The 144,179-nt window shown below is 31.0% G+C and overlaps 4 protein-coding genes across 21 annotated transcripts; 2 read left to right on the top strand and 2 right to left on the bottom strand.

Annotated features, from left to right (window-relative positions):
- Positions 1-23,055: 23,055 nt before the first annotated feature.
- Positions 23,056-91,917, top strand: LOC111677492 (ryanodine receptor). Of its 17 annotated transcripts, none has more exons than XM_023438624.2 (31): positions 23,056-23,416; positions 55,164-55,367; positions 61,611-61,622; positions 65,667-65,744; positions 66,003-66,191; positions 66,258-66,457; positions 66,840-67,014; positions 67,089-67,438; positions 67,779-67,903; positions 67,968-68,673; positions 68,743-69,039; positions 69,097-69,516; positions 69,575-70,178; positions 72,467-72,566; positions 75,569-75,773; positions 75,834-76,572; positions 76,635-77,794; positions 78,389-78,541; positions 78,613-78,728; positions 78,797-81,069; positions 81,151-81,630; positions 81,755-81,892; positions 82,056-82,342; positions 82,409-84,506; positions 84,896-85,008; positions 86,530-86,887; positions 87,148-87,448; positions 87,842-87,952; positions 88,018-88,437; positions 88,497-88,698; positions 88,756-91,917. In XM_023438624.2, exons 1-31 carry the CDS (start codon positions 23,363-23,365, stop codon positions 91,433-91,435), a joined length of 15,348 nt encoding a protein of 5,115 aa, XP_023294392.2. In that variant the 5' UTR covers positions 23,056-23,362; the 3' UTR covers positions 91,436-91,917. The 17 variants fall into 17 exon arrangements, with proteins under 17 accessions (XP_023294392.2, XP_046810404.1, XP_046810402.1 ...); XM_046954448.1 differs by having other exon boundaries at positions 78,344-78,541; positions 82,068-82,342; XM_046954446.1 differs by having other exon boundaries at positions 78,344-78,541.
- Positions 91,918-92,961: 1,044 nt separating this feature from the next.
- On the bottom strand, positions 92,962-97,235 carry LOC111677471 (zinc finger protein 431-like). 2 transcript variants are annotated; one of them, XM_023438591.2, is made up of 5 exons: positions 97,090-97,235; positions 96,700-96,912; positions 96,102-96,642; positions 95,932-96,036; positions 92,962-94,718 (listed from the first exon to the last, which is right to left on the bottom strand). In XM_023438591.2, the coding sequence occupies exons 2-5, from the start codon at positions 96,868-96,870 to the stop codon at positions 93,052-93,054; spliced, it is 2,484 nt and encodes an 827-aa protein (XP_023294359.2). In that variant the 5' UTR covers positions 96,871-96,912; positions 97,090-97,235; the 3' UTR covers positions 92,962-93,051. The 2 variants fall into 2 exon arrangements, with proteins under 2 accessions (XP_023294359.2, XP_046811030.1); XM_046955074.1 differs by lacking the exon at positions 97,090-97,235 and having other exon boundaries at positions 96,700-97,031.
- A 2,188-nt stretch (positions 97,236-99,423) lies between these two features.
- LOC111677494 (protein flightless-1) lies at positions 99,424-104,208 on the top strand. Its single transcript, XM_023438631.2, has 6 exons — positions 99,424-99,506; positions 99,813-101,520; positions 101,650-101,991; positions 102,143-103,232; positions 103,292-103,721; positions 103,791-104,208. Exons 1-6 carry the CDS (start codon positions 99,444-99,446, stop codon positions 103,923-103,925), a joined length of 3,768 nt encoding a protein of 1,255 aa, XP_023294399.2. The 5' UTR covers positions 99,424-99,443; the 3' UTR covers positions 103,926-104,208.
- Positions 104,209-105,700: 1,492 nt separating this feature from the next.
- LOC111677483 (F-box/LRR-repeat protein 15) lies at positions 105,701-111,455 on the bottom strand. The gene is made up of 3 exons (XM_023438604.2): positions 111,056-111,455; positions 106,743-108,605; positions 105,701-106,671 (listed from the first exon to the last, which is right to left on the bottom strand). Exons 1-3 carry the CDS (start codon positions 111,128-111,130, stop codon positions 106,522-106,524), a joined length of 2,088 nt encoding a protein of 695 aa, XP_023294372.2. The 5' UTR covers positions 111,131-111,455; the 3' UTR covers positions 105,701-106,521.
- Positions 111,456-144,179: the final 32,724 nt, after the last annotated feature.

Here is a 144,179-nt window from a genome sequence, read left to right as displayed (position 1 = left end):
TAGAGATCTGAAATTTAGCTTTCGTATAAATCTTATTTTTATTATTAAACTCTACTTACCCTGTAACCAGGCAAGTAATATTGAAGCAAAGTGGAAGTACTTACTCTTGGGATAAATAACTAATTATTTTTGTTCGATTCCAAAAATAACTGATTAAAAATGTATTTATGCGATTTTCCCGGATGTTTGTTTATAAAAAATTTCTATGTTTTTCATGTTTTTGATATCAACTAGGATTTAAACAGTAAACCCATTCTTTATTGGACAGATAATCTATAATTGCTTTCAAATCCCATTTAAAAAATTAAATAATATTATTGAATGTGACTACTCATTACCTGGTAAGGTATTAAACATTCCCTACAGTTTGAAGATTTTTTTGCTGGGTTACTAATAAATTACCTAAAACCCTGTTAGAATATATAGTCGGACATGACCGCCGATATGATACCATACATTAGCGGTATGTTAAAAATATGATTTTTAAGTCATTTTTAAAAGGTGAATTTATATGGATGCTGGCCCTAGTATTGCGAAAACTAGTAGTAACATTAAGTCTTGTATAAAAATACGCTTCACTAATTTTTTTAGAGATACTAGAACATTTAACATAATTATGAGCTTAAATGCCCAATTAGGGGGATAGGTTGTATGGAAACTAGGCGAAATAAGGGACCATCATCGTATTATCTTGCAAATTGCGACCTGTAGCCTGCGCACAAGGTTTACATGGATACACAGATGGACGGACAGACATACAGACATAGCGAAATCGAAAGTGATTCTGAAACGATTGGTATATATTAAGATGGCAAAAGACCAATATTTTTGCATGTTGCAAACACAAGCACAAACGCACAATACTTATCTATTGTGAATTACAATTGTTCAATTCACAATCGATGTTGTAGCGTTGTATGTCAGCAGCTGCTACAATAGTCATAACAATGTTGTTGGTATTTTCTATGCAAAAGTTCTATATAACTTTTACGACAATTTTTCATATGTTTTTCGAATGTCGTAAAAAAATTCAGTGTGTGTAGCCAGCTCAAGTAATTTTTTAATATTTAAATAATATTTTATTATTTAAATAATTTAAAAGAAAATTCAACCCCCTCCTAAAATATAATTTACCTACGACTTTGCCCACGAAATGAAAATAAAATAATTCCCCAAAATCTGAACATTTTAAACAAATTTCAAGTGCTTATATTTATTTTTGTTCGCAGGCAACATTTTGTCAAATTCTTTCTAAACGAAAGTATATACATCTTTATGTATGTATGTATACATACTTGATAAAAGAAAATAAATAAATATCCTAATACATATGTACACAATCCTACACATGTTTTGTCTATTTGCACTAAAAATTCTGTCACCAGCAGCTAAATTTTGTTTGAACAAATTCTCATTTTCATATAATTAAATTTAATATAGTAAAGGTAGATATTTCTCAACCTTTTTGCAAAGAAAGAAAGAAAGAAAGAAAATATTAGCAAATATATATTTTACAACAATAATTAAGATTATAGAAAAAGAATAAGCATCCAGCAAATAATTTACTTTGTGTATTAATAATAAGATCTTTCCTCAGTATATATAAAGGGGAATGAACATTTTAAAATGATTCTTTAGTGATCAAGGATTTTCAATACAAATATTATACAATTAGATGAGTAAATAGGAATTAAACATGAGGAAAGAGCGGTCGAAAAGCAAATATCGAACATGGTTAGACCGTTCTGGAAATGTGTAAGGAATCGGAATTTGTGGGTCGATGACAACTGATAATAGACTCGATCACAAAAACTACGTAATACGAAAATTTCTTAAAACAATTACATATGTATATCTGAAAGAGAATTAGATCGACTTTACAAATTGTGAAGCCAATTACTCAAAAAATATTAAAAATAATATAAATCTTTTTTTTTATAAAAATCCCTTCTTAATTTTATAACAGTAATTTTTACGAAACGATCCGATGAGACGATGAGCGTTAAATTCATTTCCTGAGGGAGCCTTATGTGCTAGGTAGGGTCAATTATGTACCGGATGCTAATACAATTTGGTAGAGCTTTTGCAAGAAACTTACTTATGTCAAATTTTATACGTATACTTCTAGTTTTAAGACAGTAATGAGGGTTAAAGTAATTTCGATGCTTATTAAATTTGTTAGACAGATTCTGGCTCATATTAGCGTTAAAGACATTTTCTAAAGGGGGCCATATATTGAGTCAATTATGGATCGATCCTCAAAAATATGGTAGTAATATTATGGTTCATATACAATCTGTTTATATCAATTTCGTCCTTTTACTAGATCTAGTTTTCAGAGGGGCCACATGTATGGAGGCTATACGGAAACATGGACCGATATTACCTATTTTCAATACAGAATATTTTTGTACAATTTTTACTACCCACCTTTACTCGTCCAGACCCTAACATACCTTCAACAGGCAGACTGACGAACGGACATGGCTAGATTGTTTTAGAATTTAATAAGGATCCATAACATAGATTTCGATGTGTTACAAAAGGAATGACAAAATCAATATACCTCTATCTTTTTTGCCTGTAGGTATAACAAAACAATATGAATTTAAAAAGATCGAGACATAAGTAAAGGGTGTGAATTACCCTTTCCAACATAACACTATTACGTCAACAATTCCATTGACCTTTTATATGAAAACAATTATTGTTGCATAGACATGAAAGGTATCCAAACATTACAAGGGTGTTCTCCTCTTTTCTATTTCATCGCATTCGTTATGAAGAACCATTTGTAGTTGTGAAAGTATTAGTATTAGGATTGCATATAATTCTATTAAAAAACAAAGAAATTTGTGTAAACGAAAAAATTTAAAAAAGTGGGGGTCCGTTACTAAAAATTGAACGTTAAATTTAATTAGCCCATTTTGCAGATCATCCCCCCCAAATTGAAAATTAGTATTGTTTTATAAATACACAACTCACTGAATAGGAAATGTATTGAAACTTTCTACTTTCTACCGATGTCGTTGTTTAAGTAGCAGCAAGGTGGGGATGGATGTTAGCTTGTTTACGTATAAATCAATATGTACCTTAAAACGGACTCAGGCACAAATACGCATACATACAACCGTACTCATATAAGTGTGAAACCAAAGGGGATGGAATGGGGGCCATTCTGCCTTTTATCTCTATATATACGAGCACAATTCCCTATTGTGTTAATATGACCAATAACACAACCGAAATCACAAAGTAGCCTTTAGCATTTATTGCTTTTAGTTTAAACAAGAATCAAATGATTTCCAATCGATTTGTTAACCATATAAAGAAGTTAATTAAAGACTACAATATGTACATTTATACATTAGGGCGTTTTTGGAGTGTGTGTGTGCGTTCGACTGGATTATCTTTTGAAAAGCGAACAAAAAACAAAAATCTGTTAAAAATATTTGATTTATGAAAAATTAAACCGATGAATGTGATAAAGAAAATAAACGCTTCCTTTATGTGAGTGTAAGAACTAGAACCTATCCCCAAACCCATTAACAATTTAAGGGAATAGATCTGCTTTCTACTTCATGGGATATTAGAGAATTTATGGACTTAAACTCCTCCTAACTAATTGTACTTATTAGACCTTCATCCATTATTTAACAATCAATATTTTGATCAGAGAAATGTTGTTATTAAGTAAATGAACTGGAAATAATCAAGCTACAGATCAAGACCTTTAATATAATTCGATAACATTTGCACCCATTCTTGCTTCTGTCGAGAAACAAACTCTCGCATTATGATTTAAATATAAACAAATTTGACAATTAAAATTTTTTCCATGATATATTAAGAAAAATGAATTCCGGATGGCTGTCCATGTAAACCTTTTGCGCAAGGTACAGGCCGCAATTCTCAAGATAATTGGATGAAATTTAGCACAAACGCTTCTTTTGGCCCAAGGTCTATTGAAAATGGTTAAATCATTATTTCGACTAGCCCCATACCGTACCCCCCAAATAGGGGCTTTGGGCTTATAATTAATTTAAATGATCTATTATGTCAACAAAAGTCGACAAAACTTAGTTTTATAGAACTTTAGATTACACTAGTGATTTTTGTAATGATCGGGCTTCATTTGACCCTAGCCCCCATACAAACTTCCCTTGAATTAAAGATCAAAATTCACTTACAAACACTAATAACACTTTTTAATTCTACATAAATAACTTTGAAGTAGACTTAACTTCCCCTACCAACATTCTGACTGGTGTAGAGTATCATATGGTCGGCTACGACATTCATACTTGTTTTCATTTAAAATTGATTCTATAACGTAGGCTGCAGGCAATTTTACTTTTCACGATGTCATCTCTTTATTTATTTTATTCACAATACAGTTAATTTGAAAAATAAGTTTGTTTCAATATTAAAAAGTGTGAGTGTGTTGGTAAAAAAATGAAACTTCAAAAGCAAAACTTGATCGTTTAACGTCCAAGTAATAAATTTTTCAACTTTATAGAGTATACGTTATATTCTGAGTCCTTATAGATACGGATTTTCGACATTATGTTTGTTGAAATCAATTTTCTAAAGTCCCTATATATTCGAAACTTAAGTCATCAACATGTTTTCGAGAAGTTGCTCGGAGTACATAAAAACCTATAAAACTTTTTCATTCTGTGCATGTAGAGCCCGAAATAAGTAGACTTTTTCTTTTTCATTCTTCAAACGGTACTTTATTGAATCTTCTATAATATTAGAAACTTAGAAACATTAAATTAAGCATGTAGAGCCCGAATTGAGGAAGAACCTATAAAAGGAGATATTTTTTCGTTCTTCAAAAGGTGATTTTTAGATTTTCTTTAATATTGAACCTAGAAACTTGAATAATGCATGATACTTTTTCGTTCTTTAAATGATACTTTTCAAATTTTCTATTTACATTGAAACTATAAACATAAAATTAGTGTCCGGAGTAAAAAGAAACCTAAAAATTGGGACTTTCTAGTACTTAATTATGCAAAAGGTACTTTTTATAATGCTTTCGGATACTTTTTGATTTTGATTTTTTGTAATAAAAGTTGTTGTTTAAACATGGTGTAGGGTATATCAGGTTCGGTACAGCCGAATATAAAACTTTTACTTGTTTTTAATTCAATTATATATAATATAGATATATAGTATACAGATTTCGTAAATAATCAGTTTAATTCTATTTCTATGTTTTTTTTTTTTTTTTTTTTGTTATTGTGAAATTCATTAAATTTATTGAATCGTTGATAGTTGCATTTTAAACGCAGATATTTAATATAATTAGCAGATGTAAAATTAAATTAAATGAAAATAATAACACTAATTATGTGTCATTCTGAATTAATTGTATTTCTTTGGCAATGTGTGTTATTTACGCTAGTATTCACAAATTGACAGGATGGCCACATAAATGTTTTTATATAAAATTTATGTGTGGATATATAATCGAAAGATACTTCGCTGAAATGTACATTCTTATTTATTTATTATTTGTTTATTCTAAAGAAGTGGATGACAATAAAAATTTATGTAGTAAGAACCTTGTTCGCACCTATTTAATGTTAAGTTCTTATTCTATAATTATATCTAATATCCTATATATTATTTCTATACATAATTACAAAGGAACAATCTTTACCGCTGAATAAAAAATCATCGACTGTCTTTATTATATTTATATCAGTAGTTTGTAGAGCATTCGATTTATGGACTTTTTAAAATCCGGTTTCATAGATTAGGTTTTTAATCCCAGAAAGACGATCTAGAGTCTAGACATATCTGACAATCTGTCCTGGCCTGTCGATTGAAGGAACAATAGAGTCCGAAGAAAGACCATATGAGGATGAAAATTTCTCAAAATATTATCGAATTATCAAACATTTTTTGTATTCTAATGAACAATATCTGCCTTTAGTTTCACGTAGCTACTATACAACTTGCATATTTACATATTGAGCCGATTTCCCTAATTATTAAAGAGAAATACGTGCAGTAATAAATTGTTTACAATTTTGAATACAATTATAATTGATACGAATGTGTGAAAATTATTTTATTATGTCTCAATTAATTGATGATGAGATTTTGTTCGTAAACTAAAGTATGAATGTAACTAAATAATTTGTAAAATGCGCAGCAACAGTTGTTTACAATAGTAATATAAAACAAGTAAGAATTTATAGTCGGGTATGGCCGACCATATGACTTTCGAGGTTTACATGTTCACACAGAAGGAACAGTGATTCTTAGCCGTTTGGTATACTTTAAGGTGGGTGTTGGACCAATATTTTTGTTACAATCATCAGCACAATTGCATAATACCCTCCCCACTATAGTTGTGTGTGAAACTACTGGGGAATGTGATCGGAGAGGAAGAGAACTCCACAACTTCTAAAAAGCATGATTATAGCTTGTAGTCGAGACTAACAGTAATCGTACCAAATAAAAACCTTCGGAATCATACTTCGTTTAAAACCTAGAAAAGTGATGGGAACTTTATTAAAATTATGATATTGAAGGCATTGGATAATTGTAACCCTCCAAAAGACTCTCTATGGATCAGCTATTGGTCGTCTGAATTAAGTACGGAACTGTGGAGTGGACACTATGGAACGGTTCTAAATCTACTTCTTTCATAAAAAATTACCATTTTAGGGGTGAAAATGCTAAAATTTAGTAAATTAAAAATCAGTTAATGTAAATTTTCGCAGATGTTGACTAATGAGTTAGGAAGTATTTATAAACCACATTTTTAATAAGGCGTTATTAAAGTACTTCTTTGTAATCAGAACGATTGAAAACTATGTTAATATGTGAATGCACAGCATTGCAAATTATTACCAAGTTTTGCTGAGAAATAATATTTCTTTAAATCAGTTCTGGAACTAGCTCTTTCTCAGAAAAACGTTAGGATTAGAAGAATCATAAATGATAAATTATAAAAAAGTGATATTATTAAATCTTTCTATCTTCACTGTGATTTCAGGTATTTGCTTCAGAACTTGTATTCGTTTCATTGAACCAGTGTAGTGCTAATGTATATCTAATACCAAATAAATAGATTTTCCATGAAAGCTCCTTACTAATACCAGAGAATTATAATAGTGTTCTAGAAGTAATGGAGAAATCACTACACTCATTATATTTAAAATCTGAAGGGCTCTAATTAGCACTTGTTCTTTAAATAGTTTTATTAAAATAAATTTTGATAATCGTTCCTAAGTAAAAAGAAAATAATAAAGTTTTTAAAAACCGTAACAAATATCAGCATGATTTCTACAAATATATTATAATGATTTATTATGTCTTTATTTTAATTAGCTCAACTGTAGGATTAAATCGATAATATTATATTAATAAGAACATTTCTCAAAACCATCACTTAGCGATAGAGTTGTAAATACCCAACTAATCAAATTCATTAAACTATATTAATACAATTACTGCTGCTATGATACCAACTTCCGGTTATAAATCTCCCAATCATTTAAATACCTTCATTTCATTTAGAAATAAGTTTATTTTGAGAAATAATTATTAGAAAAGTGATAATTAAAATGAAAATGTTTCCTTACACTGTATTTGTTGTTGTGTCTAAACAACAGCAATTATTTATGTATTTAACCCTACATGACTACAGTAGTAAGTTAACTATGCGTTTGTAGTAATGTTTAAAACCTACAATAATATTACGATTTCTAATCGTTACTGTCAAACATTCAAGAATTAATAAAAAACAATACAAATATAAAAGCCTATTCAAACTTGTTGAACTTGGTCCTTTATTTTGATTGACGTTATCTAGACTTTTTTAAACAGTCCTTCTAAAAAGTCTTATTTGAGAAAGTTATTAGTAATTAACAAAATATTTAGGACGTGGACTATGCAGCAGGTTTATTTGGAATAGGGTATTATATAACTGACTATGATTGGTTTGCTTTTTTTATAAATAATTGTTAATTAAACATCAATTTCATTTTAAAACATTGATAATAAATACGTAAATAATAATTGAATCTTTAAATGAATATAAAAAATATAATGATTTAATTAAGTACTAAATTGAGGACCTAGCAACACCTTTAAACACTTAGACACCTACATAGCTACACACCATACATATATACGTATATAAGTACATACATATACATATCTGTATTTACGTGTGTAAAATAATTCTCATTTCTACGAAACAAAAATGAAGACATGAATTGTAAGTAAGAATTTAGTTACCAAACCAATCGAAGACAATTGTAGCATTAATTACACGATGTAAAATTTTCGTTAAAAACAATAACACGTTTGTAATTATAGTACATGGAGGGCGTTAATTAATGCAAATTGAAAATCACCACCATACATAAACTCTTAACACCTTAACATACGCATTTACATTTATAATATTATTTACAATTGTAGTAGTTGTAATAAGTATGTTCTTTAGTGTAAATACAATACAAATACAAACATTTTAACATTCATATATGTATGTACATATACATAAATACATGCATACATACATATATTTGTATGTATACATGTACTTATGTTTGTATAAATATACTTAGTTACTCGTAGTTAATAATCACATTATATTAATGATTTCTATTCTAAAATACAAACAAACGAACACACCTTCGCACTCATACTATGTATGTATGTGTTTGCACATACACAGCTACTAATAACACCTAATCTCATGAACATTCAAAACTATATATTTATGTGTGAGGTGTGTCACAGAAGTTACTTCTATGCAGGACGAGTATTGAAAATTTTATAATCGTATTTTAGTTTACATATATTTCAAAGCAAAGTGTTACATATATTTCAATCCTTACTATCTTTGCAAAATGTACCCAATAAGCCTCAACATATTTCAATTAAGAACCAAACAAGTTTAGGTATTTTTCGTGGCGTACAGGGCTGCCAAGGGAATATGATTGTCCTTTTACTTAACAGAATCATTAAACTAGAATCATTCCCTCGGGAATAATTGGCGATTATTCTTTACCTAAATGAGCGTTAAGATCATTTTCCAAAACACCAATCAGGAAATGTAATAACAGATTTGTCAAATAGCTTTCTCATGCCCTAAAATCCATATCAATTTGACAAAATCTCTTTACCAGAGATGTAATACAATTCAAAATACCTATCGATCTTAGAAGATATAAAATTTAAAGATCAACATAGCAAGATTTATTTCTCAGATTGCGAAAAATACCTTACTGATATCGTAAATTTCAGACTGAAAATCATTTCTGTACCAGTAACCAGCATCGTTCCGAACAAGCCCAATAAGCTTCAACAAAAATTACAAAGGCTTGTTAGAGGCAGAAAGAAGGATCGGTTATCTCTCATGTAGATTCTTTGCAATTATGTGAATGACAGATTATACTGAACATTAGTAGCTGAGCGAACCTGGGCTCAAGCTAAAAAATAATTTGTTTTGTTTTTTATACATATATAGATTCCAATTTCTTAATTTTGCTCAAGAATGAAGATACTTAGATAGACTGATGATGATTCATTAAAAACTGTGACTTTTAAAAGATTTTTAAGTTTTTTCTCGTAAATACTCGTGCTTAGCATACTTATTATTGTAAGTATAAATACAAACAATGAAATAAATTACAACATTTAAAAGTACACATACATACACATGTACTAACATATGCATTTGTTTATTTGTATATGTTATTTGTGATTATATTTTATCATTTGTGTGATCTAATGTGTTTTGTTGATTTTCATCAGAGATCTATTTGACGATTAAATGTTTCAAATGTGTCAATTTTGCTGTTCAAATGTAAATATTTAGAAAAAAAATTCAATAGTAATAATAAAATAATACGATTTAATGAATGTTACAAAAAAAATTCATTAAATTTATTTGAAGTTTTTCATTTATGTCTGTGTGAATATACATATGTACATATGTATGTCTGCGTGTAAATATACAATATGAATTGTTTACATCAGTTTCTATCGATTTAATTAAAAAGAAGTATTGTATACATTCGGGTAACTAAATACAATATGATGTATTTATATTTATATAAAGGAAATTAATTTTAAACTAAAACTCGTTTATACTTATACATTGCATATTATGCATTGTATATTCATTGTAATAACATTTCTAATAATGATAACATATGTTCATGGTAGTTCTTTAAAGATTGATAGTTTGAGTGTATTTATGATAACATACATATGTGACAAATGCAGTGTCAAATATAAATCACATACTTTAACAAAAGTTCGTAACAATAATGGGTAACATATTCTAGTATAAGGACTTAAAAAGGCAATCTTTTTTGGTATGCTTTAAGTAGAATATGAAACCAGTAGGTCGCCCAGAATATGTGGATTTTTAAAACTAGGAATGTTACGAATATATACTTAAAAGCATATCAAATGTATTTAAAAGTAATGTATTCATAGAAGTGTAATTAACATTTTTGCTTAGTCAGCTTCTGCAATATCGAATTGCTAATAAGAATTTTCATCAAACGACATCTCGTACATGTTTAATTTAATTTAAAATAGAATTTACTGTAGATTTTCCTCTTTGTTTGTTTTATTTTTTTTCAAGGTCATTATTATTAAGTAAGGCATCTCTTTTAGAATTGAACATTCATTTAAATTATACCGCACTTTGTAAGAAAATAAACAAGATTTCAACAGCTTTTTTTTAATCCATATTTCTTATAATTTGGAGAACATACATGAAATTAAAGACAAGGCATAAAATAATAATTAAAGTAACTTTTTAAATTTGTTATTACAACTTCCTTTTAGCTTGGTTAGGATAAATGAAGAAACTATGAGATAATCTATGTTCATGAGGACTAAAAATATCATAATTTGGAGATCAATCAATTCCTATGCCTGAAGAAGGCGTTAATATTTTCCTGACAAGATAAAGAATGTGTTTGATAGATTATTCTCTGCCCTGACAGAATTCTGCGTATGGTAGACCAAGTCATCTTGCACGGTTTTCAAGTAGACATTGTTCCGTAATGACAGCAACTAGGTTGCTAAAAAGAGGACGACATAGTTGTCGGAGATTTCATGTACATTTGCTATCCGGCATTTTTCCACATCTTCCTGGTAATGATACACAAAAGATATCTATGTCAAAATCGCCAACTCACATCCGTGTATACAGAAAAGTTTTTTAGTGATTGCCGAGTATTCGGATATATCGATGGTTGAACCATCCATTTTTGAAGTAAAGACTGAATTGGATATTTCGGAAAAAATAATAAAACATTAATGGAATTATTTTCCAAAGTGTACAAGGCAAAGTACACTTTGGAATACATACAATACATATTTAGAGTTAGGTACTTTTTTACTAACACATGCTTAAAGTTAGGTACTGCTGTCAAAGAGTCGGACTACATGTTAGTCCGACTCTTTGACAGCAGTACCTAACTTTAAGCATGTGTTAGTAAAAAAGTACCTAACTCTAAATATGTATTGGTAGCAAAAATGTATTTGTATTGGTGCATTCTAAACACACAGAGTTTTATAAAAAATTACAATTTTAAATTTGTTTGAATTTTCAATACCAAATATTGAAACTCTGTTTGTAAAATAAAATTCAACAACAACAAAAATGAAATGTCAATAAATTAACAAAAAATTTGTTTCCAGTTCATGAAAATTAAACAAAATTCTAAATTAAAAGTGCTTTAAAACTATTTTAAAAAATTGCAGTTTTTTTGTGGATAACACAAATTTTGCGTACGGTCCTTAAAAGTGGCCAAAAAAGTAAGTTAAACATTTGAGTGTTTTGACAAGTTTTAATTTCTCACAAGAGAGTCGAATTCACACGGCACTCGTAGATGTGAGAGAGTAATTTCCTATATGCGAGAGTTGGACTACTTGTTATACTTTAGTATGTAGTATATATGTTCATTTAATGAAAATACATTTTTTATTATTTTTTTAAAGGGTCAAACTTGTTTAACAAATTATTTTAATGACAGGATCGGCAGACATATACTACTACATTTTGCACTTGTATAATATATACTTTGGTGCAAGGTTAAAAGTAAATAAAAATATAAATATTATTAAATTATACATTTTTTTCATAAAAAGTTAAATTTTAGAAAAAAAAAACTTTTAAATTTCCACCCTTCGACTACATCAGTTGCGATAAGGTTTTAATGCCATAATCTGTCCAAGCAGCCAACCAACTAACAAGATGCTTAGAAAGATAAAATAATAAAACTGACTGACTTGCTAACCCAGATTTGTGTTTATAACTGGTGAATTCCACAACTGATGGAATCAGAAACACTTTTATGTTGATTTGAGATTTAAAAAAGAAACAAACAGTAAAAAATAAAGGAAAACTAAAAAAATAAAACACACACAAAATATAAACAAGAAATTGTTAGTAAAATATTTGTGGCAGTGATTTCGTTTGGAATAGATAAAAAACTGATATAAAAATTTAGCACAACAAATGAGTGACATGACAAGGAAAAGGGGATTTTGCATAAATAAAAAGGGGCCACAACAAAAGCAACGAGTGTCATTACAAATAAAACATGAATTCATACAGACTTAAATAGTACATACAAGCACATATTGAGATACTAACACACATGAAACATTATCATAGATACATATTTACTTATACATAAAGAAAATATACTGGAACCATGCATTAACCATGAATAAAGAAAGAAAAGCGCATTTAACCATGGACCCTCTTTTTGGTATTTTTGTACATTTCTAAGAACACATACATACAAACAGATATACATACTTTCAACGGTATTTGTTGAAACAATATTTGTTTTGTTAACTCAAGTATTGTGAACTATTTCTCTGTATTTTAAAGTTATTTTTTTTTTTTGTATATGCTTACACATGTACATGTTCATATCAATCCTATAGTAGTTTACTATTTTCACTGGTTTTAGTGATGTTGTACTAACAAATAACATGTATTACGCTATTATTATGAATGAGACATGAAAACAGTCAGATACCAAAGTACTATACAAATGAATAAAAAATATCATGAAATGTTTACAAAATTAGTTACTTTCGTTTACTTTATAACCAAAACTCCGAAATAATCTTTTTGGAATGATTTAATGTATGGACTTTCAAATGTAAAATATACAAATATATATTTTGAAATAAAAAAAATTTCAATGTCAATTAAAAATGAATACTCAACGTTAAAATAAACTTTAAATTGTGGCCCGCATTTTAGATCGGTAGGTACTTCGGTTGAACTTCTCCCTCTTAAAAGTTCATATGTTAAACAAACTACAATTACTGTTCTTTTAACTGATGAATCAATATCTTAAAAAACAAGTAACGATTTTTTTCGAAATGTATTCTTAATTTTATTCACTCGCAGTTTTAATTCAGACAACTGTCTGTTGAATTTATATGCGGTGCAAGAAATAATGGCATTCGAAAACAAAAATGTTTCCTGAAATGACATTTATATTTCTTTCGTAATTTTATAGAAAAATATTACCGAATGTATGACAGAAAATTAGAACTGTCATATAACACTTACAGAACTTCTGAAATCGTTTGTCTTTTAAGTATGTTGATCATTGATAGATATTAATTAAGGATTGTACGCATATCAGATAATATATACTATACATGCAGCAATTTTTGCAAAATTTGTTAAATTTTACCTTTCTACGGATGATTCTTTACGAAAACAAAGTCAAGAATAAAAAAAACGAATTTGAAATGCTAAAGGAATTTAGTATCTCTACCTAAACCCCTCTAAATACAAAAATAACAATTAAGAGTTCTACATTCGGCTGTACCGCACACAAGTTGGAAAATGAAAAAGTGCAAGAATGTCCTTTTTATCGATTATAATTTACTCCGGAGTCAGGACTCTATAGAAAACTCAAAAAGTTCCAGTTTAAAAACAAAAAGTACCAAAAAAGGTCATTAGGAATAAAGTTACAGATGGCAATCCAGGCGTGAGAGGTTGAAGTAATTTGAAGTAATTGTAATTGAAGCTTTACCAATTACAATTACTTTAAGTTGTAATTTAAATTTCGCCGATTACAAATTAAAATTACTTTTAATAATGATACCCAAATTAAAATTACAAGTAGTTTTAATTGGTTATTGGTCAATTACAAATTACACTTAAGCTTTTGCTTAATTACACATTACAAGTAATTGTAATTGACCATGCAATGAATTACTATGTGTAATCATTACTCCCCATGCCTGTAGCATCCTATGAGCATACATACATATATAAATACACTTTTGTTTTACTTTCTGAAATGTTTTCCACACACAATTTTCCATTTCTGATTTAATGAAATTTTTAAAGGTATCTTCTAGAAACTTCTTAAAAACATATCTAACAGAATAAATAAAGATTTCGGTCCGAAGATATCTGGGGTCTTAAGAAAATTAATATCAAATATACCCTAATGAAGGTATGATATAGTTTTATAGTTAAATTTCGCAATGAACTTTAGATGTATCGATTCACACACTTTAAATGGTACAATAATAGCAATCTTGGTGTAAAATTTTAACCAAATATTTATAATGTTGCAACCTGTAGCATGATAAATGAATAGATTGAAACAAAAATTCGAGAAATCTCTAGGTACACTTAAAGGGAGTGTTAAACTAATATAAGTAGTAGTTCTCACCATTGACGTGTGGAGTATAAAATAGAAGAAAACGTGAATATTTTGTGTAATTTCATATCATAGCTATTGAAGGTTACAATATGTTGTAATACTTTACAGTAAACACCACTAAACCAGTTATAACACAAAAGAAAATGCCGGAAATAACTTACATTGTACATACAAACATAGAACTGAAACTGAAGATGAATAAACAAACAATCAGAGAAAGCTGAATACTGCTACTCCTAGATGCTTACAGCCAAGTTAGTACGAGTCAGGAAAATGTCAGTACTGTTAAAAGATGAAACGAGCCATGCAAATCCTTTTGTAATATGGACAAACAACAACAACATAAAAATCCCAAAACATACACACACAAAGATACACAGATACAAATGCAAACACAACACAACATACAATGTAAACAACCACTGACCACATACGAATGAACTACAATAAACAACAGCAACAACAAAAAACGTACTGAAAACAGAATTGTACCCGTACAACAAAAACAACATTAAAGAGAAAAACATGAATCCAGTATGTTGCACCGACAAGAACAACAAAAACAATAAAACCAGACAGTTGGAAAAATGATTTCTACAGCTATAGCATCAAAAAAACACACATACAAAAATAAAACAACAGCAACAAACGAAAAAATAAGTACCTACCACTATACTCGTACTTAGTACCTCGATGTTGTATGTTGTACTACATACAGTTTAAATGTTTTTTCTACGAACACACAAACGTACTGACGGCTAATGGTTAACACATTAGTAGGGAGCAGGAACTGTTTTTCGAAATCAAATATTCTCAATCACATTTGGGATTTGAGATATAGTATCTTGAAGTTTTTATCAATGCTTTTTTGTTCTTTTTTAGACGTTATTTAACACTCCTAATAGACAACCTAACTACAATCTAAATAAACATTTGTAAATTTTATAAATAATTAGACATCTTACTAAAATCATACAATTTTAGTGTGATCATCCTAAGATACTACATATGTATGTACACACATACATCTGCATTCATATTACAGAAAGTTCTAATGCAAGCAGTACTTTAATACTGTTTATCTTCAAAGATTAAATTTTATTAAAACGGTTTAAACATTAAAAAATCACTTAAGAGAAACAATATAAAAGTGATTTTTAAAAAATACTCTTCTAATTGCTAATAATATCTATTTAATTTTTTAATTACTAAAAAAAAAAACTTTGAATAATTTAAAGTACAAAAACATTTACAAATTTGTAACATTCAACAATTAGAAGGGGTTTTATGCAAAACATTATAACTAAATAAAAGGCTTTTTACTTTTTATAAATACTTTAAATTTACCTAATATACAAACATAAGTTTAAAAAGTGGAAATTTAATTGAATTACTTAATTTGTAAAAAATAATGGATAAAGGTACCTTTAATGAGAATTGCTTTTTTTATTCATTCCAAAAAAAAAAATAATAGTACAACGACTATAACATTTTCAAATGTATTTTCACCATCAATGTGTGATGGTTTCATTTCATATTGCGTTTAGACTATCCCATCCGTTTTCATCTACACAATATTTTGACAGATCATTTTACTTGTGGTATAATGTAAAAGTAGCTACGCCTAATTCTTTATTTAAAGGTTTAATAAACTACTTGTTGAAGAACAAAATGTACAAAACAAATTCACTTCTACAGATTTTCATGCAGAAAATCAGAAAGTACCATTTGAACGGTGAAAAAGTACCAGAGGATCTTTGTTCAATCAGAACGCTGCATGTCAAATTCTATGTCTCATTGTTCTTGTTGTAACAGCCAAAACTATACAATTTTTAATCCAGGGTTCTGAGTTTAGGTCCAAGCCAAGAAATTGGGCTACTTCAATAGGGTTAGTCCATAAATCCAAGTGAAGTAGGGTGGGCTGGACAGTTGATTATGTGGTGGGTATCATAGGGACCTTGTCCACATGCTGGGCATATATTGGGGACGGCACGGTCTATGCGGGACCAGTAGTCGTTGTGCCGGAGCAACTCTTGTTTTCCGCGACAGGTTCTTCTCAATTTCTGCTATGGGCGGTGGGCGACATCCAAGCACGATATTAATGCGGTAACCTGAAACCGCGGTATTGATGGCGTCTCTATGAATGTCGTTCAAAGCTGCTGTATACGAATTCCAATCTAAGGGATCCTGAACATAACTTCGTATGCTCTCGTCGTATATACGAAGGTTCTTCCTGACATGCATCGGGTGAGATTCCAACTGTGTAATGTTAAAGTTGCAAGGACACCTCCGGTGATACCAAAAGGAAATGTTTAGTCAGTATGATAATATGTTCCTTGACGGCGAGGTGGTGTTCTGAGGTTATTTACATGCAGCCCGTTATAGTCCGTAGGGTAGCATTTTGGAACAATTTGAATATTTTTCCACTGGGTATCACTTCGCGAGAGAGACCACACTGGAGCAGCATACTTGACCACTGACCGGCCAATTGTATTATAAGAAGCCAACAAAGTTTCTTTATCCATCCCCAAGTGCTAGCGCTTTGAGGACCTTGTTTCTACTTCGCAATCTGTGTGTAATTGCAGTGGTATGAGCTGAGAAAGTAAACAGATCAAAGGTGACCCCTAAAATCTTTGGGTGTTTCACAGTCGGTATTTTGTTTCCATCGACTACGACGCCTAGGTTCAAGTTTACCTCCTTCGTCCAGTGTAGCTGATGACTTTGCTGATGGTAGTTTCAGGTTACGTGCAGTGAAGAAGTTGTGTATTTTTTCGAGATAACCATTCACTCGATCGCATATCTTATCAACGTTTAGGACCGTAGCCATCATGGTACAGTCGTCCACATAAGATATAACTTCCACACCTTGCGGAGATATACGAAGTTTGGAAAGGTAGAAGTTTAACAATAGGGGGATAGGAGGTGTCATATCCTGTTTAATCGGGTTTTGGAACATTTGTCTCTAAACTCAAAAAACGACTAACATCCACTCAGATAATTTACAATACTCCTGTTCAAGTTGTTGGGTATGTTGGACTGCAGGATGTCCTGGAAGAGTGTGGTATGGTTGACTGTATCAAAAGCCTTTGATAAGTCTAGCGCCACTAGGAGTGTCCTTCCACAAGGCCTCTGCTGGTTTAAGATCTGAGTAATTATGCTGGTTAATATTAAGGTGGTGCTGTTCTTCTTACGGAATCCATAGATGGCAGGACAGCTGGGGGAGGAGGGGCGTCTCAAGAGCTTTCGCGACTGGTGACAGGAGGGAAATCGGTCTGTAGGAAAGACCCTTTGTCGCGTTCTTCTCCGACAGCCGGATCTACGTACCGGAATAACCCGAAATTATCAGCTAATGGCTGTCAATCCCAGCAACAACAACTAAAACAACACGATTCTATGACTCATGCTCTCCTTTGCTTTTATAAACAAGTAAACTAAGAACAACATAGTTGTTCTTAAAATTCTATTCCGTTGTCTATTTGACTACCTGCACGGTCTTTCAGCCAGAGTTATATACCATGCAGCCGCGATAAGAATTCGGCAATTGATTCTCGAAAATTCGAATATACACATCTACTAGGTCTGCCTTGCATCAATTATGGCTCTTATTTGCTGTTATATTTAATCATTGGCACAACTGACAAAACAATATGTTATGTTGATATGGGTTTCAAAACATGAGAACATTTGGCTAAATGAAATATCCGTTGTAGACACAAAAAAGTCTAAAATATATAATCTGAAATTAAAAAATAATCTTTCCAAATGAATTCTAAAATAATATTTGTAAACTAATAAACATTGCACTTTAACCAAAATAGTCACACTATTAAATAGTTAGTTAAAATTTACGTTCAAATATTTTTGAATAAGCCACAAAATTTAGTAAAATTTTCACAAACAGAAAATATTGCATTTTGAAACACAACAACTACAAAAACAGTAACAGATGTCTAACAAAAATAAGTAGAGTGGTTTTTGACAGTGGTCAAAGAAAACATGTCGGAAATATTATTTACACTAAAACAAAAATCCTTCAAAAACATGCAAATATTACAAAAATTTTAATTGTATTGTAATGAATTATAGGGTACTGCAATTGTATTGAGTATTTCAAAATAATATTTAAGAGTGCAAATAGGTTAAAATTACAAAAGTTTAAATATATTAAATAATTGCTAATACTTACCATTAAGAATTTGTTTTACATCTTCTAGTGATTTATAAAAATATTAAATTTTTTAATCACCCTGTCAATACAACTGCACTAATATATCAGTACATTCGTAAATGTATAATTCTATTATAATAAAAATATTACAGCAGACTTTCAAGTACTTGTACACCTATCATAACGAACCAGTTGTTGCAAGTAACGATGAGTTGTAATGGCACTCACTCATACACATACAAAAAGTTTCGTTCAACATTTTACACATGTGTGGTAAATATTTACTTCCATGGTAGTTATTTTAGTAGAAAATGCTTAATAATTATATAAAATAAGCATTTAAATACATTAGGGTGTGTTAGTTTTGAGAATCTTATACGACTTGCCATGATATTCCATAATGACATATTGCAAAACAAACAAAAAACTATTTAGAAAATGGTGATGATTCCGCTTCTTCTGCTTTAAGTTTCGATTGGTAGAGAATGCTCTGAATATAAAAATATTGGATATATATCTGACTTACTTTCTTTTTCGACTTGTAAACTCATTTAAAACCTGATCAAAACTGCATTTTTAAAAATACCAAAAAATAACCTTAATATAAGTAAATGCAGCAAAATCTGCATTCGCCTGGATGTATGCTATAAAATACAAATATTCACATACAACACAGATGCTTTACTTATATGTATGCGTGTGAATCTATTTTTAGATTGTGGTAAATATGTCTATGGGTTTTCCATTTAATTTATAAAATTTCATAAAATACACATTTTTCGATATAGAGAAAGGTACAAACAAACAAACATACTCTGATATTCAGTTTGTTACAATTCTCATAAAATTATTATGTTCGCAAACCTCAAACATGTCGGCTGGGGAATTTTTGGCAAAAGGAATTAAAACAAAATTTAATATGTTCATACACATAAGCAAAAATATGAAAAACTCCATATTTACCAAATTTACTGTGGTCAAAGTGTTAGTCAACTTTTATAGGAGAGGACGAGCAAGGAAGGAAGATTTATCATAAATTTGTTTAACTTAGTCCATCGTTAAAAAAGTCTTATTTCGGAGAAAAATATATATACAAACGCGTTTTATTTAATGATACATTTCAAATAATGGTAGATGGGGAAAGTATCCAGCCAACCAGCCAGCCAACCAAATAGTCAGCCAACTAACCACCATACTGCTAAACAAGAACCAGCCATTACAACCAAGTTGCAAATACATAAAATTGCACATAGATAAACTTACAACTACACATGTGTTTTTGTGTGCAAACATGGAATAGTTTGTTAAAACCGCATTGCGTTTTATCTCCTTTTGGTTGGTGGAATTTTGTTGTTGTTGTTGTTTTTATTTTCTCATGTAGTAGTTGCGAGTTTCCCGCTGTCAGTAGGTGTGTTGTTTGTTGGTTAGTTAGTTGTATCGTTGATCTAAAGTAAAGTATGTCAGTCAATTAGTAGTCAGTAGGTACTATTTTGTTTTTCCATTTTATTCTCAATGATGACCATTGTACACTGGCATATCCTTGTTTTGACGATATGTTATATTTTTTTTATTTTTGTGTTATTCCTGCCTTTTAGTTTGAAACTACTTTTGGTTTGGATAGTAAATGTTACGTTTGAGTTCTTGTCGTAGTTTTTTTTTCTAGTTTTTGTCTTTATGAACCCAGTCAATTTTAATTAAGCAGGATTAATGCATACATGCACATCAACAGGGTAGTGGTGGTATATTTATTATTTTTCTCATATCGAAGGTCTATGAAAAATGTAATATGAACAATTTTATAGTTTTTTTTTTAAGATTGAAAATATTTAAATTGGTCTTTCATATTGCGACTTTCATTAATTTTTCATTTGAGTATTTCTGCAACAAATTCAGTACCATACGAGAAAAATACAAACATTTAAATTTATTTCTTTCTGATATTTTTGTGCCCTAAATATGAAAATTAGTAAGGTTCAAATTATTTATATAAAAATATCATGTGAAATAAACTTGTCCCCAAACAAAATTTTAAAATTATAATGACGAAATATTTCGGACCGATTTCGAAAAGATTGCAGACAACTTTTTCAACATCAAGGTGGGGAACTATGGTTAGTCGTAGAGAAAAACACATGTGAAAACAAAAAAAAATGTGAAAGAAAAAAAAGAAGTCCAGCTACTTCCTCAATATAGTCCGTCAATATAATTTTAATACAAATAATTGGTGTCCAGTACGAATCCAACTAAAAATTTTATGTTTTTTAATGATATTGCTATGCAAATCCGAATAACTGCGTTCTATTCCCCTAATAATGTACTCAGCTAAATAATGATTAATCGTTATTAAGTAATGCATGAAATAACTACTGATCATACATATCGAAAATACCACAGTTCCCTTACAAATCTTAATTACTGCGCCCTATATCTTTAATAACCTATTCAGGTTATGTAATGCATGAAATAAGTACTGGTAATACAAATTATAATACATACTAACTAGTTAATTAGTTTGTTTGTTGTAGTACTTTCTTATAGTCAAGGTTGTTCATAGAGTTTATGTAAAGTCTACCCCTTTATTCCGTGGCCATAGGCAATTGTGCAATAATGATAAAGCTATCGGTCTCTATCCTCTACAGTAAAATTATATTAAATTATTTAAATTTATGCAAAACTGTTCCCAGGATTTAAGTTTTTTTAATTTTATTTTCCTAAAAGTTTTAACAGCTAAAAATTTTAAATCTTACTCAAAACATAAGCTTGACTGACAACTTATTATTTACGTTAATCATTAAATCTTACACACTTGTATTTACCCAAAAAGTTTCAAGAAACTGTCACTGAGATTTTTATAAATCACTCATTCTGCTAGTCTGTCACCTTGCAATCTACAGACATCTTTATCTTTCGAAGTTATAACAACTAAAACTTTTAATTAACAATAAATTTCAACCACATTGTTAACCTTTTCGCCAGCACTTGACAAACTTTTTTTTTGCTAACAATTAAAAGAAATGTCAAGTGTTTACAAACTTATAAGGCTATCAAAAAAAAACACACACACATAAAAATTATAATTAAAAAGTAGAACACTGCTGACATTTTCATGGAATTGATATAAAACAGAAAATTTAAAATGCATTACAATATTTAAAACGAAAATGTTTGGCAAATTAAGTACCTTCAATAGAGACTCGCATAAGTGTTTATGAAACACAAAACAGACAAAAAGAAAAAAATATTAAATAAAATGAATCAATTTATTTTAAGTGTCTTAACAACACTCGTTTAATTGGCACTTTGCCCAAAAAAGAAAACAATATTTGATAAAATTTAAATTTAATTTTTGGACATCTATGAAAAAAAAAATTCATTCAATATATTTTGCATAAAGTAGTGTGTGAAAAGAGAACTATCTGCCTAAGAGAATTTACTAGGAAATATTAAAGAGTACTACAAAGAAAAACTAGAAAAGAATCACAACAAAAATGAAAAACTTATGATACACATACAAATGCAAAAAGTATTCAAAAAAGAAACCGAAAATCAAAACAAAATTAAAGGAAAACAACAACTAAAATAAAACCAACAACAGTCATGCGCCATTTAAACAGCTGTGGGAGAAATAAGCTTTTTGTAATTTCACTTCATTGGATTGTTTACATTTGCCAGGAGAATTTAAACCGAAAACAAAACATAAAAGAAACCATCAAAGCCAACACATGTTTTAGAAAATTCTATATTAATGGTCGTTGCCCTGCCACCACAATAAACGATGAATGATAGATAACAGTGATTTTAAAACTGTTTCGCACAAATTTATATTGAAATAGAAAAACAAAATCACAAATGAATGTCATCATTGTCAATTTCATGCCAAGTTTTTATTTAATTCACACACACACATTTGAATATAATTTCTATTTTAAATAATATAAAAAAAAAACAAAAAACGCAAACGACCATGCAATCGCACCAATACGAAGAAGCAACTTGTACTTCCGGTTTATATCGCGTGTGGTTTTTTCACGTTTGACATTATCGCAATAAATGAATGATTATATATTGTTGCTGTACATCTGTTTAAATAAATCTAATTTTTAATTTCACTTTTTGTATTTTTCAAATGCTGTTCTCGTGTTAATGTGTTTTTTTTCTATCTTTTTATAGTTTTTTTTTTTTCAGTGACAGCCATTTTGTAGACAACAACGGAAATTTGCTGCCAAATAAAAGACCAACTAACGAGGTCAACAAACTGACTGCGTGCGTTTACACGCAGAGTTTGTTGCATGTTTAATTTAATAAACATTATTTTTACATTTTTTATAAAAGAAAAATTTTAATTTTGAGTTTTTAATTAAAATAAAATAAAATTTCCAAACGATTACTTCCTAAACGCAATACAAAAAGGTGAAGAATTAACGTTACAGTTTTGGATTTTAAACGAAAAAACATATTAAAGCTGAGGTCATTTTAAGGAAAAATGGCTGAAGCTGAAGGAGGATCTGAGCAGGATGATGTTTCATTCTTGAGGACGGTAAGTGTTTAGAATATTTTATATTAATTTTTTTATTATTACAAACACAATTAAATTAAAAATTACTCATACGTCGAGAAGTAATGGTGCAAGTGATAAAATGATTTGATTATTGTTACGAACATAGGCGTATACTTAATAATTATTTCATACTGATATTAAAAATTACTCATACGTCGAGAAGTAATTGTTTAATAAATGCAAAATAATTTAGAACACATTTTTGTAATAAAAATATTATTATATTACTACCATAACTAGGACTATACAAGTGTATTAAAAGTATATAAAATATGTTTTGTTAGAAACGATTAAGAAAACTGCCTTTTTTAAGTTGATCACCTATTCGCTATTCAATGTTGTTAAAATAGATTTTGTGGATACTGTCGGTAGTACATTGATGTTATGCTCATCTTATGCGTTTTCGGTAATATCCAATGTGCCCGTTCCCAATTTTGATCGAAACAACTAATAACTTCGTTCTTTTCAAAGCTAGATTTTAAGTACTGGATTGTTCTACATTTTGTCAAAGGCATGTGTTAACAAACTCATGGCCAATTTAGTATTTCATAAACAAATAATTTGTAATATGATACTTTTATAGCAAAAAAAGATTGTTTTTTTGACCAGCCCTAGTTTAAAACTAGAGATAGTTTTCAATAATTCACCAAATGGGTTACCCGGCTCTATGGGTAACCGATTTGGATCCATCTAATTTCATTTCTTATTGTGCTACCCAAGTGGTGATGAGAGTATGTGTTATGTGTTAGTCACCACTTTTAATTGAAGATGTAAAGATGTTTATTGCATAATTTTGACAACTTTTGCTTTAGTTATTGTATTCAATATCTTCGCAAAAGCTTATAAGAAAGATTAATCTAAGAGTATCAACCTCATGATCAGTTAAAATCACTTTCCATTTTCTCTTAGAAGTGAGTTTATGACTTACTATTTTATTATTTACTATTGCACTGTTCTGTACTAGAAAGAGGTACAGTTTGGCTTTGTCAAACTCCTCCTCCATGCCTAAGATAACTACTTTGATATGTTGGACCACACCTAATCCACCACTCGATTTAATTCCTTATTGAGTTTAAGTTAATATTGTGGATAAGAAACTCACATCTTTTTTTTAAGGAGAGATGTTTATTTATGTTAGATCTTATGGAGTACATATTAGATACTCCTTCCCCTCTTAAGTTTTTCAAATGACATGTTGAACTGTAAGCAGGATAAAGCGATACCTTAGTTGAGAAATGTCATAGTGTCCATTACCATCCCCAACTGGCAAAATGTTGCAGATTGTAGCTCCCTCGTGACAGATTAAATAGAAATATATATTTTTATATTTATACATATTTAATTTTTATGGTAAATTAAACTCAAATAGACCAATGTTATTGTACTTTTGGCCAATAATAACAATAATAGAAATCAACTATTAAAATTACTACACATAATACAACATTCATGCTTACATCCTTGAACTTTTGCTACCAAAGTCCATTCAAATAATACGAATACAATTGATTACGAGTATCTAAAGTCGATAGGTTTGTTTGTGCCTTTTGTTTTGTTTGCAGTTGTATTTGTGATTATTGTTGTTGCGTAGTTGTTGCTGCCGTTACACAACTCGTTAATAATTTGTATGTTTAATGAAGTGTTTTATATGATTGTATTCATACACATATTGTTGTTCTTTCTGTATGTTGAGCGTCACAAAAGGGATCTCTGTTTAGTTAGGCCTTGCAACATTTGTTGTGTTTGGTTTAAATTCAGCTTCAAAAATGCTACGCATAATTAAATCTTTATTTGCGTTAAACTTAATTGATTTTATCAACTAAAGTTATAAGAAGCATATTGCTACGCACTGAAAGTTTATATAATATTTTTATTTCGGTTTAATTCACTCAATCGTTTCATTTAGTGTAGATTTTATCGTTTAATGCCATGATAATTTTCAATAAACCTAATGTTAGTTAGTGTGAAAGTTTATTTTGCCATTTTATTTGAAGTCATAATAGTATAACTAATTTAAGTAAAATTTATTATTAAATTGACAATATTTTCTTTGTAGAGGAGATATTATTTTGCCTTTAATTTAGTACTACTTAGAGGATACTGAACATAAAATAAAATAATTAGTAATAAATATAAAAACTAATGTTATGATTAAATAACTACAAAATTATGATCGAACATGGCAGATTATATGGGTACATATATGGGTTCTCGATATTATATGGAATTGATAATAATATTTGTTAATGTTAAAGTAATTTTGGGAAAAAGTACTTTATTTCACATAAAAGAAAATTTTACCCAATTTATTATGTATTTAAATGTTTACTCTAAGTATTAACAACATTATCATGCTCATCATCACCTGCCATACTCTGACAACACACACACACTCGTATTATATATAATTATATATGTATTTATATGGTCCTTAACCATTAACATTAATGACAAATAGATATTAGCCTGACACACTTAAAATACGCCATGTGATCTTTTTATTGCTTAAGCGTAAAAATTTCAATAAAAAAATCCTTAAATTTAGCTCACAACAATTGGGACAATTCAAACTGATGATAATGTCGTTGCTGTTGCTATTTGTTGTTGTCATTGTTGCTATTTACTGAATAAAAATAGCATGTCAATGGTTTGGTAAAACTAATCAATACGAATGTGGAATATGACTTGGTTTCGTATGTTGTTGATTTTGCTTTTGGCCAATAGGTTCCTAATAGGGACAATAAAAGCAGAAAAATAAAACATAAACACACACTCACACATACTCATGTACATTTACAAATATACTACAAAATTGAACACAAAAAAAACAAAATAAAATGGTCGATTGGTTTACAATACATATTCAAATACACATTTGCAAACACACATACACACACATACTCAAATACTTACTACTCATTATAATGAGAGTATAATGGAAAACTCTAAAGCACGCACCCACCCACATACAATAGATTTGCATGAGTGTGTATGTATTAAATATTTCGAATGGATATTTAAACTTGTTCCAAGTACGAGAACTTTTCGTGGAGGAAATTTTAAGCAGGGCATGATACAGGTGGTCAATACTCGAACAAAGTTGATAAGTAAACTATTTACGTACGTGAAGCATTGAATCGCCATTAAATTTAAACGTCAATGCGTTTAGATCAGTTATTGGCGCACATGAATTGTAAAGTTTATTTTTGTATAAAGAGTTAATGCATGTAAAAAAACATTTATTTTCACTATTCGTCTAATTCGGATCTTCGTTAATAGTCATTTTGGTGTTCCCAAGAAATGCAGAATGAAGCGGATACAGTAAAATGTTTCTAGGTAAGGTTATACAAAATGTCCCTAATGCTATGTATACACGGTTGTTAGATCTTACAACGTTGGCAGTAAAATGTGCAGAAAATATCTAATAACACTGCCAACTTAAAATTTACAAATATTACACTTACAAATATTGTCTGTCTGACAACGTTACAAAAGAAAAATTGTAAGTTCAGACGATTGTTAGATATTTTCTGAACATTTCACTGACAACGTTGTAAGATCTAACAACCATGTATCACGTCTTTAAGTAATATAAATTATAGACACAGGAAACTAGTTTTCGTATTATATTTCAAGAATTAGTTATTTAAGTTGCAGCAATAAATCAAATGCAAAATTATTAGTCTTTTTGTAACAAATTGAGATAGTTGAGAGAAAGAAGAGAAAGATGTCGAAGTGCTTGACGAGAACGCTTGCCTATTTCACGGTGGTCTTTATCTTCCACAAGGTGAGCTTGACTTACCTCCTCCCCTCCTCGATGACTTACCTCCTCCCCTTTGTGTCTTACACAATGATCACTTTGCTCATGTACTCCAGCTATATTCTCTTATAATTGCTGACCCGTTGTTTTACTTCCCAAATGCAAAACATCACTTCCTTTACGTAATAGGTAGACTGAAACAGGAATTTCGAATAATGCGCCTTGCATGGTTACCAAATATACAATAACTCGCAATAACCGAAACAGCAACCAATCTGTGAAGATTAAGGAGAAAGTCAGTTTTACGTGGATCCATATGATGCCTCAACCCTCTAGCCATGGAACAAATTTGAACAACTGGTTCCAGTTCTTGCCAAAGTATCGGCAGTATTATCGGTAAAAATTCTGATATTCCAGGTACAGACTGTCGAGAGTTTTAACGTGAGCACCTCCCGTGTCGGCCTTATCTCACGGTGGTCTTTTTCATCCACAGGGTAGACTTGAGAACGGTCTACCATCGCCCCTTTGTCTTCAATGAAGACTCAGGTGGCAATTTTTGCACATTGGCTATGACCGTTACCATGCGCAAGTACTTTGCTGGAGTACTCGAGCTATCTAATCTCTTGCCAAAGTAGTCACGTTGTAAGACAACCACACTACTATGGCCCTGTTGATTCGGCAACAGCACCTAGAGACGTAACCGTGGACCGAAGCCCGATCCATCAATAAGCCGTAGACATCGTTCTTACTCACAGTGACACGCTGTGGTAAGTCTGATATGAACAGAGTATACTCTGAACACATCTGGACAAGGAAGGAAAATTAATTGGTATCACTTGTATATGATACCTTTCATCCATCATCATTCAACCCAGCACACATCTCATTTATCCGACACATTCATAGAGAAAAACATACGGGTGGGGTAAAGCCCGCATACCTCTACATTCATTCTGTATCATATACAATTGACACCAACCCATTTCCAACGCTTAGTCCCGCAGTCACTCCTCTGTGGGGTATCTGTTGATTTTCGGCAACAGCATCAGTCTTTATACCGCCACTTATATTCTTCCCGCGAATTTGGATTCAACCAACAGCCACTACGTGGATCCCGAAGGAACCTCAACCAACTGACCAGCCAGGACATAGTCCTGCGGGCAACTGGCCACCCGTAGTACCAGATTATGCGGTGCTCTGGTCTGACCTCTGGCAATCTATGCAAGGACTAAGCCAAACAGTAGACTGAGACAACCAATTTTTCAGTCCCGGTCAGACTGGAGGTATTGGGCCCTCTTTATACCCCGGGATTGCAATAACACCAAGGCGGAGGTCTCGCCAAGGTAACATGCCCCCGGGGGGAATTCCAGGTACAATAGTAACATAGCCAATTTAACGTTCTCTTGATTGTTGAAATTTCAGGAGTAATCACTAGTAACGGGTTACCACCTTGTAATACAGCCATGAATTAGAAGCAGCATTTTGTTATTGATTTCTTTTAAATTCCTTACACAGATTTTTTGATGTGTCTCTGTATAAGATAAGAAAAATTGTGTTTCAGAAAGAATTTCATATTCTGAAATTTTCGGGCTGTTAGTTGTAAATATGGTTATAAAAATAATTTTTCCATTTTCAATGCACGATATCTCGAAATCCTGTTATGGATAAGATGGTAACTGAAGTATTTATAGTATTATTTATATACTTTATTTTCATTAAAATATTAAATTTCAACCAAAGTTTTGCGAAGGTTGGTTACTCAAACATTGACCAAAAACTCTATATATAAAAAACAAAATAGAAAAACAATAGAGGAAAGGGACAAATATTTGTTCTATTTTCATCTTTGATATCCAATTTTGTTGTTATCGTCATTGTTGTTGATTTTATTACTACATACTGGCAGTTAGTAGTTGATGTTGCTGCTATTTTGTTGTTGTTTTAGTTTTTGTTGTCCTCCTCAATATGGCTGTTTGTTATTGGCCAATTAATTGGAAAAAGCTTAAGCATTTTGGCATGTTTTGAATTTTTAAAGCATCATTGTTGTGTATTGATGTTATTGTTGTTGTTGTTGTTTCTGCTGCTGTTGTTGCCTTGAAAAATGGATAATTGCCAAAGGATATAAAACTTGGTATGTGATGCTGTGTGAACATCTAGTGAGTGAGTGAGTGACTATATAAGTGAGTGAACAGTAGAGGGGGTGAATATCTGTGTATTTAGTCATGTATGTGCATGTCTGTTGGATTTGCTTGTATTTTTATTGAATACTAATGTTATTTGATGTTAAACGTGTTATTATTGTTTTTCTTCGCCATCCACTATACCGCCTTATCTCTTGACTCTTGTACGAGAGCAAACCGTGCAAAGGTCCTTCAGGTTCTTTTCATCTAATATTTTTCTAGTTTCACATGTTTGTGATTGTAATTCGAAATACTAATGCTGATATTTGTTGGATCATTAATTTTTATTTTTATTGACGATATGTTAAGCTTTCTTTGATATTTTACCGACCTTACGATAACTTTATCCATTCATATATATATATACATATACATAGATATTTTTACATAAAAATCTCCCCGCAGTTTTACAGGAAATCAATGTTTTTTACATTGTATTTTTCTAGTCTTTGTTAAGCAACAATTAAGTCAAATGTCACATTTGTGCGCTTAAATAAACTGGAATGAAATCACTTTAAAATTACTCTTCGGCTTTGTGTCTTTGCCACAGTGCAGCCACCACGAACTAAAGGGTCTTAAGAAATATACATACAAATACATAGATTTCAAAGTATTTGTATACTTTGAAATAACTGTATTTAAATCTACATACATACATACATACATACATACATACATACATACATACATACATACATACATACATACATACATACATACATACATACATACATACATATATACATTTTTTATAGATATAGATGTTTTTATGTAAATGTATTGGTAATTTGACTTCCTCAAAACAATCTTCAACATTACCAACACGAATACATAAACTTTTATTGTGTGTATGTGTGAAATTCTCTTCTACTTAAGTGAGTTTAAGTTTATATTTGTATATATGTATGTGTGTATTTGTGCTATCATTTATGCATACATAATGTCATTCATTCATTCTTTCTTTCTTTTATTCATTCATTCATTTGTTTGTTGTCTGTCGCTAATTGTATGCGTGCTCAACATTTATGATTACCAATTGTTATAATCAACATTGTCGACAATACCAACAACATCATGTTGATCCTTTACATCCTACCACTGTTTCGCTTTTATTAAGTTTGTTCGCAACTTTTTCTCGTCTTTAATTTTTCTTATGTAAACAATATACTCTTCATATAAAGATAATTCTACACGTACTTAGGTATATACTAAAATAAATCTTTAATATGAAACAAATAACAAAAATTTTACTTATATTTTTATATTGTAGTATACAAGTGGTTTAATATTGTAATAACGAAATATTGGTGATAGCAATAAACTATTTACAACCTTTAGACTCATATGTGATTCATTAATGAGATATAACCTGAAACTATCAGCAAAGTCTCAAAAATTGGACTGACTTTCTAAAATTACAAAAACTTCAAATTCAGAAGACAATAAGTAGTTCAAAGGATGTTTTTTATACTATCTACCAGTTTATTTCATTGTTATTGTTGTTTTATGAAGTCTTATAAAAATCTACGTTGATATAACTTCCCTCAGAAACAAAGATTGGAAAATTGTATGGAACTTTGTCCAGAATAATGAATTTCGCAGATTTTTATTTATTATTTTTTATAAAACGTTCAACAAAAAGTTTAAATGTTACTTATTAATATATCCTCCCTAAAACATTAATAAGTACTAAATTTTTTTATAAGAGACTTATTTAAAAAGTATAAAAGGAATAAAAATGTAACTGTTGCTGAAATAAAAAGGATAATGTAATTTTAGTTTAACATTTTTTGTAATAAATGTAACGTTTTTCCTGTAAGGAATAAAAAAACTCTTTTAAAAACCTTATTTTATCAAAAAATGTTTTAATAACTATTATCATATTTAAAAATATTTTTAGTTTTAAAGTCCTTTTTTTAAATATAAGTAAATATATAGATAAAAAGGGGTAAATAGTATGCTTTTAGAAGTTTACAGTTCATTGTTTATGCTGCCATAAAAATGTTTCATAAAAATATTTATAACTAAAATAATAAAAATCCATTAACATACTTTCAGCACTTTAATAATTTTTTTATTTAGTTTTAAATAACTACATTACCTTAAACCCAATAAGCAAAAATTATTAACTTTATCTAGTGTCATCGAATGCAATTTTATGCCATTAGACATCATAAAAATCAATTTATAATTTTAATTTTAACTTAAATGTTTGCTGGGACAAAAAAATATGCAACTTTTAATAGTATTTATACGTTTAATATTTTCGAGAGATTATTAGTGAACTGTAAATTCTTTAATTTAGTTGCATTTATTATTGTTAAAAAAAAACTTAAATATAGAAAATATGTTTGAATTTATCATTTAAAATTAAAAAATATAAATTGTTTTGTGTTTAAATAAAACAACTTAATTGAACTTGAATGAATGCATTGTCATTACCAATATTTGTTTAAAATTTATATTTAGTTTTTGCATTTATTATATTTAAATTTAATTGCATTTAACCATATTGTAATAGAAATTATATTTTTATTTTTTTTTTAATCTAAAAATTTTATAAAAAAAATATTTAAATGTCTTGCAAATACAATAGTCATAATTTTGATAATAATTTAACATTTAATAATTATTATTAAAATTAAATGAAATTTTATTAAAAAAGGTAATTAAAGTTTTTAATAAACACATTTCAAAAAATGTTGAGTACAAAAGCGCCTTTTTAATTATCTAAATTTTGTTCCAAACAAGAAGGATTACAAATCAATTTATAGTTAATAGTTTAGTCAATAGACTATTAACTAATCTTTAAATAGTCCATTAGTTAAGCTAGTTTATAAGCTAAGAATACATAACAATAGACCATTGTATAAACTACTCATTAGTCTAATCCATAGATTAGTCTTTAAAATAAACTCTTTAATATAGTAGTACATGGATTGGTTAATAAATTAAAGGGTAGCTCATAGAATAATAACCAGTAGTAATGACTAATTGTAAACACTTACTTATTAACATACTCAGAACGAAAAATACGATTTTCAATTAAACACGTCTGATACCAAATTGACACAAAAGTGTTTATAAATTTGCAATAACATCCGTTGTTAAACTATAAACATACGTACTACAACATCATGTTGCACACAACGCAACGTTGTCGAAATTGTAACAACATATTTTCGAAATCTAAATTTTATACACATTCTTTGTCAAAATGTTAACAAACGTGGTAAGCATGTTATAGAAAACGGATTGTATCAATTTCGATATTTTTCTTCCTGTGTACTTTTCAATGACTACTACATATCGTTCTGATAACAAATAAGTACTTTAATTATTAAAGTTTAAATAAGTACTTTAATTATTAAAGTACTTATTTGTTATCAGAACGATATGTAGTAGTCATTGAAAAGCAAAACAAAAATCTATATATCTATAATAAAGTCAGACTAGACAATAAATTTTAAAGTCCATTACTTGGGCTTGTCAATAGACTAGTCGAAAGTCTACTTCGTTGATTAAACCATGTATTAGTCGGAACACAAATCCACTGCATAGTCAACAGTCCATCAAAATACTTAATAAGTAGTCCATAGACTAGACTATTTCATAGACTGAAAATCCAGTAATTTTTTAATAGGTAAATGCCTTTACAAGTAACGCGAAAAATATCATTCGCAAAATCTTGATTTACAAAAAAAAAAAAAAAAAACACTTTCCCAAAGTTTACATTTTAATTTTATTTGTGATCTTTAAGATGAAAACTTATACTAATTACAAAAAATTTTTTATTCTCTTCACACAGACGAGCTCTGAGAGAATAAAACAAACTTGTGAGAACTAAACGCACTCACTAAACTTCAAACTTTCTTCGCAAAATTGCGAGGATATTAGCACTTATTAGTTTTTCTTATCACTTAAATTTAATGTTTATTATTTTTTTCAACACTTTTTATTTATTTAAAACCCCGAAAATATTTTATATTTTACAAACGAAAAAAAAAAATATTTTTTATTCTTTGACATTTCATTTTAATTAAAACTGAAAAATGAAAAGTTGTACATTTTAGTATTGAAAATTAAAAAAAGTATTTTACATACTTTTTTTAATTTTGCATTAGTGCAGAAAAAAATTACAAAAAGACGTGTTTATAATATGTTTTGAGATAAAATATCTTTTCAAAAAAATAAATAACTAATATATTCATTTACTGCCATATAAAATTTCATTTATAATACACAAAGAATAACGTCCAAAAAATACATTTTTTACTTAGTACCTTTCGAACAACTGTGTCTATTTTTGTACATCTACTAATACATTCTCACCAGTTAGGTCTTTGACAGGGGACTTAGGTCCTTGACAATTAGTTTCGCCTATGTACTACTATATGCCACATTCGAAATTAATGAATTTATAAATCCTTTTAATATGTTTTGGGATCTGAAGTGTTAAAAAATACGGTATAAAATCCATTAAATCCAAAGAAAATAGTGTATTAATATGCATCTAGTAGAGTAGGCAAACTGCTATAAACAGGGCAAGGATTTCTATGCAAATGCGTTGTTGGAGTCAGTAACTCAAAATAACTTTTAACTAGTTTTCTTTTCGAATCAAAGAATTTGAAACAAAATGGCATCGATTTGTTATTGCATATTTTGTTATAAATGCATAAATTGCATATATTTTGCATATTTTTTTTTAATTTTTCTAAACAATTATTTTGTTTTTTCTGTATTTCATATTTTTACAACAAATTTGGTATTTACATATTTAGAATTTGTTTAAATAAATATAAACAAATATCAACAACAAAATACTAGGTTCTGCGAAATACAATTTTACATAGTTTTATTTAATTTTTAAAACCACAATAGTGCAGAAGGTATTTTGAGTTTGTGCTGCTAATTGTTACGTTCAAAATATTAGTCCTTAAAGTATCGGTTCAGTATCAATTTCTGAGTCTGTCCATCCGTGTGTCCATATAAAAAGATAACTTGGTGAAATTTTGTTCCTACTTACGTCCATAATTCGGAAGAAATATAATTTATACAAAAAACATTCATTTGCCAATTTTTATTTAAATTGCTATCAAGCTTTTCACTTTCGGTAATTAAGTATATCCTATTTAAAGTTGTTTCTTAGTCTTTATATTTGTCATTCTCCAGGTCGTGGTTCCGTTAAAGTGGTATTATAGTACATAAAGCAGTCCATAATAACATGTATATTTGTTGTCAAAAACCTAAGATCTGAATATCTATTAATATGTTCCTTCACAAATAAATATTTTTGGTGCATATTTTCCCATTTTATGGTGCATATTTTTTAATTTTTTAGTGCATGAAAATCCTTGCCCTGGCTATAAAATATAATATTTTATAACATATGTTATTGTTGAATAACAGAAAAAAAACGACAACCTTAAAGCGCTAGTGGCATTCAATTAACCAGCAAACATGGAAATTTTATTAGCAAACTAACAATTTAAAAACAAAATTATAAAACCATAAAAATTGATATACCGATACTCATATACATACATAAGTATATATGATCATAGTGAATCCAATTTTTTTGTTTTCAAGGGTTAAGAACTCAGTAAATCTCTTGATTGAATTATAGCGCAATACTTAACTACAAAGAAATTATTTTATAGATTTTATATCATAATTCATTCAAATTCAGATGGAGTTTGGTGTTGTAGCTACAATTTATTTATTTTCTTTTTTTTGCTGGGAAATTACCCTTCCTTTTTTAACAGTACATTATTTAAACGACAACCATCCTTGGGCTATTTTTGCAAGCAAATAATAAAAATGAATCCTTAAAATTTAATGGTTCTACATCGTTCCACTTTTATATTTTTTTCATCTTTCAATATTATTAACACTAAAACACAGTGACACCCTTACCCATACATGTGTATGAATGTCATTATTGAGCCCCTTTCGTTTTTTGCATAATTTTATGGGCGAAGCCATCGTTTCTAACCATTTTTTCTCAAGTATTAAAAAATTCTTTTGCTTTTCTTTTACAATAACTTTATATTGTTTTTCTTTATGTTTCTATTGTTGCTTTTAATTTCGTTTATAAATATGTAGTTAAATTTTATTGATTCCATTAAACGTAACATATTTTTTGTTATTGGATGAATGTCATGACAATTGAATTTTAAAATAGTTCTATAAGAGTTCTTTTTCATTCCTGTACATGCATGAGTATGAAAGATAAATGGATAGAACTTTTGTGATAAGAAATTTGTTGTGGTCCTCGATAATCTTGATTATATAGAAATTAGAAAAAAATCCTAGGCCTGTGCATTTTACACACATATATATAAACTAAAATGTTTATACGCTACACCACTATTGTGGTGCCGGTATTATGAATTTGTACTTTTTAACCATAGTTGAAGCATTCTTCACTTTCAATGATATCAAAATAGCATTTTAAATAATTATATTACCACGCTCTCCTACAAGTAGGGAGTTATTTAAGAGCTTACTAATAAGGAATTAAGTAAGTAGTTTCTCTTCTAAGTACGTCAATTATTAGTTTTCACAAAATAACGTTTGTGTAAAAAATAGAATTCTAAACAAATTGTTGACAAAAATTAAGTACTTACATATAACTTTATTTGTTAGTCATTACTGAACCCCTTCTAAGTAATGGGATTGTACTTAATACTGAAAAAAATTTGTTTGACAGTTTTTGACAAAATAGTATCATATCTGCATTTTTAAGGGTGTATAAAAGGATTCCATTACATACAAATTAAATTATTCATACTTTTGTGGCTAGTTTCTCTAATACACATACATATGTATATTTTATGCTTTGATTGCAATTTAGTAACCAACCTAAATATACATAATTACTAAACTTTTGTTTCAAGCAACAACAATAAAATTAAAAAAAAAATTAAATCCAATATTCATTATTTAATTACAATTTTTATTAATAAATATTGACATATTATGTTTTTAGAACACAATACAGCAATAACAAAAAAACTAACACTTATAAAGTAAAGGACACAAACACATTTACATACGTAGAGAATAAATAGTTGTGAATTGGAATGGTTCAAATTTTTAAGGATTAAAATTAAATGTTTTGTAATTCCCAAACAGTTAATGAAGTTTTTCATACAACAAAGTATTGTTAATTATATCTCATAGTTTAGGTTGGAAATATTTATTTTTACCATTTACAAACATTGTTTTCCCGAAGCCAATGCGAACAAAATATCTCAGAGAAAAGCCTTAATCTATAAATAAATAAAATTTGTAACAAACAAACTGGACCATACTAATAAAAAAATACACTTAAAACACATACATATGTATATGTATTCCCATGCACACACCTTGATACCTACGTCTATGTGTAGACAGCAGACATAATACACATGCACACAAATTAAAACACATACAATAACAAATCCTTTATGAATTGTGTGAAATTTATAAATGAAAATAAATCTAAAGTAAATTGCATAATCTCATTTAATGCGTTCATATTAGCATTATAAAATCAAAGACTTAAAAATACATACTTTCTCATAAATATATACATGTTCATGCACTTATGTATGTATGTGTACATGTACAGTAGGGTAATAATTAGTTTTTTATAAAAAAAAATAAATTGATATTTAATAACAAATAAGATTTATATATGTATAACATAAAAGGACCTTTAGACTGAAGTGTAGTGGTAATACTCAGTGTGTTGCTGCAGTCTGACAAACCGAAAAGAGTCTAAATCGTGTGCCGAAAAAAAATAAATACAAATTTTAATTTTTAATTCTTAAGAATTGAATTAAATCTTGACTTTGGCAATAACAACATTTTTTCCCTTAAAAGTACAACGTATATTATATGAAATTGCATATTGTTTTCCAAAGATTTCTGGCGACTTCAGAAAATTGATTTCAACAAACATAAATAAAAACAGACGGACGTAGACAAAATACAATGTTTATATGTATGTACTTTATAGAATTAATTAAACCGTTCTATTGAAGGTCATTTTGGCAAAGCAAATCCGCAGAAATTTTTTGTCCGTCTATTTGAAAAAAATATTTTTTTTTTGGAGAATACAGATATCTTCGGAATATAAATGTTGATTCTATTTAAAATCGGTTCATACATAAATATTGGAGATGTGGCAAAAAAAAAAACATTTAAAAAAAAGTGTTGGAATTTTCTTGATTATGTAAGATTATGTTTAATAATATTGTATATTTGCAAAAAATTCAAAAGTTTTGACCACCCTAATAATGCACATTTATTTATAAAAAATCAAATAAAACATATGTATAAAAGTACGTATTGTACTTTTGTATTTACGTACATACATACATCATCATGTATATAAAACTATGTATGTGTATATACAAATAAAATCTACATCAATATGTACATTCAATAAACTCATATATACATACATACAAATGTATGTATGTAGAAACATTGTATTTATTAGTAAATATGCATAAATATAAGTAAACACAAGCAACGTGTATTTTATGTTTGTATTTGCAACTACATATACATATGTATGAATGTATCCATATTTACATGCAAGTCCACCTGGATATGAATATAAAATGCATACATGTATATGTCTGTATGTGAATTGTAAAAGCATACAATACTCATATTTGTGAATGTGTGTAAATTTACACAAAATTTAATAAAAAAAGAAATGTAAGCTTTTTGTCGTGCTCGCATTGTTGGTAAAATTCAATATCAAACTCGATTACACAACTAAATATGTTAAAGACATTTTAAAATCGATTGGGGCCACACAAATAATGCATGACCTACACAAATTGAGTTAGTATATTCGCTGGGAATTGGGCAAAATAATATATAATCGGATAGATAGAAGAATATACATTTATCAGCAAGATTTCGATATAAAAACACAATTAAAATTTAAATCCTACATTAAACCATCAATAACTTTAGTAAGTGTTTATGAATATGGGGGTAAAAAAAGTTTAATACAATTTTCCTTTCCCAAGTAAAGGAAATTTATTCAAATTCATAATAAAATCTACTACTGTGGAGTATGTAAAAAAAAAGAAAAGTTTATATGTTTGCGTGTCAGGGTGTGAACGTATTTGTATATATTTAACTGAGAATTGTTTATTTATGTGGAAATATTGATTTACGTCCGATTGCCTCTAACAATCATGGTCACATTTCATATTAAAACGTATGAATTTGATTTGTTGTTGGTCGAAAAGAGGAAAAAATCAAAAAAAAAAATCTATTCACTGACTGACAAGTACATACATATATGTATACATGTTTAGTATTGAATACTACAACTTCTACATATAGTAGCATACTGCCAATAACGTACAATGGACTTGACTAAAAATAAAAAAGTTGATAACATATTGAAACATTCATAGATTCTTTAAAAACAAATACATAAAAAACAAGTAAGAAATTATAGTCGGCGAGACCGACCATATAAACCCTACATATGTTACAAAAATAAAATGTGATTTAATTTTCATAATAAAGTTTTAAGGTTGAATTGTATCTTGACCCTCCCCCCGGGACATGTTACCTTGGTGAGACCTCCGCCTTGGTGTTATTGCAAAAGAGGTGGCCAATACCTCCAATCTGACCGGGATTGAAAAATTGGTTACAGTCTATTGTTTGGCTTAGTCCTTGCATAGATTTCTAAAGGTCAGACCAGAGCACCGCATAATCTGGTACTACGGGTGGACAGTTGCCCGCAGGACTATGTCCTGGCTGGTCAGTTGGTTGAGGTTCCTTCGGGATCCACGTAGTGGCTGTGGTTTAAACCCAAATACGCGGGGAGAGTATGTGGCGGTTAAAAGACTGATGCATGATAATAGTCAATATTTCGGGATAAGTTCGGTGCTTTTGCCGAGAACAACAGATACCCCGCAGTCGAGTGAATGTGGGACTAAGCTTTGGAAATGAGTAAGTATTTATTGTATATGGTAGGGGACGAATATGTGGTTCGGCGGGCTTTGTTCTTGGGTAAAAAGAAGAGCATGTTCCAAATTTCTTGAAAATTACAACCTGGTTTACATGATCTCACAGACGAAAGGACGGGCAGAGGGAAATATCTACATATATCGATTAAGAAAGTGATTTTGAGCAAATTGTTATTCGAGCCTGTTCCAAATTTCTTTAAAATAACGACCTGGTTTACAAGGACACACAGACGAGAGGACGGACAAAGGGAAATATCTACATAAATCGACTAAGAAAGTGATTGATTTGATATTCGTTAAGGTAGGTCTTACAAACATCAGCACAAAAGCCTCTCCTCTAAAGTAGTGTAGGGTATACAAATTTTAAATTATTGATACGCATACATATGTATATAAATAAGGGTGATTTTCAAGTTGTTTAACTTTCAAATATAAAGTTAGTTAATTACAAAACAATCGCTATTAAGATACAAAACTTTTAACATTTTGCGATTAAAGTTTTCACATTATTATAAATTTTAAAAATATACAAATTTTCACTTTCTAAAGGAATGAAATGTATAAAAATTGATTTATTTATATCAAAATTGTGGAAAGAAAGCACAACTTTTTGATTTGATTTCACTTTACTTTCCTGTGTATTTCTTTTCCTTATTTTTCATACATTCATGTGTTTGTAACTCGTAGAATTTGTAGATTTCTAACAGATTTCAATCAATTGACAAGACTTTGAATTTGAAATCAAATGTGTTGACTCCCACCTCAAATAAGTGGGTATGTAACTGACTGACACACAGAGTAAGTGACTAACTGCCTGTCACCTATAAGTTGAAGTTATTAAATTCACAACAATAGCAACAGCATCAGTAGCAGTCACAACCACAAGACAGCCAGTAACAATAACAATTTCATAAAAGAAACATCATGACAACAAACAAATCGTATGGGTGGATGAATGGATGGATGAATGGTTGGTTGGTTGGTTGAATGATTTTTCCTCAACTCTTAAATTGTATCGGGGAAGTGTCTTTATTTTATTTCCTTTTTATTTTCTTTTTGAGGATAAATGAAATGTCCAAAACGTTTCCCAATAGTACATTTGTTGTTGTGATTTTAAAGACTTTTTTCCTCGGGTCTATTCATTCATATGTCACTTGAGAACAATTGAAATTTACATTTTATTTGATCAGATTGCAAGCGTAATTGTATGTAGTTATTTATTTATATGTATTTGTATGTAAATACATGTATATTTTTTATTATATTCCTGTATATCTTATGTGTATTTTAAAGGATTCTGTGTAAGTGCGAACAGGTGTAATATTATCCTTAATATTAATACAAACATACATAATTTAGTTTAAATAGACGTGTGAATTTCTGTCAAGATACTCTTTCCTAAAAATCATTATTACCTTAAACCAATTTGATGTTTATTAACTGTATAAAGGCTGTATTATAATCCTAAATAAGTTACATTAAGAATTTTATGCATTAACGAGTTGAAATATTTATTACGTCTGAAAAATTTCAAACACATGTTGTTGAAACAGACAGAAAAGGTCTACAATTACCAGATGTTTACTAATACCTAAAATGAGTTGTAGGAAGAGTTGCGTTTTAAGGCAAATAATTATCCACAAGCTTTCATGTAATATCTTTGCAATTGTTTGAACAGAATTTCTGTAATTGTTGGTAGTTTGTTAGTTAGTTAGTTAGTTTAGGAAGGTGGTTAGTTAGTTAACACTTACCACAAGATCCGCTAGGTAAGTGTTAAATGTTCTCGATTTCCACACGGATTTCCTTTCAACCTAACTTACTAACTAATACATACATATGTATATACCACACAAATATATAATGCATAAACAATCTTTCCAAAAAAAACGTTTAATAAAATTTAATTTTAAATACAATTAATTTTGGAAAAGGTCCAATTAACAAAATCGTTTTCTTATCTATGAAGAATATATACTTTTTGTAAAACTTTTTTAGACAAATATAAATTCCAAAGCAACATATTGTTTATTTGTTTTTTTTTTTTCTTCCTTGAATTGAATTTATGTCGAACAGATTTTGCAACCGATATTGTATCGATATCTTGACATATTTCCACACTAACTCATACATACATTCTTACCACAAGCGAAAATATGCATTTATTCTAAAGGAGAAATCGTCGGTACCGTCAGCATACATATATACATACACATGTATATACTTTAGGGGGGTACAAAAATATCTAGAAATAAATACTTCAAAACTCTAATCAAATCTATTGGAATTGTGTCTTAAAGTAAATTTTTTAAAGAATAATTATGATGCATACAACACATATGATCATGTCTGGAACTATATTTTCTTAAGCTTGAGAAAGTTAACCTAGCGAATACAAAACCACTCAACGCAAAGAATGCCTGGGCGAGAGAATCCCATAAGGCCTCTTGGAATAATGAAACCGTGGGTGGTACCTTTGATGAGATTAAAACGAGAAACATTCTCAAAAGGAGCCAGTCTGAGGTACATATTCTGAATGGACACACAAGATAACGCATACAGTTGTATAAAATTCGACTTGCCAATTCTAAAGTATGTAAAGAGGACATTGAAAGTCTAAAGAACTTTCTTGTCTACAGTTAAGCCTTTGTCGAAATTACATCCAAGATGCTCAAAACAGACTCGATAGTGGCTATTATCAACCAAAGGAAACCAAAGTTTTATTTATGTGAGTTTATAAAAATATTCTGGAAGGTTATTTGCCTTAAGCCACATAATGTATCTTTGGTGCTCCTTACAAATGGAGCCATCCTAATACTTATGTATGTATAGATTTATCCGTATATGTATGTGCACTGATGTTATACGAACATATTCAGTTAACATTTATTCATTTATTTATTGTCCTGAGGCTATTATGGCCTTGATTTTGTTGTCTTTTCCTTCGCTGCTGCCATACACGCACACATATTTACTAGCATATGTGTGTTTTATCGTTCAATATGTATGTATTGCCTTTATTTAAAAAGACCTTGCAATAGAGGTTCAAAACAGCAAAAAAAAAAAACAAAGACAAAAGGCAAACTTCTGTTACGTACTAGTAGTAACTACTCCACATATTTACACACGATTATATAGACATAAGTACACACATATGTACAAACAAACATAAATAAGTATCATATTGCGACCATCCTGTTGCTGTTGGTTTAATCTCGAAGTCATCGCAGTCACATGTACATATGTCCTTGGGTCTATTGTGGTGAGAATGGGAGCGTGTATCAGTGTATTGATATTTCAATATAAGTTTTTATTGAAATTCTATATTTTTTTCATTCAAATTTATATTTATTAATATTAATTAATATGGAATATTTGCAATTCAATTTACTCATGGTACACAAAGTAAATTTTGGAAATTTTTTTAAAAGATTTTAAATTTTTTACTATAATTTAGGAAAGTGCTGTGATATCTAGGATCTGCCTAAAAAAAGACTATTAAATGTTTAAACAATATGAACGTATTCCAACTACTTTCAGTATGTATGTATATGTAGTCGTTGAGGAATGTATTTGTGACAGGTTTTTGCAGAAGTATACTTGCCTCTTTGTCTTATTAGGCAAGTATACATTACCAAATACATACTTATGTTTTTATTATCCTTATACAATATTTATCCCATTGTGTCTGAAACGTAAAGTGTGTAAAAGAATTCAAGTTGTTTTTTTCTCATCAAGACAAGTAGATAGGTCATTTTTATGTACAATGGCCTTAGGTTATGTTTTAATAAACCAAATAAATGGATAAAAACACAACAAACAATAAATCCTGTATTAAATCCTAATTTTTATTATTTTATATTTAATAGAATTTTGATGATTTTGAAAAACGACATTTCCGTTTATTTTTTCTTTTTTTGTTGAAAAATAAAATTTTAGGGTTTTATTAATATTTATGCAAACGATTTATTGTGGAATTGAATTTTATTACATGTTAATTTGTGGAGTGGGTTTTTTAATATGCGATAAAAAAATATACATATGTAGAATGTAAAATTTATGGGTGGAACTGTAAAATTGAAGAACATTTTACACATATGTTTATCATACTTCAAACTTTCAGCAATTATTGATTATATTTAACACCTAACAAATCAAATTATTAAATATGATACAAATTATATAAGCTCCCAGTTAAAACAACCTCCCAGCCCACAATATAAATGCAAAATTCCTACTCAGAATTTAATGTGCATGAAGTCCAAGTAGATCCCTAGGCTAGAGTAAGAGTATGTGCCTAATTTCATTAAATTATAAAAAATTTCGGACTCCCAAGACAAACACAAGGACAACACACTAGGACATCATATAATCGGATTTTTTCTTATATATTATCTAAATTCATAACAAAATCAAGAAATATAATAATAAGTTCTTTATAAAGTTATGTCTATTTAACAAACACATAAACATAGGAAACCATTTAGCCAATTGTTGGTATTTATGTTTTCATTTAAGTAATATCCTGATTCTCAATGCAAAAATTCAAAAGTTTTTAATTATCTTTTTATATCCATGTAATATCCGGCAACACCTACTCACACGCACCCATAAATATTTATGTGGAGATATACATATTTAGAGGCACACACAAACATCAACTAAAAATGAAACAATTTATTTTTAGAATGACCACGTAAGGACGATGGCAACCACAACAAACATCAAAAAACTATTTTAAAATTTTAAGCACGGAAATAATAAACGAAAAGTATACAAATTTCAAAAAAACTCTAGTAAATGAGATTACGTTAGTGTGTGTCGGATATATATACTTATATATCTAGGTTATTGTATGATGATATAAAGAAAAGTCATTTATTGCATCCAATATTTCGTACATAGATAATTTTGCGAATTGTGAAGACATTCGAATTAAGACTTTCAGTTTGTTCTACTGTGTACTTGTTGACAGTATAATAGAAACGGTATATCGCATTCAAATTAGAATAGGAACAAATAGGACAGCACCTAAAGCAAGGAAAGATATATTTATGTCTAATATTAAAGATTTGAAAAATTGCTTTGATTACATCATAAACATATTTACATATACAAAAACATTTGAAACAACTTTTTCGTTTGCCCTCCTCTTCATATGAGGTATGAATTTGCAGGTTAATGTAAATACGTTTAGATTTAAAGCTTATCAAAATTCCGAAAGGATCCATATAGAAGACAATACCAGCTAAATTCAATTTTCTAACACACAAAAAGCCTTTTCAAATACCTATGTAGTTTAGTCCACAGAAAAACAACAACTAGAACAATAGTATATAGAATTTTATGTAAACGCCCTTTGGAAATGCACAGCTTTTACCTTCATACCTCCAATTGCATTAACAATTCACTCACACACACACATATATATACACAGTTACGCCAGATGTCACATAGCAAAAGGACACTCTCTACCAAATCCTCGCATACACAATGACACACATACAGTTAAATTGTTAAGTAAATCAAATGCAATGCGTATAACTATGTATAGATGTGGATTTTACTAGACGAAACAAAGAAGTTACACAATTTCAAACATTAACAGTCTCGTTCTACACATACACACGCCTACATATTCGAATTCTTCAGCCATGGATTCACTTAAATGTTTGTAGGTGTATGTATAATCGTTGCCTAAACGTACAACAGTTTGCAAATATATGGCATGGAAATCGTCGTAACGCTAGTAGACACTTAACTACAAATTTGAAATGTCCTTAATACTTTTTGACAGTTACAAAACCGTCATGTGACTTTAGTTCAGTGGTCAATAATTTACTATGAATGCCACACAATCTGCCCACTCATTAGGACTTCTATACAAATCTAATTAAATGGCAAAACTATTTGATCGTTAGAAAATATGTTAATAAGTACTAAGGGGGTAGATTAAGCAGTTAAATAGTTTTTGATTTTAATTCTTTTGTGTAATTTATCATATTTTTGGACATTAAGGACTATTTAACAAATACATATGTACAATAATTACAAAATAAAATTCTGATTAAGAGGGCATGATATTAATTAGGCAACTGTATTTATACACTACACCCCTTTAATGGGGATACATTCCAAACACTATATTGGGTGATATGTTGATGTTGATAGCGCACAATAATATTGGTCCTATACCTTAAAGTTTATCAATCGGCTCAGAATCATTAGCTATGTCCGTCCGTCTACAGGTCGCAATTTTGAATATAATTTAATGATTTAATGATGAATTTGGTATATGATTTTCTATTGTCACATGTACAAAGCCTTTTGAAAATGGTTAAGATCGGTCTGTTATTTTACCTAGCCCTCATACAACTGAATCCCCGTATATTGACAAAAAGCTGCAAAACCAAGTTCCATACTAGCATTGATGCCCTCATGAACTTTATAATTATAGTGCCTTCCCCGGTTTTCCCACAATAAATGGCTTAAGTATTTATGAGGCAATGTACAATTCAACATAAATGCTTTATTATGAAAACTAAATCGCATTTCATTTTTGTATCCGGTGTAGGGTATTATATGTTCGGCCTCGCCCGACTATAATTTCTTTCTTGTTTTTGAATATGACATTGTCTGATATTCAAGTGATTTTATGAAGATTAGTTAGTTAGTTAGTTAGTTAGTTAGTTAGTTAGTTAGTTAGTTAGTTAGTTAGTTAGTTAGTTAGTTAGTTAGTTAGTTAGTTAGTTAGTTAGTTAGTTAGTTTAGTTAGTTAGTTAGTTAGTTAGTTAGTTAGTTAGTTAGTTAGTTAGTTAGTTAGTTAGTTAGTTAGTTAGTTAGTTAGTTAGTTTGTTTAGTTAGTTAGTTAGTTTGAAAGGAGGATGTACATATATACATCAAATACACCTAGGCCTCTATCGGGCATGTTGTGTGCTCCTTAACCAGTGCCTCAGGTGGGAATCGAACCCGCCACCTCCGGTCTACCGGACTAGAACACTAACCACTAACCTACCGGAGGCCAAGCTTAAATAGTACAAATTTTATCAAATAAGTAACTGCATTCGATTACGAATAGCTTCATATTTTTAATGCAATTTTCACCCCTATATGCATTAAATGGAAATATTCGTATATCTAAGAAACTATTAAAGCTCGAATCTTCATATTTACTTCGCTCATCTGAACAACAAGCGGACTTTCAATAGGGGACTTGGCACCTCCCATAGGAATTTAGCACAAAATTTCGTTTATCTGGAAAACTAATAGAACTAGATTCTTCAAACTTTGCACAATTTACTTCAATATTCATCTGAATATTTTGAAGAAAAAAGGGTATTATCTGGGGAGCTTGTACCTTCACATGACTTAAATAAAAAAATTTTAGATAAAGTACTTTGACATTCATGTAAACATTTAGAGAACAACGGACGGACTTTCAATGGGCTTCTTGGCACCACGTATATGAATTAAATACAAAATTTTATATCTTGTAAACTGTTAGATTATTTATATTTTTCATAGATATATAAATTGGCGATAAATAGAAATGGGGAACTTGCATTATTTTCCGTAACATCTCTCATATGGGTTTTTAAATTATATTGCTTTTAGGGTAGCAAATCACATTTACAATTCAGATTTCATTAATTAATGTAACTTTATAAAACTTTTAAGAGTTGAATAACCAGACTGATTTAAGAAATTTTTTGAATTTATCTGATTAAAATAATAATAATGACATCTTTATAAAATAAAACTTAATTACAAACTAAACGAAACTTTTGCAATTAATAAACTATTATCAAGGGAATAAAAAAAAACAAACCAAACCAGATCTGCTAGTTTATAAACAAGAACAAAAAACGTTGACCAAACTTTGTTATAATTAAATTTTTAATATCATATAACAGCGAGAACTTCAAGTCGAAATATTGCATACTATATGACTTAAACTCTGTATATTCCTATTAAATTGCAAAAAACATTTCTACGAGTAAACATATTTATTATATTTTCCAATCAATAAAACAGCAAATATTAAATAAAAGAAACAAATCGATATTCATATATAATGCAAAATAACAATAGTATTAGTCTGGTTTTTAAATATTTACACCATAAGCGTGACCTTTATGTAGTATTGATTTCTTTCAAAAATAAATTCAATTATAAAATGTCCTTCGACTTGTCCAAAAGTTTGTTATCACTTAATATTTCTCACATTCTAAAGTACATCTGTATATTGTTACAAGACGTCAATGTCCAGCGTCATGACGACCGACAAAATGTGGGTGTATTGTTACAAAAGCAAGTTAAGATCATAAAGTTATATGTACCTGTCATACAATTGACGAACCAGTAAGCATATTGCTATTCCATTGAGATTGACGTGTACATGAAAAACGAATCGTAACAAGATTTTTAAATATTTACATACAGTGTCAAACAAAATTTAATGCAAATATATAGTTTAAACAAATCCGCATTTATTTAGTTTTAAAATAAAATTAAAGTTTCCTTTTTATCATATACATATGTATATAAATATTTTCTTTAATATTATACAAAATCACTTAATTTTTTTAAAGATAAATACGATATAGAAGTAAATAATTTTACATAACTGTAAGTGTTAATGAAAATTTTCTTTCCCTTTTTTTCAATAAATATAAAATAAATAATTTTTTAATTTGTTTAGCGCTTGTTTACCACAAAATTTTAATGAATGGTAAAATTAATTGGCTCTTTGTTAGGATAGAACAATGTATAGCAACCTTGGGAAAGTTGCAAAAACCTTCAAAAAGCATACAACTTCTGATGAACATTATAATAAATAGAACTGTTGGTAACCTTTTGTCCTTCAAAAACTCAAATTACTAAAATGTGACATTTTGATTACATTATTATTAAAGATTTATATGGAGGACCAGAATTGATTATAGATTAATCTGAACACTTGACTTTAGATCAGTCCATAGCAACCACCCGCTTGCTGCAATACACTTTAGATGTTTTACTCTCAATTTAAGTGTTTTCTTCAAGCTACCGATCCTATCTATATTTGACAATATATCAGTTAATAGTCTTAACTATAGATAAATCTATAACCTGTACTATTATTCAGTTTTAGTCTCGACTAAAGATATGACTATTGTCTTGACTATAGATTAGTTTATAGTATTGACTGTAGATTAGTATATAGTCTTGACTATAGGTTAGTCTATAGTTTTAACTATAAGTCTATAGTTTTGATTGTAGATTAGTCTATAGTCTTGACTATTGGTTAGTTTATAGTGCTGACTATAGATCAGTCTATAGTCTTGAATATAGATCGGTCTATAGTTTCGACTAGTATATAGTCTTGAATTTAGATCAGTCTATGGTTTTGACTATAGGTTAGTCAATATTAATGACTATAGATCAGTCTATCTGAATGACTATTGATCAGTCTAGTGTAATGATTATAGATCGGTCTATAGTAATGACTAAAGATCAGTCTATAGCCTAGATTATAGATCACTTATAGTCTTAACTATAGATCAGTTATAGTCTTAACTATGGATCAGTATATAGACTTGGCTATAGATCAGTCTATAGTCTTGAATACAAATCGTCTATAGTTTGACTATAGACTATATATATATTTATATTTCACTATTAATTCATTTTATCCGATTAATAAATATTAGGCTTGTTAATAGTTTAACATATTCTAATAAAAAAATAAAAATTATAAGTTATTATCTTATTTCCGTTGATATTGATTTAAATTGGTCAATTTATTGAAATTATACACGTATCTATTGCTAAGACTTGTAATAATTGTGTAATATAATTTATTTTTCCTATTAATCATTTTTGTCTGAGATATTATTAAAGTCATACTATGGAAGGCAGCGTCGTAGTCTTAGTCATAGCATTATTAACAAACTCTCTCTCAAATATCAGCAGTAGGAACATAATTCATTTAAAAATAACCTTCTTATTTTTTAAACTTTTCTATAAAATTTGTACTTGCCCTGTTAAGAATGATTATTTTTGTTGTTGCCATCTTTTAGCTACTGGAATTATTAAGTTGTTCAAGGTAAAGACAAATAAAAATACCTTTTTACCTTTCAAAAAAAAAAACATAGACAAAGGACTAGGGTCTTACACTTACAAACAAAAACATCAGAAACATTGTCTACACACACACTCAGATACTACCAACATAAGAAACATACAACCAACCATTAACTGCTTAACGTGCCAATTATTTTATAACAACTTTATTGAAACTCTTGTCGACAAAAACAATTTGTGTAACAGCAGCAGTAGCAATAGCAGCAAGAATCATTTGTAAGTAAGTCAGTTGTCGTCGTCTTACTTGCAACAACTTGCTGTCCAATAACAATAGCAAGAGTAATTGTAACAACAGCAGCAGCAACAATCGACACACATTCACACACACATAAAGAACCACAGCGACATTATCGACATCAGTCAGGGTTTATTGTAAAACAATAATAAAACAATAACAACAAAAACAGCAACTAATACGACTTACGAATAGGATGACCGACCGTACGGAAAGTAACAGCATGAAAGTTGTCAAAGACAAATAAAGCAGCAGCAACAACCATAATAATAAAACGGTAGAACGATAGAACAACAAAAACTTCTTTGAGGGGGACCTTTTTCTGCAAATGCTTAAAAACACACACATACAGACATTCTTACAATTACATTCCCATTAAGGTTACATTGTAAGAGGAGAGATCTACGGGTATTGAAAGCCAAACCAGTATTTATTATTAATGTCATCAACATCTACTTCCATAACTTTAGCTGTGAAGGCTAAAACAGTCATCCGAACCCATACACAAACATTGCACAGTGTAACTATTTCCACATTTAATGAGTCAAAAGTGCTATAAACCAAATCTGTTTTAAGCTTAATACAAAAAAGTTCATTTAATCAGAAATCAGTTTTTTGTTTAGGTTCTTCTCGAACTAATACAAGCTCCAGCTCTAAGACCGCTATGGACTATTGGAAAGTAACTAGGGTTACTCTCCTTAATTGGTAGCAATCTAATCCCAGGAAGCCATCCTCATCAACATTTGTGTTTAGGAGGTAAATTTCTTTTCCCATAAAATCCAAAGTTGATATGGTATTGTTTTGTCAGATTCAGTAGCCCCATATGACATATCTACTAAAGAGGGTTCAGGGGGGTTTTTTATTATTAAAGGCAATCTTCTTATTGATTTCCTAACAATTCATAAATCATCACAGATACCTTGATAGATCCTAAGAGTTCTATTATCTTTGCTTCTTTGAATAAAGCTAATTGATTGTTGAACAACAGTTCTGATAGGGTTTTTTCTTGCTGCCTTTTCGCATTTTGTTATAATAAAAGTGAAAAACGTTACACTGTACATCGCTTTTTTGATATAGGACCAACTTCTTATTCGTACATTGGTATATAGAAGACTAGGAAGTAAAATGTAAAAGCCAAAGTTTTACCAACAAACAAATACATCATGCACATACATTCGTGCAACATACAGATACGAGGAGAGATATTCCAATTAGCTACCTGTAAAAAATGTATTTATATAGTTTTCCTTCATACAATAAGGTCAATCTTTAAAAATTTTCTACATTTTTAATATACTGTGACTGTCAATTTTTTTTTCAACAAAATTTCTAATCAACTCTCGTATTTATCTATATTGTATATAAATTTACTTTACATCTAAACAATGTTGCAGCAGCAATCTCACACCTTCTCTCTATCATCAATTTATTTTAGCATTTAATGGACAAAAAAAGGGCAAATGTCCATATGTATTATGAATTATGGGCCATAAATCCAATTCCGTGGTTTAAATTTATTACCCATCAAAATTGCCCAATCGAAAGTGTGAATACATACAAGCAGTTATATAAAAGAGCTTTAACGTAGAAATATGTATGAAAAGAACTAGAGTAGAGTATTTAAGGTCAAACTCATAATTATTTTGGATTTTTTTTTTTTGTGTCCATTTTCGATTTTAATCGTAATGTCTGTCACTATAAGGGAAATGGCAAATTTGTCAAATTATTTTTATCCTTCGGCCTAAACATGTTTTGACAACATAAAAGTGTAATGATTGGAACAAAGTATTGTAATTTATCATTCTGTTCTTACAAAACACGTGTAGATTTTACACGGATATGAACTTAAAATTACATAACATGAAAATACAGGACTATTTTACATGTAATAAAGAATGGAAGTGTTGGAAAGAATTCGTAAAAATTTATGGGATTTAAGAATTTAGGTTAAGAAAATTTGATTGTGCTAAAACGTTGGCATTTATTTATTTATATATTTATGTACCACTTAACAAAAGTACAACAGTTTAAGATGTTTAAAAATTTAATAATATCAAGCTGCAACTGAGAAAATACATTCATACTAATGTAATTCAAACTTCTTGCTTTTTATACCCTACACCACTATAGTTGGGAGGGTATTATACGTTTGTGCTGATGTTTGTAACATACAAAAATATTGGTCCAATACCCACCTTAAAGTATACCGATCGATTCAGAATCATTTTTTGAGTCGATAAGGACATGTCCGTCCGTCTGTCCGGCTGTCCGGCTGGCTGGCTGTCCATGTAAACCTTGTGCGCAAGGTACAGGCCGCAATTTTCAAGATAATTTTAAATGGACGAATTCGGTCCATTATTTCACCTAGCCCCCATACAACCGTACATCCCGATTTGAACTTTTTATGCCATAATTACGTCAAATATTCTATTATCTCTCTAAAAATTTGCACAAATAAGTTTTACAAAAGTATAAATGACACTGCAGATTTTCGTAAGGATCGGCCCTTATTTGACCCTAGCCCCCATACAAACCCCCCTTCAAAAAATGTCTTAAGCTTCTAAAATTTACTTGTAACCATTTGTATCGCAATGAAATTCAACAAAATTAACTGTTATTTAAAAATATATCCTTTTCCCAAATTTCCCGAGGATCGGTCCATATTTGACCTATATAAAGCTTCATTTAGAAATTTTAGTTTTTTTTATCAATAAATTGCTTAAATATTTTGGAATAATATTCAACATAAAAGTTTCTTTATAAAAAGTAAAAATTTTAACAATATACTCATGGTGTAGGGTATTATATGGTCGGCCATGCCCGACTATACTTTACTACTTGTTTTTAACTGAGAACAAAAAATACCAAAACCGTTTCCCTACACAAAGTTAGTGTCCTTTATAACATATTTTACATTTACCAAATCAAGTAGATTTTTATTAAGGGAATTTTAATACAACGATAGAGATTTCAGTATACAATTTATACTACATATATCCAAACACATATTCATATACTTTTTTCCACCAAATAATTGTGGTTAAGTCATGAATTGCCCCAAAATGTAATGAAATGAATTTAAGTGGAACTATTGCAACTTTTCCATTGTAATAGGGATAAATCAGAAAATTATAAATGCAAATATTTACAAATAAAATACAAAACGATACCGTACTCTCCACACAGTAGTATAAAAATGTAGGAATAAAAGAAAATAAGTAATAAACGACTGACCGAATCACTCAGTGTGCGTTAGTGACCACAACTGCAATTGCTGCGTCAATGCCACCTCTACCACCAATGTTTTCATTTACAATCACAGCCGAAAAGACCACAACATGGTGGTATGACAACATGAATTGTTGCTGTGTTTTAGTTGTTGTTGTTTGTTGTTGCAACTGCAATCGGTACAAATGTTTCAGCTTGACTGCAACGCATTTATTCATCCGGGTATTGACAGTAAGTTAAATTTACTTCAACACCATTTCTTTAACTTCAATTGAATTTTACAAATTTCGATTCTGAAATTTTTTGAACCATAATTCGAAAATTTTAATTTCACAAATATATGTAAATGAATTTCATTCGTTTTTATGTTTTAACTTTATAGACTACTAATCACACGATCACATTTTACGTACGTAAAGTCTAATAAAAAGTAAAATAAAGTTTTATCCATATAACTTAAAAACTAATAAAAATTGTGTGATTTATATTTTTTGGGTTTACACCATTGATATAAAACAATAACAAAGTAAGATGGAAACAGCTGTTTCAAAAATGAAGAGAGCCATACGAATGTCAAATTTTCCATCAGACTTTTATATTAAACTAAACATTAAGAGTTAAACTGGCGGACTTTTAATGAAGCCCCCCATACATGAAAATTTCGTATATCAAGAAAACTATTAGATTATTATTCATAGATAGATATTGGCAATAGATAGAAATGGGCGAATCTGCAATATTTTGCGTGCAAAACTTTTGCAGTTGGAATCTTCAAAATTGTTAAGTGGGGTTTTTATGGTATGTCTTGGTGTATTGCAATCCGGGGGTAGCCTTAGATATAAATTGGTGTTTACAATTTACTACCTGGCTTAGACCTTGCATAAATTTAAAAAATAAGTCTAACCAGAGAACTACATAATCTGGTACTACGGGTGGCCAGTTGCCCGCTAGACTATGTCCTTAGTGAGTTGCGGTTAAAAGACTTATGTAAGATAAAATCAGTATTTCGGTATAAGTTTGATGCTGTTGCCGAAACAACAGATACCCACAGACGAGTGACTGTGAAACTAAGTCACCCACCCGTTTACCTATAATAAATTTGTCATATGTTTTTCGTTGTGAATGTGTCGGTTAAATGAGAAGTGTGCTGGGTTGTCTGATGATGGATGAATAGTATTATATATAAATGATACCATTGAATTTTCCTTATTCTGTAGCTGTATGTAATCTCTTTCTGAAATACAAACAGAATAACATACAAATTTAACTTTTTAAAGTACAACCGAATATTTTTAAATTTTGTCGGAAATTTATGAAATATTAAATTACAGTTGGAAATAGTGTGGTGTAAGGATTGCTTTGTTATTACAAAAATATGTATATATTTAATTTTTAACTGAATTTTAAGTCACTTTTTGCAAAACTTATAAATATACTTTCTAAACCCAAAACTAAAATTGAACAAACTAAAATTTTAGGCCGATTTATGTCGGTTTATCTGCGTAAGAGTAAGGATATGATGATTTCCACGAATACATTACAATGGATATGAATGTCAAAATGCTTTACGTAAACACCTGCCGTGTTAACAGTTCCGGCAGACTAGAAATACTGGTACCATCAGAAATTATTCCTGTATTTTAACAAAATATCTATACTAATAGCCTTGAATAATTCTACTCAAATGCTGATGCATTCGTAAACATTAGTCATAATCAATGCCACTGTTTTACAAGAACAATTTGACATAGTTAGAAAATACAAATGGCCAGAAACCAACATCATCACACTCAATACCATTTCGCATGTACTTTTTTGGTGAAAAGTGTAAAAACAGCCACTACAGCAGCAACAGCAGGTTAAAAAAACATTAGACGCATACAAAGGTGAATTTAAAAAAAATAGCAAAACCGTTGAATCATACGATCAATCAATCAAATTAATACCGCAAATGTTACTTGCCATTGTATGAGCCAACAATTGCACTACATTCCAAAAATATAATACAATGATAAATACCTACGACAATATGTATGTATATACATATCAATGAATAAGTTACAGCAACAGGAAATGATGACGAAACAATGCATCAAAATGAGTATGAGTAATTTGTGTTGAATTAATTACCTTTTGTCATATATATATATATGTATTAGTGAATGAATGCTTTATTAAAATTTTCCCTTTTTCTCTCATTTAACAGGAAGACATGGTCTGCCTCTCGTGCACAGCAACGGGAGAGCGTGTCTGTCTTGCCGCTGAAGGTTTTGGTAATCGTCACTGTTTCCTGGAAAATATTGCCGACAAGAACGTACCACCCGATCTATCGCAATGTGTATTTGTTATCGAGCAGGCTTTATCAGTTCGTGCTTTACAGGAGTTGGTCACAGCCGCTGGTTCAGAGACTGTAAGTATTGTAAATTTCCATATACATTTGGATCATTTGAGGCTTTAGCATATCTACACGCATAATAATAGTGAAAGAGAACCCAAAATTCATGCTCATGATTATCCTTAATTATCCTGCAATAATTTATTGGTTACTTAAAGAATTTAAACCATGAAAACCATAAAAAGGAAGTCAGACAAGAAAACAAATATTTGAGCTAGGTTTTTGTGTTGATCACACGTTACGTAGGTAAAGTCTAATGAAAAAGTAAAATCAAATTCATTCGTATGACAAAAAAGAGAAAGAAGTCGTATGATTTATATTTTTTTATGTTTACAATATTAGTATAAAATAATAGCAACAAAGTAATGGTGAACTACCTAGTTAATCATTATGAAAACAGCATTTTTGTCTTTTCTTGTTAACATAAAAATACATCTCTAATCTAATGAAACCATACAACTGTCAAATTTTCCATTCAGATTTTCTCTTAATGATATTTCATTACATGTTGCGTTTAGATTCCGTTTTCTTTTACACCAAATTTTGACAAATCATATTACATGCTTGTACGCTCGTGTAAAAGAGGCTTAAGTTGCACAGGAGAAATACCAAATTTTTGGTTTGCCACCCATATTAATACTTATCATTAAAAGGGACCCAAACAAACACCTGTTAAATTTTTAAAGAAAACTACGAAATCCTGAAGTTTTGAATTGTTTTTTAACACATAAATTAAAAAACAAAGATTATATCCTTATCTCCTGCATGAATTCCTCTTCCTTATAATAAAGTTTGCAAAAATATTTTAAATCAGTGTAAGTGCAAATATTTATAGCAACTATTGAAAATTAAAACTTAATTGAGACTTTAAATTGACTATTAAGAATTTGTGTTGGATATAAATCATAAAAATACAGATAAAATACTCTTACCACAATATTGTTGTTGTTTTTACACCCGTAGTATTGTACGTGTTAAGATCTTTCTCTCTCCCCTTTTAGTTATCATTTACAAAAATAATAAATAAACACACACACACACACGACATATACTTGCGTTGAAATGTAAGATGTTAATTAAGCTATTTAAAATTAAGTGAATTCCTGCAATTATTTCTATACAGATAAAATGAATGTATGTACTTTCAAACAAACTTACATTCACTTCTCTGTCCTTTTAGTTTTTCCATATGCCCTTTTCTCGCTTTCCCGAATTATGAAAAATTTTCCCGCACGCCACAGTAATCCACAACTTTTCTTGGGTGTTGTTTAATGGCTTGTGCAAGTGGCGTGATGTGGTGGTTCATGCATAAACATACATAGCTACCACACAGCTACAGAAAGACGCGCATATAATTTACACCATGTAAACCATGCAAATTTATTAGGGGGTCCTAATAGTTTCACATGGCTAGTATGTAAAGAATAATTGTACAATATAGAGATTATATAAATAAATGAAATCGATCGGATATAATTTCTATTCTAAATTAGATTGACGATTGTTTTTTATATTTTTAAACCCGTATTTTACAACTTTAGGAACCTTAAGCCAAACTTAAATAACAATTTCCTTTAACACATGTGATATATTTTAATCTGTCAAACCATTTTGCAGATTTATTTCCCTTTTTACTGTCCCACTGTACATCGTGATATTGTTAATGAATACTCATTAAAAGTAAAAGGATCAATGTAAAAATTCATTTATTTAAAAGATTAATTTATTTTTGACAATAATTTAAGAAACCCCCTATTTATAAGTAGTTTATATTCGTTACGTCGTGTGCAGCATGCTCTAAGAAGGTTTGTAATAACTCAAGAGGTATACATTTTAAATATATTCTAGAATTCTGATGTTATTATACTTTAATTAGTTAATATAAATTTTTTATACAATTTCGATTAAACTTATAATAAAATAAAACAAATTTTAAACAATATAGTCGAAGCTGTGCTTTTTGAAATGCGACAATCTTGCTGCAAATAAACCGCCTTCACACGTGCACACAAATAATATGATCTGTCAAAATTTTGTCTAGAAAAGTCCGTCAGGATGTACAAAAAAAGTAAAACAGCTGTTTCCATCTTACTTTGCTATTGTTTTTTACCAATCGCCTAAACATAGAAAATATAATTCATACTACTTTTATTCGGTTTTTTTTTTTGTTATACGGATGGAATTTTATTTTACTTTTTCATTAGACTTTACGTATTATGGAAAAAGCGATCGTGTGAAGGGCCCTTAAGCACATACAGCCCAGTGTTACCATTTTAATATTTTTCTCAAACTCACAGATTACATTTAAAAAATAATAGTTTATATTCAGATTTTTTAAAATATTTCATTTAAATTTTAATTAACAAATAATAATATATTTTTCATGTTATTTACTATAGTCGTCGGTTTAGTATTCTGGCAACACTTAAAGCATTTCTTCGAAAGTATAAATATTAGGGTGTATTTTTTCTTAAATATTTTGTGAAATGCGGAACCGATTAATGTGGCACTTTATTTATTAATTATTGTCTGATTCAGAATAAACCGATTTTATAGCAATGGATTTGAATTTTTTAAAATTGGTTTTACGAATATTTTTAGTCGATATCTTTATGGAAAATTTTTAATATTTTGTCATTTGACCTTCGACCCATTTTGGTGAATTGGCATTTTTTTCATATGATTCCTAATGTTATATTTAAAAGTTATAATAATTCATATTTTCCCGAAATCGCCAAAAATTTAATCTAAAAACATTGAAAACATTATTGACCCGTTATGCAAATAAGTAATATGTAAGCAAAGTTAAAGTAGCTCTTGAATAACTATTTAGTTCGCAGTGGACCGCAAAATAACTATATGATTATATATTGATCATATGTGCATCATATATTCATAAATGTTTATATCCGAAAAATGAAAAATAGAATTGGGTAAACGTTTCAGAATGGGGCAATTTTAGAAAAAAAATCTCAGAGACATAAAAAGGTGTCCAATATCGTAATGACCAAGGCAAGAATTTTCATTCACTAAAAAATTAAAAAATATGCACTAAAAATGTGAAAAATATGCACCAAAAAATATTTCTTTGTAAAGGTACATAGTTATAGATATTCAGATCTAAAGTTTTTGACAACAGATAAACAGGTTATTAAGGACATGTATTTCATAGAACTTAGTATTTCGTTGTTAAATCGGGACTATATTCAATAGGATCCATTTGTCATTTTCATCAAAATAAGATTTTGATGGCAAAATATCCAGAAAACTATCCCGCACCAGTGACGTAAATTTCAAAAGAAAAAAAATTGAAATTCTGAATGCAAAACTCTCTATCTTATCGAAAAATTGCTTCAAACTCTATTATATATTTGAAATCGGCTTAAAAGTTTTCGAGATATTGCTCATTATGATACAAATTTGATTAATTTTATTGCCGTGTTTAAACATATAACATTGATTTTGCACCAAAACTTCATAAGATATTGCTTTTTCAACAATTTGGTTTATATTGCTTCATTAAATTGCATAAAAAATAAAATTTATTGATATTAAATCAAATAAAAATATATATATTTCTATGAAAAATCTCTATATGATATAAATTTGTGAATAATTTTGCAAATATTACAAAATTTTAAATTCTTTTTATATAACGATTTCGAATATAGTCGTAAAAATATATTGTAGAAGAAAAAACTCAAAAATATTCACGAACTAGCGAATTAAACAGTTTTTTGCTCTCCTGAAGACTTGTGTTATTTTAGAGACTATTTAATATAGTCCCTCGATATGTAAATACGAAATTTGTTGAAACAAGTAGGAAAGTATAGTCGGGCATGGCCGACCATATGATACCCTACACCATGAGTATATTTTTACAATTTTTACTTTTATAAAATTTTTATTTTTTGTAAAGAAACTGTTGAATATTACCATAATTCCAAAATATTTAAGCCATTTATTGATAAAAAACTAAAATTTCTAAATGAGGCTTTATATAGGTCAAATATGGGCCGATCCTCGGTAAATTTGGGAAAAGGATATATTTCTAAATAACAGTTAGTTTTGTTGAGTTTCATTGCGATACAAATGGTTACAAGTCAATTTTAGACGTTTAAGTCATTTTTTGAAGGGGGGTTTATATGGGGGCTAGGGTCAAATATAGGCCGATCCTTACGAAAATCTGCAGTATCATTTATACTTATATAAAACTTATTTGTGCCAATTTTTAGAGAGATAGCAGAATATTTGACGTAATTATAGCATAAAAAGTTCAAATCGGGAGGCACGGTTGTATGGGGGCTAGGTGAAATAATGGACCGATTTCAACCATTTTCAATAGGCTTCGTCCTTGTGCCAAAAAACATGCTTGGTCCAAATTTCATTAAATTATCTTGAAAATTGCGGCCTGTACCTTGCGCACAAGGTTTACATGGACAGCCAGCCAGCCAGCCAGCCGGACAGACGGACGGACGGACGGACGGACGGACATGTCTTAATCGACTCAAAAAATGATTCTGAATCGATCGGTATACTTTAAGGTGGGTATTGGACCAATATTTTTGTATGTTACAAACATCAGCACAAACGTATAATACCCTCCCCACTATAGTGGTGTAGGGTATAAAAATATGAAATACAGAGAAACTAAAACTATTTGTTTTAGAAAAATTAAAAAATATGCAAAATATGCTATACAAGTGTTGGAAATATGCAATTTAAAGCAAAATATGCAATTTATGCATTTATAACAAAATATGCAAAAAATATGCAACAACAAATCGGTGCCATTTTGTAACAAATGCTTTGATTCGAAAAGAAAACTAGATGAAAGTAATTTTGAGTTACTGACTACAAACATATATTTGCACAGAAATCCTTGCCCTGGTAATGACCATGGATATTAGACACTAATGTACATGAAAACTACTCATTTAGAAATTTATTATCTGGACATTATGAAACAATGCCATTTACTTTGTTTTAAGAAAAATAAATAATACCCAACTAGAACTCTAAAGTGTCACAATATTTTTTCAATTCCTTGAAATTCCGATAAAGAAAATTTTCCCAAAAAAGTACACCCTAATGCACATACAGTCTGTCTATGTGTGGTTATTTCTCCCTTTATTTTGCTCATTTTAAATCATATTAAAATATTAAGGCAACCAGTATACTTTATTTTACCATACTAGTCGACACTATTCTATCACACTTGGACTTGGAATTTCTTCGACAGAGATAATAGTATAATGGAAATTAAGAAAACAACAAAAAAATGTGGAAAAATAAGAAAAAAAATTACTTTTTAAAAAATAAGTAAAAAAATACGAATATACGAAAAACAATCCTTTTATGCCACACAATTAAATTTAATCCATTTTAACAGTTTTTTATTCTTGGTGTTTCTTTTTATTATTGTTATTATTGTAGTTGTTGTAATTTTTCCTATACTTATACTCAGTTTAACATGTTATAAACTTTTTTCTCTTTCTCTTCTTTCTCTTCCATACATGTTGTGTATCCTTGCATATCCTATGGCGCTTAAAACAATAAAAAACATACCCAAAATTAAAAATAAAATAAAACTTGAATCCCCTTAAAAAAATTATATCACTTCCCTGCATATACTACTCTATATGCTCGTATAACTCTACTACAATTACATATTTTGGATTTAAATTGGTGGAAATTTATATAAAAATAAAAAATAATAAAACAAATAACAAATAAAAAATTTAAAATGAACAACAACAAAATAAAAAAACTCAACATGAAATAAAATAAAATGTAACGATGTGAAATAAAACAATCAAAAAAATGTTTATTGTATAAACTGAATTAAAATTTATTTAAATAATCCTTTCATCATTACATGCGATCCTTATGCTGCTGCCACTGCCTGCCTTTTTAACCCTTATTTATATATTTTTTTCTTTCTTTTTACTTTAAAAAATAAAATAAATATTTTTTTGTTTTCTCAACTCCGGCGTATGGTATTGTAAATTTGTTTTCTTTTTCTTTTCATCAATATTTTCATTTTTCTTTTTTATTTAAAATATTACAAAATAATGATAAAATATATAAAATAAATATACTCTTAAACAATCCAAACCAAATCAAATAAAAATATAATAAATGTATCTAAAAACTCTATTACCTGAAATATCAAATGTCATTTTTACCAAAAATCCACCAACCAAAATAAAAAAAACACACTTATGCGCATCGATTGTGTTGTTCCACCATAAACAGGATTCCCAATTTGTAAGTATACAGAAAGGTTCTGAAGAATCGATCGCACTGCAATTACCGCTTCAATTGTGTTTTTGGCTAACAAACTCTGTTAACTAAATATTTACATATTACTACACACATACTGTCTAGTCTCTTTTTAAGTAGTTATATTTATATCTCTATCTTTCTATCTATCATCTACTATTATTTATTAATGTTTAAACAAATACTGCAATACTTTTTTTGCCAAAACTTTTCTATTAATTTTGCTTAAATATTGCCACTTTATTGTTATAAATACCAACATACATTTAAAGAAAAATTCGAAATTTATTAAACAAATACTTTAAACAAACAAAAAAATCTGATTGTAATTGTATCTGTGTCGTTTTCTCTATAACTTTCTGTATATTTTTTTTATTTATTAACAATTCTGACACTATACATGTTAACATAACCCATCACAACATAATAAATATTTTCTTATAGCATATTTCTTAATTACTACACTGAAAATAATCCATGCTCAACTTTACGAAAAAAAAAAAATTCGTAACTTCTATTTTCGTAATATTTACAAAAATTTCGTGTATAATACGAAATATTATTTAATAAAACCCTTTTCGATTTTTACGAAAGTACGAAAACCTTTCGTAATATTTTTTTCTTAAATTTTAGCGAAATTAAACATAATGATATTAATTATATTATGATTAAATAAAACTACAACATTTTTATAAAATTTAAGAAAAAGTATAATATTATTCTCGAATTATTTTCATAAAAAAAATTTGAAAATTCGTTTGGAGAAAAATTTTGAACTAAAATTAGAAAACTTATTTTAACATGAACAAAAATGTTTGAATAATATAATATTTCGGAAATTTTACCATATTTATTCAAAATTCCATTTTTTCAATTTATGTAAATTAATTTTTTTTAAGAATATTTTGCATTTTACTAAAATATTTCGTACAATTTCGTATATATTACGAAAGAATTTCGTGGTGCGAAACAACGAACGATTCGTACAATGTACGACATTTTTTGTATATATTAGGCATGGATTTTTTTCAGTGTAAGTATGCGTAGTCTTATTAAGGTGATTATAAATAATCTTCAATTTCTTTATTGCGAATTTTTACACCTACATTTTTAATATTATTTAGATATTTTATTTTCGAGAGCTGTTTTTAATAAACAATTTTCCATAATAAATTTATGTTCAGATGAAATATGATGAAAAACGACAAAAACTAATAGTTAATAGTTAAGATTAGGGGGTAACTTAAACTCGTTGGGTTGAACCTTTTTCATTCGTCTGGTTAACTTCATCAATTATTTTTCACTTCAATGAAAATAACTTCGCCACTTGCCTCCGATTGGATATATGGGTCTCTTACAGTCCAATACCGCCATATTTATATTGTCGAAAAGTATATTAGTGTTGGACCTTATTCAATTCATTTTACACATTCTATTGAATCTTCCCCCAGAGGCATGTTACCTTGGTGAAGCCTCCACCTTGGTGTTATTGCAATCGCAATACCTCTAGTCTGGCCGGGACTAAAAAATTGATTACAGTCTACTGCCTGGCTTAGTCCTTGTATAGATTGAAAAGAGGTCAAATCAAAGCACTGCATAATCTGGTAATAGGTGGCCAGTTGACCGCAGGACTAAGTCCTGGCTGGTCAGTTGGTTGAGGTTCCTTCGGGATCCACGTAGTGGCAGTGATTTAAACCCAAATTCGCGGGAAGAGTAAGTTGCGGTTTAAATACTGATGTAAGGTAAAGTCAATATTTTGGCACTAAGTGTTAGAAATTAGTTGGTATTAATTGTATATGGTACGTCTACCTATAATAAATGTGTCGTATGTTTTTCTCTTATGAATGTGTCGTATAAAAGAGATGAGTGCTGGATTGTATTATGACGGATGAAAGGTATCATATACAAATGATACCATTGAATTTTCCTTCCTTGTCCAGATTTGTTCAGACTATACTCTGTTCATATCAGAATTACCACAGTGTGTCCCTCGGTTTATTTGATGGATTCATACTTCGGTCCACCGGTTACGTCTCTAGGTACTGTTGCCGAATCAACAGAGGCCATCCCAGCTGCGTGGTTGTAAACGGAAGTGATGTTTTACATCTCGTGGATGGCAGTGTGGTCAGAGATTAGATAGCTCAAGTACTTCAGCAAGGTGCTCGTACATGGACCCGCCCAATACATGTACAAAAATTGCCACCTTAGTCGTTCATTGAAGGATTCAGGGGCGATGGCAGACCGTTGTTTAAGTTTACCCAGTGGATGAAAAAGACCACCGTGGAATAAGGTATCATGCCCGGTACTCACGTAAAGCACTCGACATTAATTCCATTGAATCACGCACTTTTAGGATGGCAGTGTGGTGCTTTGGCTCTTAGTTTTAATTCATTAATTTATCAACGGATCAAAGATTAATATTTTACAGTTTCTGGAAATGTATGTTTCCGTTAAACCTTAATGACTTTGATAAATTCCTCCTATCTTGTTTATATTGAAAGGATATCAAACATTGTTTCCTAAACATCCCAGCAAAAAAAGAACTTCCACAGAAGGTAAAGAAATTCACTTAGTGCTACTTTTGAGGTGGTGATGAATATTATTCTTTTGGAAGTACATACTTCGATTTATTTTTGCTGGAATTAATACTAAAGCAAAATGTACGTTAAATTCTCTATAGTGGTATTATATTACGTTTTCGTTTTTTTACAAAGTCCAATTATTAAAGACTAAGTTTGAACTGGACTAATAATGTTTTTGTAAAGTATGATTAGCACATTTTGCAAAATAATATAAATTAGTTTTGGATATCATGTGCAGTCGATAGTATACAAAGGAGTGCACAACTACCATTATTTTCTTCAGGTGAACATAACACAAGGCAGAAACAAAGCGTCCATCGACACATCCATCTGATTCCATGGCCTAAGTACCTCGCACTTCTTAGACTTTGATCTAAAATGCATACATTATTAATGCCAAACATGTATGAACATGTTCATCAGGATATAACCCTACGATTGTCGTTCTCAACGACTGATCCTAAGCGCTACAATATTGCCCTTAATCTTTACAAAAATGCTGTAGGTGGTAATTTATATACATGACTAATCCGATAATTTACTAAAGATTACAAGCTGTATAATCTCTGCATCAAATAACTATAACTGAATAATCAATTACTGATTACTAGCAATGTTTCAGCTTACAGCCGAAATATTTTCGGCACTGTTTAATGCAAAGCATTACCGTTAATGCATTACTAAGTAATAGACTTTCTTGCTTAGAAATTTCGCGAAATAAAAAATATATGTATATTTTAAGTTTTCAGATCACAATATCTACATAGCTTTAAAACTTTAACCTTTTTTATAATATGTATGAAAGTATGTGTTATATTATATGTTTTATTAACCCAAATGTTTAACATTTAAAATTGATTTGAACTTTAAACATTTTGTTTAAGATGAAAATCAAAAGAATAATGTGAACCCGTCTCCTAACCTCAATTACATAAAAACTAACAATTTAACATCAATGTAAATAAACTTTAAGAAAAAGTGTACAGCACCCAATAGCATTTTGACATAAACAGTGACATTCTCACACTCTTTTTCACTCACGCACACTTGCATACAAACACAATCAATACACACATACATACTCAGTCAGTTGTCTGTAGTTTTTTTTTTAATTTTTTTTTTAGATATGTTTCACACAAATACAAACACTAGCAAGCAAATAAAAGATAAAGCTATAACTACGATTATCAGAATTTCAAAGATTTAATTCTCCATGGAAAATACAAATTATTTAAATTTCGAGGTGTATTTAAAAATTTAATGAAATTTCTTAGTAAATTTTTCGATTTCAAATAATTTTATATAAATTTGTATTTCAACTGGAAATTGAATTCCTTTAATGTTCTGATATTGATAATATTGATACAAATGTAATAATATTGAAACTTGTTCGTTCTTTTCTTTCTTTTCTTTATCTCTTCTTTGCATTACAAATTTATTTGCACAGGGCAAAGGTACTGGATCCGGTCATAGAACTTTACTCTATGGTAATGCCATCTTATTGCGCCATAACAACAGTGACATGGTAAGATCATCATCATCAACATCATATACATATATACATACATACAGCAAGCACTATAAAAATGTTTCTGTATGTTTTCGTTTATTTAGTTTACATATCAAATGTAACTTATGTACATATTTAGAAAATAATCCTTGACAATTGAATTGATATCCTTATCTCTGTGGACATTTATTTTATTTTGTTTTTTCGTTCTTGTTCCACTAAATGTTTTTCTAACTTCAACTGTTGCTACAACATACAATAACGTTTAAATAGTATTTGGCTTGTCTTTCCACCTCGTCTTCCAACGATAAATTGTCATTTGATGTGGGTCTGCAAGAGCACAGTCAGGGCGAGGCATGTTGGTGGACTGTGCATCCAGCCAGTAAACAACGTTCAGAGGGTGAGAAAGTCCGTGTAGGTGATGATTTAATTTTAGTTTCGGTTGCAACAGAACGTTATTTGGTGAGTAATAAATTATCAATATTTAATTAACATAATTTAATTTGAATTATTTTCCGTGGTGTTTAGCATACAACCAAAGAAAATGAACAGTCCATTGTTAATGCCAGTTTCCATGTGACTCATTGGTCGGTGCAACCATATGGCACCGGTATCTCACGTATGAAGTATGTGGGTTATGTATTTGGTGGCGATGTTTTGCGCTTTTTCCACGGCGGTGATGAATGTCTTACTATACCGAGTACCTGGGGTCGAGAAGCCGGACAGAAGTAAGTATTTAAGTTAGGTTATGATACGAGTTATAATTTCTATTATTTACTGTACCTAGAGAGCTGAATGACTCTCCAGCATTACTATATCAATTTTGATATCTGTCAAAAAATTTCAGTCTGAAATATTTCAAATTCTTAATATTATACTGATTCCGAATTCCCGTCCACCCCAGAACACACCTCCCCCTACTACAGGAGTTTTATGCAGAGAAGGGTTGTTATCAAGCGTTTCCATTAAAATTTGGTCAAATTTGTTTTTTTTAATAATCTTTAACATTTTACTATTTTATTATAAAATTTCAAAATGTCAAGGAATTGTCCAACTGACATCCTTTTCCATTCACCTCTAACTGTATTTATTAAATTTATTTTTTTCCAGTATTGTTGTGTACGAAGGTGGTTCGGTAATGTCCCAGGCTCGATCCCTGTGGCGTCTTGAATTGGCACGCACTAAATGGACTGGCGGTTTTATAAATTGGTTCCATCCCATGCGTATCCGACATATCACAACTGGACGCTATTTAGGCGTCAACGATAATAACGAATTGATTTTGGTAAATATCTAAAAATTGTTCACTCTATTACAAGAATTTTTTAAAAACTTAACGTTTATTTCCCCTATTACCAGGTTAAAAAGGAAGAAGCAGCTATTGCTACAACGACTTTCTGCCTACGGGTGGAAAAGGACGACGAGAAAAAAGTACTCGAAGATAAAGATTTAGAAGTTATTGGTTCTCCTATCATCAAGTATGGTGATACCACCGTTATAGTCCAGCATTGTGAAAGCGGTCTGTGGCTCAGTTACAAGAGTTATGAAACAAAAAAGAAGGGTGTCGGCAAAGTTGAGGAGAAACAAGCCATTCTGCACGAAGAAGGCAAAATGGATGATTGTCTTGATTTCTCCAGATCGCAAGAGGAAGAATCGAAAACTGCTCGTGTTATTCGTAAATGTAGCAGTCTTTTTACACAATTTATTAAGTATGTAGATGGAAATGTAACCGAAATTGAAAACGACAAAATTGTACCAAATCAAATGAGAAAAAGTTTAAGACAGAATGTAAAACATAGTTATCGTAAGCGATCAAATGAAAAGTAAATTTTTCAATTTATAATTTTCCATTAAAAAAAAATCTGAAAAGAACTTTATATTAAAGATTTGGTGTAATAGTGTCCTGGATACAATGTCGTGATTTTTAATATTGTATATCTTATTTCTGATATCAATATATGTTTAAAACTTTACATATTATTGCAAAAATAATGTGGAGTTTTCTTTCGCTGATTAGTATGTAGCTTATTGATTTATTTTAATTTTTAGTGCATTGGAAACTTTACAATCAAATCGTCGTCATTCGATATTCTTCCAAAAAGTCAACCTCAACGAAATGGTCATGTGCCTAGAAGATTTGATAAACTATTTCTCTCAGCCACCAGATGACATGGGTACGATTTAAAAGTTAATATACAAATTTACACTCTTTTTTTATTAAAACTATATCTTTAACAGAACACGAGGAGAAACAAAATCGTTTTCGTGCCCTGCGCAATCGTCAGGATCTGTTTCAGGAAGAGGGTGTTTTAAATTTAATCTTGGAAGCCATTGATAAAATTAATATCATAACATCACAAGGCTTTCTGGCCAGCTTTTTGGCTGGTGATGAGACTGGTCAAAGTTGGGATTTAATTTCCACTTACCTCTATCAATTGTTGGCCGCTATTATCCAAGGCAACCACACTAATTGTGCCCAATTCGCCAATAGTAATCGTTTGAATTGGCTTTTTTCTCGCTTGGGTTCTCAGGCTTCCAGTGAGGGTTCCGGCATGTTGGATGTACTGCATTGTGTTTTGATTGATTCCCCCGAAGCTTTGAATATGATGCGTGATGAACACATTAAAGTTATTATTTCGCTGTTGGAAAAACACGGCAGAGATCCCAAGGTCTTGGATGTTTTATGTTCACTGTGTGTGGGTAACGGTGTTGCCGTACGTTCCTCGCAAAATAACATTTGTGATTTTCTCCTGCCCGGCAAAAATCTGCTGCTGCAGACACAACTGGTTGATCATGTAGCCAGTATTAGACCAAATATTTTTGTGGGTCGCGTTGAAGGATCGGCCATGTATCAAAGATGGTATTTTGAAGTAACTATGGACCATATTGAACAAACCACTCATATGATGCCTCACTTGCGCATTGGTTGGGCAAATACTTCCGGGTAATATATATTAAAGAGATGACTTTGAGTTTTTATCTCCAAAACTCTAATATGTATATGTACTTTTAGCTATGTACCTTATCCGGGTGGTGGCAAAAAATGGGGTGGTAATGGCGTTGGTGATGATTTATATTCATTTGGTTTCGATGGTGCTTATTTGTGGACAGGCGGCCATAAAACTTTGGTTATGGATAATGTGCCCGAAGAACCTTTTATACGCAAAGGAGATGTTGTTGGTGTTACCATTGACTTGTCCGTGCCAGTTATTACATTTACATTTAATGGCCTTAAAGTTAAGGGTTCATTCCGAGACTTTAATTTAGATGGCATGTTTTTCCCAGTAATGAGTTGTTCTTCTAAATTGAGGTATGAAAAATATATATCCTGCAATATTACTTTGATATTAATTTTAATAAATTCCAGTTGCCGCTTTTTGTTTGGTGGTGATCATGGCCGTTTGAAATTTAATCCTCCACCTGGATTTTCACCCTTGGTGCAGTGTTTAATGCCTCATCAAATATTAAGTTTAGATCCTTGCTTTTATTTTGGTAATTTAAGTAAAAATGTTTTAGCCGGTCCTTGGATGATAGAGGACGATAATGCATTTGTGCCAAAACCGGTTGATACATCGGGAGTTTCATTGCCTTCTTCGGTAGATCAAATTAAAGAAAAATTGGCTGAAAACATACATGAAATGTGGGCCTTAAATAAAATTGAGGCCGGTTGGTCTTGGGGTGAACATCGTGATGATTATCATCGTATACATCCATGTTTAACACAATTTGAAAAATTACCTCCTGCCGAGAAACGTTACGACAACCAATTGGCTGTACAAACTTTAAAGTGAGTAAACATGATTCTTAATTCAAATTATTATACCTTAATAGTATAATTCTTATAGAACCATTATTGCATTGGGTTATTATATAACCATGGATAAACCTCCAGCACGTATACGTCCCATACGTCTGCCCAACGAGATTTTTATGCAAGCTAATGGTTATAAGCCCGCTCCTCTCGATTTAAGTGCTGTTACTTTAACACCAAAATTAGAAGAACTAGTCGACCAGTTGGCCGAAAATACACACAATCTTTGGGCCAGAGAACGCATACAACAGGGCTGGACATATGGACTCAATGAGGATTCCGAAAATTTACGCAGTCCTCATTTGGTGCCCTACTCTAAGGTCGATGAGGCAATTAAGAAAGCTAATCGTGATACTGCTTCTGAAACAGTACGTACTCTACTCGTTTACGGATATGTTTTGGATCCCCCCACAGGCGAAGGTAATGAGGCTTTATTGGCCGAGGCTTTAAGGCTTAAATTTGCCGCCTTCCGTACGTATCGTGTGGAACGCAATTATGCTGTTACCTCGGGTAAATGGTATTTTGAATTCGAGGTTCTTACCTCAGGACCAATGCGCGTCGGTTGGGCTAGAGCCGATTGTAATCCAGGTGCTATGTTGGGTAGTGAAGACACCAGTTGGGCTTTTGATGGTCACAATGTAAGTAGAAGCTTCTGAGTTTTGTAAATTGTTTTCTGATCTTAAATTGGAAAGAATTTTTTGATTTCATTTATAATTTTTTTGTTATTACGAAAAGGTGATTTTTGTTAAATGTTATTTATGAAGGGATAATGTAGATATCTGGAAGTTAAAAATTACGAAAATTATATTAAGAGGTGAAATAGAGAGGTTCAATGTTACATGAAAGTTTTAAAGCAATTTCTTATTAAATAAATTCATTTCCTTTTCCTCCCTTTTAAACCACTAAATATTTTATTTAATTCTATCATTATTATTACCATTATTGATTTTTAAACTCAGGTTTTCACAATGGGGACGATTGAAAATATTCTACAACTGATATTGACCCTGGAATGAGAAGGAATTAAAAAAAGAATAGTCTCATGAAGCCTTTAAAACATACATCGAAGTTTTAAAATCATACACGAAGTATTTTGAATATTATTTAGATCAAGTGTCATTGTCGATTAATTTGTCTTTTAATCTTTCGAACGAAAATGTCGGTATATATAGTAATGTAATTATTGTATATACATGTTGATTCTAACATGCCATTTGTAATACTACACTGAAAAAATCCATGCCTAATATATACGAAAAATGTCGTACATTGTACGAATCGTTCGTTGTTTCGCACCACGAAATTCTTTCGTAATATATACGAAATTGTACTTTAGTAAAATTCAAAATATTCTTGAAAAAATTAATTTACATAAATTGAAAAAAAGGAATTTTGAATAAATATGGTAAACTTTACGAAATATTAATTTATTCAAACATTTTTGTTCATTTTAAAAGAAATTTTCTAATTTTAGTTCAAAATTATTCTCCACACGAATTTTAAATTTTTTTTAATGAAAATAATTCGAGAATAATATTATACTTTTTCTTAAATTTTATAAAAATGTTGTAGTTTTATTTAATCATAATATAATTAATATCATTATGTTTAATTTCGCTAAAATTTAAGAAAAAATATTACGAAAGGTTTTCGTACTTTCGTAAAAATAGAAAAGGGTTTTATTAAATAATATTTCGTATTATACACAAATTTTTGTAAATATTACGAAAATAGAAATTACGAATTTTCGTAAAGTTGAGCATGGATTATTTTCAGTGTAGGAAATATTTGTCCACAAGTGTATTAGATACTAAGACGATCTAGTTGCCTCCGGTAGAATAGTGGTTAGTATTCTAGACTGGTAGACCGGATGTGGTGGGTTAGATTCCCACCTGTGGCACTGGTTAAGGAGCGCACAACAGACCTAGGTGTATTTCGTGGGATTTGATTTGTATATATCCTCCTTTCAAACTAACTAATTAAGACGATCTGTACATGTCCGCCCGTCTGTATATCTGTTAAAAACACGATAGGACTTAAACGGAATTATATAGTCCTCTAAAATATTCCTTAAATATTCCCAAGATTTGTTTTACAGAAGATTACTTCAATGTTCATTACCTGTTTAAAAATAACTGTAGTTATGAAATTCAGTAAAAAGAAATTTTTATGAACCAAAATCTCGATCCACCCATCCATTTTAATGATGGGTATATAAAATTTCGCATGAGAGAAAATACCTCTTATGCGGAAATTTGAAATGCTTTTAATTGTCCCTCACTGTGAAAACTTAAATAATATTTTTGTTAAAATTTCTTTCTTTCTTTAAATTACTTATCCCTTCATTTGCGCCCCCCAAAAAAAAATACGAATTAGAAAATCAATGTATTATTTTTGTTTGTTAATCTTAATGAGGACCAAAAAATACAATTTATGCTCAAATAAATAAATCTAGGTTACCAAATTGCATGCTGGAACTGTTGAACATTTTGGTGTTCGTTATGAAGCTGGCGATGTTATCGGTTGTTTTATCGATGTCAAGGAACAAACCATCAGTAAGAATCAAAGAATCAAACTACTGTTACAGCTGCGAGCGTTACTTAATTTTTATTAAAACATACATATATAATTTTTCTAGTTACGACAATAAACTGCGTTTGACTAATTGTTTTATTTTTTGTATTTTGATAAACAATTTTGAATTGTGCTCTTTTTTGCGCGCAACAGTTTTTAAGCATTTTTTTTTAAATTATTCTTATAGAGCTTTTTTATTATTTTAAGCATTTGCATAATTATTTGATTAATTTTGACTTATTGAATTTTTTAATATTAAATTTTTTAAATAATTTTTAATCTGTTAATTAATCATCATGTATATAAAATGACAACTGCAACTACAAACAATCTATATGTAAAACAAATGTAGGAAGAGAAAGTATTTGGTGGCGTAAGTGAATCATTCGGTAAACAATGTGGTCCAGGCGATATAGTTGGAGTTTTCTTAGATCTAGCCGATCATACAATCAGTAAGAAAACTTTTCTAATGAATGTCTTCAAAGTGTAGATATATATTCGTAAACTATACCTTAATAATATTCTACTATAAATATAATTTTCTTAATATAAATATAAACATGCATATATATTTTTATTGTATATCTCACTTTCCCTGCTTTTGATATTTTATACTAAATTCAAATTCTCCCCGAATATTTGATATAAACTCCAATGATCTGCTTAGTTATCTACCCAGTTGAGATTTTTCTCCATTCTTCCCCTTTAATAATATAAAAATTCTTTTGCCACTTTTAACTCCTGAGCTAGTTGATTGAATAAAGGTTTTAAGGATCCCAATGTTTCAGGCTTTATCGATTACTAACCTGTTCGCATTATACATACACAACACACGCCACTGATTCTATGGAGTTCACAAAGAACGACAATATTTTTGGGACGAGAGAAAAAATTAAAATTTTAAATATATTTTTTATTTAAGGAATTGTAAGAACTACATGTTTGAATTTAATTTTTTATTTCGACTATTCAAAATTTAAGTTTCAATTCTAGTTCCGTTCTGTTCTAGTTAAGTTCTAGTTCTAATTCAGTTCTAACATGAGCATGTTTCAGTTCTAGTTAAGTTCTAGTTCTAATTCAGTTGTAGTTCAGTTCTAGAACAGTTCTAGTTCAGATCTAGTTTAGTTCTAGTTCAGTTCTAGTTCAGTTTTAGTTCAGTTCTAGTTCAGTTCTAGTTCAGTTCTAGTTCAGTTCTAGTTCAGTTCTAGTTCAGTTCTAGTTCAGTTCTAGTTCAGTTCTAGTTCAGTTCTAGTTCAGTTCTAGTTCAGTTCTAGTTCAGTTCTAGTTCAGGTCTAGTTCAGTTCTAGTTCAGTTCTAGTTCAGTTTTAGTTCAGTTCTAGTTCAGTTCTAGATCAGTTCTAGTACAGTTTTAGTTCAGTTCTAGTTCAGTTCTAGTTCAGTTCTAGTTCAGTTCTTGTTCAGTTCTAGTTCAGTTCTAGTTCAGTTCTAGTTCAGTCCAGTTGTAGTTCACTTCTAGTTTTCTTCTAGTTGTGTTTTAGTTTTGTTCTATCCTAGTTCAGTTCTGGTTGGTTCAATCATATATGCAAATATTATTTATATAAAATCAGTGCAACTAGATCTTTTATCAATACTAGTTTCTAGCACTTCTTATGTTTTTTTGGGGAGTTCAGGAGTTCTTAATTATTTCAGAATTTATATAATAAATTTAATATAAAAACGAAGATTATACTAAAAACTTTAAAATCTTTTGGATTGTTTCTTCTTCCATATAAATCCACTTTTACCAACATTTTTCCAATGTTTACGAAATAAAAATCACAACATTTACAGCTTCAAGCATAGCATGTTTTATATCCAGTTTAGGAACAAAATCAAGTTGCTGATCAAATAGATACATTATAAAAAATTTTTAAACAATATTAATTAATTTAAACTTTAAATGCTTGGAATCCAAATTCTTTCTATTCCAGGAAAATTATGCTAACAAATAAGCAATTTGGGGAATTTTATATAGCTAAATTATAATTGGCATGTAGCTTCTCCTTTGCATAATTAGTAAGGGATTAATACTCACCGGAAATATCTTGTGCGCTAAGGGAGATATTGGAGGTTAAAGGTTACAAAAATCTGTTTTTGGCAAATATCTTGCTCAATAATCATTACACGCATTTTAATGCTTTTACAATTTCTACAGATATTTAAATTTCCCACATTTAGGTTGAAGAATATATTCCTTGTCATTGGTTGTTTTCGAGCTATAGTGCATTATTTTTCAATTGCATTTTTACTTTCGAATCTTGAAATAAATTGTACTAATAACAATTTTGACAGACTTTTTTTAAAACTTGCTTTATTACCCATTGTGCAATGTTTGCATATCCATAATTTCAGATATTTAGATTAATATTTTCACAAAACTTTGTTAATATCGGACTTAATTTAAAATATTTTGTAATTTTTTTTAATTTTCAAAAGAATAAAAACACAATGTTGTAAATTAATTTTGGGAACGATTTAAAGCCTATATTAGAGCCAGTTGAATTCTTAGTCTGATTACAATGAAATTTAGTGGAAATATTTTGTAGATTATGTCGACTATTGTGTTTCAAATTATATTTATAATAGAGACTCCATCGGAAACTTTGTATAGACGGACATTGCACTATTGGCCAGAGAGTGATTCTGTGATAAGGGATGTAACATAAATTAATGATGTATTTTTAACTTCTATAAGAAAGAAAAAGTGCGACATTATTTGTATTATAGTTAAAAATATTAAGATTTGGAAATTTTATTACAATGAAAAAATAATCCACTATATCTCGAAAACAACTAATGTTATGCGAAAATATTTCTAAACTGAGGTATAGAAAAATTCTTTATAGAAATTATAATAACATCAAAACATGTACGACTCATAATAAGCGAGATATTCGCTTAAAACTGATTTTCGTAACTATTAAACTCCAATATCTCGCATAGTGCATACGATATTTTCGGTGGCTCTTAATCTCTTACTAACTATGTTTAAGAGAAGCTATGTGTTAGTTTTCATTAAGCTTTTTAAAATTCCGCAGCAAAACCCTCTCTTTCCTGAGTTATTCAAGAAATTGTTCAATGATAACAGCAATACACTAACAGTTTTTATCGCATTATAACGCCAGTCTTATTTATATATTGTTTTGTTTTTAGCGCATGAGTTAAATAAATAAATTAATTAATTGATTGATTGATTGCTTTATAGACTAACTAAATAATAACACAATTTGCAATTAGTTAAAATAAATCTCTGCCATGCCACACTTAATCGTACATGCATACATTAATACAATAGTATGTATAAAATACTTCAAACAATTGAAAACGGCCATCTAACATGAGCATGTTTCCAAAAAAATTTAGAATGGCATCCACATGCTTCGTTTTTTGTGCTCACATGCGTGTATATGATCATTTGCAATCAAGAGATCAAACTAATTGCTTTCCTATGCAGGTTTCTCGCTTAACGGTGAACTCTTAATGGATGCGTTGGGCGGAGAGACGACTTTTGCCGAAGTTACTGCAGAAGGTGTAGGTTTTGTACCGGCGTGTACATTGGGTGTGGGTCAAAAGGCTCGTTTGATTTACGGTCAAGACGTAGATTCTCTTAAGTTTTTCACTACTTGTGGTCTTCAGGAAGGTTATGAACCTTTCTGCGTGTAAGTATTTAGTGTGCGTCAAAACAATTGTAAGAGTGCCTCCAATTCATTTACTTATAGGAATATGCGACGCCCTGTCACCCATTGGTATACCAAGGATCAGCCAATATTCGAAAATACAGAAGAGATGCCTGACTGTCGTATTGATGTGACACGTATTCCAGGTGGAGCTGATACACCACCTCATTTGAAAATTTCCCACAATACTTTTGAGACCATGGAAAAAGCCAACTGGGAGTTCTTACGTCTTTCCCTGCCAGTCACTTGTATGAGTGAGTTTATTACTGAAGCGGAGAAGGCCAGACGTTGGGAGGAAATTAAAATTAGACAATATCGTCTGATGCGCGATGCTCAAGAACAACAGCAGCAACAAACATCAGCCCATATGGATCATATGTTGAAGAGTGGTTTTACAATGAACGACATTAAGGGACTTAATCGAAATTTCGATGATACAGCTGAGGCTGACGAAATGCATAGTCCCGCCCGACCACCGCGTAGAAGTTCTGTTTCACGCAATATCACCTTTGAATCGGATTTGGGAGCGCCAGAGGAACTACAACGCTCCACGTCTGCGCTTGATATGAATGGAATGGATGAAAGCATGATGGACGATAAGAAGAAGCGCGGCCGTAGTCCGTTTAAGTTCTTCTCCAAGAAATCGCGCGATCAAAGTAAAGAAAAAATGCCTGGCCGTGCTCCCGAAGTAAGCATGGAAAGACGTAACACCGTTGCCCATGGTCGTAATGTGGTCAATGCTCAAACGACTACAAAAGCTCCAACATTGCGTTTAAATAATGTAAGTATATTTTAATAACATAAGAAACTAAAATGCTTAACTACTTTCTCTAAACATTTCAGACTGAAATGCCTCAGACTCCCGTACAGCAGGGACCAAAAGCTCTTAGTGGTGGTGCTCTAGGACAGCCATCTGTTGAATCTTCAGGCAACGAAATGTTTGATGCCGAATGTTTAAAACTTATTAACGAATATTTTTATGGTGTTCGTATATTCCCTGGTCAGGATCCCACCCATGTATATGTAGGTTGGGTTACGACACAATATCATTTGCATAGCAAGGAATTTAACAAGGACAAGGTGCGAAGAGGATCCGTAATTATTGAAGATGATTATGAAATGCCTATCGAACGAATTAATCGCCAAAGTTGTTATGTCGTACGTGCCGATGAACTCTTTAATGAAGTAACTCAAGATGCTTCAGGTAAGGGAGCATCACAGGGCATGTTTGTTGGATGTTTCGTCGACACCGCTACGGGCATGATAAGTTTTACATGTGAAGGAAAGGAGACTTCACATCGTTGGAAGATGGAACCAGGAACGAAACTTTTCCCAGCTATTTTTGTTGAAGCCACTAGCAAAGAAATTTTGCAAATTGAATTGGGACGTACAGCAACAACACTGCCTCTTTCAGCTGCTGTCTTGCCAACAAGTGATAAACATATCAATCCACAGTCCCCACCTCGTTTAAAGGTCCAATGTCTTCGTCCACATCAATGGGCACGTGTTCCTAATACAGCACTGCAAGTGCATGCTCTCAAGCTATCCGACATACGAGGCTGGTCAATGCTTTGTGAAGATCCAGTCTCTATGTTGGCCCTCCACATCCCTGAGGAAGATCGTTGCATTGACATCTTAGAATTGATAGAAATGGATAAACTACTATCTTTCCACGCTCATTCACTAACCTTGTATGCTGCTCTCTGCTATCAGTCCAATTATAGAGCTGCCCATGCTTTATGTCAACATGTTGATCAGAAGCAACTGTTGTATGCTATACGTTCCGAATATATGAGTGGACCGCTACGTCAGGGCTTTTATGACCTTTTAATTGCATTGCATTTGGAATCGCATGCCACCACAATGGAGGTTTGTAAGATGGAATATATCATTCCTTTAGGACCAGAACTTAAATTCCTCTACGAAGATGAGGAAATGTGTCATTCCTTGAGGTCATTGATTACCGAATCAGTTCAGCCTCATTTGCGCATGACAGAAATAACGTGAGTATTAAAGGCTTTTTTTATATTTCTCCACATTATTTATAGAAAGCAGTGGAGCACTATATAAACTTTCGCCACAATCGTCTAAATTGTAAGAAGTTTAGTTCTAAATCATTTTAAATTTTTATTGGAACGTGTCACTCTATCGCTATGCTTGACTTGCTTGTCAGATAATAAAAGGATACCACAGAAAGTAGATTTTGTGCTCCACTACGCAGTTAGTGTTATGTGTCCATGTCATGTCCCACATTGATCTACATATATGTCCACAACACTGTTTCTCGCTCAAAACACAGTAAACGTTTGTAGTTCTCCTGACATGTACATATGAATACTACAGTAGGACAACATCTATCACTTGCATTTTTATCAACAATGTCCAAATTTTCTTCTTTATATTCTTTCTCATTTATGCATGCATAATCTCACCCGCAATTCATTCATTGCACCTTTCACTCACAAATAAATGGCCGGACAATACATACCAATGCACACACACAAAACTTGCCCATCACAAAATTCCATTTTCCGTGCACATGATTATCGTAGCACACCTATGAGTACCCATACCACTAGCATACAAAATGTTTCCAGTGAACCAATACCAGACATCGATCATCTGTACTCCCCGAAGTTCCCCTTAGAAGTAGTGCGCGAATTTGTTATGGAAGCATTACAGGAGGCCGTTGAGATCAATCAAGTGCACAATAGAGATCCAATCGGATGGACGAATGAAAATCTTTTCTTGTAAGTTAATCACCAAAGATTGAAATTTATATATCCAAGGTAAGACGACTTAAGTATTTGCATGTTTTTAGGCCCCTTTTGAAGCTTACTGATCGCTTGTTGTTAGTGGGTGTCATGACCGATGATGATGTTCAAAAGTTGTTGGTTATGATCGATCCAGAAACATGGGATCCTAGCTTTGAAAAAGGTGAGTAGTGAATTATTCATCTTATATTATTGGTTTGAAATTTATACTTTTAATTCATTTGATTTTAGATGGAAAAGATGAACATCGTAAAGGTCTTTTAACCATGAAGATGGCGGAAGGAGCCAAGCTACAAATGTGTTATCTACTTCATCACCTTTATGACATTCAGCTTAGACATCGCGTGGAAAGCATTATTGCATTCTCACATGACTTTGTGGGTGATCTTCAAGCAGATCAATTGCGTCGCTATATAGAAATCAAACAATCCGATCTTCCAAGTGCTGTCGCAGCCAAGAAAACAAAAGAATTCCGCTGTCCACCAAGAGAACAAATGAACCAGATTCTTTGCTTTAAGAATCTGGAACCAGATGATCATGAAAATTGTACTTGTGGCTTGGATTTGCGTGGACGTTTATACGATTTCCATGATTCTCTTATGAAAAAAGTCTCACTAAATGCTTTGCAGGAGCCGGACGAACCAGAAAGCAATGCGATCGAAGAGGTCAAAACGGGTCCAATTACAAAGATATACAATTTCATTAACACAGTGAAGGAACTTGAAGAAGGTCCCAAAGAAGTTGAGGAACCTGAGAAGAAAACTCCCGAAGAAGTGTTCCGTAAAGTTTTAATCAAAACAATTGTTAGTTGGGCTGAGGAATCACAAATTGAAACCCCCAAATTGGTGCGTGAAATGTTTAGCCTTCTTGTTAGGCAGTACGACACGGTGGGTGAATTGGTGAGAGCTCTTGAAAAAACATATGTCATCAACAATAAAGCCCGAGAAGATGTGGCTGAAATGTGGGTTGGTTTAAGCCAAATCCGCGCTTTGCTTCCTGTTCAAATGAGTCAAGAAGAAGAGGAGTTAATGAGGAAGCGATTGTGGAAGTTAGTTAACAATGCTACATTCTTCCAACATCCCGATTTGATACGCATTCTCAGAGTTCATGAGAACGTAATGGCTGTTATGATGAACACTCTAGGTCGACGAGCTCAAGCCCAAAGTGACGCCCCAGCTCAATCGGAGGGAGCGGAAGGAGCTCCAGCTAAAGAGAAGGATACTTCTCATGAAATGGTGGTAGCTTGCTGTCGTTTCCTTTGTTATTTTTGTAGGACTGGAAGACAAAATCAAAAAGCCATGTTCGATCACTTTGACTTTTTGCTAGACAATGCAAACATTTTACTCGCTAGACCCAGCTTACGCGGTTCCACTCCTCTAGATGTGGCATACTCAAGTTTAATGGAGAACACAGAACTAGCTCTGGCCTTGCGCGAACACTATTTAGAGAAAATTGCCGTTTATCTTTCGCGCTGCGGTTTGCAAAGTAACTCCGAGCTCGTCGAAAAGGGCTATCCTGACTTAGGTTGGGATCCTGTAGAAGGCGAACGCTATTTGGACTTTTTACGTTACTGCGTTTGGGTAAATGGTGAAAGTGTTGAAGAAAACGCCAACCTTGTCATTCGTCTTCTTATCCGACGTCCAGAATGTTTAGGGCCGGCTCTAAGAGGAGAAGGAGAAGGTCTATTCCGTGCTATAGTTGAGGCCAATCGTATGTCTGAACGGATATCTGACCGCTGCAAAATGCAAGACGAAGCCGAAGGCACTATTGCTGGCCTTAACTTCTCTCATCCTCTACCCGAAGGCGAAGAGGACGAGGACTACATTGATACTGGTGCTGCTATCTTGAACTTCTATTGTACCTTAGTTGATCTTCTCGGTAGATGTGCACCCGACGTCTCGGTAATAGAACAAGGTAAAAATGAATCATTAAGAGCTAGAGCTATTTTGAGATCTCTTGTGCCACTGGAGGATCTTCAAGGTGTCCTCAGCTTAAAGTTCACACTCACTCAAACTGCACCGGGAGAGGAAAGGCCAAAGTCTGACATGCCCTCGGGTCTATTGCCCAATAACAAACAAAGCATCGTTCTTTTCTTGGAACGTGTCTATGGCATAGAAACACAGGAGCTCTTCTATCGTCTACTCGAGGATGCGTTCCTGCCTGATTTGAGAACAGCCACCATTCTAGATAAAAGTGATGGCTCAGAAAGTGATATGGCTCTTTCAATGAATCGCTACATTGGCAATTCTATATTGCCTCTCTTAATTAAACATTCTAAATTCTACAATGAGGCAGAAAATTATGCAAGCTTATTGGATGCAACACTGCACACGGTCTATAGATTGTCTAAGAACCGTATGCTTACTAAGGGCCAAAGAGAAGCTGTCTCTGACTTTTTGGTGGCTTTGACATCACAAATGCAACCTGCAATGTTGTTGAAACTCTTACGCAAGTTGACAGTTGATGTCTCAAAATTATCCGAATACACGACTGTGGCTTTGAGGGTAATTATTTTCAACTATTAATGAGTTTTTTGTGTATAGACTTTTTCATATTAATATTTAAATACTTGTTCTTCCCTGTAGCTCCTTACATTACACTTTGATCGCTGTGCCAAATATTATGGCTCCAGTCAAGGTCAAGGCTCTTATGGAGCATCGTCTGATGAAGAAAAACGTCTTACTATGCTCCTGTTCTCTAACATATTTGACTCACTCAGCAACATGGATTACGATCCTGAATTGTTTGGTAAAGCGTTGCCATGTTTGATTGCAATTGGATGTGCTTTGCCACCGGACTACAGTTTATCCAAAAACACCGACGAAGATTACTATGGTCGTCAATCCGGCGCCCCCGATCAACCGCAATATGACCCTAACCCTATTGATACAGTCAGCGTTAATTTGACCAACGATTATAATTCTTTGGTGCAGAAGTTTAGCGAACATTATCATGATGCTTGGGCCAGTCGCCGTTTAGAGAGCGGATGGACTTACGGTGAAATACGCTCTGATAGTGATCGTAAACATCCTAGACTTAAACCCTATAATATGTTAACTGAATACGTATGTTTAATTTTTAATTTAAACTATTTATGTGAAACAACTTCACTATTTAAGATATACACTAATAATTTATTTTTATATGTTCAAAGAGATATACAATAATATTTCATTACTTTAATGATAGGAACGTGAACGTTATAGAGATCCAGTAAGGGAATGCTTGAAAGCTCTTTTAGCTCTAGGTTGGACCATTGAACATTCTGAAATTGAAGTACCTCAAAATCATCGTGGTTCCACCAGACGTCAATCAAAGCCTCAAATTGTATGTGTAAAGCTTTAAGAAACCCCCTCAAATTGGCAATATTAAAATAACACAAAATTTTTAATATTTTTTCTTACAATTGCATGTCCGATCCCAAAATGTATATCGTCTTAAATCCCCTTTGTCCACGCCATTATTTGTGTAAATACTTTTTTAACAACAGCACGATTTTCAGAACGAAGGAAGTGCCTTCAATTACAATCCACATCCTGTTGATATGACAAATCTCACGCTAAGCAGAGAAATGCAAAATATGGCGGAGCGTTTAGCTGAAAACTCGCATGATATTTGGGCCAAAAAGAAGAAGGAGGAACTGGATTCCTGCGGTGGTGTTATTCATGCTCAACTTGTGCCTTATGATTTGTTAACAGACAAAGAAAAGCGCAAAGATCGTGAGAGGTCCCAAGAATTCTTAAAGTATATGCAATATCAAGGATACAAATTGCACAAGTAAGTTAAATCATTTCACATTAAAGTAAAACAATTTCAAAACGGTATATTATTAATCATATTTAGACCATCTAAGGGTGGAGTGGCTGAAGGCGAAGGAGGTGCTGCTACTACTGCTGTAGAATTAAGATTCTCCTATTCTTTATTGGAGAAGCTAATTCAATATGTGGACCGAGCAACTATTAATATGAAGTTATTGAAACCTTCGACAACATTCAGTCGACGGTCCTCATTCAAGACAGCATCTCGCGATATTAAGTTCTTCTCGAAAGTTGTTCTGCCTTTGATGGAAAAATACTTCTCCACACATCGAAACTATTTTATTGCTGTTGCTACGGCCACTAATAATGTAGGAGCTGCATCTTTGAAGGAAAAAGAAATGGTAGCTTCAATATTCTGCAAATTAGCATCTCTTTTACGCAACAGGTTGAGTGCTTTTGGTCCAGATGTACGCATTACTGTGCGTTGTCTTCAAGTTTTGGTTAAAGGAATTGATGCCAGAACTTTAGTAAAGAATTGTCCCGAGTTTATAAGAACATCCATGCTGACATTCTTTAATCAAACAGCTGACGATTTAGGAAACACAATTCTTAATTTACAAGATGGCAAATATAGTCATCTGAGAGGAACTCATCTAAAGACGTCAACATCGCTGGGTTACATTAATCAAGTCGTTATGCCGGTCTTAACTGCCATGTTTGATCATTTAGCAGCATGTGACTATGGCAGTGACTTGTTGTTAGATGAAATTCAAGTTGCATCTTATAAAATTCTAGCTGCATTGTACCATCTGGGAACAGATGGTACTTTAACGCACGAGCGCAAATACTTGAAAACTGAAATCGAGAGACATCGTCCAGCCTTGGGTTCTTGCTTGGGAGCATTTAGTTCTTGTTTCCCAGTAGCTTATTTGGAACCTCACCTTAATAAGCATAATCAATTTTCTTTACTTAATCGTATAGCCGATCACTCCCTAGAGGCACAAGATATAATGGTCAAAATGGAAAGTTGCATGCCAAATTTGGAAACTATTCTAGGGGAAGTAGACCAATTTGTGGAATCTGATAATACATACAATGATGCACCTCACATTATTGATGTTATTTTGCCTTTGTTATGTTCCTACCTTCCATTCTGGTGGTCACAAGGACCTGACAATGTCAGCCCTACAAGTGGCAATCACGTAACTATGGTTACTGCCGATCACATGAATTCATTGTTGCGCAATGTACTTAAAATGATCAAGAAAAATATTGGCAATGATAATGCTCCTTGGATGACCAGAATTGCTGCGTATACACAGCAGATTATTATTAACACATCTGAAGAACTACTGAAAGATCCATTCTTGCCCTTGGCGGAAAGAGTTAAAAAACGAACTGAAAACATGTTCCACAAGGAGGAGAGCATGCGTGGCTTCATCAAGTCAGCAACGGATGACACATCACAAGTTGAAACGCAATTGCAAGAGGATTGGAATTTGCTAGTACGGGATATATATTCATTCTATCCCCTGTTAATCAAGTATGTCGATCTTCAACGTAATCATTGGCTAAAAGATAATATTCCTGAAGCCGAAGAGCTATACAACCATGTGGCAGAAATATTTAACATTTGGTCAAAGAGTCAGTACTTCCTTAAGGAGGAACAGAACTTTATATCCGCAAATGAAATTGATAACATGGCTTTGATTATGCCAACGGCTACCAGAAGATCTGCCATTACAGAGGGTACTCCTGTTACAGGAGGCAAGGTTAAAAAGAAGAAAAAGAATCGTGATAAGAAGCGCGACAAAGACAAAGAGATACAAGCCAGTTTAATGGTTGCATGTCTTAAACGTCTACTGCCCGTGGGTCTCAACCTGTTTGCTGGTCGTGAGCAGGAATTGGTGCAACACTGCAAAGATCGTTACCTAAAGAAGATGCCTGAGTACGATGTTATCGAATTTGCTCACCTACAGTTGACATTGCCCGACAAACTAGATCCTTCGGACGAAATGTCATGGCAGCATTATTTGTATTCGAAATTGGGCAAAAAGGAAGAAGTGTCCGAAGAACAAGCAGTAGAAAAAGCATCTAATCAAAATGAAAAGGGCAAAGACAAGACACAAGAAACGGTCGATCGTATTGTAGCGATGGCCAAAGTATTATATGGCTTGCACATGGTAAGTTGTCAGATCTATAAAAAAGGAAAGTGATTTATTTTTCTTTTGACTGATTCAGTGGCGTAATAAAGAGAAACATTAAATGTTTAATAATCGTGAGTTTTAAATTCATTTATCGGAATTTATTTTCGACGATTAAGAAAATATCTTATTATGTTTCTTTTGTTACACACTTTAATCAGTATGGTTATTTGCCGTCTAAGGTAAAGATCATTTTTAACTAAATATATTTCTAAATCTGTATCCCAAAAACTTCCTTGGCCTAAATCCTGTTAAAATCTTTAATTTCTATTACACTATTCTTAATTTCAATCTTAATTTATCACATTCAATTAATTATGTTTTCTTTAATTTTACCTGATTTTTCACATTTTCCACAACAATGACAGATTGATCATCCCCAACAGCAAAGCAAAAATGTCTACAGGAGTGTTGTTTCCATACAAAGGAAGCGTGCTGTTATTGCGTGCTTCCGTCAGACATCTCTACATTCTTTACCAAGGTTTTTAAAAACAATTATCAGATCTTGTGCAAAAACTTTAATATTTAATTGACTAACACGTGTCACAATGTTCTCTATCTCCTTGTCTTACTCTCGTTGACACACTCTGAATAACAGAGCTGTAAAGGAATGCATTTTTGTGTTTAAGTGTTTTATTTTTGTATATTATATTTTTTGTATTTATTTGTTTTAACGATTTATTTTAGTTTGTTCAATTGGAATGTCCACCTGTGTTTTTGTTCTAAATTAATTATATTAATGCGCGCAAATGCAATCGTTTTCGGCTCTTGTAAATACTATCATTCATCACTGTTTTGTAAACACGTCATCTTCTCGTCCTTTGCTCTTTAATTTTATTGTTTTATTTAATAATCTTTCCATTCCTCTTTCTCCCTAATCTAAATCCAACCTCTATACTAAATTAATAAACTAATCTTATAGCTAGTAACTAACGAATAAAGCTTATGGCTATGCTGATTTGTGTGTTTTTTGTGTCCTTCCTATTCCTTTAGGCATCGCGCTCTAAGCCAAAATCAAAAAGTCGGTCATCTAAAATAACCTTGGCCCGCCGGCATGCGGTCATGTCCAGCTTACGTTCCATTCATCTCTATCGCGTTAGCAGGTGGGGCATGTTTGGTTTGTTAGCTTCTATGATCGCGCACCAAGAAACGATTTTTTGAATCGAAATCGATATTTTATTGTCATGCGCATTAGGATTTTAACAGAGTTCGATTTTATTTGAAATTTCACATGAAATAATTCACAGCACGAATTATTTTCAGATAAAGTGATTCCAAATGTTGACAATCGACCTAAAAGTAAATATGATATTTAAGATCATATTTATTTTGTAATTATCCTTATAATTATACTAATACGACAATCAATTCTATTGTTAATGGGTTTACCGAGAGAGTTGTTCTCCTCCCAGAGGCGGCGACTCCTTATCTGATAAAAGAGGAACCATTGAATCCATCTAAACTGCATAGGTTGGCATCTATGTTTGATGGAGTTCTTATACCAAAACTGATTTTTCAAATTGTAGTATAATTGTCGTTAATTTTAATTTCCTTTATAAAAATATCTTTTCAAAAGGAATCATTGTGAATAGCCCATCAAATCTGGGAACTATAAAATATTTTTTAGTAAACGTAAATAATTGATATTATATTATTGATACAACCAGATAATCCTTTATATTTGTTATACCATTAAATTTTTATTAATTTCATAAAGATTCAATTATTCCGGACAAAAAAATTCTAATGCGCATTCTTATTCTGTTTGTGTATGTGTTTTCGTTATTAAATTAATCCTTAAGTAATTTGCGCATGTATTTTTACTTTCAAAACCAAAAAGATATTAAATGCTAACAAATCAGAATATTAAATTTCTGTTAAATTAATACAATTAAAATTTTGGTTATGAATTTTTAATTGTGTTATTGTTATTCAAGTTATTTATAATTTGTTCTACCAAATATTAACATTATATCTTGCGAACATTCCCAAAAAAAAATAGACATAGAGCTTGCAACATTTTTGCTCGTACATATCACGAACAATGGCTACAGGAAGAAAATGTAGGCCAAGAGGTTATGATTGAAGATCTTACACAAACGTTTGAGGAATTCGAAAAGTCTAAAAAGGAAGAAGATGAATCCGAAAGCAAACCCGATCCCTTGACACAACTGGTTACTACCTTCTGTCGAGGCGCTATGACTGAAAGAAGTGGTGCCCTTCAGGAAGATGTACTTTATATGTCTTACGCTCAAATTGCTGCCAAATCTTGTGGAGAAGAAGAGGAAGAAGGAGGCGGCGAAGAAGAAGGTGGCGAAGGCGGAGAAGAAGCAGCAGAAGGAGAAGGGACTAGTATTCATGTATGTTGTTATTAATACAAATATAAAATGCTTTAAAACTCATTTATTTAAATTAACTTTTAACACTTGCACGCTATCCTTACCCATAGAATACAATGGCTAAACTAATGGTAACTTTATCTAGAAATAATTAACATTTTCATATTATTACCTAAAAGAACAATTAGAAAATAGATTTTGATCTATCAAAAGTCATCTTCATATATTTTTTAAAAGCTAAATGTTATATTTTTAATGCTATTTTAATTTTTGCAACTTAGGAACAAGAAATGGAAAAACAAAAATTACTTTTCCATCAAGCACGTTTGTCAAATCGTGGTGTAGCTGAAATGGTGTTGTTGCATATATCTGCCTCCAAGGGTATACCTTCCGAAATGGTAATGACAACTTTAAATTTGGGTATTGCCATTTTACGTGGAGGCAACATTGATATTCAAATGGGTATGCTTAATCACCTGAAGGAGAAAAAAGATGTTGGATTCTTTACTTCAATTGCTGGCTTAATGAATTCGTGCAGTGTCTTGGATTTGGATGCTTTCGAGAGAAACACGAAAGCAGAAGGTAATGTCATAAAACAATTAAGTAAACACACACATGTCTTTTCCTTAGTCCCATCCCATGCCACTCCATCCTAACCAACCACCACTGTCATTTATCCTTTATGTTTTGGAAGTTTAGTTCTTTTCGTTTTCTTCCTTAAGTTTTATTTGCACTTCTGTTGTATTTTAATTTTTAAAACTTCATCATTATCCTTGCACGCTTTTGTTTTTCAAAATTTCCAATTATCATCACCTACTTTCCGATTTTGTTGTTGTAAATTTGCACTGAACCCCAACACCATCACGTCCATCTCCACTACCATCACAAAACCAATCCGCATGTATTACCCTGGTTATCCCCCACACAATATTGTAAACTTTGCAAACAAAGAATACATTCCAAGTGCGGGTGCAGGTCTTGGCGTCGGTTCGGAGGGTGCTGCTGGTGAGAAGAATATGCATGATGCCGAATTTACTTGTGCGCTGTTCCGTTTCATTCAATTGACATGTGAAGGCCACAACTTGGGTGAGTAACAAAATAACTTGCCTTTGAGTATTTCAAAACTCTAATATACATTCAATTCTTTACAGACTGGCAGAATTACTTGCGTACCCAGGCTGGCAACACAACAACGGTGAACGTTGTCATTTGCACAGTCGATTACTTGTTGCGTTTGCAGGAATCTATTATGGACTTCTATTGGCATTATTCTAGCAAGGAAATCATAGATCCAGCAGGAAAGGCCAATTTCTTTAAGGCTATCGGCGTGGCCAGTCAAGTGTTCAACACCCTTACTGAAGTCATTCAGGGTCCATGTACTCTTAATCAGCAAGCTTTGGCTCATTCAAGATTGTGGGATGCGGTTGGAGGTTTCCTCTTCCTTTTCTCTCACATGCAGGAAAAATTATCGAAGCACTCTAGTCAAGTTGATTTATTGAAGGAACTGTTAAATTTGCAGAAGGACATGATCACTATGATGTTATCTATGTTGGAAGGCAATGTCGTAAATGGTAAATAGATTGTAATTTACTTAAGTACTTATATACTTAAATATCACAAAATGTTTCAGGTACAATTGGTAAACAGATGGTTGATACACTAGTAGAATCAGCTGGCAATGTGGAATTGATTTTGAAATACTTCGATATGTTCTTGAAACTCAAGGATCTAATTGAATCTCCTAGCTTCCAAGAAATTGATATCAAGAATGAAGGATGGGTTACTCCAAAAGACTTTAGAGATAAAATGGAACAATCGAAGAATTATACACCGTAAGAATAAATTTGTGTACATTTTATATAAATAAATACTAATCATTTGCACTTTAGCGAGGAAATGGACTTTTTGCTGGCTTGTTGTGAACGTAATCATGAGGGTAAAATTGATTATGCGGCATTTGTTGATCGTTTCCACGAACCCTCAACGGAAATCGGTTTTAATTTGGCTGTATTGTTAACCAATCTAAGTGAGCATATGCCCAATGAACCACGTTTGGCTCGATTCCTTGAAACTGCTGGCTCTGTATTGAACTACTTTGAGCCATTCTTAGGACGTATTGAAATCTTGGGTAGTTCAAAGAGAATTGAACGTGTTTATTTCGAAATTAAGGACTCTAATATCGAACAATGGGAGAAACCCCAGATTAAGGAATCGAAGAGAGCATTCTTCTATTCGATTGTAACTGAAGGTGGTGATAAGGAAAAACTTGAAGCTTTTGTAAACTTCTGCGAAGATGCCATTTTTGAAATGACTCACGCTTCTGGTTTGATGGCAACAGATGACGGTGGCAGTAATGTCAAACGTGATACTTCCTATAGTTCGTATATGAGTGAAGAGGATGAAGAACGAGCAGCTAGACACCCTGTTACACGAACCATAAATGCTGTAAAAGATGGTCTTAAATTTGCCGCGGTTATGTTAAGTCCTGCAAATATTAAACATCAAATTGGTGTTATGCAAACGAAATCTGCACCGGAATTGATTGTTGGATTCTTTAAAATTATTTTCTACATGTTCTACTACACTGGTTATGCCCACTTTGCAGTGGTTCGATATATATTTGGAATTTTAATGAATTTGATGCGTGGACCGGCTCCTGAGGAAGTAGAAGAGGCACCAGTGGAGGAAGAAACGTTTGGTAGGGCGTTACCGCCTTTGCCTATAGAGGAACCACCAGGTACAGTACAAGCATTTGGTTTGGACATAAATAAAGAAGAAAACGGACAGTATAAGGTAACGGTACATGAATCTTCTGGTGGCAGTCCTTCGACATCAGTTGAAGAAACTGGTGAATCAAGCCCTGAAGATGGTGGACCCACTGGTGAAGCAACTGCTGAGACAGAAAGCCATGTTGAACCTATATCGATTGTAGATTTGTTAGGTGGAGAGGCAGCTAAAAAGGCTGCTCAAGAACGTCAAGAGGCTCAAAAAGCACAAGAAGCTGCAATGGCCTCCATCGAAGCTGAAGCTAAGAAATCATCTGCCGCTCCTCAAGAAACTCCAGCCGTTAATCAAATCGACTTTTCTGCTTATGCCCACCGTGCCGTTAGCTTTTTGGCTCGTAATTTCTACAACCTGAAATATGTAGCTTTAGTTTTAGCTTTCAGCATCAACTTTATGTTACTCTTCTATAAAGTTACATCCTTTACTGAAGACGAAGAAGCTTCCGGTGATGATGTATTGATATTGGGATCTGGTTCAGGTGCAGGTATGACTGGTTCTGGTCTTGGCTCAGGTGAAGGTTCGGGTGATGACGGAGGAGAGGAAGATGATATACCGGAATTGGTTCACGTCGACGAAGATTTCTTCTATATGGAACACGTTATACGTATAGCTGCGATATTGCACAGTCTGGTCTCATTAGCTATGTTGATTGCCTACTATCATCTCAAAGTTCCCTTGGCTATTTTCAAACGTGAAAAGGAAATTGCGAGACGTCTGGAATTCGACGGCCTTTTCATTGCAGAACAACCTGAAGATGATGATTTCAAGTCGCATTGGGATAAACTGGTAATATCGGCCAAATCATTCCCGGTTAATTATTGGGACAAATTCGTAAAGAAAAAAGTTCGCCAAAAGTACAGCGAAACATATGATTTCGATTCGATTTCCAATCTCTTGGGTATGGAGAAAAGTTCATTTATGGCTCAAGAAGCTGATGAAGGCGGCCTCGTTAAATACATTATGAATATCGATTGGCGCTATCAAGTTTGGAAGGCGGGAGTAACATTTACCGATAACGCTTTCCTCTACTCACTTTGGTACTTCTCGTTCTCTGTAATGGGAAACTTTAACAACTTCTTCTTCGCTGCTCATTTGCTCGATGTTGCTGTCGGTTTCAAGACTCTCCGTACCATTTTGCAATCCGTAACACATAACGGTAAACAACTCGTACTCACAGTAATGCTTTTGACCATTATTGTATACATTTACACGGTCATTGCCTTCAATTTCTTCCGTAAATTCTATATTCAAGAAGAGGATGAAGAAGTAGACAAAAAATGTCACGACATGTTAACGTGCTTCGTATTCCATCTTTATAAGGGCGTAAGAGCAGGTGGTGGTATTGGTGACGAAATCGGAGATCCAGATGGTGATGATTACGAAGTCTATCGTATTATCTTCGATATTACTTTCTTCTTCTTCGTCATTGTTATTCTTTTGGCCATCATTCAAGGTTTGATCATTGATGCCTTTGGTGAGCTTCGTGATCAATTGGAGTCGGTTAAAGAGAATATGGAATCAAATTGCTTCATATGTGGCATGGGTAAGGACTTCTTTGACATAGTACCGCACGGTTTCGATACTCATGTCCAGAAAGAACACAACTTGGCCAACTACATGTTCTTCCTTATGCATTTGATTAACAAACCGGATACGGAATATACTGGTCAAGAGACATACGTTTGGAATATGTATCAACAGCGTAGCTGGGACTTCTTCCCAGTCGGTGATTGCTTCCGCAAGCAATATGAAGATGAACTATCAGGAGGTGGTGGCGGCGGTTAATATTCTTCCTCTACAAGCCTTTAAATAGTATGTCGACGGACCATTTAACTATACATACAATGTTTTTTAGACAAATTTTTTTCACTACTGTTTTTATATACTAAATATCTACTTAAACTTATATAAATCTGTATATTTACTATATATTTAATAATATTAATAAAATTGTTAAAACAATCAATTGTTAAGTCAACCAAGGAATTTATTCAAACACCTAGTCAATTTGAAACGAAGCAAAAACCAACAAATTAAAGTAAAAACAATACACCTAATTTATTAAATTTATTTTATTACCGTTACTGTAAAAACTTTTTTGTTAATAGCGTAAAATTGTAACCGCCTTCAAACAAAAAACTAATTTATCTAGACAAACAACTCAGAATAGAAATCAAAAATGTATAAACAAAATTTATTTGTATTCGTATTTAAATAAACTTGTACTATTTATTAAATAAATTTTAATGATTTTATTGAAAAATAAACCATTTGGCTTTCTTGATTTTAAATGTACCGTATTAATCACAATAAATCAAATCTTGAATGATATTCTGATAAAAAAAACCTCTTTAGAAGTTTGACTCTATATCGAATTCATAGAAATAATACTTTGCCTTATCATAAGAATCGCTGTACAAAAGGGTCAGCTATAGAGCCAAATACGCTTGAATCAACAAAAAAAGAAATATTTGGGCAAAAACTTTTAAAAAAAGGCAACAGATTTTTTTGAAAATGTAATATCCTCTGGGAGACATATAAATCCCTAAAGAGGCGATACAAGGTACTCCAAACACGTAGAGCTAATAATCATTAGACCATATTCTTTCTCGCCTAAATGGAATGGTATTATAGCTTAATAGAGACATATCTGTAGAACATGAAATACCATGAAAACACTCAACGATTTCAGACGGCCATAATAAAGTCGATAGTGCTGGGGAATGTGTTTGGTGACATCCACACAAAAATTACTTATTCAGATATCTTGAAAATGTGATCTTCCGCTATCCTCATAACTGATCCGTTTCTTACAAGACAAATTCAATATCGCATATCAGCGGAGTCTCAGGACCCAAGACAACAAAATAAGTGGCAAAATCAGCGCCAAATTGGCTAAGATCCAATCGGATATAAGAAATTATGCTGACAGTTCTTAAATTCTTCATGGATCCCGAACGCCTTAAAGAAGATGGTGACCATGGTCGCGTCCCGAATCTCTTGATCCAAATCAATAGATTATCAATGGCAATAATAGCTGGAACCATATTGTGCGAAACTAATAGGCGTACTGGTCTTTCGTGTAATGACTTCAGAAAAACTTGCGAAAACAAAGATACGGAATGGACCACCTTTTGTAACTACCTCTCCCTATATCGATATAAATATATTCGATATAAATTCATTTTTGAATTTGTCAAATTATATGTTTTTAATCTTTCTCTCATTTTCTTGCAGGTACAGGTCGACTCGAATCTTTCTTTTTTTAATCCATCTTAACTTAAAAATTCCATAAAAAAATAAACCAGAAATTAATGATGAATATCGATAACGTAATAAAAAAAGTATTTATTTTCTCTGAAAATGTTTTCACTTAATGATATTAGATAAAATACAACTACTTAAACTTTATCATCACCTATATTGACCCACGTTAGAGTTTGATGACCATCATGTTCTAAATCTTCAAATTCCAAATATTTAACATTATCCAAATCGTTTTTCATTAAATGATCACCTACAGCAGTTATCACATTTTCGTCTTGGTCTACAACTTTGTCAGTAATCGATGCAACTGAAACGTTTTCTGCTAACAAGTCGTCAGCTTTAAATATGATTTTTTCGAGAGTTTCGTCGGAAACCTCTTGTGATTTTAGATCATTGTCAACATCGATTTCCGATTCTTCTTCATTTAAATTATTGTATTCCGCAGATGACGAGGTTGAAGTTATACTGCCAATTTCCATTGGTTGGTGTTGAGTAAATTGTGGCTGATTTATAATTATTGTATCGTTTATGTGTTTTGTTTGCTTCATGTGTGTTAGAAGAAGCGGTTTGCGCATAAAACCCGCACCACATTCCATGCATTCGTAAGGCTTCTTATCACTGTGCACAAAACGATGGGCATTACGATTGTCACGACTGTTGAATTGTTTGCCACAAACCTCGCATGCATATGGCTTCTTCCCACTATGTATGAGCATGTGTTTTTTGTAGTGCTCTGGATAGACAAATCCTGCTCCACATATTTCACACTTATGCGGTCGTTCACCCGTATGAATGGCTTGTATATGGTAATCTAACAATCGTTTACGTTTAAAAGATCGCAAGCATAGATCACATTTGTGTAGTTTCTCATTCAAATGTGTAGATTTCTTGTGACTAGCCAAATTAGTGCGCTGAGCAAAAGCCATGGGACAGTATTCACATTTAAAAGGTTTCTCACCAGTATGAATACGTTCATGATCTTTTATTTCCGGTCTACGTGCAAATGATTTTCCACAAATACGACAAATAAAGGGCCTTTGACCTGAATGTACTATTTTATGAACTTGTAAACTATGCTGAGTGGTGAAAGCCTTATTGCACACCTCACAATGGAAGGCTTTTACAGAGACATGCAATTTTTTATGCTGATTCAGATTTTGTTGATTCAAAAACCTTTTATCACACTGATCACACTGATACGGACGCGGTCGTTCCTTATGAATTTTCATATGTGTTTGAAGTGTATATTTCGAGGCGAAATCTTTGGGGCATTCGCTGCATTTAAAGGGTCTTACACCAGTATGAGTGTTCATATGTTCCTCCAAAATTGCTTTGGACACATACATTTTCTGGCATACATGACATTCATACTGCTTCGTATTATTGTAGTGCACCCGTTTGTGTATACGATACAAACGATTATTGTTGAACGTCCGTTCACAATGCTCACACTGTATTATGTGACCGAGCTCTGTGTGTAATTTCAAGTCTTGTCGTTTTCCAAATCCTTCATGACATTGCTCACACATATAGAATTTTGAATTATGAAATGTTTGAAAATGTTCCACTAGTGTCTGGCGTTCAAAATGTGGCGATATTTCGCATATTAGGCAAATAAAAGTGTCTCCATCTTGCTTACAAACCACTTTAGGGGCTGTGGGTTTTGTCTCAGAAGTGCTAGCATCCTGTTGCTGTATATTATCATTTTGTGTTATTTCTGACGCAGCTGATTGCTGGGAATTTTCACAGTTGCCTTCACTTGTAAAAATATCTGTACTAATTATAAAATTCAGATCGCCGTCTGTAAAAATAATTGGCTTTTATTAATTAAATAACAATTAACTATGCAAGCAATTAACAAAAAAAAACATAAAACTTGATAGCGATTAGATGATATGAAATAATATATTTAAACTCGGTATACATATGAAAGCGTTCAATGAGGCTTAAACGTTAAATACTGTCAATAAGCATGTTTAACCCTATACATAACACCGAAAAACTAAACGTGATTATAAGTAGTTTGATCCTATTTCCTGAAGAAAAAGAGTTGGTGCTTTTTTAGTGTAAAGAACGAAATACCACATTCTTATCGCCAGGCCATGGCAAATTCTTTGATTCGAAAAGAGAACTAATTAAAAGAGTTACTGACTAAAATCATGCATTTGTTACTGACTAAAATCATGCATTTGTAAAGAAATCCTTACCCTGGTTATCACATATCACTAAGTCAGCCAGTTGCCCACGAAATCGTTATTCACGATTTTACTTATATTTTGTACATATTTTCTATTTCATCCTATTCGATAATAAGATGCCTTATTTCTATTGTTCCTAGACCGCCCGCCGCTAGATCTATATTCATAAAGACACCATGAAATACACTATAGAGTAAAACTGGATACATTTCAAATGTTAAAGATGCAACATCGTAGAAAAAATCTGAGCATAAATTGTTTGTCCGATTTTGCGTTTGACTTTAAAATGTTTATGTATATTCTTCTATGGTTTGAGTCACTGTACACGAAAAATATAATGATGGTACAAGCACATCTATTCAAATATGGCGAACATGTTAAGTGTAGAAGTATGCTAAGATATCGATGTCTAAGACCCATGCGCCTATAAAGCTTAGTTTCTAAAAATAGAATGATGATTTCTTGCTTGGAAAAGTACATAAATTCTTTTGAATAAACGCACAGCAGGTCTGACATCGACCTGTTCTCCTTCCGTGTTTCAATATAGTTTAATATAAAAAATATTTAAGTTCGCTTTCACTTCACAATTGATAATGATCCAAAAATACAACTTTTAAGATATTTTCTTACAAATCAGTTTATATTCCATACGATACTAATAAAATACTAATTTCCGCCTATTGCGCCTACATGAAGAGTTACAATGTGAAATGGTTTATGGTGAGAACTTTACAGATATAATTAAAATATTCTAGGGATAAGTTAAAATTTTTGTATGACTAAAAAAATGTATGAAAATTTATTTTGGGTACTTACCTTCAGTACTATCATACGTTTTCAAATCGCGACTATCGCTGTCTTGTTGAATAATTAAGTCGCCCTGTTGAATCTGGTCCGTGTTAACGTCATATATAATGATATCTTAAATAACAAATACGTACATATATATATACAGCAAAAATTATAAAAAAAAACATTTTACATACCTTGACCTTCCAAGGGTATGTCTTGAACATCAACAGACTCCTCCGAAACCTCTAAATTGACAAGACCATCTGATAAATTTAGTACACCAGCGGGTAAAGAATTTTGTGCTACATGTTCATTAAAGGCGGCAAAATCAAAATGATCAGGTACGATTTGTGAACTGACATTATCAATAAATCCTACATCATCGTGATCTGGCGCCTGTTCATTGTCTAGATCATTTACATTTAAATTCTCTTCACATTCTAGTTCATCGTCCTGAACCTCTTCTACTAAATCCATTTCCGTAATGCCTAAATATTCCCCATTTGAAATATTTTCTATGGTTTCTGCATTGTTAACAAGGAATTTACTATTTTCTTCATTTGCTTGTGGCAGGCATCCATTGGCAATAATAACATTTCCTTGCAACAAGTTATTTAAATTCTGTATCGTAGAATTTTCTTTGTATGAACTTAAAATTCTTTCCCGTATTTGGGAAAAACGCTTTTCAAGACTTTCATATTCCAAAACATCAGCATTACATGAATCACAGAGTAACTAAAAACAAGCCATTATAATTCAATAAATTCCCAAACTATTTAAGAAGGTTCTTACTGTAGAATGGGCTAAAGCCTCTTCCAATTCTTTTTCTAATATGTTGCCCAACAAATCAGCCAGTGAACATTCCACTTGTCCGTCCTCTCGTAATCGTTGCTCAAACATTAACCATGGCTCTTCGCCTTCCACAAATTCATGGTCACACAAGTAACAGCGAACAGATTCCATTCAATCGAATATCTGTTAATCCAGTTTGATCATAGGATTCACCTGTAATTAACCAATTTAACATTATCAATTTATCACTTATAATGTTAACAGGACGATTAAAAATTTTAATTTGCTCCAGCAGTAGGGGCGCACAGACTTAAGAAAAAGCACATGTATTGCCAACATTGCAATTCAAAACCTATCGTTAGAAGGAGCATAACTGAGGCGACAACATACCCTTGTATTTTGCTTTATAAAGTTTTTTTATATCCCAATGTTTGATTTAAAGTCTCTAGTTATTTTCCTAAAGTTTTTAAAAATATTTTAATAAATTTTATTTGTTCTATAGCTGACAAATCAGAAAAATGGCGTTTAAAAGTGGTTTTGCAATGTCAGCTGTTTTTTCAAAAAGAACATGCAGAGTTGTATTTTGCAAAATATTCCGCTACCTAACGGTTTATATATTTAAAAACATTTTTAAATAAAAAAACGAAAGGGTGGGCAATATATTATGCAAAATATTATTGTAATATTTTTATTTCCTACACCACGACAAGGGTAAATTATACAAATGTTTTTAAAAAACAAAACTAATGGTTCTATATCCCTATAATTATTTAAATTCTTTGCATCCAGTTGTGATGCAAACGCACTCCTCAAAATTTTCGATCCTTCCACCAAAGTCTCTGGTCTGCTACACTAAAACGGACGTGTAGTCACCGTCACTCTGCTCGGTAAATTAGGTTGGAATATAATTTGTAATTGTTTTGTAATGAACAAATAAATATTTTTTTCTAAATATTGATATTTGAATATCTCCGAGCTTACAAAAAATTATTTAAATATAAATTAGAATATACTAGATGAAAAATAAAAGTGTAGTTGGGAAAAGGGTTAATTTTTGTCGGGAAAAGGGTTAAAATTTGTTTATATTTTAGAAGCGCGATATATGTTAGAACAAAAACGGAAAGCAAATACAGATTTTATATTTTTATATGTTCAATTCAATAACATAGATTTCATTGCGGAACAGTGTTAGCTGCATGAAATGATTCCTTCTTTACAAACTTTTCAACTTTAGTGTGCATGAATTTAACAAAAGTGATTCTTATATATAGTTGATGAGCAGGGAAACCAAAATATGGAAATGCATGTTTTTTCTGGTGCGTCGTATGGACTCATGGATAAGATATTTACACGTTTCAGACCAATTTGAGAATTTTGGCATCGATTTGTTAGAGCATATTTTACCCATAAGAGCATAATTTTGCATGATTTGACTTTTTAGCATATTTAAGACATATTTTCGAGTTTTTAGAGCATATTTTACTCTTTTAGTGCATATTTTGATGTTTTCGCTTTTTTTCGTTTTTATACATTTTTAATTTTCTTTTTTCAAAACTTTATTTAAAAAAATAAAATTCTATTTTTTTATTTTTTTTTAATTTTTTAGCCTATTTTACAATTTTGAAAAAAAAATTCGTTATGTTATAGTTTTTTATTCAATAAAGCATTATATTTTAAATCGGACATAAAACCGATTACTATTGATTTCATGAGACCAATCCATTTTTATAGTTTAAAAAACTAATTATTGAAATTTATGACAACACCGATTAAAATGTCAGTTTAAAAGCTATGAATACAATTGGAAGAAATGTGTCAAACTTTGTCGTTTGAAATATGTTTTTTAGGGACCAAATGGTTTCATGTTATTTATTGGTTATCTGAACGTAAAATGGAATTCTATTATAATAGTTCTTCAAACTATGAGATGAAATTTTTATAAAAAATGTTGTAGGATATAGAATATGACATTTATTATTTCATTACAATTTCAGTCTTTTTGAGCTTTTCAATGTTAAAAAATAATAAAAAATTTTATTTTTGGAGCATATATTTTAAATTTTAAGAGCATATTTTGAGTTTTTTACGGCATATTTAATGCGCTTAAAACACTTTTTTAGAGCATGTTTTCGGTTTCCCTGTTGATGAGTTATCACCACCGAAACAAAAAATATGCTTTTTTAAAAAAACTTTTGCCCATCAGGAAAAAACTATACAATATATAATTTGTATATGCACAGTATATTTGTTACCTTTCGTGGCACAAAATCTAACAAAAACAATAGACAACGTTAGATATTTTAGAACCTAGTTTGATAATAAACAAATAAAAATTGAAAATACAATTTTTTTAAGAAAATTCCCTAAAATCAATGAAAATAGTTTTGAATGTAAAATAAATATATTATATAAATAAAAAAATTCTATAAAATAAAAATTAATAATACATAAATATAAATTCAATATTTTCCACCATTTTCAAATGTCAACCATAACTTGTGAAAATAGTTTTTTCACAAATTATTCGCATAAAGGAAATCGAATATAATAGATTTTGCGTAGTGTATAGGGGTATTAATTATCATGCTGTATTAATTCTCATTACCTTATGATAAATACTTTGTCACAATTTTCAATTTGCAATTCTCCAAATTAGTATTATATTCCAATGATTTTACATTACAACTCTGCATAGCAAACTGAGTACTTTAGTATGCAACTATGTATTAGTCACAGTGAAAAAAATGGCCAATACGGGTGTATTACCATTTGTACGGGGCATAGATTTTACAAAAAATGACTTTAGCGTAAGTAAATTATTAGAAAAAAACTTAAATATATAGAGATTAATGTTAAAAGAATACGAGAATAGTGAAATTCAAACTGTAATTTTAAAAAAAATCAACAAAAACAGTGAATAAAAATCCAGCTGAACTTGCATTGTGTTGGTGTTAGTGAATGAAAAAAAAAATTGTGTCAAACTAGAATTTGTCTCAGCTGTCAAAGAAAAACCAGAGCAGTTCTGCTGCTGCGCTGTAATTTGTTTTGTTTACAAACAATCTTGTTTTTGTTTTATTATGTTTTTATACTCTAATTTTGTTTGATATTTCTAGGATAACAATTTTCCCTCAGCGGTAAAATTAATGACCCGCGTGCAATGGCTGAATTTGGATAAAACTAATTTGAAGGAAATCCCCGAGGAATTGGGAAATCTCTTAAAACTTGAGCATTTAAGTTTGAAACACAATCAGTTGGAAAAACTATTTGGTGAACTAACCGAGTTGACATGTTTGCGTTCACTAAATTTAAGAAAAAATCAAATCAAAAGTAGTGGCGTACCACCCGAATTATTTCGTTTAGACGAATTGACTACACTGGATTTATCGCACAATAAATTAAAGGAAGTACCCGAAGGTTTGGAAAAGGCAAAAAGTTTGTTGGTACTTAACTTAAGCCACAATAACATCGAGACTATACCAACAGCCTTGTTTATACATCTAACGGATTTGTTATTTTTGGATTTGTCCCATAACAAATTGGAAACATTGCCACCGCAGACAAGACGTTTGGCTAATTTACAGACTTTAATATTGGCCGATAACCCATTAGAGTTATTTCAGTTGCGCCAATTGCCCTCTTTGCAAAATTTGGAAGTTTTGAATATGCGCAACACACAGCGTACACTCTTAAACTTCCCCACTACTCTGGATAGTTTGTCTAATTTGGCCGAATTGGATTTATCGCAAAATAATCTTCCAAAGGTCCCTGATTGTGTGTACAATTTGCCAAATTTGAAAAGATTGAATCTCAGCGACAATGCCATTACAGAACTAAGTTCAAGTATAGAGTTCTGGCAACGTTTAGAGGTTCTTAATCTGTCAAGAAACGAACTTACTGTGTTACCAGCGGCACTATGCAAATTGGCGCAATTAAGAAGACTCTATTTGAATGACAATCGTCTAGATTTTGAGGGCATTCCATCAGGGATAGGCAAGTTGTGTTGTTTGGAGGTATTTTCAGCATCTAACAATTTGTTGGAAATGATACCTGAAGGACTGTGCCGGTGTGGTGCATTAAAAAGACTTAATCTATCGTCGAATCGTTTGATAACCCTACCAGATGCTATACATCTTTTGGATGGTCTGGACCAGTTGGATTTACGCAATAATCCCGATTTAATTATGCCTCCGAAGCCAACAGAGGCCACCAAAGGTTCAGGTATTGAATTTTATAATATAGATTTCTCCTTACAAACACAACTTCGCCTGGCTGGTGCAGCGGTGCCACCGTCTGTACCTGTCACATCCACACCAAAAGATTCTACTGCCCGCAAAATTCGTCTACGACGTGGTCCACGCAATGATTCTGCTCAAGACTCGGCTAAAATACTAAAGGGTATGAAAGATGTCGCGAAGGATAAAGATGAAGCTGAAGCCAATCGTTCCTGGTGCAACGATTCAGATGAGGCTCGTCCCGAGTCCCTTAAGCCTAAACGTTGGGATGAATCGTTGGAGAAACCACAATTAGACTATTCGAAATTCTTTGAAAAAGAAGATGGTCAACTGCCAGGCCTAACTATATGGGAAATTGAAAATTTCCTTCCAAATAAAATAGAAGAAGTTGCTCATGGCAAATTCTATGAGGGCGATTGTTATATAGTGTTAAAAACATCTTTCGATGACATGGATCAATTGAATTGGGAGATATATTTTTGGATCGGTAATCAATCTACATTGGATAAAAGAGCTTGTGCTGCTATACATGCGGTAAATTTACGAAACTTTTTGGGTGCCCGTTGTCGCACAATTCGTGAGGAACAGAGTAAGTATAACTCGCTACTAACTGAAAGGCTGACTCAATAAATAATTTGAAATAGTTTTATCTTTTTGTGTAAATCGTATTTAGGTAGTAGTAATAATTGTTGTAAAAATACTTATTTTTTCTATTTAGATGACGAATCGGAAGAATTTTTAAATCTTTTTGATACTGAGGTTACGTATATAGAAGGTGGCCGCACTGCGACAGGTTTCTATACCGTAGAAGACATGTTGTACACTATACGTCTATATCGTGTACATGCTGCAGGTGCATCAATACATATGGAACCTGTATCTGTTGAGTTTGAGTCTTTGGATCCACGTTATTCGTTTGTCCTAGACTGCGGCATTAAAATGTACATATGGTTGGGGAGATGCTCGAAGAATACATTGAATTCAAAAACACGCCTGATGGCAGAGAAGATCAATAAAACTGAACGAAAGAATAAGTGCGAAATCATTGTAGAAAGCCAAGGTATGTGTAATTGATTTGTTTGCTTAGACTCGAAAAGTCTATTTTGCCGTCTTTAATATATTGAAATAGATCTTATACAAATGTCTAAAACAAACATTTATAAATAAGTTTACTGTTCAAAATATCTTTATTAAATTCAATATATTTTAAGGTGACGAAAGTGAAGAGTTTTGGCAACGTTTAGGCAGCGATCCAGAAGAAGCACCCAAACAAAAGATTTTACAACATGTAGAAGATAATTTTGTGCCACCTGTTCCCAGACTATATCAAGTGCAATTGGGCATGGGCTATTTAGAGTTGCCTCAGGTTGAAATACCTGAACAAAAGCTGGTCAACACATTGTTAGTCAGTAAAAATGTTTATATACTAGATTGTTTTACGGATTTATTTGTTTGGTTTGGCAAAAAATCGACACGCTTGGTTAGAGCGGCCGCCATAAAACTTTCACGTGAACTATTTAATATGATAACACGACCCTCATATGCACTAGTAACACGTTTGCAAGAAGACACCGAAACACAAATATTCAAGTCGAAGTTTATCGGTTGGGATGAAGTAATGGCAGTAGATTTTACACGAACTGCAAACTCTGTGGCAAAAACGGGAGCAGATTTAACCAAATGGGCTAAACAGCAGGAAACACGAGCTGATTTGGCGGCACTGTTTATGCCACGACAAAATCCTATGCCGCTTAGTGAAGCCGAACAATTGGAGGAAGATTGGAATTATGATTTGGAAGCAATGGAAGCGTTTGTTTTAGAAGGCAAGAAGTTTGTTCGCTTGCCGGAAGAAGAAGTTGGACACTTTTATACAGGAGAATGTTATGTATTTTTGTGTCGTTACTGTATACCGGCCGATGATGATGAAGATGGAGCTGAATTAGATGACAGCAAACCACCACCGGACGATGAAATACAATGCATAGTGTACTTCTGGCAGGGTCGTAATGCTGGAAATATGGGCTGGTTAACATTTACTTTTACTTTGCAAAAGAAATTTAAAACTATGTTTGGCGAAGAACTGGAAGTTGTGCGCATCCATCAACAGCAGGAGAATTTGAAATTTTTGGCACATTTTAAGCGCAAATTTATTATACATACTGGCAAACGTAAGGATAAGTCTAAGACTCCTGATGGCAAAGCTGCTGTAGAATTTTTCCACTTACGTTCGAATGGTGGTGCCTTGTGCACCAGACTTATACAAATCCAACCGGATGCTTCGTATCTTAATTCAGCATTTTGGTATAAATAATTTCTATATAATTGATGTTCAACCTAATAATTTTATTTTTGTTTTGCAGTTACATTTTGTATGTGCCATTTGAAACTGAAGATGAATCCCAATCGGGCATCGTTTATGTTTGGCTGGGTTCAAAGAGTTGTCCAGAAGAGGCCAAATTAATACAAGAAATTGCCGAGGATATGTTTAACAGCCCCTGGGTGAGTTTGCAAATTCTAAATGAAGGTGAAGAGCCAGAGAATTTCTTCTGGGTAGCACTGGGTGGCCGTAAACCTTACGACACCAATGCAGAGTATATGAACTTTACACGCCTGTTCAGATGTTCCAATGAAAAAGGCTATTTTACGGTGGCTGAAAAATGTACAGATTTCTGTCAAGATGATTTGGCTGACGATGACATTATGATATTGGACAATGGGGAACAAGTGTTCCTTTGGCTGGGTTCACGTTGTAGTGAGGTTGAAATAAAATTGGCTTACAAATCAGCACAAGTAAGTAAAATTTTCAATTGATTTTTGTTTAGATTTCTATAATGTTTATTAATTGATTTATTTGTTTAGGTTTATATACAGCATATGCGCATCAAGCAACCCGAACGTCCGCGCAAATTATTTTTAACACTTAAGAATAAAGAATCAAAACGTTTTACAAAATGCTTTCACGGTTGGAGTGCACATAAAACACCACCGGAGTAAATGTGATTTCCTTATGTTTATCTGCCATTTGCAGCTTGTCTTGCAAATTTTCTAATGCACATGAAATGACGTTATGAAGATTTTCTTACTTTTTATTAAGATTTTATACAATCTGCGTTATTTTTAACAATATATTTTCCTTTCTACTTAATATTCATAAAGTATTTAATATTATTATAACTAATCTTATATTTTCTTTTTGTATTTTAGCAATTTGTTTTTTTAAAACAATTATATATATACTCCATACATGATATGTGTATGTAATAATCAAATAACTACATATATAAAAGTGTGTTTTATTTTCTTTCCAATATAGGAAAGAAATCCGTTCTATGGTCTATGCTAGTGATAGTAATTTTTTAACTTTACATTGAATTAATTTATTCAACCACTTCTACATTAGGATCTGTACGCTAGAACAATAACATACTTACTCTTTTTTTAAGTAAAGAGTAACAGTGTTGTATTCGCAGGATTTACACGTAATCCTTCTACATTCGCATATGATGAAAGTTCAGCCAAAGCAGTTTTTTTTTCATTTGGACCAGCACTCGGGTGATGACCCCTACTTATGCGAAGCATTGTGTTAAAACTAGGAAAATAGGTTGTGGAAAGGAGGATAGAGGAAGTAGTGTTTGTGGCATTTGATTTAGATCTTCTTATATCGAAAGTGGCAGGGAATACCTCTGTAGGAAGTTTATTCCACATACGAACAGTGCGACTGAAGAATGAATTTCCCATGTAATGTGTTGTGCGGTCCATCTACCACAAATGGGTGTGCTCTTGAAGAAAGAGGAACATATTCCATTGCAGTATCGATAGGACACCCCACGTTGCGATTGTGCTCCAGTGAATCAATAGATTTGGGTACCCTACTGTCACCGATAAGTACCTTCTCCCGTACGCGGTCGAGTAGCTCCAAAATAGACTTCGAAGCTCCGGCCCATACATGAGAGTTGTATTCCATTTTCGGTCGGATATAAGTGATGTAAATATAATAAGATCAGATGGAGTGAAGTATGTCTTACACTATTTCAAAAAACCGAGACAATTGAATGCTTTTTTCGATACTTGAAAAATGTGTTTAGTCCAGCGGACATCGCACTGAATTTTCAGGCCCAGAACATCAAGAGTTTTTGATTCCATAATATTTATAATAATATTTTGATTTAAACAGCTTTAGAATATCGCTAACCGACAGTAACCACAGGAAGATTGTACTCATCCCTGTTTTCCTTACACATTGATCCCCTAGGCTTAAATTGCTTGCAAGAGAAGTCATTTCACTAGGAAGTCTTGAATTCTATTAGCGAATTTTGAATCGCTTTAATCTAAATGTTATTGAAAGCTCCCTCGATATCTAAAAACGCAGCTAAATAATACTATCTGTTTGTTAGCTTTGAAAAAAATTGAGTAAATTTTTCAAGGTTGTTTCGGATTTGCTCATATCTCAGTTGTTTGTGGACTGATTTTGCAGTTATTAAAATCTTTGTATTCCGGAGACTTGAGAAAGTCGATTTTAACATCTACATCGACATCGCATATCTATATAAGATTTTATGTTTTTATATGTTTTCTTAATTTCGAAATCGAAAATTTCATTTCGAAAACTTATTTCATCATTTATAAAATAAGTAATTCGACCCTAAATCTTAACACAGATTAGAAATTTGTGTACAACAATTGTGTGTTACAACAATCAAAAATTTGATATTGGAACTACAACAACATTTTGAACATAATTATCTTAATTTATTAATAAATAAAACACGTTTCCATAACAGCAAATTTTTATTTAAATACATACTAAGATGAAGGCTTTACATACATTATCATTTGTCACATTTCGATTTACATTATCCACTTTTTGGGTATATGTATATATTTTTGAGGTGTGATCTATATCCATATAAATCGATAATAATATTTGTGCCAAAGACAATTATTTTGATTTTCATGTTTCTGCATAAAGATTTTTCTTTCAATTTTAACGTCGGTGTAATACATCATTTCACATTCTATTTATAAATTGTAATTAGTTTGTTTTTGTTTATAAATCACAGTTAGATTGTTAAATATTTAAATAAATGTGTCTATGACCAATTTATTATACACACACATATACAAACACACATTATAATAAATATATTATAAAATAAAAACAACAGAATTTTAACAATGATTTTTTAAATAAATAAATAAATTATTCAACAATTAATTTTAAGGCTTTTAGAGGAGAGCTCTAATAATATGTATTCAAAGTGAACTGCAATTGTATTGTATTCGATTAAAACTACATATAAAATTATAAGATTTAATCTTGTACATTTTTTTAAAAGTTCCCCCTTAACAACAATATTTACAAATAAATAAATTTAAAAATGTGTCTAAAACTTAACAACAATACAAAGTTCTAGTAGGTAATGAAAACTATAGTTTGCTATTACATATTTAATTATTGCCAATCTTAAAAAATGTAGATTTGCCATGAGCCCAAAAGAGCATGTCTTTTCAAATGTAAAAAGACAAATTAATGAAAATTATATAATTGAAAGTAATAGAGTATAAATACAACAAAAATTGCAGCAAAATATCAGTAATCTAGACGTTTCTTTAGACGGAAGAATTCCACATTATCCAAACTGCCCGCATTGTCCATATTCAAGTGGCGTAGAGTAGATAGATCCGCTAAACGATCTTCAATGTCAGTGTACATACGACGACAGCGATATATCGACAGAGTCTAGGGCAATAATCGAAAATAGTTATAAAATTAAAAATGAAAATTAATTAGACAACAGTTTAATAACTTACCTGCAAACATTTACAATTTACTAGAATTGCATCTAAACTATGATCGGTCAATTGGCTGCAGCCGCTAATGTGTAATGCACGTAGACGACTTAATTTGGCAGTTAACAATTGTATGGTTTTGTCATTGATATTATAACAATCGGATAAATCGATTTCTTCAATGGACGGACAATTTAGCACCAAAGTTTCCATGCCCAGCAAAGTGATCTGTTGGCAGTTGGATAAATATAAACGTTGCAATTCAATAAATTTGAGACCATATTTTAAAGAGACATCGGTGATTTTATTGCAGCCTTTGAGATTGAGTGATCGCAAACCTTTTAACTGTTGTATACTGAAGCCATCAATCATGTGATCATCGATCTGATTTAGTTCATAAACAGCAAAAAGAGCGCGCTTGCGATTAGCGTCTCTAACAATTTCTTCTTCGGCTTTACTGCGTAACGAAATCTTCATGGATTGTGGTGAAATGGAAGACCTTAAATTTTCTCGTTCATGCAGAGAGGAGGGATTGGTAGGGTGGAAGTTTTCCAGTAAACCGGTCGAAGGATTTGTAGAGTTTTTCATTTCTAATTTGGAAATATTTATACCCGTTAGAGCGGCATCTGTGACACGAAAACAATCTTCCAGAGAGAGTTCTCTAAGCCAACGCAAATGCTCGATTATACACTGGACGGAAGTGTCAGTTACACCATTAACACAATGGCCCACATTTAAAATGCGTAATTCCGGACAGTTGTGTGCTATACACTTGATACTTTCTTCACATACAATCAAATGAGACATGTAAAGATATTTCAGCACAGAATTGTTAGAGCGAGCTATGCCCTGCGTTAGGCCATCGGTAGTTATGCCATCACAGCGTGAAATATTTAGACTTTGTAAATGTTTTAAATTCCCCAATAATTTCGCACCAGCATTTGTAATTCCTCCACAACCAGCTACATTTAGCGTTTTTAGTTTTGGAAGACTATCCACTATAGCCGCCACACAATCATCATTTACGCACAAAGTATCTGCCAAGTCTAGCAAAACTAAATTGGGTTGGGTAAGTAGAAATGATTTGACCCCGCTGGTATTCAATTGTCGACATCCTGTCAAACGTAATCTCTGTAGCAATAAACCTCCATCAGTATTCTCCACAGATGTTAAAGACTGCAATGCTGGTCCACTGATCATGGTGTGACTAAGATTTAATTCCTTTAAATAGTTTCTATGTAAATTTGCTACCCTGGCCAAAAACTTAAAAGTCAATATCGATTCACTAGGATGGGCCGCTAAGCTATCGTTGGGATAAAAACGTCGATGTATGGCATTGTGATAGGCAATATGACATCCGGACATATCCAGAGTTTCAATACCCTTAATGAGCGAAGTCAAACGCAACAAAATGGCATCCGACAAATATTGATTATGTTTTAGAGACAAATGTCGTATATTAGCAAATGATCCAGCAAAATCACCACTACCATCCAAAAACGAACCAGACATAAAAAGAGGAGAGCAACGTGTTACGGTCAGTGATTCTAAATGGGTTAGTTGTCCCATAAATGCATAAAACTGTTTGTCACCCATATCGGCATTATCGAATATAATTTCTGTGGCGGTTTTCCCAATTTGTGTCAAAAGTTCTTGTGTCTGACCAAAGGTTACCTCTTCCAAACAAAACGTTCTATAGGGCCTTTGGCATTTGAGAAAAAACTTTGCTGGAGCTAAACGATCAGAGAGACATACTTTAACAAAATGAACCAAGATGTTGCGATTGAATTCACCCACAAATAGGGCCTCACGCCAACGACTACAAGTCGCTCCGGCAGCTTGAAGGTCAGAATGATTTAGAAAACGAAAGATGTGTAAGATAATCTGAAATTGAAAATAAAAAGAAATTAAAATTAATTAAATTCGTTATATGATAAGATATAAGATAAGACAAAAATATAAAAGGATATCTTGAGTACACTCTCATAAATATATTAGAATAAATTACAAGAAATATATAATAATTAAAACAATTTATATGGAAAATTAAGTGAAGTGAGGGAAAGGGATATATAAAATAAGTCCATAAGTTTTTTCGTTTTTGATATGGTACATTATTAATTTTCAAAAATATTAATTGAGCTTGTAGTGTCCGATGTATACAAGTGACTATAAGTCAGCAAAAAAATATTAAAATTGTTCAAAAGCAGGGATATGCTCATGATTTCTTTTGTACGTATTCTTGTTAATGCATTTCAAATACATGCCAAAATTCTTATAAATTTTTCACTTATGTAAAATTCTGTTATACGAATTGTAAAATTCACAATAATTTCGTATTCTCTTAGGATTCAAAAGAAATGGGCATTTCATATAATAAATATTATTTAATATTTGTTAAAATTAGTAATATTAAGTCCATTTTAACATCTTGATTAAAAAGAGAAGAGATGCTTAACGGATTTTAATGCATTTTTAAATAAATATAGTGCACAAATGAAAATTTGTATGAGAATTATCGAATGTTCAGTGGTATTACGCACTCATTTAATTGAAATGCTATTATTCAAAATACGAACCCATGTTCTCCAATGACACGGTAATGTTAAAATCATGCAGTTTATTATCAGTTGAACCCATGCATATACTACTTTTTTGCACGTCTTTTTTTGCTGGGAATAGGGGATTTTTTGGTAGTTTTTGTACTTCAAGAGGTGCTTTTATATAGTATTAAACATAGAAACATAAAATTAGAAAGATATGTATAGTCGGGATTGCCAGTCAGCCTATAAAAGGGATTATTTTTGTACTATTTCATTCCTCGAAAAGTATTTTCTGAGTGTTCTATAACATTGGGAATTCCCCACAACGACTTCTGTAGAAGTTGTCAAGACGAAGAGGAGGAAGAATCCATCGAACATCTTCTCTGTCAATGCCCGGCGCTAGCGGACACTCGATCCGTATATCTAGGAAAACGACTATTTGATGACTTGTCAGAACTATCCAATCTAGGACTGGATAACATAAATGCCAGACCTCTCAATCTTCTCCTCCACTTCAATTTCTATTCTATGACTTAATCCTAAACTATCTTCTTCTATCCTCTACCCTCTTTCTTTTATATTTTATCATCTTTACAGGTATCACAAAGGGACCAACAGGACCCAAGTGTGCGTCTTTGCAGCCTGAATACCTAACCTAACCTATAACATTGAACCTAAAAACATGTAGGGCATACTTAATGGGACTTACTAATAGATTTGATACTTTTGGAATTTTTTAATATAAAATCTAGAACCTTAAAATTAAACAAGCAGCGCCCTGATTGAATAAAAAACTATAATTTTTTTCTGGTATTTGCAACGAATATTTTTGTGAGTACACTGTAGTGATAGATATATAAGCTACAGCTGCGACGAATGTAGAACTATTACTTTTAAAATATTCATATAAATTAAATAAATAATTAAAACAAATGATTTAGCATAAAAAATCATCATGCGAAAAGTAATTTTTTTGAAAATATAAAAGTACCAAAATGTTCCCTTTCATGGGTTCTCAACTAAAGTACTTTTTGAAAAAATAAAAAGTACCAAAAAGTCATCTTTTATGGGTTCTAACTTAAGTCAGGCTCCACATACTTAATTGCATGTTTCTAGCCAATAACAACACATTAGTGATGCTTTCGCTTTGCTACCTTAACTCTGCTCTGATGGAATTATGGAAGATTCGGATTTCGCAGATATCTGGGGACTTCTTAAAACTGATTTCATCATACATAAAGACATACAGACGGACATGACTAAATTGACTTCCTTATCTATTAGGATTCCGAATATATATATACTCAAAAAAGTTGAAAAATTATATTTTAGATATTCCTTTCAACGAAGGTGAAGGGTATAACAACGCAAGTTGCTTTTGTTGTATTTTGAGGAGTTCTGATCATATGTACTTTTTAATTTTTGCCACAAATTTATTAAATTTTTAGGAATTTTCATTATTTTAACGTTGGTTTTAACGCAAAGCAAAGTGCACATAAAAACATTACTCCTAACTTTTTTCTATCAAATATTTTGTAGTAAAATATAATGATCAATCATAAATACGTCATTATCACGTGAAAATATTTTTTCAAAAAAATCAAATGGATTGAAAAGGTGTCAGGGAGAAGATAGTAACGGTTGAAAAGTGAAAAATTCTTTGTTCTATGAATTCTGCGGTTGAAAAGTAAACAACAACACAAATAAAAAAACAACAAACATAAGACATGTATTCATTTTTGTTAATGGAATTAGTTTCTTTTCAAGTACGTACAGCAAAGTATAACTTACCTCCATGGGCAGGTTGCCATAATTGGGAGACCAATCGTCGTAATCCATAATGCATGATGTATCCACTGTTGACATTATTAATTAATAGTTATAACTCAATATTAATTAAAATCCTTAGTTTTAAATTCTGCTCCTGCACTATACTAATTCTTCCTTTATTTTTAAGCAGTGCTAGTTAACAATATGCTCCTCTGTTTCTCCTTTCTTTCTGTATATTTTGTAAAAAAATTGTTCTTTAAGACATTTGGCATTTCTCATTAATTCTCATTATGTTAATTAAATATTTTTCTTAAGCTAATAAACTTTTCTTTATCAACAATTACGATTGTTGTTGTTACTTAATAATTTTCACACTAAAAACAAAAATTGTAATTGTTTTTCTTATTATTCCCTTTTATAGCGAATTCTTTTACAGAGCCCTGCGCCGTCAAATATTAACTATAACGACGGCTGATACTAAAAATATCAGAGGCTGCTTTTACTGAGGGTTTTTGAGTTGGCAATTAAATTGTCTTTTAATCATAATAATCAGATTAGTTAATCTAAAAACTAAACTTCGCAGTGTTGCTTTACAAAAGTATTTTTTTACGAATATTTTTATGTCTTCAAAATTTTGTACGCAATAGATTTGGCGCGACAAAAATTCTGCATTCCGTAGACGGCAGAATTGACATCAACATTTAAAATACACATGTTTGAAGACCTGTACCCCGTTTCTGTAACTTTGAGTGAGAATTTCTCACATCGAGAAGTGTGAAACAAAAAATTCCATCGTTTCTGGATTTGTGAGTAAAAAGTGTTTCTGTAACTTAAAGTCTCTTCTACACAGGTGTTTTTATGTGAAGGAAGGAGACATTTGTTCGGCGGCTAGGCTAGTAGGCATTAAGACGACGATGGTTTCTGTTCTTTAGGCTCTTAATTGTATTAGAGATGCTAAGAATTCGATAAATGTGTAGTAAACATATATTAGTGCCAGTGTTGGTAAGTGTTTAAAAATTTGTTCATCCGTTAATATTGTAATTAATGATTTTAAAAGTTTTGTTGTTTCTACACAGAAAAAACTAATTTCAAAAAATGTTCAATTAAACGATTAATTAATAATTTTAAAACGGTTCAATATATTTTGTACTATAAATTCCTGTTTTCCACATTTCCTAATGATGTGCTCTGAGACACATTAATGGCCTGGGGAATTTTTAATAGCTTATGCATTTTTATACCCACCATCAAAAAAGATGAGGGTATATTGTTTTTGTCGTTCCGTTTGTAACACATTGAAATATTGGTCATAGACCCACAAAAGTATATATATTCTGGGTCTTCATTAAATTCTAAGACAATCTAGCCATGTCTGTCTGTCTGTTGAAAGCACGATAGAGTCCGAATGCAAAGAGCTAGAGGGTTGAAATTTCACATGAATATTTCTTATAAGTAAGGTTTGTTTGGTATTGAAAATGGGCAACATCGGTCTACGATTTTACCTAGCTCCACATAAGGGAGCTATCAGAAAATGACTTTATCGCCCATAACTGGCTAACAGAAGGATCCATAGCGGTGTAATTCGTTGTAGAATTTCATAAGGATCGGTCCATAATTGACCCTTCCCCCCATATAAAGTCCCCTTCAGGAAATTATTTTATCGCTCATAACTGGCTAAGAGAAGCATCAATAACGGTGAAATTTAGCACAAACATGTTTTATGGGCACATAAATCTCTTTGTAGAAATCATTTTCTTAAATTTTATGAGGATAAGGTTCCCTTTAGACCAGCCAATCGCAGAAAGAGAAACTGTTATTGTAATGGTAAGAAAATACTAAAAACACTTAGAAAAAATATTTTCTTGTTACGCTTGGTATGATCAAATTTTATAAGAAGTCAAATTGTAAATTTTATAGATAAAGCATGTGCAAAGAAAAGAAAAATGTTTATTTCTATACAAAGATTAAAGCTTTTAATAGAAAATGTTTAAAAAAAGTTTTAAAAATATAGTTTTTATGTATTTTTCATATTTTGCATTCCTGAAAAGTTTTTGAAGTGTACGAGTTTTTTGCAAGTTATTCTCTTGTTTGAAAATATTGTTCTTGTTTTTTTTTTAATTTTTGTAATTTTTACGCTCTTGCTATGAGTTTTATTTATGATCGGGTTGTGTACGTGTGAATTGCCGAAAATCTTCGTAATTAGAACAATATGAACGCGCAACGCTGCTTTAGACAATGACTTCAACGCTCATTACTGACTCAAAAAGAGGTAAAATTCTACATAAACAAGTTTCGTGTGAGCCAAAAGCTCCCTATCAAATTTTAAAAGGATCGATCCTTATTGAAAGTGAGAATATCGGTCCACGTTTTCGCGTAGCAGTCTTATAAGGCCCCCTTCAGAAAATAACTTTATCGCTAAGAGATGTATCAATAGCGGTGAAATTCGACACAAACATGTTTAATGAGACCTTAAAACGCTTTGTAAGATTTTATAAGGATAGGCCCATAATTGACCCTGCTCCCATATAAATTCCCCTTCAGAAAATGTCTTTATCGCCCATGACATGCTAAGAGAAGCATCAATATCAATAATTGGCGCTACCCTCCCCTAAGGTCCCCTTGACTTTAATGCTCATATCTCACCATAGAAACATACATATATATAAAGCAATAAAATTCGACATAAAAAAATTTCTAGGAACTAAAATCACTTTCTTAAATTTTATGAGGATGGGTCCATTAATGACCTTACTCCCCCCCCCATAACGTCCCCTTCAGAAAATGACTTTAAGACTTATTACTGACTCGAAAATGTCTTTAAACCCTACACCACTTTAGTGGGGAGGGTATATTGATCTTCTATTGTACCGTAGACGTAATATCGGCCCATTATTTCACCTAGCCCCCATAAAACTGTACCCCCAACAAAAAGCTGCAAAACCAAGTTCTATACTAGCCTTGATAACCCTGATGAACTTTATAATTATAGGGCCTCATCAAAATTTTACTTAAATATCCACAGTTTTATTAAACAATAAATGGCTCAAGTAGTTTTGGGGCAAGGTATAATTCAACTTAAATGATTTATTATGAAAACTAAATCACATTTTATTTGTATATAGGTGTAGGGTATTATATGGTCGGCCTCGCCCGACTATAACTTCTTGTTTGTTTTTTGTTGAAATTTTCAGAAGTTGTCTTGGATTTTAGCTCATATCTCCGTTATTTATGAACCGATTTTGCTGATTTTAAATTGTAATCTTCTCGAAGGAATTGTTTAAGATTCGGATCTTGTCGATATCTGGGGTCGACTAAAAACTGATTTCAACAGACGGACAGACTTAAACGACTCCGCTATCTGTAAGGATCCCGTATATCCAGATCCAGGTCGGAAAATTATATTATAGAAATTACAAACGGAATGACAAACTTATATATACCCTTCTCACGAAGGTAAAAGGTATAAAAATTTGCCAGAGCCAAGTAAGAAGTTATATTCTGGAGAGGCCGACCATATAATACACTACATCTGTATATGAGATAAGAGTATATTAAACATAATTATGAACTTAAAAGCCCTATTTGACGGGTTTAGTTGTATTGGGCCTAGGTGAAATAATGGACCTATGTTTACTATTTTCAAAAGGCTTCATCTACGGTACCATAAAATATCATGTGCCAAATTTTATTAATTAACCCCAAAATTGGTTTGATTACAAGCCCTATTCGGGGGTTAATTTGCATGGGGGCTAGGTGAAATAATGAACCGATCTTAGCTATTTTCAATAGGTTTCCTCTCTGGGACAATAGAAGATCATGTACCAAATTTCATTGAATTATCTTTAAAATGCGACATGTAACTTGATTACAAGGTATACGTGGACGGACAGACGGACGAACGGACATAGAAAAATCAACTCAGAAAATGATTCTGAGCTGATTGGTATAGTTTAAGGTGGGTATAGGACCAATATTATTGTGCGTTACAAACATCAGCACAAACCCAATATCCCTCCCCAATAGAGTGGTGTTTGGTATGCGAATATAATGCGAAAGGCCCAATAGTGGCCTAGGTGTATTTCTTCGGATTTAATGTAGTACACATCCTCATATCAACCTAAACTAAACTTACCCTAAGATAAACGAAATTTTGTATTTAATTCATATAGGAGGGCTCCTATCCCACTCAAAATTTCAAAATAGAATAGTCTATTACCTATTTCAGACATACAAGAAAATCGGTTCATCGGTTTAGTAATCTATAACGTTCAAAAATAAGATAGTTAGATAATTATAATTCCAAATACTAAATTAGAGCATTTAAACAATATGAGCTAACTTTGAGAAGCCATTTAAGTATTTTAGTCTACTTATTATCTACTTTCACGGTTTAAAATTTTACACAGGATATCGTTGAAGTAAAATAATAAATTAAAAAATATTTGGTAGAAACATAGTTTTATTAGTAATACTACACCATTTTAAGTTTAAATTGAGAAAATACAAACTCATATTGAGAATTTCAATTTAAAAATTAGAAAATTCAAATTAAAGTTCAGAAATTTAAATTAATATTGAGAAAACCCCATTTGAAATGGAGAAATCCAAACTAATATTGAGAAATAATGAAATAAAATTAAGAAATGTAAAGTCATATCGAGAAAAAACAAATTGTATTTCAGAATCCCAACATTATATTAAGAAATTACCAAGTAAAATTGAGAAATTAATAAATGATAATGAGAAATTTAAAATTTGTATGAAAATATTTTTTTTAGAAAATATTTAAATAGGATATGGATTTCAAATATTATAAATTTCAATACAAAATTAGGTTTTCTTAATATCATTTTGTATTTTTTCAATTTCAATTCGTATTATCTCAATATTAATTTCGACTTCTGAATTTCAATTGGTTTTTTCTCAATATTAAGTTGAATATTCAAATTTCAATTTGTTTTTTCTTCATATCAATTTTGATTCCTAAATTTAATTTGGTATGTCTTAATATTAAATTGGATTTCTGAAATTCATTTTGTTGTTTCACAATATAAGTTCAGATTTTCTTAATTTAAACTTGAAATGGTGTACATTTTACTTTTTGTATAAAAGTTTTTAATAAAAATTAAAAAAAAGTAATAAAAGTTACATTCGATGATAAAAACTTGTATTTTTTACCTTTAGTTTCAATTCAATTTCAATTTGTATCATTATTTTGTTCTTTTTCATCAACTTTAATTTTCATTTCTTTACAAAACCAACTCTTGCCACTAAATGCATTGAATTAAATATTCATGCAATAAACACGAATAACCGTATTCATGCAAATTTTATTAAAAACACCAAAAAATGAAAACCACAAAACAATTTGTAGGCGAACCAAGTATCAAACAATAAGCAGCTGTTTAGGATTGGATAAAGGGAGCTAACTAGAAGACTGAATAGTTGAAGGCTTGTTTGGCAGACACGTGCTATCTACATACTTAAAAATTTTATTTGCAAAAATCATAAATGAATGAAGAAAATTCAGTTAGAATTTATTATTAGATTAAAAGATGAGCTCAACTAACAAGTGCAAAATTTTTGTACTTAAATATTAGAATTTGGTAAATATAATATTTCTGGTCTCAATTTTGACTTTGTTCTTAAAAAATAAAGTTATTAATTTTTTATATAGCATTCTTATCAAGTATTTTAAACTTAAAGAAATAATCCAAAGAGTAATATTAATTTCAAATTACTAGAGTGATTTAACGCTATGATGTTGTTAGTAATGTATCTTAACCGTTTTTCCATTATCGATTAACCGTTTTTCGATTATCTGAAAAATTGTAAAATACCAAATTTCAAACTAACATTAAATCGGTTATCTATTTGTAAATTGTAGTAAGTTAGGTTAGATTGATAGGAAGATGTATACCAGGGATGGAAAATTAGTTTTTTTTTCAGTATCAAAAAATATTTGAGACGGTACTTTTTTGACCTTTAGAGTACTAAAATCATTTCTGCTCTGAAAATTAAGATAAACATTTCTCTGCGTTGATAATATTGGTCACTCCTTAAGTACATTTGAATTTAGGTCATAAATCTGGCGTTATAATCCAGTTGATTTTAAAACATTTCTAGTGTAACATGATATTAATTTTTCTTGTGACTTCAATAAAGGAAAAAAATTATTTGGGAATTGTTTGCCACTAAATTTTAATATATAATTCGAAATATCTCGATTATAGATAACTAATATGGTCAATATGGATATCATGGGAAAGTTCGTTAAAAGCTTCCCATTAACATATAAGCAATTACAAATTTTTTTGAATTTAACCCCGCTAAAGTGGTGTAGGGTATAAATATAATTTAAAGGAATTGCATATTTATAGAGTGATGCTCTTTAAGCTGAAAACATTTTATTTGCTCAACAAACCTACAATTATTTCACTTTTTTGATGCGCTATAGTTTTACATTAAAGCATAAAAAAAACTTACAAATTATGATAATTTTGACCAACTTTGTGCGTCTTTTTAGCACATTACTTGTAAAGGTTTATAAACCACAAAAATAAAATTTTGCAATATTTTTAAAAAGTTTATAAAAAGATTTTAGCACATTAAGGAGATATAGCCGGCGCCATGTCAAAAAAAAAGAACTGTAAAAATTCAAAATTTGAAAAAATAAACTGGTGACAAATTTCAATAACCAAGTTCTAATACGTTAAGTCATATCACACGTACTAGCTTGTAAAGAATTTATCTCCTAAGTGTCTTCCAAACTTCCAAACCCGATATCGTTTAAAAATTAAGGTCTTGTGTATATAATCCTTTAAAAAAATTATTTGACATTTTATTCTTACCGAAGTTATTAACAATTGAGTTCAACTTCAAAGGAATTAAAAACTTTGATAATTGCTCAAAAATTAATATATATCTCATCTACTTTAAAAATAATAAAAATCTTTTGAGAAATGCTATAAAAAAATCTTATAATCTGCTGAATTAGAGCACTTGATAAGTTCCGAAAATATATCATTTTATATTAGATATGAATTGAGTTTCAATCATTTGGAAAATATTTGATTTAAAGTCAAATATTTAGCAAAATTTAAATATCTTGTATTATTTATAAATGCCAATCAAGATAAAAACAAGTACAAATTCCGGCTTCATTTCGAAATAAGGTAATTTGTAAAACATACATCTTCTAATTCCATTACTCTATAATATTATTAGCTGTTTTTTAAGAACATAACGTTGATTCATATTTGAGAACAATGTAAATATGTGCCAAACATTAAAAACAATAAATCAAGATTTAAAATTTGAATAATATTATACAGTGCTTTAAAGATATTTTGAGAGTATCAAATAACACTCGGGAGTATCACGGTACTTTTCAACATCACATAGTATCAAAAAAAGTACGATCGTATCAATTTTTCCATCCCTGATGTATACCACATCACAGAAATGTTATTTCCGGAATGACATCACTTCCAAGATACTTGGATCCAACTTCGACGAATGCTTGACAGTGGCAAAGAATGTGCTCCAGATTTTCACTGTCCTCTCCACATGCCCTACATTGGTCTGAATCAACACGTCCAATTTCGCATAGATGTACTTGTAAATGTATATATACTCAGAATACATACCATCATACTAATTTCAGACTTCTTCATTTTGAGGAGATTCATCTCGCCTTCCTCTCACTATAGAATCTTTGTGGTTCTACTCACGGGTAATTATTTCAAAAGGCGTTATTTGATTCTTTCACCCATATTTTTTACTCAACTTTTTTTGCATCGAATGGTTTTGAGTTTGTCAGGTTAACCTGCTCGAACTCCCTTCTATTTTTCGCTCTTTCGTTGCCGACTACTCCCGAGCGGCCTGCTACTCATATCATGTAAACCTTACCTGACAATCTAATACGGTCATAGATAAAATTCTATCACCTGACATTGCCCTAATTGCCTTCTGACTGTCGGTAAATAAATTAAGAGCTGTGGACGCCATATTTACTATAATCTAATTAACGCATTCAGTAATTGCTCGGACTTCTTTGTGGAAGCTTATGTTATTATAAGGTAAACGATTTTATATTTCTGTTTCTGGGTCTAATTTATATACATCTTCACACTAAAAGCACAGGGCTTTGACTTGGGGTCTTAATTATGGGGCTAAAAGTTACCAAAAATCAAATACGCTGAGGAAATATTTGATACAAAAATAACATTTTGGTCTTCTCTCTCAAACAGAATGAAAAACTTCTGCAAATCAAATTGACCAGATTACGATTAGTATTAATAATAAACATCTTGAAAAATATGGAACAAAGGGGATTAGTATTTTCTGTCTAAAATAAAATATGTATGCATGTATGTATATTATGAATTGTCCAGTATTCTAAATGAACTATTTTTATGATGCACTTATGCTCTTAAAACATATTGCCAAATTACAGAGCATATGTCACACGAGTTTTCATTACCAATTATTTGAATATGGGCAGAACACAAACTATTTACGGCCAATGTTAGTAGATACGTAAGCATATTTGCGTAAATGCGAAATTTTGAGTTTCCCATTTAAAGTCGTAAAAAATGCCACTTACATAAATGGTGCTAAAATGTTACATATGATGACTTTTGTATGACTTAGAACAAGACAAGTAATAAAGAATTCCAAAGAAGTAATAAAACTTAGTTGGCTTACTACTCGTACAATTTTGTTTATTTTTCCTTAAAATGTATCTAACTCTAACTGCTATAAATGTACATTTATATATTTATTTTGTATTGTTTATTCATAAACATCTCTATAAGTACGTTCAGTTTATGATGAATTTTGACCTCCGCGCGCCAACTAGTTTGTCACACTTTTGAGGCCAGGCACGTATACGCCAAGAGGTCAATTTTCGTTGTATTTTTTGTATGTTTTGTTGCTTTCATTGCCCATTTTACGACTAAGACTACGATTTACTACTCTCGTACAATTATAACTCCTTTTAATCCATGTTCATACACACAGTTACAAATTGTTGTTTTTTTTTGGGGGGGTTTTGTAGTTCAACAGGTTTTTAGCTGCAAATGTTTGTGATGTTATTGTTAATGTAAAGTAATGTACAAGTACTCGTAAGTATGAATGTTTGAAAGTACTTGGTCTTATAAAAATATTAGGCCCCAAATCATGTCTCATTGTTTTTGCTTTTATTTTGCTGTGGCACTATTTTTGTCACCATGTTTAACATTTTTAAGCTCTCTACGCAGAATTGCAATTAAAATAATATAATGAACGTACAGTATTGAGTAAAGAAATAGCAGCAAATTAGAAATTTCATTATATATTTGTCAAATTTAACCAAGGAATTTTATCGGAAATAATTGAAATGTTTTAATATTTAACTTTATGAGAATCGGGTTTTGGACGTATTATCAATAGATGTGCGTATATTGCTTAATCGTACTAAAATATACCATTTTGGTGTATGTGATCGATATTTTGATGTGTTATAAAATAAATATCAAATCAATCGAAACTGAATAATTAGTTTTTCATACACTGAAAGTAATCCATGCTCAACTTTACGAAAAAAAATTCGTAACTTCTATTTTCGTAATATTTACAAAAATTTCGTGTATAATACGAAATATTATTAAAACCCTTTTCTATTTTTACGAAAGTACGAAAACCTTTCGTAATATCTTTTTCTTAAATTTTAGCGAAATTAAACATAATGATATTAATTATATTATGATTAAATAAAACTACAACATTTTTATAAAATTTAAGAAAAAGTATAATATTATTCTCGAATTATTTTCATAAAAAAAATTGAAAATTCGTGTGGAGAATAATTTTGAACTAAAATTAGAAAATTTATTTTAAAATGAACAAAAATATTTGAATAAATTAATATTTTGTAAATTTTACCATATTTATTCAAAATTCCCTTTTTTCAATTTATGTAAATTAATTTTTTCAAGAATATTTTGCATTATACTAAAATATTTCGTACAATTTCGTATAAATTACGAAAGAAAGATCATGAGTATCAATTGTTCTCTGAGAAAGGAGAAACTTACAATTTCTTTTAATTTATGTCGTATTAATTGATTTAAATTTATATCACCTAGGAAAAATTATAATAAATATTACTGCTATATTTTTAATCGTTCATGTAACAACATTATAAAGATATTTTAGTATAAACCCTCAAAATATTGTGCTTCAGTTTTAATTGTCTTGATTTGTTTTTATGTTTTCGGTTTTTTTTTCTCGTTACATACATGGTTTTCTGGAACAAGTTACCTTTTGACCACTAGCCCATGGGTTAGTTGTTGGCCAACATTTGTTAGAGAGATTTATTATGTTGGTATGAAAATCTTTTACGCTGCCACTGTAAGTATTTTGTAGGTAGTTGTTATATGTATATAATGTGGTTAAATTTAATGTTATAATTTTATTACATTTCTGGTTTATGGACTCGACCTCTCATGTACATACATACACATGTATGTTTGTTATTTGACATTTTTCACAACATTTTCTTTGGAAACATGATTTAAGATCACTGATAAACACTCTAAATCGGTCATTTAATTTGTTCGTGTAATTGAGGCCATTGACTGATGAAATTGTTTGAGGTACAATTTTTTTTGTTTAGCATAAACGAATTAATAACTGTAACTATATGATTTAGTACACATGAAATTGAATGATCTTTGCTACTGTTGATTTTTAGAACGTTTGTAATTTCTACAATATGATTTTCGATCCCATAAAAGGTATCAATGTATGTAATGTATTTTGTTTGTTTTAATTTTAAGTTACCCTTTTAACAGTATGATACCACTAAGGAGGGATTACAAATTACGGCTTTCGCCCTAAAGAGCCTCGTCCAAAAACTGCCAAACCGACATATACCTTCGTATAGGAAGCTGGAACTCCCGAACTCCGCTCCTGAGTTTACTGGACTCCACCTACTTAAACGAGTTTTGATTGATACTCCACCATGTATCAAAGGAATTCTCAGGTTATCAAAAGGAATGCATATGATCAATGCAAGAAACTTCGAGAGTGAAACGCAAAACTCTTGAAGGCAGCGAAAGAAGGACGGACTCATTACCCTTAACGCGCGTACGTCTTTATCTACCCAGAGCTGAATTACGAATGGTAATGTATTTGGATTCTTAATGTTAAATGTTCTTGCAAAAACTGTGATACACGGTTGTCAGATCTTACAACGTGGACAGTATTATGTTCAGGAAATGTCTAACAACTATTTGAACTTACAATTTTTGCATCGAAACGTTGTCAGAAAAAGCATTTCTGACAATGCACGGTGGTAAATTCAAGCCAAAAATATGTAACTTCTTTCTTTCTTTCATTTTTTAAATAAATAGCTGAAATTTTCACACAAATGTTTCTTATAAGCAAGGTTTGTTTGGTACTGACTAAGGGAAATATCGGTTGAAGATTTCGTCTGGCCCCCATATAAGTTTACCCCCCAGAAAACTCTTTAAATACTCATAAATACATTAAATATGAAGCAATTTTCATGAAAATTAGCACGAATCAGTTTTATTCAACTATAAATTTAATGGCGGACTTCGGGACATATATGATCTTAGCTCCCTATAAGGTTCTTAATTGCTGATAATTGGGTTAAAAGTACTAGTAAAGCAACGAAGTTTGACACAAATTGTTTTTATAGGAACCTAAACCTCTCCACCATATTTTCTGGCCATCCGTCCACAATTGACCCCACATGCCAAATAATGTCCCCTTCAGATAATTACTTTTACTTTCATTTCTGACTTAAAAATATTGGTATGGCAATGAAATTCGACACAAACAAGTTTTATAGGAACCTAAATTTCACTACAAAATTTTATGAGAAATGGTCCATACTGGCTTTAGAATATATGTCCAGCAATGGAATTCGACACAAACATGTTTTATATCAACTATTGGTCACCCTATCTCTATATATAGATCCATGAGAAAAAGGATTTAACTTTGTGATAGATATCAGCATAGACATAAATATCAACATAAACAAGTTTCATAGGCGGTAAAATCCTTCTGTCAAATTTTATTTAGATCAGTCCATAATTGACCATTCTACTATTGATAATATGTCGTGTCGTTCTGTATATTTATGAAGTTGAAATATATGGAAAAGTTCAGCATTTGTAATAGACAAGTCATTAAAAACACTGTAGTTACTAGAGTTGTAGATGAAGTTTATGATACTTAATCCTGATATATAACAGTTGTAGATACAATGTTCACCCAACCTCTTATAGTCCCTTTTTCTTTTCAACGGTCTTTCAAAATTTGGATTTGTATAGCTTTTTTAGTTTTTAAATTAGGTCACAATCTTTTAATTTATTCAAAAAATAAAACCGCACAAAATCGCAATAACCACATGGAATTATTACTTACTAAGGCTACTTTAAAGCACGTGCTAATTTACAAAGAAAAACTTTAAGTAAAAATCATAGCCTTCATTTATGTTAAGGTGTCTAAAATGGAATTTAAAAACCTTAAAACGACAGACAAAATATTATCAACTTTGCATACGTAAAAACAGTCACAAGGTTAAGCAATAATCAAAATATGATCTAAATTGTATGATTGGAAGTGTTAGCTATAATCTACCATAAAAAGTTGATCAGAATTAAATAACCGAAAGAAATCAGTTTTGGCCGGAATTGACCACCGTGCAATGTTGCAACACAAAAATTGTAAGTAGACACGCTTTTTAGACATTTTCTGAACACTATTTTGCCAGTATTATAAGGTCTAACTATCGTGTATACAAGGCTTAACTCTAGAAAAATCGACATAACTTAGTTTTATACATATGAGCATTTCCATCGTGACGAACGTGACGGTCGTACGTTTTAAAGAGATGAAAATGAAAAATATATATTTTATATTTTTTTAAAAATTCTTGTATTTTTATTTAGGACTTCAATAGCTCTATAACTGGTCGGAAGAAGAAATTGAAAGATCTAAATGGCCCTAAGATATAAGTAGTTAAAGTGCGTGACGTGATGTGACAGAAATAGAAGTTGCTTATTTCTTTTTTGACAAAAATGTAAAAATTTGCGAGTTTCACCTGGCTATTTGGTTAAAACCTTTTTTATTGTAATTTGGAATATTTATTGATTATTTTTCAGCTTTTAGAACTAAAAAATAGTTTTCAGATTTTTTTGTACAAGCCGTTATGTGTGACGTGACGTGACATGACGTGATGTGACAAAATTTTCAATAATGAAATTTGCAATATTATTGCAAATTAATTAGTCCATAGATTTATTTTGGACGGACATTGTTGAAAGTTTTTGGAATCGGAGAAATATTTCGACTATTTTATAACATTTAAGTTGAAAATAGCTCCCGTTTAAGAACAACGTGAAATACAACGTGACGAACGTGACATTTAAAAGTCTATGAAAGAAAACCGAAAATTTTATGCTACTAAAGGTGGAAAAATATGCCTAAAATATTATTGTAACTTTTAATTCCGATTTCTCGTCATAGTGGTTAAGAAAAGCTTTGGGATCTTTAATATAATAAAATTTGAATCTTTTTCTATAATAATAGAAGTTGAAATTTTATTTTTGATGACTTTTAGTTTTTGAGCCACGGTGGATTTTTCGGTGGAAATTCCCATATCTAAATAATACTGCCGATTTTTTTTTATGATCGGGTCTCATTGGACCCTGCAAACTTCTTCTCAGAAGTTGATGGTCAATAACACAGAAAGTTTATTTGTCGACAAAATATTCAAATATTTCGGAATTAAGGTAAGCGAGTAAAATTATTATTAGACAATTTCGCTCAACAAATTGCTGTCCAATTTCTCTTCATAAAAGTTCTCCACAATGTTGAAATTTGTTACGATTTTTATATTTAAGTTTATTTCTTTAAGGCATCTTGATCTTAAATGGTTATGTTTTGCTATTGTTTGTACAAAATTTTAAATAGTAATAAAGCTAATACTAGCAATTCTCAGTATCCCAGCAAAAATGTACGTTGAAAAATAAGGTGTTAAAATGCTAGCATTTTATGTCATTATTTTAACACGGTGATGGAGACAAATACCTATCACGGCATACACGTCTACGTAATGTTTTTCTTCTGTGCAAAAAACAAAATTCAAAAACAATTGTTCAATTCACAATCAAGTTGTATATTGTATCTACTAAAGTGTAGTAACAGCGATTGTGTACAGATTTTTGTAGCAAGTCATAAGTTTATGTTAAAATAAAAAAACAATCAAAACAAACAATGTCAAAAGTAGAAAAAACCTTATAATATTAAACTAATTAAACGAGCAAAATAAACTAAATTAATTTCTTTTTATTTAAAATTATATTATTCCACATTTTAAACTAATAAATAAACAGTTTTTAATGAAATTTTTGTTTTGGTAAACAGCTGTTTGTTTGTAATTTCTGTGTTACCACTTTATCGTTTTTTATGCTAAAATCGATTGAATTTTTTATTTATTTGCTAAAATAAACAATTGACAACACTGAATTTTCTTACGACATTCGAAAAACATATGAAAAATTGTAGTAAGAGTTGTATAGAACTTTTGCATAGAAAATACCAACAACATTGTTATGACTATTGCAGCAGCTGCTGACATACAACGCTACAACATCGATTGTGAATTGAACAAATATGTCATGGCAGAATAGTAGTTTCTTACAAGACTTCCTCTAAGTAATGTATACGGTATGTAGTAGCCATTCAAAAGTAAATAGTTGAGTAAGAACTAGCCATTACCATGTTTTTGCTGTTATATTGTTCCAAAAATCGAATTCGTATTGTACATACATTCATATATACTCCTACTTATTGTACATTTTATGTACATTTACGTACATAATCAAGCTCCACCCATTACGTAATATACATACATACATATAAGTATTTGTATGCACCCCTACTACTTAAAAAGTCAAACTTCTAAATAAATACGCATGTATGTACAGGCTATTGTTGGTCTTTATACACAACATATTAGGAGATTTTCAAAACTAAGAAAATAAACTCTGTTTAATACTGTGTTGGAAAGACAAATTTCTTTTAAAGATAAGATTTTATTCAAATATTTCAAAATTAAAATAGAATGGAATTAAAAAAGTACTATTTTTTAATGACAAACGATTTCCAGCACAGGTCCGATTTAGACACAAAAAAGAGCCATCTGAGCAAAATCAATATTTTTTAACATAATGTACATATCGCTTATTTTCTTTATAACTTTCATAACTCCCATTCGTGTTTTTTGAAATTATTTTTACAAAATATGGTTTTTGGTTAGAAATCCCATACTTTGCTTAAAAATTATTTCTTAAATTGTAAAATATTATTAAACATTTAAAGACGATTTTCGTAAGTCCTGTAGTAAGTGGCCGATGTATACAGTAGATTTTCTATTGAAACCGTTATTTATATTACTTTAAGAACAGCTCTAGATATAAATTTAAATTAAGAATTTAAAAAAATATAGAATTTTTGTTCTACATAGTAGCAGCACATTCCACGGGAACAATTGCATTTTTTATGAATAGAAAATTTATGTTTGAATGAAAAACGCAGGCGTTTTGTTGGCTGTTGAAAAGACAATTGAACAATTAAAAAAGTTGCTGACATGTAATACAGCACCTCCGCCTATAATTCTCGCTAAAAATCCCATCCTTCTTTATTTATTATTACCTTTTGTCTTTCCTTTGTATTTTCATTTTTTTCGATTAAAATTTGTATTCTACTATCTCAGCAAATGTTGTTGCCACAATTGTGGGTTCTTTCTTTAAATACGATGTACAGTGGGCTTTTAAGAAAAAATGAACATAATATAACGAAATTTAAAAAAGTCTAAAAATTTTGGTTAATAAGATAAGTCGAATTCATGTTGGACACGGACATGTAATAAGCTATGGTTTAGACGTAGTATGTGCTGTTATATCCATCTTAAAGTATACCAAACGGCTCAGAATCATTTTCTGAGCCGATTAAGCTATGTCCGTCCGTATGTCCGTCTATGTAAACCTTGTAATCAAACTACAGGTCGCAATTTTGAAGATGATACCAGGGACGAATCCTATTGAAAATGGTTAAGATAGATCCATTATTTCACCTGACCTCCATACAACTGTATCCCCGAATAGGGGTTGAAAACCTTGTAGTTAAACTACAGGCCGCAATTTTGGAGATAATACAATGAAATTAAACAGTTGATCTATGGTACCGTAGACGAAGCCTATTGAAAGCGGTTAACATCGATTCATTATTTTACCTAGCCCCCATACAAATGAACCCCAGAATAGGGCTTGTAAACATTGTAATCAAATTCAACTTAAATGCTTTATTATGAAAACTAAATCACATTTAATTCGTATATTCGGTGTAGGGTGTTATATTACATTACAATTGTTTGGAATTAAAATCTTTAATCTTATTTATTTTTAGTAATATACCACTGTGCCTTATCCACAATGCGGTATCCTTCTATATGCATACAAAATATATCAGACAATTTGTAAAAAATATAAAAAGTATTGCATTTCATTTGATAAGATGGGAGCGCTATTCGTTTTTAGGTTTCATATACAAATAGGTTCCTGTAGGTATTGCCACATAATGAGTTTTAAACAAATTCTTAGGTTTTAGATAGTTAGTTTGAAAGGAGAATATATATATATATATATTATATATATATATATATATATATATAATTATATATTATATATATATATATATATATATATATATATATATATATATATATACATCGGATTTGATGTATATATATATATATATATATATATATATATATATATATATATACATCGGATTTAATGTATATATATATATATATATATATATATATATATATATATATATATATATATATATATATATATATATATTGTGTGTATATATATGTTGTGTGCTCCTTAACTAGTGCTTCAGGTGGGAATCGAACTCACCTACTCCGGTCTACCAGACTATAACACTAACCACTAACCCTCCCGAGGTTTTAGTTGAGTTTAAGCATTATTTCATTCATTTGGAGACTAATAAACCCATTAAAATGCGACTAGCTTGTTTTTAGAATCATTTCAAAAAATCAAGAGAGCCATGTCAAATTTTACATCTGTATTTTCTCTCAATGTGTAATGGTTACATTATATACATATTGCATATCTACAACTCTTTCTCATTTAGGCCTACCATGGTCTACAACTAATATAATTACATATTTTTGGAGGCAGAATTCTCCAAAAATTAGGCACAATTAAAAACGCATCTTTTTATATAATTCTATAGATCTGGCTACACTGAATTGCTGTTATTAAAACCCTGTTTTAGTTTGAATACATAGCGGTGGTGGCACTAATTTGATAAGATAATTTATCTCCACAGACAATTAAACTTAATTCGCATAGATTAGAGATATTGGAGAGAACAAATACTTACGGAATGTGTGTGTATTTAGTCTGTGACGGTGTTGTAGATTTCATAATAAACATCCTCCTAAAACAGTTGTCTCCTTTTGCACAATTATTTATTCTAAATATTTCGGTTTATCATAAATGAGTCCCTGAGAATAAAACAAAAACAAGGGTACTTCTTTTTACTAATTCTTCTTTCAATAATATTTTTTTTTTGGTTTATTTCCTTTAACCACATTTATCACAACTAAATTGCGCGAGTTTTAATCAGAGACAAACAGTAGCTTGGAGTACTATAGGTAACATCGCTCATCACATCACTATCATGGTCGGAGATCAAATTTCATCGTGATCATATTTTATTGTTCTCATCATATCTCGCTACTAAATCTTACAAATATAAAGGGATCATCGTTTAATAGACATCCATGGGTTCTTCAAAGAAATATGTTTTAACAAGTAAACAAATAAAAAGAAATAAAATATTTTTTTGTATGATTTTGATGGGAAGTCCTTTGTGCATAGAGATTTTGAATTATTAAGTTGTTGGGGACAATTTGTTATGTAATACAATTTTAATAGAATTAAAATTAGTAGCTCTCCATTAGTTTATACATTTTTGATGTTCTTGGTGAACTATTATAACAGGCATGCGAAAAGGATATTATATCCAATCATCCGTATAAATCAACAGAAAATTTTAATGGAAAAAATGCAGTTTCCTGACTGTTTACCAATCATAAGCATCACAAGATCATCCAGAAGCGATATTTTTAAGGATATCAAAATCAGTCTATTTTTTATTAATCATGTCTTCACAATACTAAAATTGGAGGTTTAGTCAACTGGAAATGTAAAACATTGACTAATTAAAAAATACATTCACTCATAAAAATATTAAAAAAACTAAGTATGTGAACGTTTATATTTTAAAATAATATTAAAATTGTATTTTAATATGTATGTGGATTACAAAATCAACTTAACACAAGCATTGTCTTCCCCTACTTGTTGAGCACATGGTGTAATGTGTAAATTTACAATATAAATATGAAGCACACTTCATTGTTTCTAATAATTGTTTGATACTTAATTTTTTTATTTTATAATTTAATTAGCACTACGATTGCTACAAACAAACTAAAAAAAACTTTAATAAACTACCATTCCTACATTGATGTTCACGTCATGTTCATGACACATTCTGCGAAGGGGAAAATCAAAAGTCAAAAGGGAGTTTTAAACGCGTGCTGGTTAAATTAAACAAATATACAGATGTGTATTTACACTGAATTTGTAAAACTACATGATACATACACACGTATGGTTGTATGTAAATTAGGGTGGCTGTTTTTGAGAGCAGGCCGATATATTGATGTTTTCTATTAAAGACTACAGCTACGTCCCCATTAAAGACTACAGCGACAATTTGTAAAAAAATATTGTGTGCGCCATCATATACACTAAAGACCTGTCTTTAAAAAGAACAGGCAAGTAGGGTTCTATAGTTGAAACGAAAAGTCGACTTTTTGACTTTTTTAATTTAGTTAAAAGTCGACTTTTCGACTTTTTGCATTTTATGAAAAGTCAATTCTTCGACTTTTCGACTTTTTTCATTTAATTAAAAGTCGACTTTTAGACTTTTCGACTATAAGTATTTTATAAATAGTCGACTTTTTGACTATTTTCGACTTTTTTCCGACTATTTTTTGACTTTTTTCGAGTTTTTTCGACTAATTTAGAGTTTTTGACTTTTTTTTACACTCTTTTAAAATTTTCGACTATTTTTGGCTCGTTTCTACAATTTTCGACTTTTTCCGACTTTTTTGACTTATCGTTTTTTTTCGACTTTCAGACTTTTCGACTTTTATTAACAAAGTCGACTTTTCGACTTTTTTCACAGACGATAGTCGAGTTATCGACTTTTTTGGAAAAAAAGTGGACTTCGACTTTTCGGTTTTTTTCCACAAAAAGTCAATTGTTCGATTATTCGAAAGTCGATTTATAGAACCCTACAGGCAAGTCGCATTAGATTAGCGATTTATACGTAAACACAAAGGAGAAAAGGAAAAGAGAAAACACAGTTCGTTTGCCAAAAACTTGTCAGGCGTATATCGTTTTTTATCGTTAGGTCATTTGATAACCGTAATATAACTTAAGAAATATGTAAAAACATATTCTGAGGCCTCCTTAATGTATTTAATCATATATGTCTAAATATTGTAGCTTGTGGTGTAATGGACTTGATGACGGACTATCTATATATATAAAATTCTAACGTTACTGACTGACTGACTGACTGATTGACTGATTCATCATCGCACAGCCTAAACGGTTAGAGCTAAAGAGCTGAAATTTGGACAGGGGGTAGGTCTCCCACCAAATAGATCCACTAAGACGGGATTTTTGAAAATTCGAATGTTTAGGGGGTAAAAAAGGGTAAAAACGGGTAAAATCGGTAACCTCATATCTCCTAAACTAGAAAAGATACAAAAATAGTTTAAAGCTTATCATTGTTCATTTAAAAAATAAGCGGACAGGTGTCTGGTACTTTTTTCAATTTCGGCCCCTTTAGGGAATAAACGGGTAAAAACTGTATTTTGGTACTTTTTTTGCACCCCATGTATCTTTTAAACCAGTGAACATTCAAACAATATTTTTGACTCCTTCATAACTTGACGAAAAAATAAAAATATAAATTTAGTACTTTTTGGTTATTCGGATGTTTAAGGGGTGAAAATTGTACCTATTTTTGGTACTTTTTTCATAAAACATTGATTTTAGTTTATTAACTTATACATATATAAATACGTATTAACGGGCTCCCACTACGATGTTGCAACATTTTGGAATAGAATTTTTATTTCGTTAATGAAATTAAGCATGTAGAGCCCAGAGTAAATGAGAATCTATAAAAGAGGACTTTTTGGTACTTTTTCGTTCTTCAAAAGGTACTTTTTGAATTTCCTATAATATTGAACCTAGAAACATGAGATTAAGTATGTAGAGCCCGGAGTAAATGAGAATCTATAAAAGGGGACTTTTTGGTACTTTTTCGTTCTTCAAAAGGTACTTTTTTAATTTCCTATAATATTGAACCTAGAAACATGAAATTAAGTATGTAGAGGATGGATTAAAAGGGAACTTTTGGTACTTTTTCGTTCTTCAAAAGGTACTTTTTGGATTATTGTATAATATTGAACCTAGAAACATGAAATTAAGCATGTAGAGCCCAGAGTAAATGAGAATCTATAAAAGGAGACTTTTTGGTACTGTTTCGTTCTACAAAAGATACTTTTTGAGTTTTCTATAAAATTTAACCTAGAAACATGAAACTAAGCATGTAGAGCCGGAGTAAATGAGAATCTATAAAAGGGGACTTTTCGTTCATCAAAAGGTACTTTTTGAATTTTTTATAATATTGAACCTAGAAACATGAAATTAAGTATGTAGAGCCTGGATTAAGTGAGAACATATAAAAGGGGACTTTTTGAAACCTTTTCGTTCTTCAAAAGGTACTTTTTGGATTTTTGTATAATATTGAACCTAGAAACGTGAAATTAAGCATGTAGAGCCCGGATTAAGTGAGGTCCTATAAAAGGGGACTTTTTGGTACTTTTCCGTTCTTGAAAAGGTACATTTTGAATTTTCTATAATATTGAACCTAGAAACATGAAATTAAGCGTTTAGAACCTGGATTAAGTGAGAAACTGTGAAAGGCACTTTTTTGTACTTTTTCGGTCTTCAAAAGGTACTTTTTGTGTTTTTTATAATATTGATCCTAGAAACATGAAATTAAGCATGTAGAGCACGTAGAAAATGAGAATCTGTAAAAGCAGACTTTATGGTACTTTTTCGTTCTACAAAAGGTACTTTTTGAGTTTTCTATAACACTTAACCTAGAAAAATGAAATTAAGCATGTACACCCCGGAGTAAATGAGAATCTATAAAGGGGACTTTTTGGTACTTTTTGTTCTTCAAAAGGTACTTTTTGAATTTCCTATAATATTAAACCTAGAAGCATGAAATTAAGAATGTAGAGCCCGGAGTAAATGAGAATCTATAAAATTTTTTCGTTCTTCAAAAGGTACTTTTTGAATTTCCTATAATATTGAACCTAGAAACATGAAATTAAGTATGTAGAGGATGGATTAAGTGAGAACCTATAAAAGGGGACTTTTGGTACTTTTTCGTTCTTCAAAAGGTACTTTTTGGATTTTTGTATAATATTGAACCTAGAAACATGAAATTAAGCATGTAGAGCCCGGCGTAAATGAGAATATATAAAAGGAGACTTTTTGGTACTGTTTCGTTCTACAAAAGGTACTTTTTATGAGAATCTATAAAAGGGGACTTTTTGGTATTTTTTCGTTCTTCAAAAGGTACTTTTTGAATTTCCTATAATAATGAACCTAGAAACATGAAATTAAGTATGTAGAGGATGGATTAAGTGAGAACCTATAAAAGGGGACTTTTGGTACTTTTTCGTTCTTCAAAAGGTACTTTTTGGATTTTTGTATAATATTGAACCTATGAACGTGAAATTAAGCATGTAGAGCCCGGATTAAGTGAGGACCTATAAAAGGGGACTTTTTGGTTTTTTTCCGTTCTTTAAAAGGTACATTTTGAATTTTCTATAATATTGAATCTTGAAACATGAAATTAAGCGTTTAGAGCCTGGATTAAGTGAGAACCTATAAAGGGTACTTTTTCGTTCTTCAAAAGGTACTTTTTGTGTTTTTTATAATATTGATCCTAGAAACATGAAATTAAGCATGTGGAGCCCGGAGTTAATTAGAATCTTTAAAAGCAATCAGGGACTTGAGTAAATGAAAATTTAAACTGGAATATTTTCTGGTACTTTTTCAACTTAGGAACATGAAATTAAATAAAATAGGTCCTTTGGTACTTTTTCGTACTTCACTGATACTGGTACTTTTAGTGCTTTCTAAAATATTGAATATATAAACATAAAATTAAACACGAAAATTGAAAAAGCATACTCTGGTACTTTTTTGTTCATTTACTAATACTTTTCGAATTTTTTATAATATTGAACCTAAAAACATTAAATTGGACATGTAGCTTCCTGATTGTATAAAAATCTTTATGCGTTTTTTTTTTGGTTTCTGGTTGAAAATTAAACATGCGTCATCCTGATTTAATGAAAATATATAAAAAGGCACTGTCTGGTACTTTTTCGTTCTTCAACTGTTTTTTCTAATTTTCTGTAATATTGAGACTAGAATCATAAAATCAAACTTAAAGAGTTCTCTAAAAGGGGAATTGTTGATATTGCAGATATATATACATTTACAATAATCATATTTATTTTATTCCATTACGATGAGGGTAGCGAGAAAGGGTATAGCTAGAAAGTTTTAATAAATAATTAATAAAATTTAATTAATACTAAAAATGTTCCATACAATTGGAAAAATTGTTTTTTTGCACGTGTATGCTATTGCAAGTGTACGATATTTTAGTTAAATAACTTTTATCTAATTTACTATTTCTACACACTTTAAAAATATTTGACATCCTTCGGCAAAAAGAAAAATAAATCAAATTTATTTTACAACAAATTACTATGGTTTTGTTTTATGAATTAGGGATATTGCCCTACAAACATACATAAATCCACCTTTTTTTATTCAAAAAATCCAGTTAGATTTATCAACTGTATAACTACCATTTTTGCACTATTATTTTTTTCTTAAACTTAATATTAGCTTACACAATGTTTTTTTTTTTTGGAAATAATGATGGCCAAATCGAAATTTCGAACTTCAAAAACAAAAAGTCATTAAAAACCCTCTAATCAACATTAGTAATAATTTATGACCATTTTAATTTTTACCCTCATAACTAACAAGAGCTATATAATATCTGTAAGAATCGAAGAAAACCCGAGCAACGCCGGGTACATTTAGCTAGTTTAACTATAAGAGTATTTACATACATATACCCAACTGTTCTGGGTAACTGTTTTAAAATAGGAACATTAAATACACGTTAGTTTACATGTTTATTAAGTAAACAAAAGTTAATAAAAAAAGTCTTTACACATTACATATGACTAAAGGGCCCTACAAGTCTAATGAAAAAGTAAAATGAAATTCCATCCATATAACAAAAAAGAGAATAAAAGTCGTATGATTTATATTTTTTGGGTTTACACGATTGGTATAAAACAATTAAAAAGTCAGATGGAAACAGCTGTTTCACTTTTTTTTACATAAAATTTACATAAAAATACATCCCTGATCTAATGAAACCGGCTTGTTTTTTGAATCATTTAAAAAAATGACTGTCAAACGACTGTCAAATTTTCCATCTGTATTCTCTCTCAATGTGTGATGGTTTCATTACATATTGCGTTTAGACGATCCCATCCGTACTCTTCTACACAAAATTTTGACAGATCATATTACTTGTGTGATCGTGTAAAGCCGGCTTAAAGGACACTTCACACGATCACACTTTACGTACGTAAAGTCTGATGAGAAAGTAAAATTACATTTCATCTGTATAACAAAAAAAAAAGTCGTACAATTTATATTTTTTGTGTTTACACGATTGGAATAAAACAAAAACAAACTACGTAAAAACAGCTGTTTTACTTTTTTGTATGTGTTTACATAAAAATACATCCCTGATCTAATGCGACCTGCTTGTTTTTTGAAACATTCCAAAAAATTAAGAAAGAGCCGCAGGACTGCCAAATTTTCCATTCCTATTCTCTTTTAATGTGTAATGGTTTCATTACATATTGCGTTTTAGACGTACTCTTCTACACAAAATTTTGACAGATAATATTACTTGTATGACCATGTAATGCCGGATTAAATGATTTATATTGTTTTCTTTTAAAACTGCAGGGTACATAATAACAGCAACAACAATTACAAAAGTAACTGCTACTATTTAAAACCACACAGTCATTCATACAGATATTTAAGTATGTACCTACGAATATCTGTCGATTTGTTCGAGTGAGTATGTTAATTTTATAAACTTAAGATAATTTTACATTTACGAGCACGATTAACTAACTGCCAGCAAACGGAGAAATAAACAGAGGGCCAAACAAATTTAAGTTGATTGTTTACAAATTGACATGTGGCAATGGGGATGTATTAATTAAAAGACGGTGTCGTCGATGTCTTAATTGTCACTAGAGTGACCATGTATTTTTATGAATAGAAAATTCGTAAAATGTTTGAATATTTCGAAAAAAATGTGTGAATTTTGTCACCAAGTACATTAAGGAACATTTGAGAACGTAAAATCTTGAAGCAACTATTGTCAGATTCGATGCAAGTGCTCTGTAATTCCATGACATATACAAAGCTGCTAAAGAATACATTGATTGATCTATCCTGTCCTGCAAATATAATGAGAACAACTGTTAAGTGTGCTTTAATAACTATTGTAGGTAACTTGTTCGGCAATACATGAGAGAAGGAGCAAAACTTCTTAAGAAAATTATGTTTTTCAAACATTTAAATGTTTTTGCTGTTGGTCACCCTAAACCCAACTATGTATAAGTGACAAGGGAACTTAGCCACACTATTAGCTTTAAGATGAATATTAATATACTTCCGGTGAGTTTTTCTTATTTTACAAACATGCGCTTTCCGACAATATAAATATATGTATATGTAGGAGTGATAAGATGATTTCAATTAATAATAAGATATTTATTGGACTTTAACAAGCTGATGTCAGTTCTATGTAACACCTAATGCTACAAAGAGGGGGCAGATATATATGTATAGTATATTATATTATATGTCAAAAAAGAATGTTGTAACAAATATTAATGATGCTTAACACAAATAAATGATCAAATGCATTCAATCGTGTAACATTCACATTCCTTAAATGAATGCTTGTAAATTAAATTGTAAAAAGGATATCTTTTTAAAAGTAGCTGGAATTGAGGATGAATAATTTTTTATCACTTTAATTGATATAAATGATTTTTGTCGTTTATTTTATTAATATGATGGGAAATTTTTTACCACCATCATTATTAAACAGTTGAAACAGCAACAACAACAATCTCTTATTCACTATAAAAATTTCACAAATCCGTTTACTCAAAATCATATGTAATTTGACCCCATTTGATGGTTGCTTTTAGAAAATCCTTAACAAAACTTTTATGTAATAATGATGCACTTAATCTTCTAGTATCCTGACTGACTGACAGTTTGCTATTTGTTTTTGTTTATTTTTCTTTAGAAAGACAAAAGCTATTATGGTGAAGAGTGAGGAGTAATATCATTCACACACCAACAATAGCAAGTAGCAAGGATAATTGAGGGCTAAAGGGAAGGGAGTGCAAAAATATTTCGCACGAGTTATTTTAGCTCAACGAAAAATGTTAACAATTTCAACTTCAACAATAAGGAACGGAAGCTTTTAAAGGTGAGGGTTGTACGGGTACAAAATAAACGTGTAAATTAATGAAAACTCTCAACTGCACCCCCCATTCTTTAGACATTCACATGAAAACATTTCATTTATAAGATTTGTTGGCCCATTTTTTGGTTTCCTTAAAGAAATACCAGGAGATTGATGTATGTGTATGGTGTTCATATGCATAAGGATAAAAGCCTCAAACATATTCGGTTATTTATTGGAATGGTGTAACGTTATATGAAAATGTGTGTGAAACATGCAACCCACGCTTTTTTTTTGGAAGTTCTTATTTTTTTGCTCTCATTAACTCCAAGCATTGTTAACAAGTAACAATTCATTAAATGATTATGCTTCAGATACTGTTGTCCAACCTTTTTGTCAAAATAAAGCGATGTGTGAAAAAAGAATAGTCAAATGAAAGACAATTTGAATATTGACATCGATAACATAGATCATTAAACTTTTAACCTTGCCACTCTTATTACGGTAGCAATGAAGACAACGCCAACCAAAGCACAATGTTAAACCATGTTACAAGCTGACTTAATAGCCGTTCATCTTACCCTAATCTCTGAGATCTGACTAACCTGCAGGTTTCACTGATGGTTTCAAGAGGAGCGGAAAAATGGGCGGTGGTTTCTTTATTTAAGGTGTTGAATCATCTTGCAGACTGCTTAACTGCTTCAGGCTATCAAATTTGGTTAAGGTACTATCACATAACTGGGGATACACTATATACTGAAAGCTAAGCTTCTATAAAAAATCTACCAATTGACTTCAGAACATCTAGATTAATCATAGAATGAGGGATATCTCTAAAAGTGGTAGAATAACTCTAATATAGGTCCCTGTTAGGCTTTTCAATTAGAATAACATTTGCATTTTCAATTACATTTGAAGTTAATGTAATTGAAGCTTTTATAATTATAATAACATTTAAAGTAATTGTAATTGAAGTTTTGCCAATTAGAATTATTTGTTATTGGAGTTTTTAAATTATAATTACATGTAATTGTAATTGCTAAAATCAATTACAACTACAACTTATTCTAATTGGCAAAATTTTAATTACAATTACAAGTAATTGTAAATGGTTTTTGTCATTAAAAAATTACAAGTAATTGTAATAAGAAAAAAAATTCAATTAAAATTATTAGTAATTTGTAATTGGTTTTTGCTGAATAAACAGCGATATGTTGGATGAATAAGAATCATGTTCTTAATAAACTGAATGGAAAAGCTCAAATCAGGTGGCTCAGTGGAACCATTTCACAGATCTCGACATTTGGTGCCAAAGTTTTGCTATCACCGTTATAAAATATAATGTTTATGTTTCTTAATCATTATTAGCGTGATATGGTTCCATTTCGTCCCTTCACAATTTTTCTTCTACATACAAAAATATTACATACACATATTCTTACACATCCTTAAGACATCATAATATTTATGTATTTATATAGATGTAAGATGCAAGTTCACACAAACACTCATGTTTGTACATTGTGTACGCTGGGAATGTGACTTTGTTTGTCTTTTATGGTATTTAAATGTTGATAAGTGTTTTTCCATTTTACGATATTCCGGTTGTCATTGAATTTACAGGATATCGCACAGATATTTTAACATTCCTTGCGAATTTCCGCCACTTCAATAATTTTTCAATACAGCAGAACATATTTGTTGTTGCCGATGTCGTTGTTCTTATCGTTATTGTTTTTGTAAAATATTTACTCACTTTTTGACGGGGTTATTTACGGTGTTAAAAAATAATTTTAGTATTTTGTATTGTTGTTATATGTATTTACGTACGTACAGATGAATGTATGTATATCAATGTATCAATATATGGGGATTTTTTAAAAGATCAAATCAACTGATTGATGACATTTACAGATTTTTTAATGTTTATCAAAGGACATTTATTACAATATTTATATTTGTTTGTTTGTATGTATATATTAATAGAGTGTTTTGGCATTGCGAAAATAAGATTTAACATAAATTATTAGATTATTGAAGTTTGTCCCATTTTTATTTATTATGCAAATTTAAAAATTTATAAGCAAAACGAATACATTCTTCAATATAGAAGTATTATTACGAAAATAACTTATAATGAGTTTTTTATGTTTTTGTCTTGTGTCAAAAATGTTTGATCGATTATTATAATGATATTGACAGGTTGCAAAAAAAAAAAAACAAAAAAAAAAAACTGGAATAATTCATTATTTAATTAGCTACAACTATATTTAGACCATAATTACTCCATTTGTAACACATATACATAGACCCAAACTTCTCTGTGGGGTATCTGTTGTTTCGGCAACAGCACCGAACTTATCCCGAAATAATGACTATACCTTACATCAGTCTTTTAACCGCCACTTACTCTCCCCGCGAATTTGGGTTTAAAACGCAGCCACCAGCCAGGACAAAGTCCTGCGGGCAACTGGCCACCCGTAGTACCAGATTATGCGGTGCTCTGGTCTGACCTCTTTCAATCTATGCAAGGACTAAGCCAAACAGTAGACTGTAACCAATTTTTTAGTACCGGCCAGTCTAGAGGTATTAGCCACCTCTTTATACCCCGGGATTGCAATAACACCAAGGCGGAGGCTTCACCAAGGTAACATGCCCCCGGTGGATTATAAATTGAACAGTCAAGTAGAGTCGAATGGACTACTGAAAAAGACGTTGGAGAGCAGATTCAGTTCTGGCAAAGTCATCTGCCTGTTGATAATAAACCCTATGCGCAGGGATCAAAATTAGAGTGATGTCAGACAGGTGACCCAACTTTGACTATATTGTCACAAATATTTAGATAGTATAGTACCCTACAAGCTGTCACTATCGCAAATACTTTAGCCTGAAAAACACTATAGTTGTTGGGAAGACGATGAGATATACTCTCAAAAGATACTAGAACCTACACCACAGTGTATTTTAAAACCATCTGTAAAGATTCTGGTGTTACCCCTTCACCATTCGCTCCTATCAAAGTCAGTGTATGATAATCTTAGCATGTCCATATGTTTTTGACATCCAATATTATATGCAGAGTGTGCGATAAGTATTTAGAGCTTTTGAATGGCATCTGTTATTCCAATGCATGTTGATCTCTGAACTTTGTATTGCTGATCTACAACAAATATGTTCTTACTTGAAATCACCATGTAGCAATAGCTGTAAACATCAATTTGACTATGTTGAAACTGTATTTATATTTCATCCTGAACATCTTACGACAGGTAAGCTTAAAATCTTGGTCTTTGTCATGAATAGTACTAGTTCTGTCTTGCTTGTATTCACTCCTAGTCTATTAAATGTGGCCCAGTTATGGAGTAGTAAGGCTCCCATAGACTGGTTGAAAGTCGCGATCGCTGCCTAATATATGATTCGACAAGTCTAGCGTTTTGAGTTGAAAAGATGAAAGTGTACTTTGTAACATATTTGGAAAAATACCATCTGGTGCTGGGGATTTGAATGAGGAAAAACTATTAATCGCCCACGAAATCCTATGACAGGATTAATTCTCGATGGAGACCTACTTTGCGTAGTTATTTCCGAAACCACATTTTTGCAACCTGGAAAATAAGATGATGATAATCAGATATCAAGAGATTTTGCTGACAATCCTTGTATATATTGTAGCGTATGTTAAAGACTATACGATTTTCTCTACGTCGCTTAAATAGTTCCGAATTCCACACTTCCAACACCGTACCCCAACAACATACCCCAGAATATAACATACACCAAATTTAGGAGCAATTCTTTTCGGGATAAGAGTGTCCCTTTCATAAATTTTAATGGACATATTATATCACATTATGACACGCCACCGGTTTGCAGACATTAGAAAACTCATAATGAGTTGCGTGGAGAAGAATACAAATCCTAAACGAAATCCCGTAGAATCTTCTAGACTAGAGTTGAAGGAACCTCCGATACAAGTTAGTTGTGAAAAATCTTATCAACTATAAGTATCCTTGCCATAAGTTTTATTAAGAAAACTAGAGAATTTCAGAAGTTATTATTAACACTAATTCGGCCTTTTTAATGTATTTGGATGTCATATAGAAGAACTCTCGAGGATTTGTTTAATTTCCTTGATATAGAATGGACTTTCCATAGTGCTAATATGTCGTCGATTACATCGGTCCTAAGTGGACTTAGACACAGGGTCTCAATAACCACCATGAACAATGTGGGAAACCTCATTTACTTATAAAGAAAACAAATTTAATTTTATTAGATTCCTGGTAACCTAAAAACTTAACAGCTTCTAGATAAACAAACAAGCTTAACTAAGGTGATCCAAGTAGGGCACCTCCAGATACCGAGGATCATGAAGCCAATATTTAACCGACTTAGAATATAAGTCTTTAATTATAATCTACGATCTTAGTTACTGAATATAAAAGCAGCGGCCATTATACCTTTAGGCAGATTTGCCACTTTGGTTATTATTAACCAAAATTGGTTATTTTTATTTTGCATGTGTACATGTGAATTATTTTTTCGTTTTGGTTATTTTTTGCAAGCAATTGAACTAAATGATGTTTGCTTTTATTCTAAAAGTAAAATTTAAGTTAGTTTTAAATCAACTACACAGAAAAAATTATCGGTAGTTTATTTTCAATTAACATGTTTTAATTTTCCTTACTTTTTATTTAAACAAATTTTTATTTGTCTTAATTATCTCGTTTTTTGAAACTGTTTGAAACATAAGTATAAAATTTTGATTAAATTTTTAATTAATTCAATTAATTTTTTAATTGATTGAAAAAATGTTTCTGGCCTACTTTCCTATTTTAGTTTTATTTTTTTAATATTTTATTTATTTTTTTTTTGCGAGGAATACTTATAATTCCTAAATAGTTAATAAAATGTAAGGCATATAATATTTAAGTTTCTTGACAATTTGTGAAACACTTTATATGTTAAATTGTGTCAATAAAGTGAAAATTTTTGTAAATGCTGAACGCATTGTTAAAGGTCTAGTATTCCTTTAACGTTGTGTGTAATCGATTAATAATTTGATTGTTTTAATCACCTTCTTAATTGATTTTTAAAATTTTTTCTATCAAACAGTTTAATTTATTTGATTAATAAATTAATAAAAAATCAATTTTTTATTTATTAAATATTTAATTTATACAATTAATGAATTAATCAATGTTAAATCTTGTCTCAATTATTGACATTAATTGTTTTGATTAATTTGTTGTTTGGAAAAAATATATATATTTTTATTTTTTTACAAATTTGGTAATTGATATCATCATTTTGGTTATAGGTGCAAAACTTGCTTGATACAATTATTTTGATAATTAAAACTCATTTTCAGTTTTTTCTGTGTATGTAAATATACATATCGTCCCTGTTTTGAATTTTGGTAATATGTGGATTTTTTTTACTATTCGAAATTTTTTTATTACTGCAATTTGTACATCTACTGGTTATACTTATGTACACAAAGGTATTTTTCGATATCTTAATTTAGGATTTAGCAAAAGTACCTATACATTATCCACATATTAAATGAGTTGATTTAAGTCATAACAACACATTAATGTTATTTTATTTACACTAGCCAATCTAACACCGTGAATAATTGATCCTCTCTATCCTTTTGGTGCATCCATAAACTTAAAATTGCTTTTTGGGTCGATTCAAACTCGTCTGTCCTTGTTAATATTTCTATTGGAACTTTTTATGCAAAGAACTCGCGGTACTTATATGAAAAAACGAAGTAGGCTGTATTTCGCATTTCGATTTTTATGGAATTTGGTGAGAATAGTCTACGTACTTAGTAGATTATGTCCTCTAAATTTAATTTAAAGTATACTTAATTGCAACTTCTGTACCTATTTGAAATTTTGCATAAACAGATACTGTGCTAATTTGACGAAATTCTAAGATAAATGATTTAATAAGAATTAATAAAGTATTTTCTGCTAATTGGTGTAAGAATAGTATCACAATATCTTTAAAGTATTAATCAACTGATATTTTAAGTAACATAGCTAAGAAAAATTAAATTAAATTGTATTGTCTACAAAAGTTGTAATAACATCTAATCTCGTACGACGAACAATAATCGCGATATATGCAAAGATTTCATACTCATGACCTTTGACTTCTACTAAATATCTCACCATGACTTTTAGTTCTTAATTTACATTTTCTAGATGATGTTGTATACTTGTTTTTATTTTACCGTCTTAAATTCTAAATTTTGGTCAATTTGTCGGATAATTTGGATAGATTACGTTTACAAATATTGCTAAAGTTATGAATGTAAAACTGAAATATTTTGTCAAAATATTTTTAGTTGGCCCAGTTTGCTTGCGAAATATCGGTCAACAATTGCCCCATATTATACCTTATTCAGAGAATTACTTTATTGCTTAAAAAAGCATGTATAGCGATAAAATTCAATATGAAAAAGTTTTTTTGGAAATGTATTTGTCAAAGTTTATGAGGATCGGTATATAATTGAATATATCCCTTATAAAAAGTCTCCTCAGAAAATGACTTTAAAGCTTACAATGCACTGCAATATAGCAACAAAATTCAACATAATCAAGTTTTAAAGGAACTAAAATATCTCTGTCAGATTTTATGAGAATTAGTCCATCATTGACCATACGTCTCATATAAGATCCCCCACAGAAAGTTACTTTAACGCTCATAACTGTTTTCATAATAGCAGTTTAGCGGCGAAATTTAATATAGTTACAAGTTCCACTTCAGAAAATGAATTTGTTATTTTAATGTCCAAATGTAAACAAATAAAAATAATTTTGTTTACTTTTTTCTTAATTTGGTTATTTTTTATTAGGATTTTGGTTAGAAAAAAACGTTTGTTGTGGCAACACTGCCTTTAGGCTTCATGAAAAAAAAATCAAATGTTCTTCGAGCATTAATTTGAATTTTAATATATAATTTGAGAGCTCATGTTTGGTATTTAAAAATACTTTACTATGAAAATAAATTTCATATTCAATCAATTCTCATCTGTGGTTTTATATCGACATTTATATTAAAGTTGTCTTAAGAATTATAAAAAAATCATTTATATTTTATCCTTGGAAAATAAAGTCGCAAAGTATGATAACAATGTATTTAAAATAATACAGCATGTATTTTTCTGGATAAAATATATAAAAAAATATTTGAAATTGTTTCCCTTAACTTAAGGAAGACAAAAGTTGTTATCGAATGTTGC

This window comes from Lucilia cuprina, chromosome 6 (genome assembly GCF_022045245.1).
Source record: "Lucilia cuprina isolate Lc7/37 chromosome 6, ASM2204524v1, whole genome shotgun sequence".
In the NCBI taxonomy this organism is placed as follows: Eukaryota; Metazoa; Arthropoda; class Insecta; order Diptera; family Calliphoridae; genus Lucilia; species Lucilia cuprina.
This window is presented reverse-complemented; position numbering and strand designations above follow the sequence as displayed.

What these genes read in the sequence shown, in the direction of transcription:
- LOC111677492 (XM_046954446.1), top strand. Translation starts at nt 23,363, where the DNA reads ATGGCTGAAGCTGAAGGAGGATCTGAGCAGGATGATGTTTCATTCTTG. An exon ending in GCCATAACAACAGTGACATG is followed by an intron (nt 65,745 to 66,002) that starts GTAAGATCATCA and finishes ACGTTTAAATAG; the next exon opens with TATTTGGCTTGTCTTTCCAC. An exon ending in GGAAGGCAATGTCGTAAATG is followed by an intron (nt 88,438 to 88,496) that starts GTAAATAGATTG and finishes AAAATGTTTCAG; the next exon opens with GTACAATTGGTAAACAGATG.
- LOC111677471 (XM_023438591.2), bottom strand. Translation starts at nt 96,870, where the DNA reads ATGGAATCTGTTCGCTGTTACTTGTGTGACCATGAATTTGTGGAAGGC. An exon ending in AGGCTTTAGCCCATTCTACA is followed by an intron (nt 96,643 to 96,699) that starts GTAAGAACCTTC and finishes GCTTGTTTTTAG; the next exon opens with TTACTCTGTGATTCATGTAA. An exon ending in AACGTATGATAGTACTGAAG is followed by an intron (nt 94,719 to 95,931) that starts GTAAGTACCCAA and finishes TTATTTTTACAG; the next exon opens with ACGGCGATCTGAATTTTATA.
- LOC111677494 (XM_023438631.2), top strand. Translation starts at nt 99,444, where the DNA reads ATGGCCAATACGGGTGTATTACCATTTGTACGGGGCATAGATTTTACA. An exon ending in TTACAAAAAATGACTTTAGC is followed by an intron (nt 99,507 to 99,812) that starts GTAAGTAAATTA and finishes TGATATTTCTAG; the next exon opens with GATAACAATTTTCCCTCAGC. An exon ending in TATCTTAATTCAGCATTTTG is followed by an intron (nt 103,233 to 103,291) that starts GTATAAATAATT and finishes TTTGTTTTGCAG; the next exon opens with TTACATTTTGTATGTGCCAT.
- LOC111677483 (XM_023438604.2), bottom strand. Translation starts at nt 111,130, where the DNA reads ATGTCAACAGTGGATACATCATGCATTATGGATTACGACGATTGGTCT. An exon ending in ATGGCAACCTGCCCATGGAG is followed by an intron (nt 108,606 to 111,055) that starts GTAAGTTATACT and finishes TTTCAATTTCAG; the next exon opens with ATTATCTTACACATCTTTCG. An exon ending in TAAATTGTAAATGTTTGCAG is followed by an intron (nt 106,672 to 106,742) that starts GTAAGTTATTAA and finishes TTATTGCCCTAG; the next exon opens with ACTCTGTCGATATATCGCTG.